The sequence below is a fragment of the Urocampus carinirostris genome, chromosome 8 (genome assembly GCF_059441175.1).
Source record: "Urocampus carinirostris isolate Australia breed hairy pipefish chromosome 8, RoL_Ucar_1.0, whole genome shotgun sequence".
Taxonomy (NCBI): domain Eukaryota; kingdom Metazoa; phylum Chordata; class Actinopteri; order Syngnathiformes; family Syngnathidae; genus Urocampus; species Urocampus carinirostris.
The window spans coordinates 19,835,623-19,951,964 of NC_142356.1; the positions used below are offsets into that span (position 1 = coordinate 19,835,623).

General features: G+C 40.7%; 7 protein-coding genes and 1 long non-coding RNA gene across 13 annotated transcripts; 3 read left to right on the forward strand and 5 right to left on the reverse strand.

Annotated features, from left to right (window-relative positions):
- The first annotated feature begins 22,882 nt into the window (after positions 1-22,882).
- Positions 22,883-25,521, forward strand: cdkn2a/b (cyclin-dependent kinase inhibitor 2A/B (p15, inhibits CDK4)). Its single transcript, XM_088343081.1, has 2 exons — positions 22,883-23,192; positions 23,288-25,521. The coding sequence occupies exons 1-2, from the start codon at positions 23,067-23,069 to the stop codon at positions 23,537-23,539; spliced, it is 378 nt and encodes a 125-aa protein (XP_088199207.1). The 5' UTR covers positions 22,883-23,066; the 3' UTR covers positions 23,540-25,521.
- A 701-nt stretch (positions 25,522-26,222) lies between these two features.
- mtap (methylthioadenosine phosphorylase) lies at positions 26,223-41,482 on the reverse strand. The gene is made up of 8 exons (XM_088341887.1): positions 41,319-41,482; positions 40,881-40,967; positions 40,721-40,779; positions 40,146-40,313; positions 35,780-35,882; positions 34,930-35,169; positions 31,178-31,300; positions 26,223-26,495 (listed from the first exon to the last, which is right to left on the reverse strand). Exons 1-8 carry the CDS (start codon positions 41,340-41,342, stop codon positions 26,457-26,459), a joined length of 843 nt encoding a protein of 280 aa, XP_088198013.1. The 5' UTR covers positions 41,343-41,482; the 3' UTR covers positions 26,223-26,456.
- Positions 41,483-43,271: 1,789 nt separating this feature from the next.
- On the reverse strand, positions 43,272-46,959 carry toporsa (topoisomerase I binding, arginine/serine-rich a). Its single transcript, XM_088341886.1, has 2 exons — positions 46,823-46,959; positions 43,272-45,902 (listed from the first exon to the last, which is right to left on the reverse strand). Exon 2 carries the CDS (start codon positions 45,897-45,899, stop codon positions 43,749-43,751), a length of 2,151 nt encoding a protein of 716 aa, XP_088198012.1. The 5' UTR covers positions 45,900-45,902; positions 46,823-46,959; the 3' UTR covers positions 43,272-43,748.
- A 323-nt stretch (positions 46,960-47,282) lies between these two features.
- ndufb6 (NADH:ubiquinone oxidoreductase subunit B) lies at positions 47,283-51,587 on the reverse strand. The gene is made up of 4 exons (XM_088341893.1): positions 51,308-51,587; positions 50,928-51,020; positions 48,486-48,530; positions 47,283-47,424 (listed from the first exon to the last, which is right to left on the reverse strand). The coding sequence occupies exons 1-4, from the start codon at positions 51,485-51,487 to the stop codon at positions 47,359-47,361; spliced, it is 384 nt and encodes a 127-aa protein (XP_088198019.1). The 5' UTR covers positions 51,488-51,587; the 3' UTR covers positions 47,283-47,358.
- Positions 51,588-53,420: 1,833 nt separating this feature from the next.
- On the forward strand, positions 53,421-56,634 carry LOC148361147 (uncharacterized). Of its 4 annotated transcripts, none has more exons than XM_088341890.1 (3): positions 53,421-53,562; positions 54,652-54,916; positions 55,930-56,634. In XM_088341890.1, exons 2-3 carry the CDS (start codon positions 54,653-54,655, stop codon positions 56,590-56,592), a joined length of 927 nt encoding a protein of 308 aa, XP_088198016.1. In that variant the 5' UTR covers positions 53,421-53,562; position 54,652; the 3' UTR covers positions 56,593-56,634. The 4 variants fall into 4 exon arrangements, with proteins under 4 accessions (XP_088198016.1, XP_088198018.1, XP_088198014.1 ...); XM_088341892.1 differs by lacking the exon at positions 53,421-53,562 and adding an exon at positions 53,584-53,728; XM_088341888.1 differs by lacking the exon at positions 53,421-53,562 and adding an exon at positions 53,839-54,142.
- Positions 56,635-62,304: 5,670 nt separating this feature from the next.
- Positions 62,305-69,093, reverse strand: LOC148361148 (proteinase-activated receptor 2-like). The gene is made up of 3 exons (XM_088341897.1): positions 68,497-69,093; positions 67,262-67,585; positions 62,305-63,272 (listed from the first exon to the last, which is right to left on the reverse strand). The coding sequence occupies exons 1-3, from the start codon at positions 68,599-68,601 to the stop codon at positions 62,745-62,747; spliced, it is 957 nt and encodes a 318-aa protein (XP_088198023.1). The 5' UTR covers positions 68,602-69,093; the 3' UTR covers positions 62,305-62,744.
- A 2,180-nt stretch (positions 69,094-71,273) lies between these two features.
- sun2 (Sad1 and UNC84 domain containing 2) lies at positions 71,274-92,629 on the reverse strand. Of its 3 annotated transcripts, none has more exons than XM_088341895.1 (17): positions 92,448-92,629; positions 87,027-87,135; positions 86,858-86,943; positions 85,899-86,297; positions 85,759-85,806; positions 77,096-77,152; positions 76,835-76,909; positions 76,612-76,733; positions 76,460-76,510; positions 76,321-76,356; positions 75,928-76,119; positions 75,726-75,854; positions 75,232-75,328; positions 74,183-74,298; positions 73,940-74,113; positions 73,394-73,483; positions 71,274-72,422 (listed from the first exon to the last, which is right to left on the reverse strand). In XM_088341895.1, the coding sequence occupies exons 2-17, from the start codon at positions 87,131-87,133 to the stop codon at positions 72,303-72,305; spliced, it is 1,899 nt and encodes a 632-aa protein (XP_088198021.1). In that variant the 5' UTR covers positions 87,134-87,135; positions 92,448-92,629; the 3' UTR covers positions 71,274-72,302. The 3 variants fall into 3 exon arrangements, with proteins under 3 accessions (XP_088198021.1, XP_088198020.1, XP_088198022.1); XM_088341894.1 differs by having other exon boundaries at positions 76,600-76,733; XM_088341896.1 differs by lacking the exon at positions 92,448-92,629 and having other exon boundaries at positions 76,600-76,733; positions 86,928-86,943.
- A 1,832-nt stretch (positions 92,630-94,461) lies between these two features.
- LOC148361150 (uncharacterized) lies at positions 94,462-106,556 on the forward strand. The gene is made up of 3 exons (XR_015851204.1): positions 94,462-94,575; positions 95,094-95,173; positions 102,998-106,556. It is a non-coding gene; the product is annotated as an uncharacterized LOC148361150 (long non-coding RNA).
- Positions 106,557-116,342: the final 9,786 nt, after the last annotated feature.

A 116,342-nucleotide genomic window follows, 5' to 3' on the forward strand; every position in this document is an offset into this window, starting at 1 on the left:
AGAACTGTATTTAATCACATTTTTCAAACTTTTTCTTCTTTTTCCCAGTTTTTTTTCTATTTTTTTTAATTCCTTCAAAAAAATCTCATTGTGTTCATTTTTTCCTAGCTGCTACTTTTTTCTTTTTGTTCTCTATTTACTTTTTTTCTTTGTTTCCTTCTCTTCTTTTTTTGGGGCTTTTTTTCCTGAATTTTTTCCTTCTTTTTTTTCTCTTCCTTTTGTTTCTTTTTTCTCAGCTTTTTTCTCATTTTCATTTTGGTATTTTTTTCTTTTTTGTTCTATTTCCTCCCCTTCCTTTAAGTCATTTTGTGCACAATTTTACATAATATTTGGTCATGTAGGGATTAAAGAAGCAAAAACAACCCGAAGAGCCGTTTGTGACCCAAAAGAGTCGATTCTCTTTAGTGAGCCGAGCCGAAGAAGCCGGTTCTCTACGGACTTTACTTTTTAACTTCGTTCGACATTGACTTTAAAATACCGCATTTAGAAAACAGCGTCAGGGGAACTCGTGTATTTTTACCTTCATGCACTGTAACTTTGACTTAAATCGCTTCTTAATTAGCAATTTCGAGCCCTGATTTTTGTGCCCTGGCTAGATTTTCTTGTGCGCTCCGAATGTGCAGTCTGTGAGCGATTGCGCACACGCGCAGCTTAGAGGGTGCATTGCTGAACACCCTGTGCACAATGCTATGTAGCGTTCGTCCTAAGCCTAAGCCCGGATCTTTGAACTTAACCGATTCACGGCCATACCACCCTGAGAATGCCCAATCTCAGGAAGCTAAGCAGGGTCGAGCCTGCTCTTTACTCTAATGGGAGACAACCTGGGAATACCGGTGGTGTAAATCGGTCATTCGGCGCACGCTCTGCTGCAACAGCACTGGTACAATTGGTGAAAACGACTTTCCCTAGGGGACCAACTAAATATATAAGGGGGTAAATGTTCACTAAACTAGTGTAAAGGACCACATTAGTTCTTGAATGTGTTTGTTTAGTTAAAGTAAAACTATTGAAATTTGTCTTGTTATTATGTCTTAAGATAATTCAAATTTTAAATTAAATATTGCTTGGGCAGCACAGTGGACACAGCATGTTCTCTCCGTGCTTGTGTGGGTTTCCTCTGGGCACTCCGATATCCTCCCATGTTACAAAAACATGCATCTCAGGTTAATTGGCCGGTCAATTGAAGAATTTATTTTCAGTGTAACGAGCCGCTAAAAGCTAGCTGTAGGTGTAACCGTGCGCCGAGTTTGATTTGGAGACGTAGACTGTGCATGCCCGCCCCGGTTGTTTGATTGACAGCATATACAAGCCTATCTGTCGCTTACGCAATCAGTCACGCCCACCCAAAACAAGCACACACAATCTACCCTGTGCATCACTTACTCTGCTCTCTCTGAACACAATAAACGATACGTTGATATCAAGGACAATATAGACAATTCAATTGAAAATCAGAGAAGGGGTGAACCAGCAATAACTGAAACGTGAAGTACCTTCTAATTAGCTGCATACATGCCAACCTTTTGACATTAAAAGCGGTACATTTGATTGCCCACTCTGTTTTAATACGCAAAACACAATCCGTCTCCAGGGTATTAAAAAAAACAAATATACAACATGTGCTTGTTTGAAACCGGAAGTCGCGAACTTTTACCAAAAGCGGTAGATTTTGCATAAAAAAAGTTAGCTCTTTTAACGGGTAAAGCGGTAGTTTTGGTGAGTATGAAGCTGCAGTCGTGTAGGAGGTGGGATACATTGAAAAATGTAAAGAATGTGTCTCCTACACCTGATTCAGATGGTTGATGTTTAATGTGATCAATATCTTTACTAGATTTTTTTTAATTGAATTGCTCACTTGTGATACTTTTGATTTTTGAGATCCTGTTCAAAAAAATTGAAAGTGAAGAACCCCTTCCAATCAATTCCTCAGGAGTCCTCCCGAGTTTGTATGTGTTTCTATGCCTCTATTACATGGGCCAGTGCCTGCAACGTTCGCCCTCCTGGAGGTTTGCCTGGCGTCTCATATCGCCTGCAGGGAGGCTGTTGATGTGGTTGCATGGGGGATGTGGGGGTCACCCAGCCCACCTTCACCACCACCTCCACCTGTCACCTTCAGCTCCTCGACAGATGACTTGCACACGCGTCCCCCACTCGTTATTGTTCTTTTCTAATAAGAGTGCTTCTAAATTTACATTCAAGTACACTGGCGAGGAGGAAGCTCCTGCCAGCACGCACGCAGGGGTGTTGCACATAGACCAGAGGCCTAAAACATAAGTTCAACTTTTGAAGTGTGGTTTTGGTCATTTTCGGGTCGTTTTTAGGTCGTTTCAGTCTATATTTAAAGCGTATTATGTTACTACTATGTTGTTACTATGTTATTACCAAAATCATAATGACCCAGCACCGGTTAGCTATTTTCAGAACAGGTCCACATGCACCTCAGCTGTCCCTGGGGACCACGCTGGAGACCCCTGTCATAACACAACAACACAATAAAACATGAAAGAATAAACTTTGGCAATGGAATTCAAATGACTCCTCGTGTTGTGCTTGCTTTGGCCACTGTGAGGCAGTATACTCCAACACACAGGTAGAAACAAACAAAGAAGAATAAAAATCTGATGACTTATTTTTCTTAACGTTTAAAAAAGCAAGACACACCTGTTCTTAATCTCTGCGCACCTGGTTGTGACTACCCCAACCGTTCATAAGGACTGGTTGGACAGCATACCATGTGGGGTCATCATCGCTATCTCCCTGTTTTCCAGTTTCATCCTGTTTAACACTATCTACGTGAGGTTTGTATTTTTGTCCCTCGTTCAAACTGTTTGACCAGTTGTTATTTTGTTAACTTGTGTTTTGTTTTTAAACGTCATCCTTTTTTGAATACCCCAACCTCTGTTCATGCTACCCTGCATTTGGGTCTTTCCAGTATCGTAACAGTTTTTTGTTAAATTTGGTTTATTTTTGGGTTGGGTTTTTGGGGGTAATTTTCTTGTATTTTTTCATTTATTATCATTTGCGTAGTATGTACTTTTTTGACTACTTTTAAATGCTTCTACATTTTTTTAGGACTTTTCTTTTTAGTACTTTTTCACACGTTTCACTGGCTTTTGTTGTTTTTCGGCCTATTTTGTTGGGTCGTTTCAATCGTTTTTGTGACTGTTTGAGGGCGTTTTTTAAATTTTAGTTTTAAAGTTCGTGTTTTGGTCTTTATGTGATTATTTTGTTGTCAGTTTTTTGATCCTTTGCTGGTTGTTTTTATAGTTTTCTGTCCATCTTCCAACTTTTGAGTAACTTTTTACTATTCAGCTCTTCTAAAAACTTTACAACACATTTTACATACTTTTCATTTTTTTTGCATATTTTTTTGTTTAGTTCCAATACTTTTCACATTTTTCACCAGATTTTGTCTTTTTTTTCGTTTTTGGTCAGTTTTTAATCCTTTTTCAGGCGTTTTGAGTTCATTTTTGAGTAAAATTAACTTCTTCACTTCTCTTTAGCACTTTTTTCATGCTTTGCAGTGCTTTTTCTTACAATTTAGTTAGGTTTCAGTACATTTTTTTGTAATTTTTAGTACTTTTTGGGACTTTTTCAGTTTTCCTTTTTTCGCTGTTAATTAGCTACGAGATTAAATTGACTATAAAATCCACAATTTCGATAAACAATTGACAAAACGGAATTGAAAAGAAGGGGTTGTAAGGAAAAGCTGGAGATTATCTTGATTCTGTCCCCTTATTTTTGAAGTTTTCCGTACGTTTTTTAACATATTTACATTTTAAGATTTTTTTTTGGGGGGGTACTTTTCGTTTCCCCGTCCTTTTGGGTTTTTTTAGTCATTGTTTGGATTTGATTTGGTCCCTTTTCTGGCAGCAAGAAGTAGGCAAAGAGAAGCCATGTTCTGAACTGAAAAATAGAAGTTAAAGAACTGTTGATGCAGGCAATTAAACTGAATGAGAATAATGATTTTCTTTTATATAGCAACTATGTGTGGCTTCTTCAGTCGTTTGTATATCCTGTATTATTATTACTATAATGTTATTTAATGATTTCCATATTTTTAATAGTTTTTTTTTTCATCTTGTTTTTTTATGTTTAAAAATCAAGATATTTGAGAACATTGGAATGTTTTATCAGAGCTTTTCTTGTGAAAAAGACACAGACTAGCCTCACCCGGACTCTGTTTCCAGTGGGACCCGGGTAAACTGAGTTTGAGACCCCTAACAGACCAAAATGTCTAAAAAAAAAGAAAAGAAAAAAAGATTGAGCACTTTTTCCTGATCTAGCGTGCATACAGTGCCCCCTACAGGCCAAAATGTTCTGCTCTATATGCGGCCATGACAATTTAACGGGTGCAAAGTCCAACAAAAGAGCCATAAAATCATCATTGAGGAGTTATATAAATGTCATAACTGCTTTATTGGTGCTCCTGAATATCGTTGTTTAATTCTGTTTATTTTACAGGAGTGGCTTGATTATAATGATCCGATAAGCACATTTAGTGAATAGAAATTCTATCTTCGAGGGCGTATTAAGTAAAAAGAATGTTTTTGTTTTTCTAAGGAGGAAAAAAACACTACGATTAAACCTGAAATTGATATTTGGCGTTTCTTTGGAACAGTGTGTATTATTTAACGTCACGTAGTGTTAAATAAAACTTCATTCATTAAAAAAACTTTTGAATGATAAACAAGAATACCTGTACTGTTATATAAACGTGCATTTGTAAGAAAAACGCTACGTAAAAAAAAAAAAAAATTACTTTACATAACACGAGGCTCACAAAGACGGAGCTGACATCATTGCTCAGAGTTTTATTGCTATAGATAATAATGATAAAAAACCTTGTGAACGACTAGGCAAAAATAAGGAAAATAGTGCAGGTTGGTCACTTTTACTCTGTCTTCATTCTCCCTTGTGTATTTTAGCACTCGTTATGAAATAATGGCATTTTTGGCAATAAACAAACAAAACATGTTTATTTCACATGACAGCGACAATGTGGTAATTTTCTTTGAAATAAAACTTAATATGCACTAATTGTTGAAAATGAAAAAATAAAATGATCATTATTAATATAAATGGAGTGTTTGTGTTTCAGTTTTTTGTCAATTCATGCAAATATGCCAATTATGTCATCTATGTAACAATGGTAGAGTTGGGATAAATCTGTTCACACTGTAAAAATAGCATTAATATATTACTTAATGTTTAGAAATGTTTTGTCGATTAATGTCCAAATAAATAATTCAATATAGAGTATAGATACACACAATATTTATACAGTAATACCTCGTTTTTCACAGGGGCGATGTTCGAAATAGAACTCGTGATAGAAAGAATCCATGAAACCAATACCTCATATAGGCAGGACCAGAACGGAGACAGGACCCACTTGCGTTACGTTTCTCTCAGTTTTCTTGGAAGAAAGGAAAGGGTTGCACCCACGATTCGGTGATCGCTGGACGCGGAAAGGAGGTTGCTCTGACGCCGGAAGTGGGACTTCCGTGGCGAGCGATGGCGGAGTCGGGAACGGAAAAAATGGGTCAGTAGCCGTGACAGAAGAGCAAAAAAACGTGGTCGGGATCGGAAACAAGACGGAAGCCAGGAGAGGAGAGTAAACGTGGTCAGGATAAAAAAATAATAAAACGGGTCGAAGCCGGGAAACAGCCGGGAGCAAAAACAGTGGGAGTCAGGGTCGCAAAAGCTTGCCTAGAGTACACTGAGGTTTGCAGACAGACTAACAACAGATGACAGATAGACGTGGGTTCAAACAGTGACAGGGAGCCAATCAGAGTCCGAGGCAGTTGGCACCAAATGAGCGGGCACATTTCAAGTATTCGTTAAACACATAGAACACTGCATAAACGTTTTTGTTTTAATTTGCTGTTGTTTTTTTACTAACATATAGAAAACATATAATCAGTTTAGGGTGTCACACAAGTCAGCTGGGATGGGCTCCAGCACCCCCGCAACCCTACTGAGGATAAGTGGCAAGAAAAGAGGATGGATGCTTACGTTTTTTTTAATTGCATCAATTTTTGGTTCTATTCATGCAATGATGTGTTATTGCTGCAAGAGTTTCATGTGATGACTTTATTTTCTCCTTTTGTCCTTTCATGTCCTCCCACGCAGTACCGAGAACGGACGTGACTAACTTTGGGCCGGAACCGTAGAGAGGAAGAGTCCATCGGATGTAATAATGAAGCCTCAGAAATGACATCCGCAAGCCCGCTGTTGGTCGAAAATAAGACGGAGAAAATTTTAAAGGTCAAGTAGAAATATGACGATTGATCATCTTTTTCTTTTACAGTTACGATCAATTCTATATTACTGGGGACAATGTATTAAGAAATGAAAAAGGATGTGCTAGTTGAACATATTTCAGTGCTATTTCCGTCTTATTTAACTGGAAAATTATAATATTCATTTCGTCAAAAAACATACTTGAAATGTTTATTTTACTAAATAAAGAAACCCAAATAAAAGGTAACATTTAAGTTATGAACCTGAGCAGGATCAGGACCCAAATGCGAGACGTTTCTCACAAAACCCTTTTATTTTACAGGCAATGGGGCAGTCATGCACATTAGGCAGCAGTCTGGCGAGGAATGACAGGGAGCTGGAGGCTGACGAGATCGATACCAATTGCCCGAGCAGATACCGGACGGATGGGGTCGATACCGGACAAGACGGGACAGACAGGATTGATATAAAAACAGGATATCGAAATTAGACAGGACAAACTAGACGGGAATGAAACTGGAACCCAATATTAAACAGGAAAAAATAAACTGGAACAATACCGCACAGGAAATACCAACAGGAAACAGGACCGAGTCAAAACCCACGTCTTGCGGGGCAAAGGTTTGTTGACAAACTGACAAACGGTGAGTAAGAGCACTGAGCTTAAATTGAAGGAAAGCCAATCTGTCAACAAGCCGCAGCTGGCGCCGCACGGGCGGGGCCAATTGGGAGCCATGGCAACCGTGACAGGTCTTGATGCTTCACAGATTTCCATTATGCATTGTGCTCTGCTTTCTGATTGGCACCCCATAAGAGAGTACAGTAGGTATCGGTAATTAATACTGTTCATAAATGTTTACAGGTACATGGTAAAGTACTTTGAAAAAAAAAATCGTTGTGGCGGCAATGTGTGTTAATGTATAATAGAATACTTAATTGTATGATTTTCTTTCTTTTTTACTTTTAAAGGTTTTTTCTTCAGGGATTTTGCCTTTCGTGGGTTCTTTTTGGAATGAACCCCCGTGATAAAAGAGGGTTAACAGTAATACTTTAAACCCCATTGTGTAATATTTAACCACTTGATGGCACTGTTATCGAATGCAACTATGTAAATGAAATGAAATTTATCGACCTATGATTTTAATAAAAAATACAGCTCACATATTTTTACTTAATATTTAAATAAATGTTTTGTTTTTTACTGAATTATAATTTTTTGGTACCACTAGGAAGCACTCAATATTACACTTTTTAAAATCTATTTTATGTACTAAAAACTACTTAAAGTGAATAAAATAATAAAAATACTTTTAAATATTTCAAAATTGGGTATTATTTTGTTATGAATAATAATAATTTTAATGTGTTTTTTATTAAAGTATAATTTGTCTTAATTGACTCAAAAAAGTAGTGAAAATACGAAATAAAATACTGAAAAAAGCTTTTCATATCTCCGAAAAACCATAGTAGTTTTCTGATATATTTACTTAAAAATTTGTTGATTTTGCAAGCATGTATAAATTAATGTTGCACCCAATCTGTCCTCGACCAGTTCAAACATTTCCCCGGTATCTGTTTTTTGTAATCCTTTTGAAAGCCACCTGTTTAAAGTGTGTGGGCGCATGTTGAGACTCCGCCGGTAATGGTGGCATGATGTCACCGCCGGTTAATCATCAACCAGCCTCAGTGAAGATAGTAAAGACATCTTTTATTGCAGTTTTGCCCTACAGAAAAAAAAAACATCCACTCCACTGTTTTATCTGCTTAATGGGACAGTATGTAATATTGAGTTCCTCCTAGTGGTTGAATAACAACATTTTTTCAGTAAAAACAGTTTTCGAGAATAAGTCACAGCATTTAGATGGACCAATATTATCGTTTCGGTCTTTTCAGGGTTAAGGCGCAAGAAGTTAAGTGTCATCCATTTTTTATCTCAGTGAGGCAGGCCTCCAAATTTCCAGTTTAGTGTGGCAGATTCCTCCATCAGAAGATATAGTTGAGTGTCATCTGTGAAGCAATGGAAACTGCCCCTCGCTTGCACCGGACGACACAGTGCCAACTAGACCACTAGGAGGAACTAGATATAACATACTGTCCCTTTAAATATGATTGATGCTAATGTGCGCCGAGCCGTGTTGGGACCATTGCGTTACGAAGGAATCTTACTCTGTGACTCTGCTACAGTGGAACCTCGGTTTTCGAACGCCTCTCAGTTCGAACAAATCGGTTCTCGACCAAAAATTTCGAGAAATTCTTGCTTCGCTTTTCGTTCAAAAAATCGGAGTTCGAACGCCGGTACGCTAGGGTGTGATGCTGAGCGGCGTACGGGTGTAGATCGTGTAGATTGATAACCAGCTCAGTAGCCAATCAGCTCAGTAGCCTAGATGGTAAGGCGCCCGCTTTGAGACTGGGAGGTCGGTGGTTCGCGCCCCGGCCGAGTCATTCCTAAGACTTAAAAAGTGGTCGGCGGCGCCCTCTGTTGGCTGCGGCTGCATCGGCTCGCTACAACGGGTCAGGTGCAATCGACATTTCGTTCTGTGTACATTGTTACACAGAATGACAATACAAGGAAATTATTATATTATTATTATTATTATTATAATTATTATTATTATAGATTGCCCCCACCCTTCGTGACCAACTGTTATCACGTGCCTACTTGCCTCTTTTTGCTTTCGCTTTTAATATCGGTGAACAAAGTGTTTTAGCCCCTTATTATGCCTCCGAAGAAGGTCGGTGCAAGCAGCAAAGTTGCTACAGGTGAAAAAAAGAAGAGTAATGCGTACAACTATGGCATTTAAGAAAGAAATAATAGCAAAATATGAAGAAGGTGTGCGAGTTTCCCTTCTTTCGAGGGAATAGAGCATGGCTTCTGCAGACCACCACAAAGGTAAGAAATCCTATTCATTATTCTTTTCTTTATCCTTTAACCGCTCACCACTTTTTGTGGAGACCCGGGTGCTAAATGACGTGTAAACGACCTGATTATTTTATTTTTACACATTCATGTTAGCGTAATCTTTCGCAGGAAGATTACGCTAACGCGAACGTACGATTAGCCTGGGTTAGCTTCATGTTTACGTTCATGGTAAACATTCAGGGTGTTGGAACGGATTAAATCGATTTTACGATACTTTTAATGGGAAAAACGATTTCGGTGATTGAACAAATCGGTTTTCGAACAGGGTTCTGGAACGGATTATGGTCGAGAACCGAGGTTCCACTGTACTTGATAAATGCAGATCATTGATTATGGTGTCCTATGTTGCATTGGCAGTTCTACACTAAATTATTCCCTGGGCGAGACCCCCTCCGAGCACAACACAAACTACAACCTGACCTTTCTGGCTTTCCTTGATACAAAATCATCCCCTAGTTTGTGATTAATGCTGATTACAGCAAGGCTGGTCACCTCATAAACAATTTTGTATCACATATTTGATCCATTTCACACAGTTCAGAAAAAATGTGCAGCAGTTGGCCTGTATTTTCAAAGTTATGAATAATATACGTAACTAATTTTTGAATGTAAAGTAAGACAGTGAATCCACATGCCCCACCGTTTTAAGTACATGGTTTTCGCCCCAAGATATTTTATATTGTTTCTGAAAAATTAGAATAAAATCATACCCCAATTTGGCAAAAGAGTCTTATCTGGGAATAATATGAAACATTTGAAATCATGATTAGAAAAAAAAATGTCTAATGGAGGCAAAACAACCTCATCTCACTAGCTGCACCGCTTATCCTCAGTAGGGTCGCGGGGGTGCTGGAGCCCATCCCAGCAATCATCGGGCAGTGGGCAGGGGACACCCTGAACTGGTTGCCAGCCAATCGCAGGGCACACAGGGACAGACAATTCACACGCTCATTCACACCTAGGGACAATTTGGGCCGGCCAATTAACCTGACATGCATGTTTTTGGAATGTGGGAGGAAACCGGAGTGCCCGGAGGAAACCCACGCAAGCACGGGGAGAACATACAAACTCTGCACAGTAAAGTCGGTAGCTGGATTTGAACCCACACAGGAAGTTCCCAAGACCTTAGAACTGTGCCGCACAAGTGCTAACCACTGCGTCGCCGTGCTGCCCCGGCAAAACAACCGAGTAAACAAAATAATTTGCTTATTTTATGCTCAAATCATTAAAAACCCAATTTGAATAGTTGGAAACTAAATGAATTAAAATAAAAGAATAAACATTTTCTGCTATGGTATTAGAAAAGATAGTTTTGCTTATTTTATGTATTAAAAAATATATATAGATAATAGCTGGGAGGAAATTCTTTTTTAAATAAATTAAAATTTAAACATTTTTTGCATGGTAAAATACTCCAAACATGTATTTATGTTCATACATAAAATCAGTTTTTTCCTTTCAAATAAATTATAATTATTCCTCATATTATTATTTTTTACTATTCATATACAAAGATCATGAACAAAACATTTGTGTCATGATTACTCATTGCACTCACCAGCTGCTGCTCATTGCCTGATTGATTCCCCTCCCATTTAAACTCCAGTCACTCATTGTCAGTCCGTCACGAACCTCTGCACTTGCAAGGCAAGCATTTTTACTGTGTCCCGCCCTGTCCGGTATCCTGCTTGTGTATCCAGTATCCGGTATCGATCTCGTCTGTGCCGTCCTGTCTGATATCTTGCTCATGCATCCTGCATTCTGCATCCTGTATCCGGTATCGATTCTGTCTGCCCCGTCCTCACCTGTATCTTGCTCATATATCCTGTATCCGGTATCAATCCCGTCTGTCTCGTCCTGTCCGGTATTCTGCTCGTGTATCCAGTATCTGGTATCGATCTCGTCTGTCCCGTATCCTTCATCGATCCCGCCTTTCCCGTCCTGTCCGCTGTCCTGCTCGTGTATCCAGTATCGGGTATCGATCTCGTCTGTGCCATCCTGTTTGGTATCTTGTTCGTGCATCCTGTATCTGGTATCAATCCCGTCTGTCCCGCCCTGTATCCTACTCGCGTATCCGGTATCGATCCGGTCGGTCCCGTCCTGTCCATTATCCCGTATCCGGTATTGATCCCGTCCGTCCCGTCTTGTCCGGTATCCGGTATCGATCCCGTCTGTCCCGTCCTCACCTGTATCTTGCTCGTATATCCTGTATCCGGTATCGATCCCGTCTGTCCCATCCTGTCCTCACCTGTATCCGGTATCGATCCCGTCTGTCCCATCCTGTCTGGTATCCTGCTCGTCTGTCCCTGGCTTCCTGTTTTCCTGCGCCTGACTTCTCTGCCCCGCTTCTTCTGCCCAGCCATCGCCGAATCGTTGACATTTGTGTTCCTGCACTTGACTGCCCCACTTTCGTAAATAAAGCTTGGTGTGAAAACATTACACATTTGAGTCTACCGCCTGTTCGGGTTCTGACTATTTGAATTTAGAGTTAATTTATATGATGAATCAATTTATTAGACAAAAATAAATATTTGCATCTAATTTCTTATGGAAAAATATTTAAAAAATACATTCCGAGAAGGTTTATGTATTTACTTGATTACTACTCAAAGGAATTAATAGTAGCACCAGAATCATGCGTTTGAAGAAAATGTAATATTCCAAGTCGAATTATATTAAACCTTTCGACCATAACTTCTACATCAGACTGTTTATTCACTTGGGACAAATATCGGAAAAATTGAATTACCAAAAATAACAGGTTGAAGGAAAAAAAAAGAAATGCGTTGGCATCAAACACCTACTAAACCAGCAATTGTGAAGGGGACTTCCAGAGTAGCAGGCTTCCACCCTCCGCCCACGCTCAACCACCATGGCTGCAGGCTGTAAAGCCTTAAGACAATTTTTGCATTCCTCACAGGTCGACTCACATGACCAATGACACAATAGAGACTCCCTCATACATGTGACACGCATATACGGAGAATAACACATAACAGTCAATTGCTGTTTGCACAAGGTTGCGCGTGAACATCTGGGTGTGACTTGTGGCCAATAGCAGCTAGGTGCCTGTTTTATCTTTAAAGGTATTCCCAAATTCTCAAGCATTCAAAATTTGAATAGTGCGTGTTTTATGCAATCAATCTATATCTATTTCAACGGTATATTCCAATTATTTTCTTATATAATGCATTTTAAAGACAGCATGTCTTGTCTTTGTCATCCTGAGCTGTGTTGTCATTGGAATAACACGAGCACATAAGCAAGCGAGTCGCCATATTATATTACGTGTTAATCAGTTGTAAGGTTATGGGTGCTGAAGGATTTTATACATTTGACTATAAAGGATTTTATACAATTGAATACGAGTTACATTTATTGAGTTTAATGCAAAATATTCACTGACTGGGCTTTAGTTCAATGACAGGTCACGCTGTTCCAAATGCAGAATATTTTGACTAGGGAATTTTGATAACAGGACTCTGACGGAGGACGGCAGGCGTTGTTTTGAGAAGCCCCAGGTTGGGCTTCCTTGGCACGCCCATGGGAGGAGCCGGCACACCATCTTGCAGGGAGACGTGGGCCAAGGAGAAAAAAAAGCAAGAGGACGTCAGAGAACGCTTCCCAGATGGTCACTAATTCGGCCGTTTTCGATGGAGTGCACTTCGTTAAATTGTTAATGAAATTAAATCTGCCCCCGTGTGGAAGTGTCGGCTTTCCTGTTCATCTTTTCCGTCAAGAAACGAGCGTGCATAAATTGTTGAGTTAATGTAGGTTGGTTTGGTTAATGGAGTCAGATAACTGATTCTAACAATTTGGTAAACGGTACATTTTGATATTTAATTCCCAACAATTCGTAAGCCAAGTCTAGCTAGTTTTTGAGAAGGATTCCTAGGAATTGTTCCGCAGATGGATACAGTAATGGTACGGCAAAGGGCGAGCAGCCCAAAAGAGGTTAGCTGGAAAAAAATACACACAGAGAGCCGTCAACAGGGGGGCTAACCGGGACCGATCAGCGAAAGGCGGCAGCATCCTAAACGGAAAAAAATCAAGTTTGGCAGAACAAACAAACACGCAGTGAGCAGGTAGGCTAACCAGGAACTAACAACAAAAAGCGTTCACAGCGACGGCGATAAACGCAAAGCTGGCCATGAATAAATCAAGGGGCATGGCAAAACTGCCGCTAACACCAGGCTAGCCAGCCACAAAACATACGGTGGACAGCCAATGAGCATCAACCGAGAGGTTAATAAACATGGAAGCCCTCGGCAGCGCCGAGGCTAACGAAGAGATAGCTGGACAAAATAATTCCAACAGCGACACATGCAGTGAAAAACACAAACGAAAAGCCACAATCCAAGCTACTTCCAAGTAGAAATGAGCAGTATTCAATCGCTGTTCAATACAAACGCTGTCTGTTGTCAGTTGTCAGAGGTTGCCTCACATGTTGTGTTAACGGGATTCACCATTTTAAAACAAATTTTTTTGTCATTTGTTTATTGACAGTGTTGAATTGTGTGAAATGTTACTTCAAATGTGAATGACTTTTCAGAGTCCGAATAGTTCATGTGAAATATAACATTAGACATTGTTTTCAATAAGAAAAAATGGACAAAGCAAGCGTAATCACTTTTCCAGTATTAACATAATTAAAGGGACATTTTTAACAGATTAAAACAGGCGATCAACGTACGATTTATCACGTAACTATGATATTCATGAGATTAATCGCGATTTAACATTTTAATCCATTGCAGCACTATTTTACATAAATGCAAACTAAACGCTTTCGCCAGCTGCAATGTTGAGTGTGTATAGCGTGATGAGTTGGTTCAGGTCTGAAACTGTATTCACTTGACTGTTAAAATAAACAAGTTAACACATTCAATGGCAAACACGACCTTTTCTTTCTCATTGTTTTTGAATAAATGCACATCCATCCATTATCTGCGCCGCTTATCCTCAGTAGGGTCGCGAGGCTGCTGGAGCCCATGCCAGCTATCTCCGGGCAGTGGGCAGGGGACACCCTGAACTAGTTGTCAGCCAGTCACAGGGCACACAGAGACAGACAATTCGCTTGCTCATTCACACCTAGGGACAATTTGAACCGGCCAATTAACCTGACATGCATTTTTTTGGAATGTGGGAGGAAACCCGAGTGCCCGGAGGAAACCCATGCAAGCACGGGAAGAACATGCAAACCCCACACAGGAGATTCGATCTCATGACCTCAGAACTGTGCCGCACACGCGCTAACCACTGTGCCGCCATGCTGCTCATGAATGCACATATACAGTCATATTGGTTATTGCACTACTTTTATATTCTATGTTACTTTTTAAATTATATGTCACTTTAAATTAAAATTTAAATTCAAATGGCTATTTTTGATGCATTAGAAGAAATCACCCTTAGCATAGAAAACAAGAGATACGCAAATGGGATATTTATTGACTTAAAAAAAGCAATTGATACCATTAATCATAATATACTATCAAAAAAGCTGGAAAGATATGGCATCAGGGGCGTGGCTTTGCAATGGATTTAAAGTTATTTGACGGGGAGGAAGCAATATGTGAAAATGGGAGCGTTGTCATCTGAATACTTGGACATCTGTTGTGGAGTACAACAGGGTTCTATCCTGGGTCCAAGGTTATTTAATTTATATATTAACGATATTTTTAATGTTTCAAAACTATTGAAAATAGTAATATTTGCAGACGACACTAACATTTTCTATTCAAATGATAACTGTATTGATTTAGTAACTTGTATTAATCGTGAAATAATTAACCTAAAAGTATGGATGGATATAGATAAATTATCTTTAAATTTAAATAAAACCAAAGTAATATTCTTTGGTAATCGCAAGGCAAATCAAGATTTAGAAGTAAAAATGGACGGTGCTGCAATAGACGTTTTTAGGGGTCATAATAGACAACAAATTAAGCTGGAAAACACACATCAAGCACATACAATTTAAAGTATCTAAAAATATTTCAATAATTAATAAAGCCAAATTCATTTTAAACTATAATGAATTGTATTTATCATATTGTTCTCTAGTTCTGCCATACTTGACATATTGTGCAGAAGTCTGGGGCGATAATTACAAAAGTTCACTACTGCCCCTTTTTATCCTCAGAAAACGTGCAATTAGAACCATACACAGGGTAGGATATCGAGATCATACTAATATTTTATTCCTGCAGTCCAAATTATTCAAATTGGATGAATTAGTAAGATTTTTCACTGCACAATTTCTATTTAAAGTCAACAAAAACATAGTGCCAGAAAACATCCATAAATTATTCATTCGGAAAGAGGGAAATTAAATTCATAATCCCAAACGTGAAAACAACCAGGAAAAGTATGTGTGTGTCTGTGTGTGGAGTCAAAAAATTTACAAGACGAGATCAAACAATGTCCAACTATTCACTTGTTCAAATTTGAATACAAAAAAAAAATATTACTGGCGCAATACAAAAATGAAGAAAATGGGGCATGAGTGATACTAGAGATTGGAAATACTTGATTTACAACTACAAGTAACCTTGTTGTTATTGTTACTATTATTATATCATAACTGTTATTATTGCTATTGTTGTTATTATCATTGGTGTCACAATGATATTTAGTGACCCGTAGCATTATAACGTTAATAGATGGCTACTACGATGATTAGTGTATAAAATATGTGATGAAGAAAATGGGGCATGAGTGATACTTGAGATTGGAAATACTGCATTGACAACTATAGTTTACCTTGTTGTTATTGTTACTATTATTATGATACGAGAGATTGGGAATAGTGCATCTAGAACTATGGTTAACTTTGTTGTTATTGTTGCTATTGTTATATCATAACTGTTATTGTTAATATTATTACTATTGCTGTTATTATTATTGGTGTATTTAATAGGGAAGATGAAGGGGTAGGGAATATAAGCATCTGCTTCTTACTATCCCTTTTCGAACATCCATCCATCCATCCATTGTCTTCCGCTTATCCGAGGTCGGGTCGCGGAGGCAGCAGCGTTAAAAGGGAAGCCCAGACGTCCCTATCCCCAGCCACTTCCTCCAGCTCATCCGACGGGACCCCGAGGCGTTCCCAAGCCAGCCGAGAGACATAGTCTCTCCAACGTGTCCTGGGCCGCCCCCGGGGCCTCCTGCCGGTGGGACATGCCCGGAACACCTCCCGAGGGAGGCGTCCAGGAGGCATCCTTATTAGATGCCCGAGCCACCTCAACTGGCTCCTCTCAACGCGGAGGAGCAGTGGCTCTACTCCGAGTCCCTCCCGGATGACTGAGCTTCTCACCCTATCTCTAAGGGAGAACCCAGCCACCCTGCGGAGGAAACTCATTTCGGCCGCTTGTATCCGGGATCGAGTTCTTTCGGTCATGACCCAAAGTTCATGACCATAGGTGAGGGTAGGAACGTAGATGGACTGGTAGATCGAGAGCTTTGCCTTTCGGCTCAGCTCCCTCTTCACCACGACAGACCGGTACAGGGTCCGAATGACGGCAGACGCTGCACCGACCCGTCTGTCGATCTCCCGTTCCATCCTACCCTCACTCGTGAACAAGACCCCAAGATACTTGAACTCCTCCACTTGGGGCAAGACCTCCTCCCCGACACGGAGGGAGCATACCACCCTTTTCCGACTGAGAACCATGGCCTCGGACTTGGAGGTGCTGATCCCCATCCCGGCCGCTTCACACTCGGTTGCGAATCGCTCCAGCGAGAGCTGAAGATCACGGGCTGAGGAAGCCAACAGCACCACGTCATCTGCAAAAAGCAGTGACGCAATGCTGAGGCCCCCAAACCGGACTCCATCCCCGCCAAGGCTGCGCCTAGAAATTCTGTCCATAAAAGTTATGAACAGAATCGGTGACAAAGGGCAGCCCTGGCGGAGCCCAACCCTCACCGGGAACGAATCCGACTTATTGCCGGCAATGCGGACCAGACTCTGGCACCGGGCATACAGGGACCTTTTCGAACATATTATGTAACATTATTTTGTTGTCCAGTTGTTTTTGTTCTGTTTTTATTTCAATGTTCGAATTAAAGTTTTCATTCATTCATTCAAATTCTATGGGTCTATGTGCACTATATGGGGCAGCTTTGAATTTGATTGAGACTTTGTGTAATGACAATAGAGGGGTTCTATCTATTCTATTCTATTCTAAAACAAGCAAGACAGACTTTGAGTCTAAATTTCTCGAGTCCCCCTGCATTTGGAACATTTTGTAACATATTTGCATAATTGTGGCAAAGAACACTACACGTTCTGTGCCTAATTGAAAGAAATACCTTAAAGCCCAGAATTGCATCAGTGTTTTCCCATGCCCACGTGTGAATTGTTCAACTTTTGGGCCTCCGCTTGTAAAGGCTATTGTCTTCCACATAGACTCCATTGTGCTTACAGAGCTCCGGCAGGCAGGATTTTGCAAACATTTCATCAAGTCGACGATTGCTTTTGCCGTCGTTTGTCCTCTGATTGAAATCAAAACTTTAAACTAATCAGTTTATTGTCATTTAGCATGATGGCCCCTAAGATGCCGAAGTCCACGTTAAATCCAGGGTTGATTCCCCCGCCCGCTCAACGCTGTCCTTTGGCGCACAATCCCATTCGGAGTACACCGATGACCTATTAAATCACACGTGTGTGCGCATTCCTGCTAGATTACCTAGCAAATGAGGTTAATTCGCTCGTTGAGTTTTCGACGGATTCGGAGCGATGCCTGATGGTCCCTTTTGCAAAGTAGGGAAAAAATTCTCCACTTTCCGCAAAATAAAAGAAACAAAATAAGTTTCTGTGGTTCTGCCGGCTTTGCGAAACTATTTGGCCTCCTTGAACTTTGTAACCTTTGCCACATTTCAGACTTCAAACATAAAGATATAAAACTGCAATTTCTTGTGAAGCATCAACAATAAGTGGGACACAATCATGAAGTGGAACACACTTTATTGGATATTTAAAAAATTGTTAACAAATAAAAAACGAAAAAAGTGGGTGTGCAAAATTATTCAGACTTTTTACTTTCAGTGCAGCAAACCCTGTCCAGAAGTTCAGTGAGGATCTCTGAATGATTCAATGTTGATCTAAATGACTAACGATAATAAACGGAATCCTATTTTAAACTTAAAACATTTGATTTATCTTCATGTGATTCTTTGACTTATTTTAAAACTACTAATGAATGAATGGTAGCAATTTCACTGATCTATAGTTAAAGGGACACTGAGTAATATTGGGTAGTGCAACTTAAAACGAAGGCTACAAACCACAAGGAAAAATACAAATTACGGAGACTCAAAGTGAACAAACCGCACGATTTTTAACAAGTCTTTCTTAAGGTTTAAGGTTTCGGAGGGTACCCGTAGCAGCATGATAATGGACCATCGGGTCAGCTACTTTTGGGTGAGCCTCATCTTTTGTAAAAGGAAAAAGACATTCTCAATTTATGAGTTTTTAAGCAAATTTATGTATTTTTGTTTATTCTTTAAATCAATTTAAATGAAGATTTTTTTTTCAACATTAATTCATTTGATAAAAATCATAACTAATAATAAAAAGTGAAGCATTACAAAACCCAGAACAATAGGTATATTTAACATATACAAGCATGCAAACACATTTCTGTGATTCGATGCATGTCTATTATCACAGATTTCAAACATTTAAGTAGATTTTTTTTTACATTTTATTCTGTAACTTGATTTAAAAACAGTACTGTTTTCTTTTCTTTCTGTAGATGTTTTTCCTTTGACAACTTCAGCATGACTTTATGCTTTGCTTCGATGGAGGGAAATACGGTACAGTAAAGCTTAAAACCACATATTCAGAGACAGGATACACACTAATAGGCTAAAATCATGATTTTGACTGCAATTACTTGCAATATCATTGCAGCCGAGTCATCCTGGAAACCTCATGTGCGGACCCTTCTCAAGGTTTCTTCATTTTCTCATGCTGAGGTTTTTGAGTGTTTCCTTGCCCTCATGTAGGATTCAGATCAGGGGATGGTGTACAGCCCTTTGAGACTTCTTGTGATTAAGGGCTATACAAATAAACGGGGCTTGACTTAAACTGGAGGGTTTATTTTATATACATTTTGTCAACAAAACTACAAATTAAAGCAGGGGTGGGCAAACTAAGGCCCACAAGCCACCCACAGCCTGTCAAACAAAAAAGGATAAAGGTATTTCCGATGAATTGAATCATTCAAAAGAGAATGAAAATAATAAAGAACACTTGATTTAAGAATATTAAATCAGATAATTAGTTAGATTATAATTTCTCATCACACCATCTGTTTTAACATAATCGCACATAATATTAGACTAAAACAATTAAGATATATGGATAGTTGTATGTATTTTTTCATTCACTTTCTCTCCAAACAAGCATGCAACGAACAGGATTTTTTATTAAAATTATTTTAAATTCTAAATCATTAATTTATACCTGTCAATCTGTACGGTTTTGCTGTACAAAGTACGTTTATTATGCATTTTAAGACGCGTACGACGTACGAGAAAATCTGTACGGAAAAACGCAAATTTGTCAATTATGGGTACCATCTGGTATACAGCGACTATCACGAAACGGCAAATCAATCAAGTGAAACGAGTTCGCCGCGGAAGCCTCTATCTCAGTTTCGTTTTTTTCATTGCAAACGAAGCGAGCGGTTTGATGAGGTGAAAGAAAGTCCATCTCTTTTTTTAGAACCGGCTTTTTCGGCTCAACTCCTTAAAGAGAGCCGGCTCTCAAACGGCTCACTTGCTTTGATGTATTATATTACGAATTATTATGTTGTATAAATAAGAAAAAAGGAAGTATAAAAGGAGGAAATGAAAAAAGACAGGTTTGTGGTTATCCCTTTAATCAGTATACAGGTATTGCCAACAATAATTTAATGCAGAAAATGAATTCATAATTTGAATAAGAAAATTCTACTTAATTATATTTGCATGTATTTTTCCTTCTACAGTGAACGTCCAAGGTACTTAATTTTTGAACTTTTTTTTATAATAAAACTTCATTAATGTCGAGCAACTCGTGATCTCACAACAAAATGTTAATTGACAATATATAGGATATAACGAAACACATGTACAATACAACATGGTAAACTACATAAACACGTTTGAAAAAAATATATGGTGTAAGATTATTTTGTATTTAGTAAGGAGAAATACGACAGTTTGTAAGGGCATGGAGCCCTGGAGGTTGACAGGTATGTTAATTTTCTATTTGTATTTAATGTATAGTGGTCAGTTCTCGCCGCGGGTGAATCCTCCAATTTAGTTGATCAAGTTTACAGTCTCATCTTCTGCATAAAAGTCGTGACCTTATTAAACCCGCTTATCACACTACATGAACTTTATGACAAAAATGTCGTAAGTGCTGCTCTTATTTGAAATCGGAACCAAAAGCAAGAAAAAAAAAAAAAGAACTTTACCGCTCTTATGTTTACAACCTTCGCTATCACGCGGTTTACAATACGGAAGGAAAACATAAACAAGCGCATGCGCAATACAGTGGCCACAACTGTGTGACGTCACTCCCACTTGTTCAGCGTGTGATGAGAACTTCCAATTTTTTTAAGAGAAGCGCTTTTTCGGCTCAGCTCACTAAGAGGAGCCGGTTCTTTTGGCTCCCAAACGGTTCTTCAGATTTGTTGTTTTTAATGATATGTTAACAATATTAATAAAGCATAACGCACCAAATTAATAATTTTTGAGTGTGTACTATGCTACTTTATAATAGCCTCAATTGTTTCGATATACAGTGAACTTTTGCCTCGTTAAACCTTGTTGAAAAAACGCAAACAGAGATGACACCACCCATATTGACCAGTCACGAGCGCCTTTGAGTGGAATGGAGAGAACAATTGAGAGAAAAAAATGAGAGAAAGTGAGTGAAAGTAAGAGAACGAGAAGGGGCTAGAGAAAGGGAAAGAGAAAACAAGAGAGAAAGTCAGAGAGAGGAAAAGAGAAAGAAAGAGGGGATAAAGGGAGAAAAGATAGAGAAAACCGAAAGATAGAGAAAGATAAGGGAAAGGGAAAGATAATTAGAACGGTAAGGAAAGAGAGAAAGAGGGAGTAAGTGGCAGAGATAAAGAGAGAGCCGGGGAGAAAATGAAAGGAGAGAGAAAAAGACAGAAAGAGAGAGAAAGAATGAATGAGAATGATAGAAACGAGGAAAGAAAGAGTAAGAGAAAAAAGAGAAAAAGAAAAGTGAAGAAGAGATACAGATAATGAGAGCAAGAGAGGGATGAATAAAACAGAGAACAAAAGAATGATAAGAGAAGAGAAACAGAAAGAGAAAAAGAAAAAAAGAAAGAGGGAGTAACCAAGAGAAAGCAAGAGAAAGTGAAGAGTATAGAGATACAGACAGAAAGAAAAACATAGAAAGTGAAATATAGAATGAGAGAAAAAGAGGGAATAACAGAAAGTGAGAGTGAGAGAAAGTGAGAAAAGGAGTGAATGAGAGAACAAGAAAATGAGAGAGCACAAGAGAGGGAAAGGAAAAGAGAGAGAAGAGGAACATTCAAAGAAGGACAATCAGAGAGAAAGAGAGAGGGAGGGTGTTAGGAATCAAAATGTACCGTTTACCAAATCGTTCAAATTGGTTATCTGACTCTGTTAACCAAACACAACCTGCATTCTCCTAACAATGCGCGCTCATTTCTTGATGGGAAAATATGGACAAGAGACCGGCGTTTCCACACGGGGGCAGATTTAATTTCTTAAATAATTTAGCTAAGTGAACTCCATCGAAATAGCCGAATTAGTGTCGCTCGAGTCTCCGACAAGCCTTCTCTCTCGATCTTCTTTTTTCCCTTCACCCGGCCCACGTTTTTTTCCCCCCAAAGCTGGTGTGCCGGCTCCTCCCATGGGTGTGCCAGGAAAGCCCCCTCGCCTCGATGTCTGAAATGGTCAAAACATCCCCGAGCGTTTCTACGTCACCAGGGCTGTCTGCGTTGAGAAGTGCTGATTTTCTTATCAGCCCTTTGTCCCAGTTCCCCGCTGTTCCTGTAAACATCATTCTTCACTAGGTTGCATTGACCTCGCCCTTCAGCTCATCCAGTGAATATCTTTTGCATTTAAATGTAATTTGTATTTGATCGTACAAAATCCTTTATAGTCAAATGTATAAAATCCTTCAGAAAGCAGGAGAAAGTGAAGAGTATAGAGATACAGAGAGAGAAAAAGAAAAAATAGAAAGTGAAATATAGAATGAGAGAAAAAGAGGGAATAGCATAAATTGAGAGTGAGCGAAAGCGAGAAAAGGAGGAGCGAATAAGAGAACAAGAAAATGAGAGAGCGCAAGAGAGGGAAAGGAAAGGAGAGAGAGGGGAACATTCAAAGAAAGACAATCAGGGAGAAAGATAAAGGGAGGGAGAAAAAGATGGGATAAAGAGATAGAGAGTAAAATGCAAAATAGAGAGGAGAGAGCGAGAGAGAAAAAGAGAAATTAAGAAAAACAAAAATATAGAGAGAAGGGGGGAGTAACAGAGAGAGAGAAAGAGGCAGAGTTAAAAGAGAGAAAAGGAGAGATAAAGACGAAAAAAAGAATAAGAATAATGGAAAAATATGAACGTTTCAAAGGGAGCCCACTCGTTATTGAGGTAGAGCCGGCTTAAAAAGCCATTTCTTTCGCCAACGACCCATCACTACTCAACGCAAGGGGGAACAAGCCCGGACACATTACTGTACTCATGTCGTCTCACACGCACGACCGTGTAACTCTCAATCCCGCAAGATTGACAACATAAACAAGAACTAGAACAAAAAAATTGTGGACACAAAAAAGAAGATTATAAAACGACTTGAAAATTTAAGAAAAAAAATTATTCCGCTGTCAATCTGGGGAGCCGGCTTTGGAAGGATGAGGACTTTGGAGGATGAGTTGACCTCCGCGGCCGCTTTGGGGAACAGCGCCGAAGTCGAGCGGCTCCTGCGGGCAGGGGCGTCGGTCAACGCGGCCAACCGGCTCGGTCACACCGCGCTGCAGGTCGGGACGCGCGCCCGTTAATGGAATTACGTTTAAGCTTCAAAAATGGACATTTATTGATTTCTATTTTCATTTCTTTCCAAAATGTCCAAAAGGTGATGATGATGGGAAGCACTCCGGTGGCCCTGCTCCTTCTGGAGAGGGGCGCCGACCCCAACGTGGCGGACCGACGCACCGGGAGCACCCCGCTGCACGACGCGGTCCGGGCCGGCTTCGGTGATACCGCCCGGCTCCTGGTTCGCTTCGGGGCCGACCCAAGGACCAAGGATCACGCGGACTGTCGACCCTTGGATGTGGCCCGAAAACTCGGCCATTCTGACGTCGTGGCTTACCTGGAATCGCTTTAATTTTTTTGTATTATTATTTATTCGAGTTTACAACTTTTTGGAACGAAATCCAGATTTTGGTAGGAACAAAGCTTGGTGCTACTTTGAACCAGCTATTTTAACTTATTGACATATTTGGATTTTACTTGAATTAGTGTAAGCCACATTTTCTCACGTCACTAAAATGATGCACTTTAACAAACCCTCTCATCAATAATCAGAACCGCTTGTAACGCCTTATTTATAATAAAAAACATGGCGACAATGCAGGGAATAAATGGCATTTTTTGCACAAATTAGACCCCTTTATGACCTTTTGATTTCCTTTTGAACCGTTTTATCTTTTACTATTCAGGCTAGCATGTATGCATGTGCATACCTGTCAACCTCCACGGCTCCATGCTCTTACAAACCGTATTTTCCCTTACAAAATACAATTCAAACGTGTTTATTTATGCAGTTTAACATGTTTATATTGTACATGTGTTTTGTTATAACATATATATAGTTAATTAACATTTTGTTGTGAGATCCTGAGTGGCTCAACATGAATGAGGATTATTATAAAAAAAAGTTCAAAAATTAAGTAGCTTGGACGTTCACTGTAGAAGGAAAAAATACATGCAAATATAATTGAGTGGATTGATACATTTTCTTATTCAAATTATGAATTCATTTTCTGCATTCAATTATTGTTGGTAATATACTGATTAAAGGGATCACCACAAACCTGTCTTTTTTCATTTTCTCATTTTATATTTCCTTTTTTTCCTTAACTTCTTTAAACGACAATAATAATTTGTAAAAAAAAATGCATCAAAGCAAACGAGCCGTCTCTCTTTAATGAGTTGGGCCGAAAAAGCCGGTTTTATAAAAAGAGACGGACTTCCATTCACTACATAACTGCCACATGAAATCCGAGGCGGCAGATGCATGCGCACAGTAGCATCAAACCGCTCGCTTCGATTGCAACGAAAAAAAACGATACCGAGATAGAGGCTACCGCGGAGAACTCGTTTGACTTGATTGATTTGCCGTTTCGTGATAGTCGGTGTGTACCGGATGGTACCCATAATTGACAAATTTGCATTTTCCGTACAGATTTTCTCGTACATGTCTTAAAATGCATAATAAACGTACTTTGTACGGCAAAACCGTACAGGTTGACAGGTATGTTTATGACCTTTTGATTTCCTTTTGAACCGTTTCATCTTTTACTATTCAGGCTAGCGTGTATGCATGTGTGTGCAATGAGTCAGCACTCGTGTAAGAAATACGTTTTTAAAACCTGTTGTGCGCTCCCGTTTGAGCGGATGCAGTTAAAAATGAAATTGAATCATGGTGCAATTCATATAATTATACAGAAAAAAGTATACACACTTTGACCTTAAATTGCCAGTACTTTCCTTTCCTATTTCAGGTTTGATTTTGCTGTAAGAAATGTGGATACTAAACTTACACAAAAATATTGCTCTGAAAACGTTCTTGAAATGTGAAAATAAAGCTGAAGTGCAGAGAGTTCCACTCACAGATGCCCCAACATTTCTTAATAATGTTTTCAGGTTTTGGGGGGAACATTATACACCCTACGTACCGCGTAACCAATTATTTTAAAACAGAAAAAAAAAATAAGACTGTTGGCTATTTAAAGTCAAAGTGTGTATACAGATCTTGTGACAAATGAATGTTTTTTAAATGTGAGTGTGTTCTTTACTCTAGCCACCTTACATTAGGGGGATATTTTTTCTATTCTATCCATCTACCCTGATAATTTCCCTCGAGAGCGGTGACCGACAGCAAGACAAACACATATAAAAACAAAGAAAATTAAAAAAAGGGGAAAAAGTAGCAAAAAACACACAAAATTTTGTGGACCAGGGCCAACCCAAATGCCCAAACACCCAAACAAGTTAAGCACCTCGGCACCCAAGTCAGTCATACTTTCGTCCCTCCAGATGAAACGGGACACAAGAAAGCGGCCATGTCATACGGGTCAGCAGCAGGGCCCGACAGCTTTCACTGGTTTACCCCTGCCGCATCATACGGGTGTCCCGCCCATCCCTTAGAACGCGTGTATATATATATATATTATATAAATATATATTTTTTTCAATTAGAAAATACACACTGCAACATAATTGCAGCATACTGTAATGAAACAGAAAAAGAAAAACATGAACATCTTGTTCCAAAGCATGTTTTTTCGAATTTGGGAGGAAACTCGAGTGCCTGGAGGAAACCCACGCAGGTACAGGGAGAAGATGCTAACTCTGCACAGGAAGGCTGGTAGCTGGATTTGAACCCATGACCTCAGAACTGTGCCGCGGACGCGCTAACCGCTCAGCTGCTGTGCCGCAGCTATTATTGTCAGTATTGAAAAAATATTTTGGTTATTCATGTGCGGTCCCTCCAAGGTTTCTTCATTTTCCTCATGAAGTTTTTGAGTTTTTCCTTGCCCTCATGTAGGTTTTAGATCAGGGGATGGTGTAATAATAGTCTGTGGTTTGCAATAATCTGTGGTCTGTGCAGCCCTTTGAGACTCTTTGTGATTAGGGCTATACAAATAAACATGACTTGACTTGACACCTTGAAGATTCACGTTAAATGTATTCATTATTTCGGAAGGATTCACTTTGAAGAAAAGTGGTGCATTCGGGGACATTTGCATATATTTTCAAGAATAAAGCTTGCCAAGGACAAACGACCTCATCAAGTGACTTTAATATATACATTTTGCAATCCTCATACAGTTGTTTTTATAAGTTGAGTCAATAAGACGAAAACTAAATATGTCCTCTATAAGAATACAAAATAATGAACTGTTTACAAAGCATAGAATTATACGTGGTGAACATGTCCCCTTGGATAGCTGTTCAAATCAAATGGCATGCTCGTTGGTGACGAAGCGGAAAAGAGCGTCCGTTCCTTTGTTTGCGGTTCAGTGTTTGGGCAACATGACTGCCGACTGGGCCATCGCCTGCAGGAGAGCAAACAAATTATTATTGTGTGTGAGTTGACACCAAGGCGGATCCGTATTTACAATATTGTTCCAATAAAGGAAGTCACTGCTAGTAAAACGAATTGGAACTGTATGATGCAGACAACTTCGTGAGCCGTAATGAAAGTGAAATGTTATTGGATTCAATAGATTTGAATTCATTTTTCATAATTATAATATGTGAAATGAAATGAAATGATCTGCATTTATATAGCGCTTTTCAAGTCAATGACTTCCCAAAGCGCTTTACAGTGTGCTTCACATTTCCCAATAGCGGCCTTGCAGCCATGTAAGACGCTAACCTGCTTATTGGGGGTATGAGGGGTTCAGTGTCTTACCCAAGGACACTTCGACATGTACCACGGACAAGCCGGGATTCGAACTGGGACGAGCGCTCTACCTCCTGAGCTACTGCCGCCCCGTGTAATACCTGCGTCTGAAACTCGTGACCAAAAGTTAGCGGACACCAAGACAGACAAGTTGCCTGCCCAGCCATAAAGTTGCCTGCCCCTTTTTTCACAAATTGAAACACAAAAAGACGACGCATCACAAAAAAATCAATTGTTGCAAAGTATTAAGGATTGATAATCAGAATATATAACAGAACAACACTTAAAAAATAAGTTTTTTATAAATCTACTTATAACATCCATTGCATGTATATGACATCGCTATTTTCCATCTGCCATCAGTATGTACCTATATTTACTCATCTTCATTCATGCAATGTTTGCGTTGCATCGTCTGCTATGAGCCATGTGAACTCCTCTTTCCACGATGCTTTTAATGTACGTTTACGTTTTGGAGCATCATCAATTTTGTTAGCTTCTTCTGAATCTTTCCTCTGGGGCTGAGGTTTTGGCTTGATTCCTAACCACTTATCCATTTTTCTTGTGTTCTCTGTGCGTCTACTTAGGAAAATGATATGCGCAACCTTATAACGCTCGGGAAAGTCCGGAAGCAAGAAGTTATTCGATGCAGGCTTCTGATTGGCTGCCGAGAATGCAAATTACCAAACAAACTGAAATACTGAAATTTCCAAACCGAACGAAGATTTCAAAACCTGAATAAAGAAAACGTTGGATTTGAAAAACATTTTTCTTTTTTTTTCCCCCCTTGAAAAAGATGTCGGCCACCCGGGCGGAGACGTTTTGTAACTTGTACGCCCGGCGTAAAAGATGCCAACCTGGGCATCCGGGAAGACGTTATTTCAAACACTGGTAATAGATATAGATGTAATATATGGCCTTCGTAGCCTTTGTTTTACCAAACTGCATCAAGTTCTTTGTATTTTGCACTGTGTGTTCAGTATGGTAGGCTGGAGCACCATTTTCTGTGGTGTGTCTTGGGCAAGTACAGCCCTGGTGGTTTTCACCTGATCTCAAACAGGCATACATTTTAGGCTAATGCGCTAACCACTGCGCTTACAGAAATATATGTATACAAAATAATCAGACATAAGAGCAAAAATAATGATGTCCAAGTAAAAAATCAAATCAAACAGGTACCAATACTCAACTCTTTAATAGTCATGGATACAAGATACTGTATTTATTTTTAAAGGGACACTGTGTAGCATTTAGCACCTCCTAACAATCAAATAAACGTGCATTTGAAACACATAAATCGAGTCATTTACAATTTTACAGTTTTAATTTTCCATTTATATGTTAGTTATGTTGTTGAAAATAAAAAAAAAGTGGTAAAAAACCTTCATAAGAACAACAAAATTGTTTTGAATAACAAGCACAAATACAGTATGATATAAAAGTGGATCTTTTAAAAATACTCGTAGGTTGAAAAATCTGCATTTATTTTACATAACATGAGGCTCACCTGATGGGAGCTGACAAAATTGTCTGTCATCTTGCTGCTAAGGGTACTCAAACACCTCATAAATAATTCAGTGCAAAAAGAGAAGTAAAACTGTGAATTTTGGTTACCATCTCCATAGTTTGTATTGTTCCTCGTGCATTTCAGCACTTGTCCAGTGAGCTTCACAATACAGCTATATCTAGTGGTCAAATAATACACACTGTCCCTTTAATGGAATAGGATTCAACATTTGATGATGCATACGATTAGTGCTTTTATTATATCGTCCATTTTGTCACTTTTGTTCGACACACTTAGAACAATTTCTAGGTTCCCGTCTGGCATTGTTCACGACTTTCAAACGACCTTCAATGAAAAAGAAAAGTGTGAATAGCAGGGTAAATACTTGACTGCTGAGTTATTTGATTACTCCACGCAGCCCTTACTGATGACACACGATGCCCTTACTGATAACACTCGACGCCACGGGTCGGGAACCTATGGCTCGCGTGCCGTATGTGGCTCCTCTCAGGAGCACGTATGGCTCGGAGACCAAATTGATTCTGTGTGTATTTACTCTAAATCGTTTCAAATTTGAGTGAAGCCGCAAAGCCAAACCGACGCTGAAGTAGTTTTTTGTATTTTTTTTTAGTAATTTTGTAACATTACTGTATTCGTAGTTTTTATTGGGTAATATTTTTGTAGTAGTATTCTTGTAATTAAGTAAAGCAGCAGGCAATGGATTTGACACCTAGGCCTTCAGTAGTACCATGTCTGAAACAATCCAACACTCAAGACCTATTTTATGGTTATTCAAATCTGCGATAGATATAAAATAGCATGACTAATAACCTCATCAAATTCCAATATTATTCAGGAATATTGCCACTTTCATTCGCCCAAAACCCAATATATTTGCGCACACAATCCATCCTTTCTTTTCTAAAAACAATAAAAATTACTCAAACAGATTATCCGTGCGTTTCAGCTCCATCAAAAAGTTCACTGCTATCCGTGTGTGAATGTGTGTGAATGGGTAAGTGTGAAGCAAAGTGTAAAGCTCTTTGGGAGGTCTTCAGTGACTTGAAAAGCTCTGTATAAATGCAGACCATTTACTTCTCCAGTATATATATAGTGCACATTTTAACAATAGTGTACAGTCAAGGTGTCACATCAAAAAACCTCGGTTTGGCTCTACATCGCCAAGGAATCCTTTATATCAGGGGTGTCAAACTCATTTTTACTCGGGGGCCACACGAAAGAACAAACATTCTGTCGGGGGCCGGACTAGTAGATTAAAGAAAAAGAGAGATAAAGAAATAAGAGAAAGAGGGAGGGAAAAGAAGAGAGAGAGCGGGACAAAGAAAGAGAGAGAGGGAGAGAGCGTGAGAAACAAAATAGATAAAAAGAGTAGTCGTTAGAGAGGGGGGAAGAAAGGAAGAGGAAGAAAGAAATCCAAAGAGAAATAGAAAGACAGAAGGAGAGAAAAGAAAGCGCGAAGGGCAGGGTAGGTAACCCTAACCCTTAAAAAAACACAGGGAGAGAAAGAGACAAAGAGCAACAAAGGAAGAGCAAAAGAGAGGCACAGAGAGTGAAAGAGACAGAGACAGAGTGGGAGAAAAGCTGTGGAAGAGACAGAGAGAGAGAAATAAATAAAAGTACAGTGTCTTTGTGAGAGGCACCTGGCTTTGGCAACATCAAGTTGACATATTTTACCCTGCAGCTTGTTTTTCTCTTGTGCTACCCTGAGTGTTGTCTCGCAGGCCGGATTCAATCCCTTAGCGGGCCTGTTATGGCCCGCGGGCCTACTGTTTGACACCTGTGCTTTATATGGAAGCTCATGAAATAAACAGTGTTCACTGTTGGGACAACTTATGATGCAAATCCACATTATAGACTAAATAGGCCGAAACACCAGAAGAGCACCGAGAGCAATTTGATTAGATGATCGGTAGGGATGGGTGGATCTATGCAAAGAGCTCAAAACCATCCCTTCCGGCTTCTTGCCCTGCGCTGGCTGTGCCCAAAAGTGAATACGCCGGAATCCTTGTTTGCAGAATTTGGTGACATTTTTACAAAACAACTGCTTGCACCTTGTTTTGAAACCATCATTTATGAAAAAACATGAAGGTCAAAATGAACCTCAATGCTACCTCATATCTTTTAGATTTAATTTCCCCCTATGTTCCTGTCCGGAGCCTTCGCTCTGGTAATACTGGTCTACTAGTGTGCCCAAGAGCCAAGAAGAGATCGGCATGTTCGAGAGCGTTCTCCATTCGGGCCCTGATGCTGTGGAGAGAACTGTTTGAATCTAGGCTTAAAACATTCTTACACTCTATCACTAATGAATGACCAATATTTCATGTTGACAATGTCTGTGTATTGTTTGTTAATGCAACTTCTTATGGTTTCTATTTTCCTCATGCTGAGGTTTTCCTTGCCCTCATGTAGGTTTTAGATCAGGAGATGGTGTAATAGTCTGGAGTTTGCAACAATCTGGTCTGTGCAGCCCTTTGAGACTCCTTGTGATTAAGGGCCATACACATAAACATGATTTGACTCAACGATCTAAAGTTATTGGGGGAGGGAGACAAGTTTAAAGTGGTGTAATTGTTGACATTTGGGCATTATTCTTTTTTCATACATGAAATCATCAAATGTCAGGCAGTGAAATTAAATGTGCTGAAGACTGAGCTTTAGTCTGGAGAGCGTGTTTAGCAGTTATGTTGAATTCTGTCTCAAAATATATGGCACGTCTCATTCCCAAAATAAAATCAAAATATTTTGCTTTTATGGCTCTTTGAGTCAAAAAGGTTCCCTGGTCCCCCTGGTCCGTATAGCCTTACCTTTAAGGATGACACGGTCTGGCTCCAATCCACCTGGCTTATCTGTGGGATGGCTGTCAGTAGGATACTGCTGGCCTTGTTGGCGTTCTCCTTCATCGTCTTCATCACGTTGTCTACGCAAACCTGCCGAGTGGCAACAAACAACAAAGTTGAGAAGTCAGAATACAGCATTACCAAAATTCTCTTCATAAATAACAGAAGAGCGACTCAACTTCCACAAACTATATACCCTATTACTCACATAAGTCTAGATCATAAAACTTCTTTAAAATAGCAAAATACCAATAGACAAGAAAGTAAACATCGACTCGCGGAAGAACATTTTTTGGCTTCTGCAATCTTGAGAGCTTGCAAACAAACTAACACATAGCGAGACAATCCATATCCATTTTGTTTCCGGGATTGAAACCATTCGAAGCTCTTCAGTCCTAGCGACTGTTCATGTTTGGATCCGCTGTTTGCACATTTGACAACAATTTCCGAGGATGTAATCTTTTTCGATCTTCTGACATTGTTTTTCTCTACACCAAGGCTCTCACACTCAATTTACTTGGGGGCCACAGGAGATTGGGTCAAGCCGAGATGGATTTTGGTTTTCCACAAGAAAAAAAAAAGGAAAAAAATCATTCAACTGGTCTTGAATATCTGTTCAGAATTAATGTGAAAATAAATCAATCAATCAGTGATAAATTAACAAGCCGCACTTACATTAAAGTGACAGCATATAATTTGACCTCTAGATGTCACTCCATTGTGTAGTGCAACCAAAAAAGGAGTACTCAAAGGGATTAAATCACAAGATTTTTCTTCATTTTTTTGCATCATACAAACTTTTTGGTTGTACCCGCAGCAGCAAGATGGCAGAGAATGTATGTACATAGTCATTACCTTTTTTTATATACATATTTGATTAGAATTTTTATTCTATCTTAGTTTTAAACATTGTACACTGGATTGCAAAGAAAATTACATTGGAATTTTAAATGTAAACGACAATAAAGACAATCTTGAATCTCGAATTTTATGTGAAATAATTGCTAATTTTTCAAACCAGTTTTTTTCAAAGAAGTATGTTTGTATCAAAGTTTGTGGGGGTCTTATCCCGCTTATTTTTTAAAGAAATGTTTTTTTTTTTTTAATTTAACAATTTTCTTTCTACTGATGGTAAGCGCTAAATAATGGACACCGTACCTTTAAACTTTCATATAAAGTCCAGTTTGCTTGGTTTCCTGCTGGTTTGTTGTTCCATGTCCCCTTCCTACGCACTGCTTACGGTTTGCTACTGGTGACCCACAACTATCCATCCATTATCTGCACCACTTATCCTCAGTTGGGTCCGGGGGCGCTGGAGCACGTCACAGCCATCTTCGGGCAGTGAGCAGGGGACATAGAGACAAAAACTCACTCGCTAAATCACACCTAGGGACAATTTGGACCGTTCAATTAACCTGACACGCATGTTTTTGGAATGTGGGAGGAAACCGGAGTCCCCGGAGGAAATCCACGTAGGCATGGGGAGAACATGCAAAGTCCACACAGGAAGGTTTGATCCCATGACCTCAGAACTGTGCCGCACACGCGCTAAATAATAGTAAAACAACAACAGGTAAATAAATAAATAAATGGAACTTATTTTTCTTTCTATGCAGCCCGGTGCCAAAGTACCCACGACCCAGTACTGGTCCGCAGCCTGATGGTAGCCGACCACTATTGGTAATCCCTTTCATGAATTTGTTACCTCCCGTATCGAATATTGTAATGCAATACTCTGGGTCGCTCGAAGACTGGCATCGAGAGCCTGCTGCTGACACAAAATGTTGCAGATTAGGATGTGATTTTAAGGTTCTGTTGGTATTGTACAGAAAATATGCATGTATTTGCCCCCTTATATATTTCAGATTGAATTTCCTCCTATGTTCCTGCTCGGAGCCTTTGCTCAGAAAATACTGGTCCCAAGAGCCAAGAAGAGATCCGCAGGTTCGAGAGCGTTCTCCATTCAGACCCCGGTGGTGCTGTGGAATGCTCTGCCCTCTGAGATTCCTGCAACCTCAGTGAAACTGTTTAAATCCAGGCTCAAAACTCACTTTTATTGTATAGTTTATGAATGACCTATGTTTCATGTTGACAATGTCTGTTTATTGTTTGTGGATACCCATTGCAATCTGGTGATCTTGGAGGGGGGATTTTGCTGACGTTTTGAGATATTCCTTGCCCTCATGTAGGTTTTATGGGATGGTGTAATAGTCTGTGATTCCCTTTTGGTATACAAATAAAGATGACTTGACTTGGTCCATGCCAAAACTATGTCCTTGGTCACGATTGCCACAGAGGCCTCTCGGTCTGTGCAAATGCAGCAGCTGTGTTGCACGTGGGCGTCCGATCCGGCAAAACCTTGCTTCCTAGTTTCTGCCGCTGACCTTTTTCTCGTCCGGTTACAGAGCTTTGCCACATCCGGCCACTCACTCCGGATTCACAGGATCTCCTGCGACGCCCCCGGCCCCCCGGTAGTCCCATACTACCGCCCCTCCTCCGGCTGATGGGCAGCCAGCGTCCGGCGCAAGCGCTGCCGTAGGAGGTTGACTCACAATGACTCATGAGCTTCGCTGCCTCTATCACGGCAAACATTCTCAATACGCTTACTTTTCTATCGGTGGAATGTTTTTTATTTCGTGGAAAACTCGATGAAGCCCTACTTTACCTTGACCCCAAGTAAATTGAGTTCGAGACGCCTGGTTCAGCTCACCAAACGTATAGTGTCAAATCATTTGTAAGGTGAATCTTTATTATTTTATGACATATTGATACTATGAGCATTGCAACCGTTGTAATGGTGATTTTTAATATTAGACAGACAATATTTTTCGAAAAAAATGTAACTGAGTAGTCCTGGTGTACTGTCATTTATCATTGTTGCAGAAACACTTATTTTCTAAGGCAAAAATAAAGAAAGAATGGAACGTTTTTTTTTTCATTTTTAAAGAAATGCAACTAGCATTATGACTTGTTAAATAAAGGTTACTTAATTAGAGGATTATGATCCTTTTCCAATACATTTTTAGTCAAATCTGTGTTATTCAATCGATACTTTTAGTCTTCATGGACTTTTCTTTGCCACATTATATTTTTAACATAATATTAATCAAAAAAATAAATAATAATAATAATTATTATTATGTTTATAATCATTATAATGATTATTATTATTGGAATAATAATAATTTTCATTATTATAAAATAGGTAAGGCGCTTTTGTCTGTACGAGGGGGGATTTAAATGAAATGGTCCATAAAAACATATAGATTGTATTTTTTAAAAGAAACATTGTCTCATTTAGCAAATCCTTGTAGTTAAAAAAAACCTTTGTGCTTAAAAAAAATATACATATTGATTTCGAAAATAGGCAAAAATACATGAAAGAAATGTAAAATAAATTTCAATTTCTTGACCTAAAATGAGGCAGCCACTATCTTACTGCTTAAAACCTTATGAAAGGCTGGGCAGTGAAAAATTATGGGATTTAGTCACTTTAAGTCCCCATAGTTTGTATTCCTCCTTGTGCTTTGTAACACCTGTTTACGGTTGCACAATGCAGCAACACCTGGTGGTCAAGTATTACACAGTGTCCCTTTAAAGACTTCTTCCTTCTCATATTGCGATGATCATAAAAAAACTGAACGAAGCATCAGTTTACGAAAATGTGAAAAAAAAGTATGATGACTCAAGTTAAAGAAAAAAAAAAAGCATTCGCTCACCGCCTCCTCGTGCTCCTTCCAGCAGTCATAGTCCGTCGCCATAGCGATGCTAGCGTAGCACAAGCCCGCCTCCTTGGCGAGGACCACTTCGGGAACAGTGGTCATGTTGATGACGTCGGCTCCCCAGCGGCGGAACATCATGCTCTCTGCCCTGGACGAGAAGCGGGGCCCCTCGATGCTCAACATGGTGCCCTTGACGTGGCATTTGATGCCCAGAACTCGAGCGACTTCCACCAGAAGCTGCAGGGGAAAACCAGTGCAGTTGGAGGTGAAAATAATATCAGGTCTAAAAAAAAAAAAAAAAAAAAAAAAAAAAAAAAAAAAAAAAAAAAACAGCCCAAGCCTAACCAATTAACTTGATTTGCAGTTAATTGGTTAGGCAAACCGGAAATTTCACATTTTAGATTTGATGACTCGGGAGGAAGAGAGATGATTTACTTAAACAAATTAAAGCCTGTCTTTTGTAATGTAGATAAACAAGATTGAGTAAACATTTACATCTTTTGTTAAATAACCAACAATTTTCTATCATTGATGATTTTTTTAAGAAGTGACGGAAAATTTCTGAGGCCGTCCATTTTGAAGGGATAAAAACTGGGCTACAAATAACAGTAGCACTACGTCAAAACAATCTAGCGTGGCACTCTAAAAGAGAATCAGGCATAGAGACAAAGAAGAACAATGATGGGTGGATAACTTAAAAAAAAGTTAACAAGAGAGAAGCCAGGACCAACTCAAAAGTAATGATTGACATTTTAGGCTCGACCCGAGCTGAAATTCGGAGGTCGGGCTAAGGCTTAAGATCTTACCTCTAATTGGAGGTTACTCGGTTGTGGATGGTTGTACTTACCTCTCGGGTCCTATTGCAGAAGGGCTCAGCCATGGGAATGTGACACACGCCCGGGGGACTTGTTGGCTGGCCATCAAAAAACGTTTGCGCCCTCTTGGTGGTACTAAATGCACATACAGTTTTTAGTTTAAGTTGTGAAGCAGCAGAAGGACAAGGATAGATGGTTTTCCACACACCCTACATCATTGAATGTGTGGGTACTTCATAGGCATGCCTTCTTTTTAGGCTTACACTGAGGAACACAGTGGGCTAGTCAACAGTCGACTAATTTGGGGGAATTTGAAGAAGTGCGCAATGTAAAGTCAAGTCAAGTCATTTATTTGTATAGCCCTACATGACAAAAAGTCTCAACGGGCTGCACGATAAGTACCGTGTATGGCAGGGGTGGCGAACAAGTTTGACACAAAGCCGAAATTTTTAACTGTGAGAGTCAAAGAGCCAAACCACGCACTGACCTGCCATGACAGACAGACACACACAATTAAAAACATATTATTTCCCATGACACACTCCTCTCCTTACAATACAACAAATATTGTTCCTGTGTTGATTTCAAGGAAAGTCTCATCTCATCTCATCAGCCGTACCGCTTATCCTCATTAGGGTCGCGGGGGGGCTGGAGCCCATCCCAGCCATCTCCGGGCAGTGGGCAGGGGACACCCTGAACTGGTTGCCAGCCAATCGCAGGGCACACAGGGACAGACAACCCGTTCGCTCATTCACACCTAGGGACAATTTGGACCGGCCAATTCACCTGAAATGCATGTTTTTGGAACGTGGGAGGAAACCGGAGTGCCCGGAGGAAACCCACGCAAGCACAACATGAACTGTGCCGCACAAGCGCTAACCACTGCGCCGCCGTGCTGCCCTCAAGGAAAGTGTCCACCCAAAATACACACAAAAAACTAAACATGAAACAAGGCAAAGAGCCACAGTATATAGAAAATATGATGAGGCAAAGAGACGCATTCTTATTGGCCAAGAGCCGCATGCGGCTCTAGAGCCACGTGTTAGCCACCCCTGGTGGAAAGTCTTATATTATTTAAATGTGAAACTAAGAAATACAACAGAGTAGTACCTCTACGTAAACGGGGGTAAGAACCCCAGCGAAAAAGGGAAATCCAAGGAGTAGAAACCTTATATATATATATATATATATATATATATATATATATATATATATATATATATATATATATATATATATCACAATTTATTTATTACTCAGGAACAAACCCAATTTACAGGCCTATGTAATTAACAAATAAAACGTTTTTTTGTTTTCTTACAAATAACTTCTGTACTGTTATTCATTATTATCATTATTGCACAACTTAATGAATTACGGACCGGATCCACTTTACACAATACATTGCTGCCATTCATTTTTTGTATGACCCATCATTTTCATCATTGTTACAAAATCTTTGCACTTATACACATTTCATAGTGCCTTGTTTAGATGAGCCGTATGTGGCGATGGCGCTTCATAGGACCGTGTGTACAAACTAATGCCAGCTGCAGTTATATTAGCTGTCAATACACCTAATAAGCATTTAACACTTTAAAGGGATAGTGTGTATTGTTTAGTGCCTCCATGCGGTAAAAAATACCCCGAGATCATTCAATAATGAACTAATAATAAATAATCAAATAGAATTAACAAGGGTGAGACACTTGGGGTTCTCAATAAAACAACCATTAAAATAGTGTAATATTAATCACATACATTCCGTCCACAATGTCAGTTGACCTTGTGAACAAGGACAACAATAATCAAAGAATTTCAAGCATCCATGTGAACCGCATTCACGCCACAACGAGCGACAAATGCGGAAGTGACACCGTTGAATAAAACAAAAACTCACTGAAACAAAAAACACGTAATACGTTTGTTGATTGATTTTTCTTTTAAATTTGGAGGCAAGGGAAAAAACGATAAAACAACATTGAATGCTTCCTCTAATCCAGCATGTCAAATGCTAATGTTAGTTGATACAGACAGCATACTAGTATAACATCTTCTGCCATTACAAATTGAAATTCTGAAAATTCTCAACTTTGTGAGTCATACGAGAAACGTGAGAGGAGGAAGGAAAGTTCAGAAAAGTTCAAGAGAAATCCCTTCGTAGTAAAGTTCCGGCTGTTTTTTCTCTTGCCCGGTGTGGAATTTCACATTGTTTACATTTTTTTCAATGCTCACTGTTGACACACCAAAAAGCATCAGGCCGAAGTGACACCAATTTCTGTGACGAAATATGAGTGAGCTTTAAAAAATGTGGAAACAAAAATCCTGTTAACGAGATGTGTGAGAAGGCATCAAGTTTCCATTATTTCCGACTTCTGCATTATTTCCCAATACTTTTGTGCTCTCTTAAATATAACAACCTTAAATTCCGGAATACGGAGAGCCCCTGATCAAAAGCAACAGCCCAAATATAGGAAAGGAACTAAATTTTGTTTTAGTAGGATTTAAAACTATAGCTTTGAACAGCCATACAAATGAATGCATTCACGTCCATTTCTTACATTGTAAGGCCAGTGCACACCTTCCGCCAACCGTTTGGGGGAACTTGGTTGAGGCCTTTGGCTGCAGAACGCCATCTGCGCCATGGCCCCGTACACTTGATGCATGACTGCGTCCTTTTCAGTTCTGCTCAGTTATTTACGCCACGTGTTTTCGGATCATGTGACCCTTCAAGATGGCGTTTTCGAAGATGAGCATATCTGCCAGATTACGACACAGAGTTTCTGTTGTTGTCATTGTCAGTTGCCGCAGTAATGGACCGAATTGAATTTGTTTGTCATCGTTCTTCGAGAATTAAAGGAAGCTTCAGCGACCTAAAATTGAGGCCGGTGATGCGAAAAAAGTGTAGCACTTTTTATTAATAACTTCCACTGCTGTTCAGTTCGTAATAGAAGTATCATCGGGCCTAAAGAAAAATCCAGTCAGACTCCACCCAGGCCCGCGGGTATCAAACATCGACTCATGCCGACCATAATAACTTGGTGAGACAGAAACTGAAGCAAATATGCATTTTGATATTGTGTTTGTGAGGACTTGGGAGGGGTGATTTTGGATGTACATACACTCCCCTACTTACGATCATTCGACTTAGGTAAAATGGTGGATAAGAATGTTTTTTTCGGGATGTCGGAAAATATCCGTACATCGCTTTAAGTTAGATTATGTATTGCTTGCATCTTTTTCCAAGTACTGGACATTACTGAAGTGCTTCTTTCCGCCGCTACCGGCATGTGGTGGCAGTGTGAGAGGTCACCCAGCATCCACCCTGAAGAAGAAATCCGGCTTCTACTTCCAAATTCGTGTGTAAACATATAGTACTACGTGTACTGTATCTCTAGCGTGCTAAGAACTTTGACGTTTTCATTGTTCATCTTGATCCATTCATTATGGTTAGTGTAAAGTGGCGAGCAGTTTCTTTTAAAATGAAAGAGGAATAAGAAAGCTTGATGCGGTTGAGAAAATGGTCTGAATGCTTTTTTTCGGCAACTTTTTATCACGGAAGAGGACCTCTTGAAGCACATCATCCAAAAATAAGTTAAACGCAACTTTAGATAGATAGATACTTTATTCACCTATTAATCTTTATAGAGAATAATATTTCATGAAATGTTTATTTTTGAGTACAAAACAATATTAGTTACTTATACAAGCCTTAAACATACATATATAAACCTTAAACATACAAAATATAGCACTGAATGAACTTACGAACAAATTCAACTTACCAATCTTGTTCGTAAGTAGGGCAGCGTCTTTATACATTGAAGACCTGATTTGCGGGTGATAAGTTTAAATATTCCGAGTACAATGCAAAAAGTCAAGAAAGTGCTTATTTTTCCTTTATATAGATTGAAATGACCTGAAGTGGATGTGGATTATAGAATTATAGAACATCTGTAACCATAAAGTTAGTCACAAACTATGATTCGGATTTGTTTAAATATTCCGAGTACATTGTAAAATGTAAATAAAGTGCTGTTAAACCTCCCGTTTTGCTACTGTTGTGTATAATATGAACAATATTAGCAAAATTGTTGACTATTTTCTACCCCAAAAAGAGTGTTATGAATGTAAAAGACGCTACTGCGGTGTTTTGTATTTAGAGCGCATGCGTTGTGAAAAAGAGCAGCTTGCTGTTTTTCTAGGAGCCGCCGTAAAAAAAAAAGGATTACGTCGCACTGAAATAAAAGCCAAAGTCTTTAAGGTGGAGCAATAAAGTAGCGGCCTGTAGTCTGGAATTTACGCGGGACGTGTGTGTCTTCTTTAAGAGTAGACTGTTTTGAAAAACACAAAAGATGGAAGCATAACTTTGAGCAGAATTTGAGATTGACATTTTACCGGTCGATGAATTGATCAATGATGACGATGTCCCCGGGCTGGATTTCTTCCCTCAGCGATCCGCAAGCGGTGGTGACCAGCAGATGTGTGCAGCCTTCTTCCTTCAGTGCCCAGATGTTCGCTTGGTAGTTAACATTCGAAGGCATGATGCTGTGTTGCCTTCCATGCCTGACCATGAAGGAATTCATAAAGGTCATTAAAAGACAATTAGGCCCAAAGAAACTATGAAGAAAATAATTATTTGTTTTACTAAATGGAAAATAATTAAAAGTTTGAGGTAAATAATTATTATAATTATTTATAAGAGGTAAATAATATGATATAAATAAAATAGATTAAAAAGTTAACTTGATTTAATTAATTAATCGAATTTCTATATTATGTTTAGATCCAAACTTATGCTATCAGTATGCACCATTTGTAAACCTGTAAATTCTCTTGACAACCACTTGATGGTGCAATTGTAAAAACTTGAAATTTTATAGCGCTTAACCAGCTCGACATTTAATTCCTCAGAGTAATTAAACATTTGAACAAAATCAAACTCTGTTACTATTTAAATAGATGGTTCCTACCTTGCTAGGAGCACACATTCTACATTTTTGATTTTCCCCAAAATCAACGCATCGGATGGCTGTCGACCCCCAAAAAAACAGAAATAGTACAGAAATCAGAAATTTAAAAACAAAACAGAAAAGGACATGGGGTAACTTAAGAATACATTCAAAAACAAACCTTTCCGTAGGGAGTATCAACATAACGTTCGGTTCTTCCCTCCAGTATATCGGGATCGTCCAAACCCGAGCCGCCAATTATTCCAATCTACAAGATTAAAACAAAAAAAGAGAAAGAAATGTATTGTTTGTGGGTGTGATATTTCCTTTTAATTTGAAAAGTTGATGTGACGTAATCCTGGAGGCGTCCTCGTGGAAGTAAGTGCTATGCTAACAATGACGCTTAATATGTCCCCTGAAATATAAATCAAATTATTATTTTCGAATAAAAATAAAAGTCTCACAACACATGAGCTTGTACCGCATACTAGTCTCATAATGATCTTCATGCATAGCCATGCTGCTTCTGTTCTACTAGCGTGATGCACCGCGATTAAATATGAATAAGGATAATTCAAAAACAAAAATGAATATCTATAAATGTGTTGGTTTTTTTTACCTTAACGTGTGTCAAAGTAGACATGGCGTGCACGACTCAAAAGTTTTAGAGAGAAGTGGGGGAATATGCGAGCTGGGCAAGTTGCAGCAAAAGCAGTACATTGGGTGACAAGGAAGAGCATTGCAACCAAGAAGAATCTTCCTGAATACTAGCGCCCTTCAAAGTAAAAGGAAAGAACCCTAGAATTAAACATGAAGGCACATAAACGAGGCAGCACGGCGGCGCTGTGTGCGGCAGAGTTCTGAGGTGAAATCAAACCTTCCTGTGTGGAGTTTGCATCTTCTCCCCGTGCTTGCGTGGGTTTCCTCCCACATTCCAAAAACAGGCGTGTGAGGTTAATTGGCCGGTCCAAATTGTCCCTAGGTGTGAATGAGAGAGTGAGTTGTCTGTCTCTGTGTGCCCTGCAACTGGCTGGCAACCAGTTCAGGGTGTCCCCTGCCAAATGCCCAAAGATAGCTGGGATCCCTACTGAGGATAAGCGGTGCAGCTAATGGATGGTTGGATGGAGTACAGTATAGTTACAGTTGATATTTTAGAAATGCATATCGACCTGAGTCTGCTAATTAGCAACAAAGGGTTGCCCTGAGCTTAAAATGTTGGAGACCCTTGTTTTAAACAATGCTGGACCAAGACTGAATTGGGTAGATGTATTCTTGGTGATTAGGAATAGGCAACACTGCCCCATTAGTGTTTCCAATTTTATTTTAAGAGTAAACAAGTGCTAGTGAATTCTAATTGCCGTTTATGTGTCTTCCATCCATTATCCGCACTGCTTATCCTCAGTAGGGTTGCGGGGGTGTTGGAGCCCATCCCAGCTCTTTGGGCAGTGGGCAGGGGACACCTTGAACTGGTTGCCAGCCAGTCGCACACAGGGACAGACAATTAGCTCGCTCATTCACACCTAGGGACAATTTGGACCGACCAATTGACGTGACATCCATGTTTTTGGAATGTGGGAGGAAACCAGAGTGCCCCGAGGAAACCCACGCAAGCACGGGGAGAACATGCAAACTCCACACATGAGGGCTCGATCTCATGACCTCAGAACTGTACTATACTGGTTAATTAATGGAAGTAGGGTTAAACTCAGTCAACTATCAAGAAAAAACATGTTTTTTACTAGAAAATCACAATGACCCAGCAATGGTGAGCTCTTATCAGAAGAGGTCCGTGGGCACCTTAGCTGTTCTTAAAGGGCACCACATTGGAGATCCCTTGAATAAAAAAATTAAAAATGATTGTCATTAAAAGCTTCTTTGCATTTTACCTGTCGAACTACCATATTAACACGTTTGAGCATGTTTATACTTAATTAATTTGTTTACATTTACTATATTCAATCAAGACAGCATCGCATTAAAAAAAATATATATAAGGACCCGGATAAATAAATGTTGAAAAAGACGAAAAAAAAACTTAAAATTTACCGTATTTTCCACGATAAGCTGATTACCGCTTCATGACTTTGCCCTCCCCAGCTACTTTAAACCACCTAAAGGGACAATGTGTAAAAATGGACAAGTCGATGTCGCTGAACTGTGTATTGGAACCAAAAACAAGTGCTGAAAAGCATAAGTGAGAATACAAATTAAAGTCTCAACGTGACAACCATTCAAACTGCATTGTGACTTTTGTAAGTTTGAGTCTTTTGGTACCCGCAAAGGCAAGATGGCAGACAAAATAATGTTGACGGCCTCTAGGTAAATCTTATCCTATGTAGAATATATACCCATCTCTCCACCTATGACCATTTTTCAATTGCTTATATAATAGTTCATGTATTTCTTTTCTTATTATTCAATTCAACGTTGTTTTCCAAATAGTACTTTGACGTTACACGAAAGCACTGAATATTACACACTGTGCCTTTAAGCGATAACAATTTACAATGTGTCAAACAATTTATGAGTATATCAACTTCTCCCAAAGATAACAACAAAAGAAAGCAAAAAGTGTCAAAAATAAATTTAATACAAATTTACTTGTAGAGCAGAGAGGTCATGAGCACATGATGTAATATTCTAAAAACAAATCAATCCCTGAGCACACCTTAAAAATCCCCCATTTAAAAATTACATTTAAACAATATTTTCCTGTCCCCTAAGCGGCAGTCGTTCATAGTTGCACATAAATACAGGAACTGTTTGATTCATGACAGTGCATGTATGGCACAGACCATCATAAACTGAAGACCACATTTGGCATGATGCAAAAAAATTTAAAAACCTTTTGGAATAAAACAAAAAAAAAAACCTGCTGTCTTTGTATTTGTCATCAACAGCTCTCAGCTACCGTGAAAAGAAAAGTCAATTTAAAGACAGATGTACTGCATTTGTTTCAATATCAAGTAAGTGATCCAAAAAGGATAATTTTGTTTCTGGACAGCCAATGAGAGAATATTACTAAATGAGGGTTTTTATTCTGTGGGCATCAGCTCAAGCCAGAAAAAGAGTCATTTGGCTCAGCTCTGGTCTCGTTGATGGGGGACGGGTCTTTATTAGAGGTTCCAGCCTGGGTATCATTGGAACGATCGCTATCGCTCTCGATTGTAATCGGCGAACGTCTTTCTGTGCTCCTCTGTCGCCGACTCTTCTTCTTGTGTTTCTTCTTCTTCTTCTTATGACGTTTGCTGCGGACGCTGGGACTTCTGTCCTCTTTCCGGTCTGAGTGTTTGCCATCTTTAGGGGATGAGGGCTCTTCAAGGTGTCGGGTTTTATATTTCCTCTTGCCGCCTGGCTTTTCGTGGTGAGACTGTCGTGTTGACGGTGAGGTAGAGCGAGATCTGGATCTAGAGCGAGTCCCAGTTCTGGATCTAGAGCGAGTCCCGGTTCTGGATCTTTCCCTCTCTCGCCTGCTCGCTTCCGTGCTGTGACTCCCGGAGTGGCCGCGTCGTTCAGAATGCCTTCGTCTAGCTTGATGGTTGTGGTCGCTTTCTTTCCTTTTATATTTGCTGTCACCGTGTTTGTAGTAGTAATAGTCTTTTTCTCGAACGTGCCAATGAACTGGGCTACGGCTGTGGTATCGGCGCTCTGTACTGGACTTTCTCCTCTTGTGCTTTCGTTTTTTTGAGATGTGTTTCCGACTGGAGCGCTCGCAACTGTCTTTGGATCTTCTATCGTGCTCATTTGAGGCTTTGTATACAGTTGACTTGAGAGTACTGACTCTTTCACTGGTGTCAAGAATCCGGTTGTGGATGGGCTGGGGCCTTGGCGATGCCGCCGGACTGTCGCTGTCAAAGCGAATGTGCTGCGGCAGTGGCGGCACATCTTTCGCGTCATCGCTTGAGTTCTCGTCGGAGGAGAGCTGAACTAATTCTGGCGTCCTTTCTGAATTTGGCTTTATAAAACCCACAATAACACAGTCGTCGCTCTCCGAGGATGAACACTGATTAGCTTGAACGTGTGTTGCGTTTACTTGCGGCGATGAAGTCTGAATTTCCAGCGCTTCTTCTTCCAGGCTGCTATCAGAGTCAGAATCATGGACAGACTCAGCCCCTGTGCAACTTTGCTCCGCTGTGGTGGAATAAGACGGCCCCGGCGTCTCATCGTCCCACAGGGAGCGGCTTAGGTTGGTCGTAGCATATCCCGGGGTCCTGGGGGGCTCCAAGCCGATATCCTCGTCCTCAGAAATGGCAATTACGGATGAGTTAGAGCTGAAATCCGAATTGGAGGAGTGTGCCGAGCCATCGTACGTGGCGTGTTGGTCGTAAGCTTCCATGTTGAACGGGGACTTAGCAAAACTGATGAACTCGTGCAGGAAATGATCAGTGCGGCCCTGGAGGAACGGCCACAGCTCTTCCTGGATGGCTTGGTCCTCCATGTCCACACGGGTGATGCGGGACATGATGATGTGCTGGACTATATTAACCAGGGAGCCGTGCGCTCCGTATAACACTACAAGTTCTCGTTTCAGCCAAGGGATGAGTCTGTGCAAGCAGGCGGGGTTTTTGCGATAGAACTCTGCCGAGGTGTCCCGGGAACGACCACCGTCACGCACAGTGCGAACCCTCAACCCCTGCCGGTAAAGTTCTCGTCGGAAGTTGACCATCTCCAGCTCTCTGACATTCTGCGACTGACGGCCTTCACTCGCTGCTCTTCTCTTGGCCGCCATCCTCATCATCATACGCCGGATGTAACGGGTCTGCTGCTCCTGGGGAGGATTGTCTGTCGGCTCGAACAGGACGCCATTGTCCGGAGGTGGAGAAGTCCTTCCCCAACGCTGCCGTTGCACTCCGGTGAGAGTGGTTCGGTACCTAAACCGCACCCCACCAAACATCCCAAAAGAGCCATTACTCACTGGCTTCAGGTCATACTGTTTGAAATCCTGCTCCGATTTGATACTGTGATAAATAGAATTAAAGGGCTGCTTGCATAAGGGGCATTCGGCCTTGTTCTTGGACCACTCGAGGATGCAGCGGAAACAGAACTTGTGCAGGCAGATGTCCAAGTGGGATATGTTGTTAAAGACATCCAAGCAGATGGGACACTTAGAGTCCGGGGACACTTCGGCAGACTTGGATTCCGGGGTTTTACCCCGATTCCTCTTCTGGTTCTGCTGCAGGGCAAGCTTGATTGCAGACATGGTCTAAAACAAAACCAAATATTCAAATGTGTATTGTCAAAATATTTCAGATTAATCGCAAGAATGCCTTTGGTTTCAGCTCATTCCATCTTTCTTGCCCAACTGCAATTTTGTTTCAACAAGAAAATGTGGACCACCAATAATCATATGCCATACAAGATCAAATGTGCTCATGTATGTCAATTATATTCCACTTCAATTTGCAATATTTTACCAGAAGACAAAAATAAAGTGATTTTAAAATGTAAGAACAGTCACATTCGGATTTCATTTGCAAAAAAAAAGCCAATTGTCGTGTCTTAAGTATCTCAAGTTAAACAAATCATTGGAAGGTAAGGTTTTATGAACGTGCTACCAATTCAGGAAAAAAAACTGATTGCATAAGGTTTGAATACATACATTCGTTTGGCAACCTTAGGTCAAAAAAATAAACGAGAATTGTGCTGACTCAACAGTGACATACTGTATACGGTTATGTAGCATATTGTAATGCATTTCATAAATATAAGTGCCATTGCGCTTAATCAGACGACTCCCGGGTATCTCATTCTTGTGTAGTATTTCAGTAACACAACCATAACTTGATGATTGCTTGGCGGATATTTGGGTCAATTTTGCATGTCAGAGACATCTTGATCGCAACTATTTTGATGTTTCGGCAATAAACAGTGAAATTACGTGGCTAACGCTGGGCGGGTTTCCTTTTAGTCCTGCTTATACACTCACTTCACAAATTAATAGTTGACAACTCAAAAGAACACGTTAAAGGTAGTCTTACGACATCGAAGCCATGAAGGACAAGTTTGATCATACTTCATTACAAAAATGGGACTTGTTTGGCTAGCTAGCTAGGTTAAGGCTAAAGTCAAGGAGCTAAGCTAACTGCCTTCGAGTAGTTGTTGTAGATAAAATAATAAATTTACCTCCAATTTTTCATCCCACGTTAGTTCGGTGACGTATTTTTATTTTTCGCCAAGAATCACATTTCTTTTGGCATTCGACAAATTCCAACTCTTCCCGAGACGCGGAGCGTGCCCGAATGACGTCACTCTTGTAACTGTACATTGGGTTTTCATAACCTGTTGTGAATTTCCGACCTTCACAATAAGAGACAGATACTTCCGGTATAATCAAACCAGAACATTTGCTTGAGAGTACATATTATAATAAGACTCAAGAAAAAAAAGCATTGAAACCCTCACGAGGGCAAAGAGCATGAAAAATTATTGGATAGAGCTTAAAAGCAATTAAGAGAAAATATGATGCCGTTATGGGCACCATCAGGTGGTACTTGCCCAAAACATACCACAGGAAATGGTGCCACTACGACCCGTGTGGTTAAGGGATCCAACCAACCAAGCAATATTAAACAAGTAACACACCTTATGTGATTGACAATATTTTCTTTTATTGGGATATTCACAGTTTTTACAAACAGACACTTTAAAAGTAAAATAGGTCAATGATGACTGTGGCTTTCCGGGAGTTCTGGCACAACTTCGCCCGTCTCCATAATGGTGTCACCCTAAAAACAAAACAAGACAAGACAAATTATTATGAATGATAAATGAAAACTTTATTTCGAACATTAAAAAATAAAAACAGGACAAAAAAATGACTCAACAACAAAAATAATGTTAACATAACATGTTTGAAAAGGGATGGTAAGAAACAGACGCTTATTTTCCGTACCCCTTCATCTTCCCTATTACATTTTACAGATAGCTTCTCTTTTGTGTCTAAATATAACAAAATCTCACGGATATACATATTACATAGGTCTGATAGTATTTTTTACACTTATCATCGTAGTACAAAACTATTAACGTTATAATGCTACTAGTCACTAAATATCATTGTTAATAATAATAACAGTTAAGATATAATAATAGTAACAATAACAACAAGGTTAACTATAGTTGTAAATGCAGTATTTCCAATGTCTAGTATCACTCATACCCCATTTTCTTCATCCCTGTATTCTGCCAGTAATGTTTTTTTTTTATTATTTAAATTTGAACACGTGAATAGCTGGACATTGTTTGATTACGTCTTTTAAATTGTTCCAAAGTTGACTCCACAGAAAAAAACACACATACTGTTCCTGGTGGTTCTTACCATTGGGATTTTAAATTTACTACAGCCCCTTAAGTTATAACTTCCCTCTTTCCGAGTGAATGATTGTTGGGTGTTTTCTGGCACTTTGTTTTTGTTGACCTTAAATAGCAATTGTACAGTGAAAAATCTTACTAAATCATCCAATTTTAATAATTTGGACGGCAGGAACAAAATATTAGTATGATCCCGATATCCTATTCCTTGTACGGTTCTAATTGCACGTTTTTCGAGGATAAAAAGGGGCTGTAGTGATTTTTTGTAATTATTGCCCAAGACTTCTGCTCAATATGTTATTATATAGGATATATAACAGCATAACAAATGCAAAATTAATACAGCAGAATAAGAAATGCATTCCTTTTTCTCCTCAACACTGTAAAACAGGTCAAAAGCCACAACATACCAGAGTATTTTCTTTATATTTTTAAGATGGATATGAAGAGTAAAAATGAACTGGTTAACACTTACTGGAAAAAGCCTATGTTTCGATTCCACAATCCCATAAGGTCTTGTCTGTAAAGCAAAATAAGAATTTAATGAGAGGTGATTTATTACAAATGGTGCTTTAACATCCCCATGAACACACACACACTCATTGCTCAAATAATTTCCCATCACTGATATGAATGGAAAAGTTATCAAATACATATGCCGACAAAATTCAGCTTTCTTTGTAAACAATGCAGTCATGATCATAATTTAATGTGCAAATAATCAAAAAGTCTGTGCATCAGCAGTTCATGCTTCATAACTTTGTGCTGCTCCTTCTGATGCATACCACTTGGCCAGCAGGGGTCAGTATAAAACTGGCATAATACACAGAGAGCAAAGATGTGTATTACTATTTAACAATACTCATAGTCAGAAATAATTTGTTGTATAGCATTAAGAATATATCCCATGAAGGTTACATTGTTTTAGCTAGATTTTTTTTTTTCGTAATTGATTAATCAGTTGAACAATCCACTAGAAAATATATAAATCCTCAGAATTTTTACTTTTCGGGATTCAATGTTCACTGCTTTTGAAATAATGTCATTAAAAAAGACCATTTATCTTTTATACTTCTTAGAAACAGAACATGTCACTAATTCGGTAACAAATTGTTCTAGACAACTAAAATTGGTCAGCCCGCCTGAGCGCTAATCCCGGTCACAATACAGTTCTGATGTCAGAGGGGTTAAATCCAGCTATCAGCCTTTCTGTGCTGAGTTTGCATGTTCTCCACGTGCCTGTATGGGTTTCCACAGGGCACTCAGGTTTCCTCCCACATTCCAAAAATATTCGTTGCAGATTAATTGGTGACTCCCAAATTGTTCCTAGGTATAAATGAGCGTGTGAATGGTTGTCTGTCTCTTTGTGCACTGCGACTGGCTGGCAACCAGTTCAGGGAGTCCCCTGGCCACTGCCCGAAGTTAGCTGGGATGAGTTTCAGCACCCCCGCCACTCTACTGAGGATAAGCGGCGCAGATAATGGATGGATGGTCCTGCCGTATATGTGGGTGGCTCTTTAAAGAATTACAATTTTCTTTTTCGTCATTGATGATAACTTATTGAACATTTCTTACAAGACTGGATGTGGCACTTAAGTAAAAACATGTAGTAAAAATTTAAAAGGAATAAATGAGAAAAAAGAATATTAGGATATGCAATATTTACAAGTTAGTGCTTGTAAACTAGTCTAAGTAATAAGTGCATCTGAATAAAAGAGTTTTGAATGTTTTTTTGAATTCTCACCAAATCTGCGTTTTTGTTGTATTACTGTTAATATTCCGGTACCTCATTCAATTGTTAAGTCTGCGACTGTCTTTTTCGTTTGGCACTTTATGGGCTTCAGTGCTTGCCGTAGCTTCAGCTAATTTGCATCGCGCTGAAGGTAAGACGTGCCCAATATGAGTTGGATGAAGAATGCATATTTTGCTAGATATAGGAGCTGCTTTCACAAATTATTTTTGTATATAAAGATATATAAGTTGTGCTAAATGATGTATATTAAAAAGCACTAAAGAAGTAAAGTAATACAGCTTGAAACGATGATGCAACATGTTTTGATGCAAACACGCCACGAGGTGCGGCTTGTTGAGTGATGACCCGTTTTTTTGTATCTTTAATGTTTTAGATTATTGCAGTCGTGAACAGATGCCCTGACTTTTGTATTGTTTTGTTTACTGAATGCAGGTACGTGGGAAAGTTATGTTCATTGTTATTATTAAAGTTTCACTATTAATGTGCTCGCATGTCGTCTGCTGGCCGTAGCTTCAGCTAATTTGCATCGCCCTGAAGATTATTGAAGTCGTGAACAGATGCCCTGACTTTTGTATTGTTTTGTTTACAGAATGCAGGCAATAAACCGAGTGACTGTGAAACCTTGTGTCGCGTATGATTGGGGGTCGTTACACTAGCACATTGTTAAGTACTTTTGGAGGTCTGCAGTAACTTGAAAAGCGTTAAATAATGCTCACCATTTAGCATTTACAATTTATGGTTAAGGGCAGCACGGCAGTGCAGTGGTTAGCTCGTTTGTGGCACAGTTCTGAGGTCATGAGATGGAACCTCCTGTGTGGAGTCTGCATGTTCTCCCCATGCTCGTGTGGGTTTCCTCCCACAATCCAAAAACATGCATGTTAGGTTAATTGGCCAGTCCAAATTGTCCCTAGGTGTGAATGAGCGAGTAAGTTGTCTGTCTCTGTGTGCCCTGCAACTGGCTGCCAATCGGTTCAGAGTGTCCTCTGCCCACTGCCCCTAAGATAGCTGAGATGGGCTCCTGCACCCCCGTGACCCTACTGAAAATAAGCGGTGCAAATAATTAAATTATAGTTAAACCCACTATTACAAAAAATGGAGGGAAGGTGAACTTTTCCATGTGCTTTAGGTGTGATGACATGGTTTTATAATGCAGCTTTAACTTACAGCAATATGGTATTTCACGCAGTAGTGGGCAATCCAAGCAGGAATCAACAGCCGAGTAAGTGTAAAAACACTCCCTTTGTAGACTTTGTAAGTCTGTAAAAGAAAACACATTCATTAAAAATGAATTAAAAGGGTTAAGAACAATAGTAAAATGCTATTCATAATAATATAATATAATAATTAATGGAATAATAATTATAATCATTTGCAAGTTCATCTCAATGATGCCAAATGTAAGACTGTCCGACTTCTTAATTGTTCCAATGCATTCATATTTGTAAGCAAAATGCAGAAAAATATAAACTAATACTAACTGACTAATAGTTATGAATACACAATAATTGTGATTACCACTTCTAGTTAGCATAAGTACCACTCACGTAGAGCCTCCACAGGCTTTTAGGCTCCAGAAAACGTTCCCAGAATTTGGCGACAGCACCGAGGGGTTTTGCCTGCAAGACGGGTTCTCTCGGGCTTAGTTCCTGGTCCTTCAGCCACTGCCTTCGGAGCTTCGTGAGCTGCTCCAAACGGAGTTTTTCGTCCGGAGTGTAGCCAGACATGATCGTTTATTCGATTATTGTTCAACAACCTCAGAATAGGACCAATGACACCATGGAGGACGTCACCTCGGAACCGGATGTGTGTGTGTGTGTTGAGCTCGCTATTATGCCAGTTTAGTAGCGACACCTGCTGCACGGGAGGATTTTACTTTGAGTATGTTTAATATTTGTAATCGCTTTTTGTTTGGCATTTCATCGTTACAATCAAAATCAGAATGGAACAATCAAATAACCGTATAAAGTTGGTTAAAAGTTAGTTTCCAAGTGAACAAAAAGTGCTGCAAAAATGCATGGAAAAAGGTTATCCGAAAAATAACAACAAGGACATAAGGGGGAGTCCTGTAGGTCGGATATTACAGTTGTATATTATACCACTTGTACACTATGAACATTTTTCTATATTTAACGATTAAACCTATAACACAAATTCGTTGAAGACATTTTGAAAAGTGTATTTACATTTTTAATATTTCTTTTTGTGAATGAAAAATATTGCTATAAATATAATGAAATTTATGACTCTTTCATTGTCCTTGTTCTGTGTGATAAGTCCAAATGTAATACGATATCTGGATAAGGTGGTATGAGTAACGGAGATCGCAGGTGTCATCCAGAGGTGAATATCTTGCCAGAATTTTTGTAATTGGGCACGAGAAAAACATGTGGTCAGTGGTTTCCATATCAATGTTGGTAAATGAGCGTTATGTTCAATTATAAACAGGATTTTAAATTTAAATTTTTGATGTTGTTCTTACATTTTAAAGGGAGGTCCCATAACTTTTATGGAATTTTGTATTTTTTTATATATTTTTTATCTATCTATCTATCTATCTATCTACCTCCCTTGGTCATATCCCTCAAGAGGGGTGACCGACAGCAAGACAAACACATACAATAACAAAGAAAATAATAAGGGAAAAAAACAGCTAAAACACACAAACATTTCTAGGCCAACCCAAATGCCAAGTTAGGCACCTCGGCAATTAAGTTGGTCATGCTTTTGTCCCTCCAGATGAAACGGGACACAAGAAAGCGGCCATGTCACTTGGGTCAGGGTGACACAACACACTCTTTCGTTCAACAGCTTTCACTGGTTTACCCCTGCCGCATCATACAGGTGCCCTGCCCATCCCTTAGAATGTGTCCAAACACCCCAATATCCTTTTACAACACCTCTCCACTCATTCCTATTACCAACAAGAGCTCGAGCTTCCAGTAGATTTAGACCTCTTTCCTGCAGTGCATTCATAACACCATCCATCCACGTCAATTGCGGCCTTCCCCTTGGTCCTTTTCATTTACTTCTGCTCTGTAGATCCTATTCAACATTCGCTCCTCATCCATCCTCTCCATGTGTCCAAACCAACCGAGTACTCTCTTATCCACACGCTTGCTCACACTCCATTCTGTCTCTCATAATTTTCATTTCTCAATACCATATAAATGGAATTAACAAATAAACAAATGAATGAACGAATAAACGAAGCAAATCAATAAACGAATGAATGAACAAGTGATTGAACAAATGATATAACGATTTACCTAACTGATTAATTAGTACTGCTAATAATAAAACCAACTCTTTACTTACCTTGTCTGTTTCGTCGCCATTTTGGCTCATTTCACAAATACTGTACAGGTGAATTTTAAATACAACGATGACACTAATCAACAGTCAAACGACTTATCATTATGCACCAAAGTTAAAAAAAAAATCTGTAAAAAAAATATGTTGCCAAATTCAGCGTTTTATTTTCTTGAAAGTGATTTGGAAACATTTGAAAGACGATCGTTTTTATAGGAGCAATCCTTTGCAATGCCATAGTTTGGCAATTATACTTTCTCAGTTTGAAATTAAAATGGTAATTTAATACCCGAAATAAATACCCGAAACAAACTACTGTATTAACGTGTAAATTGCGTCGTTTGGTATCCGCAACACACGAACTCAAAACGTCACAGATATTAAAGAGTTTTGAACTGACGCATTCATAGTGCTAGTACACGGTGAACTACGACGCCAACGCACCATTCCGAAAAATATATTGGTCTTTACTTCGTGATTTCAAATTCAGGTATGGATTTTAATGTAACAATCCGATTACATTTTGCATGTCATTTAAATTTTATTAAAACAAAGTGTGTGGTGGATTCGAGGACACTGGAATACGTACATAACCAATGGACATGACGTTTTACAGTCTATGCATAATGTGTGTATTTTGAACGTTTATATTAGAGGTAAAATGTTTTATTTTGATTATTTCTGTTATCAAATCTCATTTTTATAAGGATTTTCTTGGTTATTTGTGTTCCCCGTCTTACCAAATAAATATTTCCCAGGGCACAAGAACGTCCCATACTTTGACGTTACATTGTAGTACATCCAACCGGCCTCCGAGAGGCGACACGCGTGATGATAATATAGGTTAAACGAGTATAGGGCGGTATCTTTGGGCATGTTTTAAACTCTGTGGATGAAATATGTCAGTTTCGGTTCTCAATTTGAACTAATATGTGACGAAAGTGGCGCGTGATTGTTGCACTTAGTGCTTATTTCACGCAACACTTGATCCTGATGTAAAGGAAGCAAAGGGGGTCGGTTTGAGTCTCAACTTTGTCCTACATGCTGTTTGTCAGGAATTCCTACACAAGGTAGGCATTGTTAGTTAACGTTTTATGTTTCCTTTAGGTTTATAAACTATCAAGGTTTGCATGATGTGTTTTTAGAAGTTGTTCGACACGGGACGTGGATGATCACATGTGCGAGTCCCTTATGACGTCATCGTCATGCGCTTATGTTTTGAATCTTTCATCACTATATTCCCAAAAGAGCTTTCCACAATACTTTTGCAATGTTAACAGTTGAAATACTGATTAAATTCATTTAGAAATGGGTTTCAAACGGTGGAGTATACACCAAAGTAACACGATCTTATTACATATTTGAAACGATAACGTCAATTGCGTGACGTCACCAACAGGGCAGACATAAACTGTTTTTTAAAAGGGTTTAAAAATATATAGCTGGGAATTATTAATAATACGTTTTCTCTTTAACAACTTTAATTCGTTTAAAACCATTACCATGATGTCTGATCGCAAACTTTGTGGGTCCTTAAAACAGCTCAAACTCCAGTTCCTTTGTTTTTCTCTTTCCACAGAATGTCAGCCAGTCCCCACCGCCATGTTGTGTGGGAGTCTGATCGCCTGGTGGCCTCCCTACACCCTCGACCTTGGACGCCAGGTTCAGTGATCCTTGAGCGCCGCATCCCTGGGACCATGGCGGGCAGCATCTTTCACCTGGAGGAGGCCGAGTATTTATCCTGGATGCTGGGGGCTAGGGCTGTGGCCCGGCTATTGTGTGAGAAGCTCCAGGTCCAAAGATGTGCCCTGGTGACCAGACCCCATGTAGACAGACCTGCTCAGGTGTGCTCCCGCTTTAAATGTTTAATGATAGGATAATTTTGGTTTTTCCAATAACCAGGAGGAGATCATTGGATAATTTTGGGGTCTTCCAGCAAGCTGGAGAGGCTCAATGCTAGATGACCGTCAATAGTTGATATTGTGTGAAATTTTAGGGGATTATACACCTTTTTATACAAGCATCTCAAAACAAGAAAATTCCTGTATAAGAGTTTTATTTATAAAGTCTAGCAGACTATACATAGAAAAATCCAGTTCACGAGCGATCCCAGAGGCTACCACTAGAGACCGCTCAAGACAGCCTTACCGCCAGCATTAGCTCGTCCAGTTTGCGCTTGCAAACTACTACAGGCAAAAAATGAAAAAAAGTGCTGTAATTTGTTTTGGTGTGTAGGTTCATTTAAAGTTACAGTAACTTTAATTTTAAGAGTACAGTAAGTGCTTATGTATCATCAACAGTCTCTCGATCTTATACCTGTCAACCTCCGCCAATTTTTCTCGTTATTATTGATTGCATGATTGCGATACTAAATCTTACAAACCCAACGCGGCACCTATTTACTCACGGCGAGAAAGACTGTTGAATAACACGACATTATTAGCAATCCACAAAGGCATTGTCGTCTGCTACCAGTGACCATCTGGATTAGAACCGAAATATGCAAAACGAGATCGTCTTATTTCTTTTCTCGTATAAAATTGTTACACGGTGTACACAATTTGAAACGATAAAAGCATATAAAATGCGGGGAACACGTACAAGTAGAAAAATATGCAAACTGTTATTTCCTTGCAAATGATTGATTGTGTTTTTAGTGATCAGGAAGATGTGTTTTAGAGCTATTTTGTGGTTTTTGTGATGCTTTTGGGAGGTTGGGAAAATTAGCTTGTTACGCGAGCAATTCGAGCTATGAGCGCGATTCTGTAGCGAATCAAGCTCATATGTAGAAATACCACTGCATGTGTTTATTTTGTCCTTGGCAGAGGTAATACTGTGAAAAAATGTGATCTTGTAGATACGTATCCTCCCACTCCACGGGCTGGACGCAGAGTGGCGTCCCCACATATCAGGAGAGGAAGAGCACCACACCTTTGATCCGGGCTACTGCACCTCCAAGACGGCGCCTCGGTGGAGCGACGCCCGCCTGAACGAAATCCTGGCTCGGATCCGGGCCAAGCTCCCCGATCCGCACGCCAAACCCGACTTGAGGTTCCTGGGCGATGACCCGTCACACAGCGGGCTATTCTCACGCATCGTCCGGGGCGAAGAGCCACACTGGCGGGTGTGGGAGGACGAGGGCCACGTGTCTTTCCTCACCCCGTTCCCCAACTCGCCCGGTTTTACCGTGCTGGTGCCCCGCCGTCCTCTGTCCTCAGACGTGTTCAGGCTGGGGGAGAGCGACTACGAGGGCTTGGTGCTGGCCGCCCGCAAAGTGTCTCATCTCCTGGAGAAGAGTTTGGGCGCTTGGGGCGTAGGGCTCATCTTCGAGGGCTTCGAGATCGACTACGCTCATGCAAAGTTGATCCCGCTGCTGCAACTGCCGTCTGCCGGGGAAGGAAGTTATAGCGCTCAGCCGGAACGCCAGGAGTACTATCCTGGTTACGTCACTTCGGAGGACGGACCGGGAGCATCCTTGGAGAGTTTGGAGGAGATGTATGCCAAAATGACCATCAAGTAGAATTGTTTGCAATGAAGTATTCATTAAAAGACGTTTTCACAACTTTGTTGGTGTTCTCATTTCATTCAGTCTAACTTCGAATTGTAGCCAAAGTATAGACACAAATGTCAATCCTGTTTTTTTAGTAGCCCACATTGTTGCCTGCATCAAATTAATCGTTCTAGTGACCACACTTAAATTCAATTCACTTGTAGTCTTCCAATGCAAATAAATACACAGATGGTCAAGAAACACGTAGCTGGAAAACATCTGCTCATGATAGCGGGCTTATTTACAAAAATAGAAAATCTGGGCATAATTGACACCATCTGAAATAGGTAAGAAAGGTAAATCCAACGATGTTAAAAGGTGAAAATGCCAATGCGTTGTTGCCAAACCACAAGTATGCGGTATTGAACGGTATGAGACCTGTCTGTAAAGCAGTGTTTTTCAACCAGTTGGCCGGGAGACCTTGTGTGCGCAGGAAATTGGCCCAATTTTCTTTTTCCAAAAATGCATGTCACTGTTCAGTATACAGCAGGGGCAGGAACCTATGGCTCGCGAGCTCTTTTCATGAGTACATCTGGCTCAGAAATAAAATAGAACTTGAAAAAATTCAACAAGTGTGTTGTTACATCTATTTCTATCTACCTTGGTCATATCCCTCAAGAGGGGTGAGCGACAGCAAGACACAAACATACAATAACAAAGAAAATATAAGGGAAATAAATAGCAAAAAAAACACAAACAGTAATTTGTGACATCTTTACAAAATAACTTTGTCCACAACTTGTTTCGAAACCATTATTTAGGTCAAAGATGAGCCTCAACACTTAATTGACAAATGCGAGATGAGAAAATTTTTAAGTGATATATTTAGGCTCAGGCTGTCATGATGACTAATTACATTCACCTGTGCCCGTTCGTTTGGCGCCAGCTACTGCTGGCTACATGATTGGTTCCCCGTCCTACTTAAGCTCCGTCCTTTCACTCGCCTGTTGTCAGTCCGTCAGTGAACCTCGGTTTTCACAAGGCAAGCATTTTTGACTCCGGTCGGTCACGTTTTTTACCCGTCCGTTCCTGATTCCCCCGTTTGTCTCCGGCTAACGACCCGTTTTTTGACTCCGACCACGTTCTGATCTCCCGTCCCGGCTAACGACCTGTTTTTCTGTCTACTACGCTATGATCTCCCGCTCCGGAAGATCCACTTCCACATTTGGAACAGGTTCCATTTCTGTGAGCAGCTGGCTTCCCGCGTCCAGCAAGCACCAGATCGCGGGCGCTGCCTTTCATTCATAGTTCAATAAACTTGTGATTAACGTTACCCATCTGGGTCCTGCTTCTGTTATTGTCGTGACACGGTCATTATTATTATTTTATAGATGTTATCAAATCATTGAACTTCACACAAAGAAATATTTTAGATTTATTGGTAGACTTGACTTCTTTGGGTCAAAAAGGTTCCTGACCTCTCATGTACAGTATTTGCTTCTTGCAGTGATCTGCAGGGTAACATTCATCCAAATCTGTAGCAAGGAGAGTGACTCGAGCTGGGAGAGCGCCTGACCCCATGCAAGTGTTCTTACTCGCATCAATAAATTCAAAAGTTAAGTTTCTCACCATCTGAAGGGAACAGTTGCGCTCGGTGGGAGAAGATGAGCTGGCATTGTAGTATGAAGCCTCGACACTGGTAGAGGTCTCAATCAAGGTCTACACACATAGGAGGGGGCAGGGGATGAGCTCCCAAGGTGGGGGTTGGCTGAGACTGTACCAGCGTCTCTAGTGTGCGGACCGAAGTAGCCAGACTTTGATGAATAACTTGAATGAAATGCTCCTGTCTCGCAATGGCAGTTTCCTGGCTGTGTGTCTGCTGGGTCCATAATTGGCAAATTGTTCCGGTTTTGCAGGTGACACCGAAACGCAAGACACACAACCAGAGTTTAAACCAGGGGTGTCCAAACTACGGCAGTTTTTATTGGCCCGCAGCAAATTCTGAAAATATAATTGAATATGGCCCGCACATGGCGCTTGAGCTCAACTCTGTTGCACTTCTCAGTTTTAACACTAGATGGAGCCAGTAACAGAAAAGGTGCTTCTCCACCCATGCATTTGGGATCCCTGAACTGGAAAACATTGGAATTGTGTTATCTTTGCTTATTTAATGAACCTTCTCGTCATGCATTTGAACTGTCATTGAAATTCAAAGTGTATTACTGTGTAACTTATTCTGACACAAAATAGATTGATTTTTAATACTAAACCCTATCAGTGCAGATAAACGTAAATTTTGCTACGAAAAATAGGTTAACGCTGAAATTACAGTAGATTAAACCAAAAAATAAATAAAACATCCATCCATCCATTATCTGCACTGCTTATCTTCAGTAAGGTCGCGAGGGTGCTGGATCCCATCCCATCTTCGGACAGTGGGCAGGGGGACACCCCGAACTGGTTGCCAGCCAGTCGCAGGGCACACAGGGACAGACAACTCACTCGCTCATCCACACCTAGGGACAATTTGGACCGCCCAATCAACCTGACATGCATGTTTTTGGAATGCAGGAGGAAACCCACGCAACCCACGGGGAGAACATGCAAACTCCGCACAAGAAGGTTCGATCTCATGACCTCAGAACTGTGCCGCACACGTGCTAACCACTGCCCCGCCATGCTGCTCGAAATTAATCATACTTAACAAAATAAACATTACCACTCCCCAAACCTAGAACAAGTCCAGTAGCTTTTCTTTCCCCTATCTATCAGCATAGGAGCTACACTCAGGTATTGCTGAGGTTTGTATTCGAGACTGTATCGCTATATACAAAAAATGTAATCAACATTTTTTTCTCCTCCTGGCCCTTTCAAAAATGTTTAAGCCAATGCGGCTCGCGACTCAAAAAAGTTTGCCCACCCCTGATTTAAAGAGTTTATTGGGGGCAACAGGAGTTAGCCAAAAGCGCTCCGCAAAAGGGACGAAAGGAAGAAAAATGTCAACTAAAAACACAGTCCAAATAAAACTCACGGCTGGAAAGCTACAGGAAGTCTTTAGTTGATTCTGGGCAGGCGACGGACGGCAGTAACGGGCATGATGTCCACCTTAAAAGTACAATTCAGCAGCTGGGGCTATCAGTTGAGTCCTTAAATACCTTTGTGGTACTGAGGGCCAGACTTGGGTTATAAAAGTGATTATCCAGTAACCTCTGGGGGAATGTTGCGCACTGGGTCCTCACTGTCACGAGGATTACCAGAACAGAGCAGGGGACCCCAGAGCGTTCGTTACAAGTCTTTTATTTGTGGAAGCGTAAGGGTTAGCGGGAAACACGGTGACCGTCGAACGTCAGCAGCAACGTCGTGGCGTAGCGTGGGACGGAAGCAGGTCGAGTTTACCAGGAATGAAGAGAAGATCGTAGCGTCGGACGGAAGCAGGTAGGCAGGCAGACAGAATCAGGTAAACAAGGCACAGGTAATCGGGAGAGTCTTACGGGGTACAGAAGGAATCCTCCGACACAGAGTTCTCAGCGTAACGCGTTTAAATAGGGAGCATTGACCAATCAGGAAGCACATTCCAGTGCACCCCATGATTACCCCAGGTGGCTCCACTTGGGTAATCATGACAGAACCCCCCCCCTCAAGGAACGGCTCCAGAAGTTCCCCAGGAAAAAAATTAATAAATAAAAATAAACCCACAGCACGTCACAGAGTAACACAGGCAGATTCAGAAGAGTCGGACTCAGGGGGGGATCAGATTCAGAAGAGTCGGACTCAGGGGGGGATCAGATTCAGAAGAGTCGGACTCAGGGGGGGATCAGATTCAGAAGAGTCGGACTCCGGGGAGCGGAAAGGGAACAGACAAGACAGGAGAGGAAAGACGGGACAAAATCAGTATAGGCAGACTCAGGGCAGGCATGGGAGTCGAGCGGGCAGGCATGGGAGTCGAGCGGGCAGGCATGGGAGTCGAGCGGGCAGGCATGGGAGTCGAGCGGGCAGGCATGGGAGTCGAGCGGGCAGGCATGGGAGTCGAGCGGGCAGGCATGGGAGTCGAGCAGGCAGGCATGGGAGTCGAGCAGGCAGGCATGGGAGTCGAACAGGCAGGCTTGGGAGTCGAACAGGCAGGCTTGGGAGTCGAACAGGCAGGCTTGGGAGTCGAACAGGCAGGCTTGGGAGTCGAACAGGCAGGCTTGGGAGTCGAACAGGCAGGCATGGGAGTCGAACAGGCAGGCATGGGAGTCGAACAGGCAGGCATGGGAGTCGAACAGGCAGGCATGGGAGTCGAACAGGCAGGCATGAGAGTCATTGCGCAGTCATTCGGCCGGAGGTGCCTTGGCCAATTTCGCCACGTCGGAAAGGACTTGCCGAACGGCACATTCTGAACAGGAATTGCGCTGCTGATTCAGGCTTTCATGGTGGTCTGGGGGCAAATGTACGAACGCGGGGTCCATTCTTGGTCGGAGGATTCTGTCACGAGGATTACCAGAACAGAGCAGGGGACCCCAGAGCGTTCGTTACAAGTCTTTTATTTGTGGAAGCGTAAGGGTTAGCGGGAAACACGGTGACCGTCGAACGTCAGCAGCAACGTCGTGGCGTAGCGTGGGACGGAAGCAGGTCGAGTTTACCAGGAATGAAGAGAAGATCGTAGCGTCGGACGGAAGCAGGTAGGCAGGCAGACAGAATCAGGTAAACAAGGCACAGGTAATCGGGAGAGTCTTACGGGGTACAGAAGGAATCCTCCGACACAGAGTTCTCAGCGTAACGCGTTTAAATAGGGAGCATTGACCAATCAGGAAGCACATTCCAGTGCACCCCATGATTACCCCAGGTGGCTCCACTTGGGTAATCATGACACTCACACTAAAGTTCATTATTACTTCAAACATTGTTGCGGTTGCGTCAGATTAGGGTTTTTATATTTGTTCACGGAATTTACGTTGAATCTCAGTCTTTTATTTGTTATCATACACCAGAACTGAATTTAGCTCTCGTTAGCTCACTAAAGCACAGTTAGCAAAAACAAACTTTAGCATACCAAATTTAACCCGACAGCTACCATTCATTGGTCAATCACTTGACATTTGAAAAATATTTTCCCCGATAACATTTCCACAAAGCAATAATTTGCGATTACCTTTAAAAATCTTTCATTTACGCTCCTCAGTGGCTTACTACCATTAACAACTAAGCAAGGTCAGGCCTAGTTAGTTTGGGAGACTAATTAAATACCAGGGAATGTAAGCTTTATATATTTTTAAGAGTTTTATCTTTTTACTGTTTGAAGCGTTCCGTAATTAATTATAATTTCCTCAAAGTGCAGTTTCTCCATGTTGATAGCAGCGCCCTTCGCTTCCTTACCTTGGTAAATTTCTATTTAGTTTATGCTTAAGTGTGTGACTGACAGGCACACTTTTAGCACCTCTCCCTACCTGGCCTGTGGCTGTATCCTTCTTGCTAGGCAGAAGAGAGGGCCAAATCTATGCTCCACCCCATTTCTGCTAACCAAAGACAAGGGGCAAACAGAAAATGTAGCGCGATGTGGGCATTTTTTCCGACTAAAGAAAAGGACAATGGAAGATTTCAATCGCGTGGTAAAGTTGTCTGCTACTGTGGCAATACCACAAAATTATATAAACATATGAAAAAAATCTCACGCTGCAGAGAGAAATAGGCTGCAACAAAAAGTGTAAACATGTTACTGAACAAAATGTCACAGACCAGAAACGGACACAGGACCCAATAGCGCTCGTTTTCTCAGTTTTTATTGAATAAGAGGGAGAATAAGGCTTGCTTCCACGGTCCGATGGCTGACGGACAAAAGGAGTGAGCGGTGCAGAAGTGGCACTTCCGTGTCTGGCGAGGAGGATCGGAGACAGGCGGGAATATCAAGTCGTTGGCCGGGACTGGAGATCAAAGGCGTTGTCGAATTCGTAAGCGAGGTTGGTAGCAAGAGGTAGGCAGGTAAACGGGGCCAAACGGGTCAGGTAACAGGCAGGCAGAACGGGGCGTAGTCAGGTCCGGAAACAGGTTGGCAACAAAGATCAGGCAGAAAAAAGCAGTGTGAAAACGGAGTCGGACGAAAAGGCTTACTGAGCTGAAGGCAACAGTTCGCAGAACGATTTAACGGCTTCCAAGACTACATTTGTGATTTAAATATTTCAATTTTTCTAAACTGTTAAGCCACATCAGACATCAACACGATGGGGCATCCTAGAAGTGCAGCACCCGCAACCCCGGCCCCCCACGCACTCCATTTTAGTTACGTAAAGGAGTGGCTCCACGCTACAACTCAGGTCCATAATGGAAAACACACTGATTCGAATCTGGCAGCGGAACTCCACTACGGAGTAGTACGGCGCGAAGGGCATGAGAACGGGCGGCAGGTAGTTCACTACAATGATGGCCAGCACGATGAGCACCATCCTGAGAGCCCTCTTCTTGACCGGGTGCATGATCTCCTTACCGGCCACGGAACGGCGCAGCACCCAAATGACGGAGATGTTGCACAGCACCATGACTGCAAAAGCGAAGAGCACCACGCTGCTAAACACAGGGTTGACGCTCATTGAGCCCAGGATACATTTTGCCAGGGCGTAGGCCATGATCACCGCCCACATGGCGACTGAGATCCCGATCCGGATTTTGCTGTCCCGGTTGTTGGCGAAACGCAGGGGGTGGACAACCGCCATGTGGCGGTCCACGCACACGCAGACCTGAAAGACAAGAATTGTCAAGTCGGTGATCTGAAATTGAATCAGGTGAGTAGCAGCAACAATCGATTACGTTAAAGCAGTGTTTCTCAATTGGTGGGTCGGGACCCAAAGTAGGTCGCTAGTGGAGCGCACCTTTACGGCGATGGGCCCACTGGTCAACCACGTCTTGCCGCAGACAGGCAAAAAGAGGCTGAAACTCGAACGCTGTCCCCTTTTAAAGGGCCAGTGATGTGTGGTTAAAAGCACGCGCAAGGGGTGTGCTCGGGTGTGAACTGGTTTCTTGTTTAGCAGGGGAAGTTAGCAACCTATCTTAAGATTGTTTTTTAAACCAGAAGGGACGGACAGTTAAATTGGAGTAAGCGTGTACGTATGGATGGCCTAAACACCACACATTTTGTAATCATGAAGCATCATTTCATCGTAATATACATGTATAGCTAAGAATGTTTCAATTATAATCACAAACTTTGTTATCAGACTTTGTTGTAATCCGCTGCTGGTTTCTGTGATGAGACTTGTTCATTACCAGCAACTGTCCTTGAGAGGGCGAATGTACATGTACTGTAAATGTTCAGCTTGTTGTTTTTGAAGCTTGGGTTGTCAATCCAAGAAATAAATTTAAGTCCATTCTGTCCCCTGTTTGTGAACCAAAAAGCACAACCAAAAGGGTGAAAGGAAAACATAAAACGAGGAAAACTTGGTCCTGAAGAAACAACGGCATACCTATTCCGATAATCCTATAGGGAACGAAAAGAAGGAGAGTCTTTGAAAAAAAAAATGGGGAAAGGTCTTGGGAGTAAGGTTGTCTTTTTGGGTATACTGCAAAAACATAAAAAGGGCGCGAAAGAAAAAATGATTAGCCATGTGATGGGCTTATTTGCCCTACAGCAAATGTTAATAAAATATTTAAACTCCCCAACAGCAGATGGCGATAATTCGCCGCAAATGCGAGTTGACACCAAAATGCAGCAATTGAGCATTAAAGAGAATATTGTTCCTTTAATGTGAATATATTCTTATAGCGATGGTTTAAGCTGCACAATGGTTTCATTTAGTAAACTGAAGAACTAGAAACGTTTCCTGATTCGGGTCGCGACTTGTAATTAGAACCAGTGATTTAAAGCACGTGTGTCAAACTCATGTCACGTGGGAACAATGTGGCCCACCACATCATTTTATGTGGCCCACGGGGGATTCGATTGTCTCAGACTAAATGCTTCAAGATTGCTTTGTCCAAAAACGAAATTTCACACAATGCCTACAAAACTCCACAACCCGCAAACTGACGGCTAAAGGAGTGGAATTGAAATCTAGCTAAAAAAAAAAAAAGATTGTGATTATATTTAGTAAATAACACTGTATAAGTTTAGCTGAATTGTATTCAAAGCAACTGTAATATTTGAAAAAGTAATTAATCTATAGTTTTTTTTTTAAATTTAGTAGTAGGTACATTTATAGAATACAAGCCCTTTCAGGACAGCCGTTTTGGTAAAGTGGCCCTGGGAGAAAATTAATCTGACATCCCTGCTTTAATTATTTGACCTCTAGATGTCACTGTATTGTGAAGTGCAACCGAAAAGTGTGCTACAAAGCACAAGGAAGAACACAAAGTACATGACTCAAAGTGACCACACCATTTTTTTCTTTTATTTTTTTTGCTCAGCCTTTTGAAAAAATCTAATCTCGTTGCATACAATGCTCCACCAGGTTTGTCATCGATCAATGATAATAAAGACTATTTTCTATTCTATTCCATTCTATTGTTTTTTTTGAGATGCCTGCGGACAACAGGGTGCCCCCCAAGGACAGTTGAGGTGCCTGCGGACCTGTTCTAAAAATAGCTCGCCAGTGCTGGGTCATTGTGATTTTCTTGTCAAATTATTTTTCATTGGTTGACTGAGTCTGTTATATTCCATTTTAAATAATTAACCTGGTAATAACACAGTAATTCATAGTAATAACATTATAGGTTGTTATTTTAAAGATTCTAATAAATTGCATTTCATGGGCTTCATGAACAGAAAAAATGTCTTCTAGTATGATAATTATTTTCAAGCACTTAATTAGATAGATAGATAGATACTTTATTCATCCCCTAAGGGAAATTCACATTTCCAGCAGCATCCCTGAGCTGAGAACAGTACAATAATAAAGCCAAAATAATACAATATACAGATACCCAGTGTGACGTGCAAATGCCCACTGTAGCGTGTTATATAGAGTAACTAAATAGTGCTACACAGAATACATATTGCAGTAAGATTCGGTAATATCCAATGTAGGTGGTGTGGTTTAATGTGGGCCTTTACTCTGCCGGGTGGAGTTAAAGAGCCTCATGGCATGAGGAAGAAAAGATCTCTTCAGTCTGTCCGTGGTACAAGACAGTGACAGCAGTCTGTCGCTGAAACTGCTCTTCTGTCTGGAGATAATGCTGTGTAGTGGATGCGATGGATTGTCCATGATTGACCTCAGCTTTTTCAGTGCTCGTCTCTCAGCTACTGTTGTTAGGCTGTCCAGCTCCTTGCCCACAACAGAGCTCGCTTTCCTAGCCAGTTTATTGAGACGAGAGGCATCCTTCTTCTTGACGCTGCCTCCCCAACACGCTGCCGCATAGAAGAGGGCGCTTGCCACTACTGTCTCATAGAATATTTTCAGGAGCTTTTTGCAGATGTTGAAGGAGGCCAGCCTTCTGAGGAAGTAGAGTCGGCTTTGCCCTTTCCTACATAGAGCTTCTGTGTTGGCAGTCCAGTCCAGTCTGTTGTCCAGCTGCACACCCAGGTATTTGTAGGTCTGGACAAATTCTACACATTCTCCCTTGATGGTTACAGGAACGGAGAGAGAACGGTCCCCTGCGGAGATCCTGTGCTGCTAACCACAGTGTCCAATTAAAAGAGTAGAATGAGAATTCACTTAGTAAACAAATTAATTTATTCATTATTTTATTGATTTATTTTACAGGAAATACAAAAACAAAATTCTAATATATGGGTTTTAAAAAGCGAATCAGCAAAAATGTACAGTTTTTTTTCAGCTAGCTATCTGGCTACATTTTTGGCTCGCTAGCTATCTTTTTACCTATTTAGCTATTTAGCAACCTATCTTGCTAGCCTTTTGCATTTTCTTGAATGCTTTCAAGTTAACATGTTACCTTTTTTGCTACTTATCGAGCTAAATTTTGGCCTCCTTTATAGCTATTTAGCTTTGTTTTAAGATTTTCATCTGGCTATTTAGAGGGCCTTTTACTCTTTTAGCTAGCTAAACTTTGGCCTCCTCTAAGTCAGGTCAAGTCAAGTCAAGTCCTGTTTATTTGTATAGCCCTTAATCACAAGGAGTCTCAAAGGTCTGCACAGACCACAGACTATTGCAAACTACAGTGGTAGCTAGCTTTGTTTTTAGCTTTGTATCTGGCAATTTAGATAGCACAAGATACAGGATAACGGACAGACGGGATCGATAACGAGCAGGATACCGGACAGGATACAGGCTACCGAACAGACGGGAGCCAGAGTCAAAATGCTTGCCTTGCAAGTGCGTAGGTTCGTTGACGGACCGACGAGGAGTGAATGAGAGTACTGAGCTTAAATAGGAGGGGAACCAAACAGGAAACGAGCAGCAGCTGAAGCCAAACGAGCGGCCACAGGTGAGGTCAATGGACAAATCATGAGACTGTTAATATTGAGTAACCTCTGGTTCCCTACCTGATGATATTTGGAAAGAAACCAAGGGCGTAGGTTTGGTCTTGGCATTGATGGAAAAATAGCATTTTTTTTCAAATGATCATATAATATTGGTGGAGAAAAGACAATGTTTTCTCTACATTGGTGGGTGCACATTCTCTCCGTCTTTGCCAAAACTATGCTCTTGAAAAAAACATTATTTGGGGTACCTTCTTTCCTTATGATTTTGAGAATTTCCAATCCAAAAAGGTATTCAAGCAATAATTCATTTTGAACGTTTTTCACTAGTTACGCCTCTAGTTGCTCGCTCACCAAGAACAGGACCCCCGCATCCTTCACGCCGTAGGAGAACCTTTGCAGGTACCAGATGCGGGCGTCGTCCAGTAGGAGAGAGTTGAGCAGTTCGGTGGGCATCATGAGGCAGAAGTAAGCATCCAAAACAGCCAAGTTGAGGATGAAAACATCCGAAGTACACGCGTCGCTTTTTTTGGCGGCGATCTGCCAGATGACCAGGCCGTTGCAAGGGGCTCCCACCACAAGGTTAAAAACTTTCACACCATAATAGAAGACGAAGCCGTACGGCGCCACAGCGCACATTTGGTGTTGGTACCAGAGTGGGGGGCCGCTTGAGTTCATCTAGGAGGAGATAGATGGGATGAAATTCTTTTCAGTTCTTATAAATTGAATTTTTTGTGCTTGTTTTTTTTTTTTTAATAATTCAAAATATATTTTTCCCCTCAGTCCAATTTTTCCGGTCTCCAAAAATCGTGACTGATTACTAAAGAGCACTGGCCCGTGGGCACCAGGAAGCCCCCTAAGAACACTTGAGTTGCCCAGAACAGGTTCGGAAAATAGCTTACCAGTAAAGGTTCATTGCAATTTTCCTAGTAAATTTTATTTCTAACTGGCATGCTGTTTTAATGGTTGACTTGACTTTTAATTGATACAATCTGGTAATAACGTATTAACAACATAGTAATAACATACATCGTTATTTTGGAAATGTACATCAAAATGGTAGTCCTTTGCACTAATAAGCAACTCAAAGTAGCTCTCATCTTCAGAAAGGTTTGTGACCCCTGCTACAGAGTATATATCAGTTAAATTTGTTTTTAATTGGACTGGCCCTTCACAATGTCACAATGGTATTATGCAAAAAAATACATAATCATAATGGTTTCTATACAATAATATTGGTGGAAATACGGAAAAAACAAGAGTAATATATACATCAAAAATCTCCAAATTTCCTATATCCATTATGAAATGCTGTATTTGGTTTAAACCTTCTGTAATTTAAATTAAAAGTGCTTAAATGGTCAGCAAAAGGTTTGAATTCGAAAGGAAAACCCATTGCAATATATTTGGAAAAAAAATAGAAAAAGTCACATTTATTCTCAGAATGAATACGAGAAAAAAAAAGAATTATTGTAAAACACGATTGTAAAATTAAATTGAGAAAACCATTTTTCTAGGAAAAAAATGGTAAAATTCCTCCCACCCCAAAAATGGTTTGCTATACAATTCACAGAAAAAATAGAGCTTACCTTTTGCTGTCTCAACTGAGATGCTCTCACAGAAACTAGAATTTTCCTGAGCGGATCACCAAAAAAGAAAAATCCACACCGGATGAGTTTGAGCTGGTCAGCCATTGGTTGGTCCAGTACGTGAAAAGGGGCGTTGTCAAGCCCCCAGATGTTGTCTATGAATTGTCTATAGCAACTGAGGCTAATCCTGGTCTGAGTGCCTCTGGCTGTTTGGGCCAAACAAGTGACGCAAGTTGAGAAATATAATGCAACGTCTTACCAGCCACCAACAAACCTTTAAAAAGCCTCCAGGGAATTTCAAACAACAGGTAAATCATTAGTACTAAAAGTGGCAAATCAGTAGATCGCATTGGAGTGAAAAGTTTTCTATTGAATAGCGAGTTGTTCTTGTGTTAAAATTATGCTTTTCAGGAAGAATTCCTAATGTGATATGAGTGCATACCTGTCAACCTCAGCCAATTGGTCCCTTTATTATTGTTTTAAATTCTTCCTTATTAAGAAAGAATAATCCCTACAAACACAACGTGGCACCTATTTACTCACAGATAGACATACAGTGGAACCTCGGTTCTCGACCATAATCCGTTCCAGAACCCTGTTCGAAAACCGATTTGGTCGATCACCGAAAATCGTTTTTCCCATTAAAAGTAATGTAAAATCGTTTTAATCCGTTCCAACCTCCTGAATGTTTAACATGAACGTAAACATGAAGCTAACCCAGGCTAATCGTACGTTCGCGTTATCGTAATCTTCCGTACGAAAGATTACGCTAACATGAACGTGTAAAAATAAAAAAATCAGGTCGTTTACACGTCATTTAGCACCTGGGTCTCCACAACAAGTGGCTAGTGCTTCATTGGAGAGGGAGCTCCGTTCAAACACCCTGAATGTTTTACGTAAACAAAGCTAACCCAGGCTAACCTCAGCATCGCACCCTAGCGTACTAGCGTTCGAACTCCGATTTTTTGACCGAACAGCGAAGCAAGAATTTCTCGAAATTTTTGGTCGAACACCGATTTGTCCGAACTGAGAGGCGTTGGAAAACCGAGGTTCTACTGTACTGTAAAATAAAAAAGGTAATTTGTGTAAAGAACTATTATATCCGCATCCTCCTCAGTTCTTTCCCCACTGATCCCAAGACGATTAGGATTAGACCCGAAATGGCCAGGACGAGAAAAGTCTAACAAAACAAAAAAACGTTCAAGAAAAAAAGATCACTGTTAAAAAAAATGGTTACACAGCCTATACAATTTAAAATGATCAAATACTTATATGGTCCGAGGGGAAACATAGAATGGGAGAGGTATGCAAGTGTAGAATTAATCGTGTGTGGGGGAAATAAAAATAGTGGAGTCTAAGTCCTTTGCTGTTAAGTGGCTATCTGCTTCAGTCAGAGTCTCTATTGGCTAAAAACTGTTTTAATTTAATTAAGAAGTCTCATCTCATCTCATTAGCTGCACCGCTTATCCTCAGTAGGGTCGCGGAGGTGCTGGAGCCCATCCCAGCTATCTTTGGGCAGTGGGAAGGGGACACCCTGAACTGGTTGCCAGCCAGTGGCAGGAAAAACAGAGATAGACAATTTGCTCGCTCATTCACACCTAGGGACAATTTGGAGCGGCCAATTAACCTGACATGCATGTTTTTGGAATGTGGGAGAAAACCAGAGTGCCTGAAGGAAACCCACACAAGCACGGGAAGAACATGCAAACTCCACACAGGAGGTTCGATCTCATGACTTCAGAACTGTGCCGCACACGCGCTAACCACAGTGCCCCCGTGCTGCCTTACATAAATATGTCAAGTTTATCCATGGTTTTGGTAACAAAATGCAGCAAATTAATACTACTTTTGGGTTTCCCTTGCATTTCCTGGTTCTAGGGTTTAAGACCCATGTTATGGAGAGTATTGCCGATATCAGTATCAGTAGCTAGTTACAGGCCCATTTTTGAGTCTTGTATCAGGGGAATAACAATTCTAAATGCAGTAAACACCCAAAAATACAGTGTCCTTAAAAAGTAGATTATTTTCTATTAAGTATGTGTTACAATGCCCAGCTGAGTTCAAAGAACCTTTATAATTTTCTTTCACCACGACTATCTGCTTTTATCTTACGTTTATCAGAACTGTTCAAGCCGCACAACACATTAGGTAAAAGGAAAGGGGGAGGACTTTAAGCCAGGAAATGTAACAACGAGTAAAAACGTTTCAAATTCCGGACAGCACCTTTAAAGATTTTTTAAATTTAACAACGAGTAGTGGCCGGTATGGCAATTGAGTGGTTGACGCATCAGCCCCACAGTTCAGAGGCCCTGTGTTCAAATCCAGCTACCGGCTTCTCTGTGCGGAGTTTGCATGTTTTCACTGTGTCTGATTATCCCTAGGCATGAATGAGCATGTGAATTGTCTCTGCGTGTCCTTCGATTGGCAGGCAATTAGTTCAGGGTGTCCCCTGCCCAATGCCCAACTTGCTGTGTTGGGTTCAAGCACCCCGCGAACCTACTGAGGATAAGGATGGATGAATACTGATTCCGTGGCAAAGTCATTTGTGTGTAGTAAGTCTCTACACAGAACCATCTAGCTTGCTAGCCATGTGAGGATGGCTCGCTTAATTGAAAGTTTTTAAATGGTATAATGCGTGTGTTGAAACCTGTAAAGTGGATTCCACAATTAACATTAACAGCTAACCACCACAGGCATATTAAAACTTAAAAAAACAAAACTCTTAGCTAACAGTCTTGCACATTAGCATGTTGTTTGCATCATAACGACAAAACAGATTAAGCTGTTGAACATTTTTATTTAATCCAAATAATCCAAGTGTAGACTGAGTATTTCTTTATTAAGTGGACTAAGTACTGCCGTCAAAGCATTCTCATAAATAACAAAATATTGAGAAACAAGCACAATCCACGTTCACAAAAGTTAAATAAAATATTTCATACCATTATGAGTTTCACCCTTTAAAATTGTACTGTCATGTAAATGTATGTCACATGATAATAAGACATGCTGTTTATGATCCAAAGTAGAATTGCCCAGTTCTACATGTTTTTCAAGAAGTGAAGACATTCAATACAATTAACTGTAAAATAATTAATTCCAAGCAGAATTAACCCGTAGTACAATTCATGACAAAACTGGTGGACTTCCCACTTAAAATCATATTATTTAATTTAAAGAAACATAAAATAAACATTGTTTTTTCAATACTCCATCATGAACATTTCATATCTACTTGTAACAGTGCAAATAAAATATATACTCTCGTTTTTAAAGCTTTGTTCTTCCCTGACATTGTCTTAATAGAATATTCAAGTGCAGGGTTGGCCAACCCAGTCCTTGAGAGTCGCATGTCGTTCATGTTTTTGGAGTTTCTCTGCTCCAATAACAGGTAATTCCAATCCTAATGGATCTATATCAGAGCTTGCTAACAAGCAGACAATTTGCATCACCTGAGTTGGAGAAGAGAAACGTCCAAAAAATGCAGGACAGGCGGCTTTCCAGGATCGAGTTGGTCACCCCTATTCAAGTGCTTTATACAAGTTCAAAGGACAGTCACCAAGCATCAACATGATGCTATCATTGAAAAAAAGATTCAAGTATTTAAGTACCAAAGACAAAATCATGTTTTTGAGAGAGTGCATATGATTCTGACCAAATATACACATGATTTAACAATATTCCAAGTGACTAAACTGAGCTTGATTTGGAATTGCTTTGAAGAAAGGGTATTGAGATATATCCATAAGACAGCATTTATATTTAAACAAAAGTCAGTGTGGCATTTTGTGGTGAAACTCACCACTTCATATGGGGTTGGTCGCTAAGGTTCCGTGCACTCTGAAGCGGTAGAGGCACGTGTACTCTATTTGCCCCCAGTTGCTGAGAACGCGAAGCTCCACTAGGCGGTAGACCACGTCACTGAGCTGCATCAGGCAAAAGCATAGATGAAATGTTACCAGAAAGGAAGCGCTGCCAGATTTGGCCAGAAATCAACTGTTTCTCAAGTTAAGAAAAATAGTAAAGTCTATTAGAGTTCAGCGGCTCGGATTTCAGCCTCAAGCAATCCATGGTGAATAATTGTCAGTATTAAAAAAAGGAAACATAATACTCGTATGGAGTACTTAATGTTTTCTTGTATTACTAATGTATTCAGAGGGTTTTGAAAATCTAACCCTAACCCTAACAAATCTAACGAATACAAGTCAGGAAGTTATTCCTAGGTTAGAAGTTTCTTTCCGGTTCATTTGCAGAAATTTCAATTTCTACACTGAAAACAAGATTCTTGTCCACCAAAATCTAGCATGGTTTTCTATTGCACAGTAAGCTAAAATTGTGTTTTATTCTAGAAACAATTCTTCACCATAAAAGACCCTTGTAGTTTTGTAAGCCTAAAACGAGCTTAGTCTTTGCTAAAAGTAGCATTGTCTGAATGGTAAGCTAATATATTCTAAGCCAAAAACTAGCTTTGGCGTCTTCTGCACGGTAAGCAACTGTAGTACTCTACTTTGGAAGACTGCATCTTCTTCACGGAAATCTATCTACTTCTACGCCAAAAACTAGCACTGTCTTCTTTTGCACAGTAAATCATTTGCATGGTTACAAAAGCCATGTATTTCTGGCAGCCCGAAATGTTAAAATACTTAATTGGACCGCGTTTTTCCTCCTACAAAAACCATTTAATTTTCCATTATCAAACATTTGTGAAAAGGCGTTAGGGGGAAGCTAGGGAGCTCCAAAAAGCCGCCTTTTACTGACCCCCAACCTGGTGAGACTTATTCTCAAAAGTGACTTACAAACCCCAAAATAAGGTATGTTTAAGTGATGGGTTGTGTAAAGGCACATTGTTTTGTTTGCGCATGAAGTTATAAGTTGGATGTGAGATGTTGAAACTCACAGGCAGCTCAAAGGTCTGTGTGGGTTCGCCATCCGCATCGTATTTGAACGTCCCCAGCAGCGTTCCTTCCTCCTCCTCGCTCTTCAAACCCTGAGGGTAAAAGAAAAATAAATTAGGAATCTGGAACAGTAAAACTATGCGATTTTGGTTTTGCAGGCATGAGAATCTCTCACCTTTAGGAGAAACTCATAATTTTAAAGTAAAAAAGAGTGACCTTCGTGCATTGTATGGATCGGTGGAGAAAATGTTTTGTGGTGGGTATGCGTGTTTTGTGATATTTCTCAGAGTTAATTGGGCGTTTGAGGAGGTGCAGTGGAATTAAAATCAGTCTAGTTAACGTGGGCAGGACTACTGTATTTCAGTGTAACGCGCATTCTTAATCAAAAATCAATGGTGTGCTTTATAACCAAATAATTAAGTTATTTCCTCCGCACCCTTATCACCCTTTTAAGCTTTGACCAATTTTCATGCCTGTTTTTTTTGTTTAAAAAAATTCCAGAAAAAAAGACAAAATAATTTTTGGGGAGCCAAATCTGGAAAACTTACATAAACCTCAAAGTCCTTGGGTGCCGCATCGATTCGACCAGTGGGGGCATTGTGTCGGGGCAGGTGATCCAGCGTGACGTGGCTTATGGTAATTGGGTGGGACAGCGAAATGACCAGAGTCCCGCGGGCACCATGAAAGGCCCAACATTTTCCTGGAAGTAGCTCTGACATGCCCTGAATGGGGGTTAGGAAAAAAGACTGGGTATAGACGGAAACCCTCACCCAACAAAACCAAATGCATACCCGAATGACGGTGCGGGGGCTCTCAGTTGGGTACCAAAAGGGGAATCCAAACAAGCTGAGACATGCTGAGCGGACGTGATACGTTTCAGAACAACGTGTGCTGACCACGCTGGCACCTGAACGGTACATGCATAAACCACAGTTAAGGTTATATAGCGTAAATTGTGATGCATCAGAAAAATACATGTAAACAGGCATCCCAAATGGCAACGCATCCATAAAAACCAGAAGGTCGCAGACAAGCTTATTACTCAAAAACATTTATCAACTATTTTGTTGACAAAAGAACAAGATTGTTAAAGGATTAGCATCAACTGATACACACAACTACAGTATCGGTACTGGATAGAAATAAGTTCTCATCTAAGTAGCTGCACCGCTTATCCTAAGTAGGGTCGCGGGGGTGCTGGAGCCCATCCCACCAATCATCGGGCAGTGGGCAGGGGACACCCTGAACTGGTTGCCAGCCAATCGCAGTAGAAAATAAGTTGTGTTTGGCTATTCGTAGTTCTGGATGCGAAAGTTGAGACAGAAGAATGGCCAAAATATTTGATGTCCCGAGACAATTGTATTACCACTAACGATAGAAAACGATGTAAATATTTTGAACTGCTTACTTAAATAATTTGAGATTGTTAAATTCAAGTCAAAAATGAAAGCTTTGATTTCAGCTGTCAATCGAAGGTTTCTGTATGCCAGGTATATCAAACTCAGTCTTTTAGATTTGTTTTTCAGCATTTATTCACAAACTATAGGGAAAAATATTTCATGTTTGGCATTAAATGTGTTAACTGGTTTATTTTAACAGTTGAGTAAATACAGTTTTAAACTTTAACCACCTCACCAAGCTATACAATTCAAACACTGCCCTCTAGCGACCAGAGAGAGCATTTGGTTTGCATTTATTAAAAAAAATCCACAACATTTGGTAGAAATGACCTAGACTTATTTTTGACATACTCAGAAATTTAGGGCTGTCTAAATTAAATCATCTAACAGGACGGATGTATGACGTGCTTGCTTTATGCCATTGTAGTACAGAATCTTACCTTGAGATTCCAGCGCAAAGTCAGCCATTTTGTTAGCGAATGGTTGACCGCATCCAGAGACTTCTTTGTTGTTTTGTACATTGACGGCTTCATACTCCTGTGTGATATGCATATGAGACATCATGCTGATGACTACTTTCAGTTTAACAAGTAGGTTTAATAAAGGCAAATAAATGTGATAATCATTTCTTGATGATGGTCTTAGTTAGCTACAGCAGCTTACTTCGTCTTTACTGTACATCGAAAGCATCTTAAAGCCACAATTAGCAAAACAGTTAATTGTTGCTGTTAACCGAGTCACTGCTGTCTTTCTTAAATGGCAGTCATATCAATAGGCATCAATGGCATGGGATGGCTCAAAATTCCAATGTGATGATGTGATATTTTTGGACAAGACAGTGAAGGTCGTTAGCTCACAATCCGAGCAAAAGTCGAAAGTTTAGCAGAGGTTGAAGAAAAAATATACTCCTAGCCTGTTTGACTGGAACTCCTACCTGCATATGGGCACTAAACAAATTCTCCATGGCCTGCTGTAACTCTGGCGTCAGTTCCTTTTGGGCGGAAATGTCAGGACAAGGCAGAGGAGGTGGCTTAGATTGAAGAGACAGCAATTCCCCAGACAACTGCAGTCAGGGAGTTGGCTTATATTAAACACAGCATTGAAAATAAATCCACTACCCCTTCAACAAAGCCTACCTCTGCAACTTGGGTTTCTAAAGCTTTAATTCTGACAACATGACCTGAGAGGGATTCAAAGTCTCGTTTGTGGTCATCTATCTTCTGGCTCAACACTGTGACCTCACGGTCCAGATTGACTGCGCTGTTGGACTCCACCGTCTTTACGTGATCTCTTATACTCTGCATCTCCATTTCGAATTGGTCCCTCATCTAAAACACAAAATAAAATTGCTGAGTACTCTAGCAACACTCACTTTACATTAAATGTAAGTCTTGATTGAAATGCATAAAAACTACTAAGTTTAAAAAAACACACCCCTACAAAATTCAACAATTTGGTAGAAAATCGTTATTTTTATTCTTCATTAGGAAATGCAACAAAGCCTATATTTGTTTCCAACGTTAGTTTACCTTGTAGAGGAGCTCCTTATTGTGCTGCATATTATTCTGCAAAAGAAAAAAAACACAAAGTATTAATACCCGTTTTTCACTAAATCCTAAATGAGTACATTGATTTTCTTTCAAAGGGACAATGCAATCTGCTTCTTACCAGAAGATCCAAAGCCTTTGATTCTACATCAGCAGGCTGTGAGACAGTGTCCTGCGGAGTGGAATAAAATACCCCATGCATCAGAAATAGAACTAATCAGTACTGCTGATTTGTTACATTATGGACTGAATAAGGTATACCGGTAGCTCTACCGTTGGTTTGTTTGGAGGAACTACAATATTTGGTAGGATGTTTATTTGTGTAAGTTGGGTGGTCTTCATGGAGTCCACAAGCGTGGAGAAAGATGACAACAAGAAGGGAAGAAAACAATAACCTGGGGATAAGGAGGAGAAGTCATAGCTGAATAAATATAAAAACATTCTGAACAATTGTCTATTCATAAAGTGTATTGAAACGAGACATTGTGCAACTTACTGGCAGCCACAACAAGGAGGAGAAGCAGAACAATGAAAGTCTTCTTTTTCCGGGCCTCGATAAAGGATCTACAAGCTTTAAGATGATCCAAGTTTCAGAACAAAACCCCATTGATTTTTTTTTTTAGTCTTTGTATTGCACTGTAAAAATATGACTTTTAATGAGTGCGTCTTAAAAAGGCAGGGGCTTTCCTGTCGATTTGTTTAAGTTATTAATTATGGGGATCAGTTGTAGCGTCCATGAAAGTGCTTGTCTGCTTACCGTTTGCTTGATAAAATGATTGAAAGTGCGTCAGTGGCTGTGTCCAAACTCGACTACCTGTGAACAGATTTGGATTATTTTTTCTCAGATGCATTACAGGTGTTGTAGAGTGCTCTGCCCCCTGAGATTCGATCTGCAGCCACAGTGGAAATGTTTAAATCTGAGCTTAAAACACACTTCTATTCCGTAGCATGTGAATGAACTATATTTCATGTTGACAATATCTGTGTATTATTTGTTATTGCAACATCCATTGCAGCCTGGTCATCCTGCAAGGGGGTTTACCTCAAATATTTTGGTTATTCATGTGAGGTCCCTTCTCAAGGTTTCTTCATTTTCCTCATGTTGAGGTTTTTGAGTTTTCCCTTGCCCTCATGTAGGTTTTAGATCACAGGATGGTGTAATAATAGTCTGTGGTTTGGACTAATCTGTGGTCTGTGCAGCCCATTTGAGACTCTTTGTGATTAAGGGCTATACAAATAAACATGACTTTACTATCCTAATAAATTGGCTGTACTTTACAAATACAGTGGGACATCGGTTATTGCAGTTAAAAAAAAAATCACACACACATATATATATATATATATATATATATATATATATATATGTAACGGGTGTAATAATAACTTTTATTTTATTGAAATTCCTGCTAAAATATGTGTATAGTTTTTGGTAAATGTACTGCAATGCTGAGTCCAACAGTGCCATCTGCTGGTATGGGGTGGGGTTTGGTTTTGGCTTCTAACATGTGACCAGGAGGCGGGGTTTGTTGTCAGTTTTACCAGAGTACTACAAAGAGATCAAAGAGATCAAACCCAGCAGAAAAAGCTTATGTTGTGACTCATCCATTTGCAGAAACTGTAATAATAAAAACCTCATCATCCAGTCCAGCGTGAATGTGGATCTTTGGTGGGACACGTACACCGCGGTTACATTGGTGCCGTGACCCGTGACTTCATTCAAACTCTCCGAACCGAGGACTGTCCTACCTGCCACATCGTTTCATGAAGTCATCAGCTCACAGTATTTAAAATTGCTATACAGTGACGTGTTACTCAGGCTACTGATTTATTTTGTGATTTTGACTCATTTACATATTCGAAACATGTTTAATCAGAGCACGAGTGACATTTCTGAGGGTGTAGCTGATCAGATGAAAAATATTATTCAGGAGATAGGACATAAATTGGCTGATAGCATATTCTCAAATATTCAGTCACATAATATAGTAGCTCCTAACGCTGCTGCCACACAAGATGTAGCAAACAGATTGAGTCAGGTGGTTACGCAGAGAAAGGTTAAGGAACCGCCGTCATTTATTGGGGATGGCTCAGACTCAATAACAATACATGAGTGGGAAGATCTAATGAGGACATTTATTAAAAGGAGTAATGTGAGACTTGAAGAGCAAGCAGAGGAAATCCTTATACATTTGAGAGGAAAAGCTAAAGATGTAGTTAGGTTTGGCGTTAGAAACAGTAATATAGACGTCTATACCCGCCCTGACATGATTTATAGTCTTCTCAGGAAATACTTTAGCTGTACCAAGTACTCTGCTGTCCCTTTAGCTGACTTTTATTCAACTTTGCCCAAAGACCAGGAAGACCCCTATGACTACTGGCTGAGACTAAACAGAGCAGCTGACCTTGCCTCTGAGTGCTTGAGTGAGCAGGGCAAAACATTTGACAACCCTGAAATAGAGGTTACTCGCATGTTTATTAGGAACTGCCCATGCAAGGAACTGGCACTCACTTACAGATCAAAAACCATCGAAAAGTGGTCAGCATGTGAGGTACTAGAGGTGCTGAATGAATACCACGCTGAGAAGAGCTACAAAGCAAATTCCCTACAACAACCTGCGAATAGAGCGGAAATTGCAGTACACAAAGCTGAGGTGAACCATGGTCCAACCCTCGTGCACGAGCCACCTCAGACTTCGAGCCCACAGTATGTCTCTCTAACGGACGTTATTAGTATGTTGGAGAAAGTTCTGATACGTGTTACCTCGAACCAGTTTCAAGAGAGAGGGGGAGCTCCAACCAGGCGACCTGGAGCCAGAATCAATGGTTTCACTGCCAAGCCATGTATCATTTGCAAAGAGGTCGAACACAGTGCTCTCTCTCATTGCCGAGACAAAAACCTTTGCTTTCACTGCCATGCCCCAGGGCATTCTCGACGTGATTGTCCAGTGACGAAAGTTGTCCCGCTGCCTCAGGGAAACTAACTGATCTGCGCTTAGGGGAGAACAGTGCAGATCAACTGAGTATACCTCCCACCACTAATGTGAAGCCTGACATGCAAGATAATAAATCAATTTATGAGATGTATAGCAACAAGATACCTCCATCGAAGAAGCTGATCTTTCAGGGGTTTCAGAGAATAGCGGAGACTGACGAACTGTTTTACACACCTGTACTTGTGCAAGAAGGCCCCACTTTCAGAGCGCTGTTGGACAGTGGGTCGATGGCTTGTACAGTAAGTGAGGACACGGCTAAGTCCCTCCTGCAGCAATTCCCTGATATGATGAGTTAGACGGCCGATGATTATGTCATTGTAGGCTGCGGTGGACACCAAGTTTCTCCCAGAGATATGTACGACATTCACGTCACAGTTTACGGGTGCCAAATGATAATACCAGTAATGGTGGTGCCAGGCCAGACAGAACAGATGATCCTTGGCAGCAATGCCATCAAATATATTTTGACTCAATTGAAAAGTACTGATGGCTATTGGAGATTAGTTTCCACTCCTGACAACGGTCTGTCCGATAACCACAGTCAATTCCTGTCAATGCTTTCCAACACAGAGAGATGGAGAGGTGATTGCATTCCAGACAAGGTAGGGACAGTAAAAATCAAGAGTTGCGTGACGCTGAATCCACGGACCGAGTACGTTATTTGGGGCAAGTTACCTGAGTTGGCCGGGACGTCTGCGGGAAGTACAGTGGTCGTTGAGCCAACCCAATCAAAGGCTGGGCCCAGACAAGTCCTTGTCGGACGAGTTGTTACTCCACTCTGGGGAGATGGATGGGTGCCTGTTAAAGTCTTTAATCCCACGGACAGAGTTGTGGTGCTGAGGAGAAACAGGAAAATTGCAGATGTGTCTCCTTGTATCGCAGCGGAAGACCTGCCCAATGCAGAGGAGGTCAAGTGCAACGTGCAGAGTGTACAGAGCAAAGAGGTCCGACCCAGGTCATAAGAGGACATGATGCGTACATTGGAAGCTCTGGGACTGCAAGACATTGACCTGAAGTCATGTGAGGTTTCGCTGCAGTGTAAAGACAAGCTCCTTCATATCATCGAACAATTCGAGTCAATCTTTTCTCGCCATAAGATGGACTGTGGAGAGGCCAAAGAGTTTGTACATCGTATCCACCTTGTTGATGATAAGCCGTTCCGTCTACCCTACAGACGTATACCACCAAGTCAGTATGAAAAACTGAGGACAACTCTGAACGAGATGGAAGAGAAAGGAATTATTCAGAAGTCGACTAGCGACTATGCATCTGCGCTTGTTCTCATATGGAAGCGGAATGGAGAACTAAGGGTATGTACTGATTTCAGAAGGCTTAATGCAAGAACCATAAAGGATGCCTACCCACTACCGCATCAAGCTGATGCTTTGGCCGCACTTGGGGGAAATGCCTTTTTCTCCACAATGGATCTGACGTCAGGCTACTACAATGTCCCCTTGCACCCTGACGACAAAAAGTACACGGCATTCTCCTCACCATTCGGGCTTCACGAGTACAACCGGCTCCCTCAGGGACTTTGCAACAGCCCAGCAACATTTATGAGGATGATGATGTCGATATTTGGTGATCAGAATTTCATGAGCCTATTATGTTACCTCGACGATCTGATGGTGTTTGCCCCCACAGAGGAAGTTGCACTCCAACGCCTGCAGATGGTGTTTACTCGCCTCAAGGAACATAACCTCAAGCTCGCACCCAAAAAGTGTTTTTTCCTCAGACGGACTGTGAAATTTCTTGGGCATGTCATCAGTGAGGATGGAATTCGGACTGACCCCGAGAAGGTGAGAGCGATAAATGACGTACAAGTCGCTGATCTAATGGAGTCGGATGGCAAGACGCCATGCCCTAGTAAAATCAGATCTTTTCTAGGCATGGTGATGTATTTCCAAAGCTTCATTGAAGCATGTTCTGCGAAGGCAAAACCTCTGTTCAGGCTCACATCTGAATCTGGTGACAAGCATAAGCGCAAGAGAGCCCGCAAGAAAGGTCAAGTGAAGCTGACGCCTGCAGATTGGTCCGATGCATGCCAGAACGCCTTTGAAACACTGAAGCACGACCTTGTGACAGGTGTCACTCTGGCCCACCCAGATTTTGATGCGCCGTTTATTTTGGCTGTCGACGCATCCTTTGATGGGATTGGAGCAGTCCTGTCACAGCTGCCACCTGGTGGAAAAGTAGCCAGACCAGTCGCCTTTGCAAGTAAGACGCTCTCTCGCTCCCAGCTCAACTACCCTGCACACAGGCTCGAATTTCTTGCCTTGAAATGGGCGGTATGTGATAAATTCAGCCATTGGTTGAAAGGAAGACACTTTACCACGTGGACCGACAATAACCCACTGACATACATTTTGACCAAACCAAGACTTGATGCGTGTGAACAGCGGTGGGTAGCGAAGCTTGCTGCATACAATTTTGACCTGAAGTACATTCCCGGCCCAAAGAACATCGTAGCCGACGCTCTGAGCCGTGAGCCATTTGTACGGTCATGTGTGGGTCATCGCCTTGTTACCGAGCCCTATACTTCGCTCTTGGACCAAGTCAACGGGGTGAACAACAGTACTGTGCAAGAGGTGTTCAGAGTATCCAACAATTGTCACGCTGTTGTAGACGAGAGTGCTGGGACATCAGACGAGTCAGTAAAAAGGGCAATTCCATCAGGCTCCAATGGTTCTGTGACATCAGAAGAAGTTGCTGCTGTCTTCAGTGCTCAGTCCACTGGTGGCGTGGGTCAAGTGATGGGAACAGATGCCAACCTCAATCTTCTGCAAAAGGGAGATCAGTCAACGGCACTCCCACAGAGTCAGCTTGTTGGTTTACAAGAACAGGACAACACAATAAGCAGAACCATGTACTTTGTGCATAGACACAAGAGACCTACCAGGCGTGAGAGAGCTGTCGAGTCGCCTAGTGTGATGAAACTACTGAAACATTGGAGCAGACTCACCATACAGAATGGCATGCTCTACAAAATAAGGAAAGATCCTCACATGGCCAAGAAAATCTTCCAGTTTGTGGTGCCTGATTCATTGAAAGAAAGTCGTTCAAGGTTTACATGACTCAGCAGGTCACCAAGGCCAGAACCGTACTTTGTCTCTGGTGAGGCAACGATTTTTCTGGAACGGCATGGAACGTGATGTTGTGAATTATGTCAAATCCTGTCAGCGTTGTGTAGTAGGGAAAACACCGGAACCACACAACCGTGCACCACTCAAGAACATAGTCACCTCTGAGCCTATGGAGTTGGTCTGTATAGACTTTTGGACTGCTGAGCAAGAGAACAAGTCTGTAGATGTCCTGGTCGTAACTGATCATTTCTCCAAGATGGCGCACGCCTTCCCTTGCAGGAATCAAACCGCCAAACAAGTTGCTCGCCGTCTGTGGCAGGATTTCTTCCTTGTCTATGGTTTCCCACGGCGTATCCACTCTGATCAGGGAGCTAATTTTGAGAGCAAACTGATCAAAGAGCTTCTAGAGATGGCAGGGGTGCAGAAATCCCATACGACTCCGTACCACCCCATGGGAAATGGTATCGCAGAACGATTCAACCGAACATTGGGAGATATGATCAGAACCCTTCCCCCTCAGCCCAAAGCAAAGTGGCCACAAATGCTGCAGCAGCTCACATTCTGCTATAACTGCACAGAGCATGAGACAACAGGGTTTGCACCGTTTTACCTAGTGTTTGGTAGGATCCCTCGTCTCCCTGTCGATGTCATGTTTCAACATGCTAATACCAATGATGCTGTTGTCAGCTACTCTGACTTTGTACGCCATCTGAAGAAAGATCTACATGAAGCTGCTCAGATTGTACAGAGGAATACTCTCAGAGAACAGACTCGTCATGCCAAGCTGTACAACCGTAGGGCCAAAGGATCACCCCTCGTCGTGGGAGACTGGGTGTTGATCGCCAACAGAGGTGTCCCGGGGAAACGCAAAGTTGCAGACAAGTGGGAGTCGACCCCGTATGAAGTCATATCACTCAAGCCTGATCTCAATGTCTATAGAGTCAAGGATTGTCTGACGGGCAAAGAAAAGGTAGTTCACAGGAATTTGCTGCTCTCTGTTAGCTTCTTGCCCTTAGAGGATGATCTGGCCAGCGAATCTGAACACTCAGAGTCTGACGCTGCTATGCATGGAAGTGATGTATGCCCTGATTTACCTGACGCGGTTGAAGACACTGATGTCCGTACAGTAAACTGGGTGATACAGGCAGGTGAAGAGCAAGTTCATCCAGAGGTAGAGGATAACTCACTAGACAGCAGATCTGATGCCCAGTCCGACTCTCGCAGTGTTGATACATCCAGTCGAGGAAGTCAGCACATCCCCGAACAAGATGTTGACCATACTTCAAGTGACAATACGGAAAGCCCATCACAGTGCTCTGAAAACATGATCCCTTTGGGTATGGGTCTCCCAGACGAGACCCCATTGAACCCTGACCATCCGGACGCAGACTACCCTGATACTGACTGTTTAGACTTGACTGTCCCAGACCTTCAAGCTCAGGTTAATTGTGCTCAACCTGACCGTTATGGTCTTAGGGTCCGCCAGTCCATCAGGCCTCCTAGTCGTCTAATTTGTCAGATGAATGACCAGTTGGTAGGTGACAATCCTCTGTCTGCAATATCTGCTAGTTCCTAATTTAAGTTCAGTAGAGATACACTTTCAGTTTAAGTAACAAAGCTTGAGTAAGAAACAAGAATTGTGCCTATGTGAGCACTTACAACTACAGGAACAATGTTTGATATTTCAGAGATGTAACAGGCATCTTTGAGTCTGTGCTTAGATAGGAGTTTGATCGCCTCCTTTCTTTTCACACTCCTTTTTTGGGAGAGTTTTAGAACTGACATGCACTTCAGTTTGTTCCTTGTAATACTGTACCAGTTTTCGTGTCTTTTTCATCAGTATTTGCCGTTTTGGCTGTGATTTTTTTTTTCTGTTTAGTGTAGCACTCCCATATTTAGCAGAATTTCAGGGGGGTGTATGTAACGGGTGTAATAATAACTTTTATTTTATTGAAATTCCTGCTAAAATATGTGTATAGTTTTTGGTAAATGTACTGCAATGCTGAGTCCAACAGTGCCATCTGCTGGTATGGGGTGGGGTTTGGTTTTGGCTTCTAACATGTGACCAGGAGGCGGGGTTTGTTGTCAGTTTTACCAGAGTACTACAAAGAGATCAAAGAGATCAAACCCAGCAGAAAAAGCTAATGTTGTGACTCATCCATTTGCAGAAACTGTAATAATAAAAACCTCATCATCCAGTCCAGCGTGAATGTGGATCTTTGGTGGGACACGTACACCGCGGTTACATATATATATACAGGGATCAGAATGGAGATTTTCATTTTCAGCTGAAATAGCCAGGGTCCAGGAATAAAGCAGGGCGGAGCACCAAACCCCCCACTAACGCCCCAACCCCCCCCCCCCCCACCCCCAAGCTCCTGGGTTTTAGGCAATTTACTTGTCCAAAACCATGCTTATATTTATCATTTAAGTAACATTTTTAGAAGATTAAAATAATTTGCCCACATAACTGATTTTTTTGTAAATACTGCAAGATAAGTTCAAATGCAGTTCAGTTCCTGCAGCTTGAGACAATGCGGCCAATTTTTCTAACGGCCGCCAGGGTGCGCCAGAGCAATAAAGGAAAGAGTGAGAGTCAGATTTTGAATTTGTTTGCTACGCAAGAGAAAAAGTGAAAAAGTCGGAATGCCTTTGGGGTTCAAAAACAGCGGAAATCCGCGGATCCGCGGAAAATTCTGATCCCTGTATATATATATATATAATTTTTTAGACCCGGTTATTGGGGACCAAAACCACCCGCAAAAAGTGAAAATCTGCGAAGGATTAAAGGGCACTTTTTTGAGAGTACAGAAGCCGACACTCTAGGACCACCTATTGTCTATCTGTGCACACCTGTTGGACATAGAATTGGCAATTATCATCGCTCGTGATCTGCACACAAATGCTCAGTGATTGAAATACATTTTGGTGTATGTTTTGTAAGAATTTTAATTGATAGATCCTAAAGAGTAATCTTGATCTGGGCAACTCGAGTAAGGCAGGCATACTGGGTGTAGGTTTACCTCATTATTATTGTGACCTACATTCGGACTACGGCGTTCAGTGGTTAGGGTTCAAATAATGCAATCTCTGGGACTCGTTTCAGCCGGCCTTCTGTCGAAAACGTCCTACCTTGTGGAGATGTCCTACCATAGGCAGCAAATTTTGTTTTCTTTCTTATTAAGTAAAACTACCAACACTGAAATTATTGCAACAAGTCTGTGTAATTGTTAATCACGGTTAGTCCATGCATAACGTTCCAAATCGCCTCCCTGCCACTGAATTAAGTTCTGTTCAGAATTGTGCACAGAATAGTGTTAAAAAACAAGCATACTTCATACCAGAAGGTGTCAGATGTCTTATCTTTCCTGGCAATGTTGTGAGTGATTCTAAAAAACAAAACAAAAAAACAACAACATACGTGTACTTTTCTGCTTGGTAAAATCCACAGCAAACACACAAAACCAACCAATTCACCCACCTTTCACACCACTCAAGGCACTATTGATTCGCTGTCTGTACCCCATGCAGGGAGCTGCTGAAGCTTCACCGCTGCATCTTTCTGTGCTGGTGCTTATGCCAACAGTGTCGTTTGTGGTGGTTGTGGGTGTCACAGGTTTGAGGCTGAAGCCTTCCGAGGAGGAGTAGCCCGAGCTGTCCAGGCAGCTCTTATCCTGCTCCCGATTTTCCGCTCGGCGGTAGACGACAGCCTGACCAGGAGAGCGGATCCTCTCCGGGGGAGGCGGCGGGGTACGGCTCGCAGGCTGTTGCATGGTTGAGGCACCCGGGATCAGGGCCGACCGGGTGTTGGCCCTGGGGGTGGTGTAAGACGCGGCGCCCATGGTCAGATCTGTCTGGGTGCTTAGGGAAGGTCTGCGGACTTTGAGGAAGACATTCTAAAGGTCATTATGGGACTGTTTTGACAGTTTTTTTTTACAATGTGGGTGCAACCCCTTATCACAAACGTAAACGATTGGGCCATATTGTTATAAACCACTTAAAAAACGGACCAAAAATGTGTCCTTTTCCAAACAGCAAAACCAGTGTTTTTATCACAACAACAAAATCGGGAATATTTTGGAGAAAATACCAAATTTGCCATTTTGTTTGAAACAACACCCTAAACATCTTTCTGTCTTAAGAATAAGTATAAAAATATAAACAATACCGCTAACTGAAAAAACAAAAGTTTTTGTTTGAAGAAACCTTCTAAAATCATGTCAATTATTTATAACTAGCCAAAAAATACTTAGGTTGCAAGGTGGTGCACGGAACAACCTACCAGTAGTTACTTGAATCACATTGATTCAACCAATGATTCAGTCCATGTTTTACTCTTTGTGTTATATTTTTGATTCAAGTGTTAAGATAAGGATAAACTTAACATGTGCATGTTAAATTAGGTAGGTTTTAGTCTAAATATTCCCTTTATACACTGACGTTGGGTAGGAGATGACTGGACCGTGCTTGAACTGGTTGACGCGCGAGTCGAAGCTTTGCGGGTTCTCACCTTCGTCTTGAAAACCCTGAGGTGGAAAATTAGACAAGTTTGGTTGATTAAAAAGATTTGACTTAATGTTACGCAAGATTGCGTGCTGGAGTTACGTACTTGACAGGGTTCTCTCGGTACGAAATGTTGGTCACGCTACTCGAGTCGGATTCGTCATCTGAGTTGTAGTAGCCTGTGGACGCCAGGCGGTGGCTTCTTCGAGACATGCCTGGTAGAAAAACAAGGCTGTTTAAAATGATGTGCTTGAAAACACATCTGAAGTAGACACTTTAAACATTGGGTCTTGTGCCCCCAACCAGAAATACAACATTTTATGCCCATATTTTAAATATCTGTCATAGTCTCCATGTGTATTTTCTATATCACTCATTAATTTGAAGTGTTTAAATGACTTTAGAGCCCGTTTATACACCTTAACTGTGTACGCATTGACATTTTATGCTTCCAATTCACATTTAATGGGTTAGTAATGTGTTAAAACTGATTTTAGAGATATGCTTGGATGTCTACCATTCCAAGACTGGTCTTCTTACAGCTCATTTTCATTCTAATTCAAAGACAGATTAAATTGAGAACATAATTTGAAGAAAAATTCATTTTAAATTCTAGCATTTATTGATCTCAATAAAGCACCCAACGTATTGTATTAAGTCAAACATAATACATAGAGACATTCAGTGTGGCTGGTCAGTAACAGGAGCCATTTGTCACAATAACCCAACAACCAGTAATCTCCCGCAAGAAAAACACATCCAAAGGGAACAAAGAGGAAAGCAAATATAGGCAGAATAGTGCTCCACTGTTGGCAAAAAGACAGGTAAAGTAACACACTTAGAAAAAAATAAGTTTATAAATAAGACACTCAAGTTAAGGAGAGACGACATCACTTGATTTTAAACTTTTCAAGAGAGCAGAAGATAGAGAGAGAACAGTCATCTGATGAAAAAATCCTCTGTTCTAAAGGTCCTCCCGAAAAAACCCTTTTAATTAAATCTCCTATGTTACAAAAAACTGATCATCCCTAAAGTTAAATGACTGGCTAACATATAATCATATAAATTGTGCATAAAAATCAAAATAACGAACAACAGTGCTTAATAACTGCCAACATGCCGAACTGTGAACAATAATGATACACAAAATAACCCTGGCATTCTGAGCAAACTTCTTTGCAGGTGTCAGATAGTAAAAACAGAATCAATTATATACTTATCAAGTGCATACAAAAAAAATGATACCAAACACCAATATTTACAGACCTCACAAGATGAGGGAATGAAAAAGTGTATAATAAAGCTTTAAAATTATCATTTAAAGAAGGAATACAATTGAAGAATTATCCAACAACGAAGAAAAACAATTCTGTATTCAAGGATGAGTAAGCACTTAATATAGTAGGCCTCATATTCAAGTGTGAGGGCAAGTGTCTTAAGTCAAAAAATGAGCATCAACCGATGTAATGAAAGGAAGTTGCGGTGGCACGCAGCAAGAGTCAGGAAGTCCGTTTAAAAGAGCAACTCAACATCAGTCAAGATCTTTTCGTTACATTGAAATTTGCTGAAGATTACATGACAAAGCATGGAATAACAGGCCCACCCAAAATGTTAGTCACCTAAGAGACAGAAAAGAATCAATCTGAAAATTCCCACATTGCTTCTGTAGTCTAATTGCCTCAATTGCTTCAAGCTCTACACTATAACTAAAAATCTGTAAACAGGAACACTTGAGAAATAAGAACCCCGAGGCAACATTGTAGGAGAGAAGTTGGATATAATTCCACCAAATCCTCTTTAGCACTTGAAATGGCATCGTATGTGGAGCATAGTTTATCACTTATTTTTTATATAGATGTATACCTTCAAAATCCTCATAACAAATTTAAGAGACACACATTCTATTGAGAACATTGGATATCTGCACGACATCATCCCAAATTGTCTCTTGAAATGTGAAAATATCCTGTTTAACTATCATAGAGTGGATGTTTATAAAATCACATTTTAAAATGACCTCATTGTGGCCTGCACACAGATAGAGCCACAAGAATTGGAGTAAAGTCTCGTCTTTTTGGTTGTGGAACAGATCTTACAATGGATTTTAAATAACTGGAAAATGTGCTTTGACTGCAGAATAAGTCTACACTTATATCTGCTCGTCACTAAAGGGCTGCAGCAATGGAAACATATGAATGAGCTTGTCGTGCCTTGACCAAACCACAGTGGGTTGGCAAACATTTTCTAACAATTCTGTTGTTAACTTTAGCAAACATGCTGAAAGAACGAGTCAGATGGAGCGAGTGAATCATCACAGCTTAAAAGAGAAGAGTTACACGGTTAAATGTGGAATAAAATAGATTATGAACTAAAATGACATGCGGCAAGAAGTCAACTAATTTTGAAATAAACTTAACATAAAAATAAAAAAAACACGGAACTTCCTCTACAGCACGGTGGAACAGTGGTTAGCCCGTGTGTGGCACAGTTCTGAGGTCATGGGATTGAACCTCCTTTGTGGAGTTTCAATGTTCTCCCTGTGCTTGCTTGGGTTTCCTCCCGAGACTCCGGTTTCCTCCAACATTCCAAAAACATGCACGTCAGATAAATTGTCCGGTCCAAATTGTCCCTGGGTGTGAATGAGTGAGTGAGTGTGTTGTCTGTCTCTGTGTGCCCCGTGACGGGCTGGCAACCGGTTCAGGTTGTCCTCTGCCCACTGCCCGGATATAGCTGGGAAGGGCTCCAGCACCCCGCGACCCTACTGAGGATAAGCGGTGCTGATGACGGATGGATGGATGAACTTGATCTTTCCCTCTCAACATATGACTTCAAATCTAAGACTCAAATATACCAACATAAACATCCCAAGTTTAGTTTACTCTGATTCAAAGGTTTAGCACATGTTTTTAAGCAACTTTTAAACCTCAACTGAATAATTGCAATTTTTTTTCTCGGCACTAAAATTATTGTTCAATTGGTTTCTGTAATGGGCAGCACGGCGGCACAGTGGTTAGAGCGTGTGCGGCACAGTTCTGAGGTCATAAGATCGAACCTCCTGTGTGGAGTTTGAATGTTCTACCCGTGCTTGCGTGGGTTTCCGCCGGGCACTCCGCTTTTCTCCCACATTCCAAAAACATGGATGTCACGTCTATTGGTCGGTCCAAATTGTCCCTAGGTGTGAATGAGCGAGCGAATTGTCTGTCCTGTGTGCCCTGCGACTGGCTGGCAACCAGTTCAAGGTGTCCCCTGCCCACTGCCTGAAGATAGCTGGGATGGGCTCCAGCACCCCCGTGACCCTACTGAGGATAAGCGGTGCAGATAATGGATGGATGGATGGTTTCTGTAATATGTTTCCCAATTTACAGTATGTTTTCCCTTGATAACATGACCTCAGTTTTGTAATAATCCAAAATTATACTTATACTGTGAAAAAAGTATGACTTCACAGTTATGACCTGAAAATGTATCACTTTTAATGACAAAAATGTAAAACACAGTGTTTTTGAAAACACACATTTTTGTCATAAAAATACACAGTCCTCCATTATTCAAACGTTTCACTGAAAAGGTTATTGGGATATCGAGGAAACAAACGCCAGCGATCCGGTGCTCGCTGGACAGGGGGAGCAAGCAGCTCACGAGATCGGCGTGTGATCGGCATGCGGAGCGTGGTAAAATGGGCAAAACGGGTCGATAGCCAAAGACAACCGGGAAATCAGGAACAGACGAGTAGGATATTGATGAAGACAGGACCGACGGAAGCTAGAGTCAAAGTGCTTGCCTTGCGTATGCAGAGGTTTGCTGACGGACTGACAAGGAGTGGCTGGAGGACTGGGTATAAATAGGAGGGGAATCAATCAGGCAACTAGCAGCAGCTGGCGCCTAACGAGCGGGCACAGGTGAGTGCAATGAGTAATCATGACATAAACGTCTCCATCCAAAGTCGCTATGTGTATTGTGGGCAGACTTAAGTCTGCTCTGAAATGCCCAACTGAAAGCACATTACCGTTTTGATAGTTCCACCATTGTGGTCATGCCACCAAAGTATATTAAAAAGACAATTGATAAACACATCTTTTTAGTTCAAAACAAATATAAATCTAATTAATGTGTTCACATTTTTAAATCTTTCCAAAATTCGATTTGAGACATTTTAATTCTAATTAAGACCTTATTTTTGGAATAATAAATTCACAGCCTTTTAAGACTTTTCAAAGATCTGCCGGAACTCTGAAAATGTACCATAATCACACATTTACACTTTTATTTATTAACTTAACGTGAAGACACACAAAAACCTACATGAATGCTCAGGCTTTCACATATCTTTGAGTAATTTTATGAATTTATTCTCATTCACCCCTTGAAAACAGACTTTTTCTTTAAAAAAAATGCATCACTACATTATTCTAACCAAAAGGAATCATAATAATATCTACACACGTTTTATTTCTATTTATTTAACGAATGTGAAAACATACATCAAATTGCTAAGGCTTTCAGCTTTGTTTGTCTAGCTTTATGACTATCTCATTTTTTTTCCCAGGAAAACAGGCAATATTGGCCTTATAAAGAAATACAGTACAACATAATTCTAACCAAAATGAACCGTGATCACACATCTAAACATATCTTATTATTTGTATGTGTTAAAATAATGTGAAAACACACTTAAAATATTGCATGAAGCTATGGCTTTCACATTTTTTTTTTAAATTGTATGACTTTATTCCAGGGCAGCACGGCGGCGCAGTGGTTAGCGCCTTGCTGTTTGGAGATTGCATGTTCTCCCCATGATTGTGTGCGTTTTCTCCAGGCACTCCGGTTTCCTCCCACATTCCAAAAACATGCACGTCAGAATAATTGTCCGGTCTAAATTGTCCCTCGGTGTTTAAGAGTAAGTGAATTTTCTGTCTCTGTGTGCGCCCTGTGACTGGCTGGCAACCAGTTCAGGGTGTCCCCTGCCCACTGTCTGAAGATAGCTGGGATGGGCTCCAGCACCCCGCGACCCTACTGAGGATAAGCGGTGCAGATAATGAATGGATTGACTTTATTCTAATTACCCCAACACTTCACTACATTTACTTTTCATTCGCGACCTTGTTTTTGTTGTGATAATGACTTTATTTGTTTGTTTGTTTTTTTTGGTTTATTCATAATACATTTATACAGTTTTTTCTAGTAGTTTGTCGAGTAAATAAACGAGACAATGTAGTAAAATCCTCTCGTCTCCAAAGATAACTGAGGATGAACACGTAATTCGTTGACAAAACGTATTTTTATTATAAATCTCATGCCAATAAAATGACGTATACGTCTTAAAAATAGCGTAAAAAGCCAACATTTTAACGTGACGCCACTTGTTGATAACGACTCAACGACTACTTGAGATAAACATAGCAACAAGTAAGCTAAACTGAGAAAAAAATAAACAAAAAAAAGCACTACATATGGAGTAATACAACAAAAGAAGCGTTTTGTATATTTTGAAGAAGAATTAATGAGAGGCAAGCGTGTCTTCACTTACTGTAATAGGCGAGTGTGTTCTTGTCAAAGTTGCGAATACGATTACAAATTTTGACAGCGCTGGAGTTAGGATATGTCACAGATATTTAGAAATGTGTTTCCGGTTAAAGGCTCCAAAATAAAGGCGTTTGGATTTAATGCAGCTCTTTTCTGTTGATTGGGTATTCTAAAGATAACCTCTTCACAAATTAATTTCCTAGTGAGTGATGTTTGTAAAACGTCAGTATTTGATACAATCTGACAAAGCGAATCGACGTGAATGTCATCTTAAGCACGAAACGTAATTTCCTGTGAAAGACAGTCACAATTGAAACTTGACGTATTCGGTCTGCCATAATCACAAGAGTGGTTTGCGCCATGTCGATTAGTAGACACACGAGGACGCTGTTGGATCGTCATTCTCGTACAGTTTTAAAGCGGTAGAAAAAGAGATACCTCATTATCTCATTAGCTGCACCGCTTATCCTCAGTAGGGTCGCGAGGGTGCTGGAGCCCATCCCAGCAATCATCGGGCAGTGGGCAGGGGACACCCTGAACTGGTTGCCAGCCAATCGCAGGGCACACGGGGACAGACAACTCACTCGCTCATTCACACCTAGGGACAATTTGGACCGGCCAATTCACCTGAAATGCATGTTTTTGGAATGTGGGAGGAAACCGGTGTGCCCGGAGGAAACCCACGCAAGCAGGGGGAGAACATACAAACTCCGCACAGGAAGTCTGGAGCTGAATTTGAACCCACGCAGAAGGTTCCCATGACTTGAACTGTGCCGCACATGCGCTACATGTTTAATACTCATAAATTTGAGGGGATGTCGTGTACAATTTGGCGTGTCCTAGTGGTCCAACACAAACTCTCATCCAAAATAACTTTAATTAAATACTCGTAGGTCGAGAAATCTATACTTCACATAACATGAGGCTCACCTAAAGGGAGCCTCATGAGTGTCCATCATTTTGCTGCTAAGGGTACCCCCCAAAAAACAAAAACATTGTGAATGGCGGACAAAAAATGAGGAGAACTGGTGTGGCTTCGTCACTACGAGTCAGTAGTTTGTATTCTTTGTTGTGTTTTGTTGCACTCTCTTTCGGTTGCACAAAACACTACAGCAACTTATGAGCAACTGGTCAAGAATTACACCGTGGCCCCTAAAAAAATCCTAAATATTGTAGTCTTAATTGAGCTACATTGCTTTAAAATCTGATTCATACACACACGTATAACATGGAAAAAAATATTCCTCCTTTTTCTTGAAGTATAAATGAAAGGAACCTTTTCATTGTTATAAAGATACCAAATACTATTACAACCAGGGTTGGGTAGGGTTACTTTAACTTGATTACTTTCAATTACTTTTGGATTACTTCAATACCAAATATGCTAATAAAAGACAAAAGTTACTAAATATGAATAAAACTACTAAATTTTGTGCAGGCTTGGGGAGTAACGGAATACATGGAACGGCAAAAATGATGTTGGCAAGCTGTTTGGATTTATTTTCATCTTGTTTCTGCCGCATTTTATGTTAGTTTTGCCGGATATAAAAGAGATCAAGGCCAGAAGAAAAGCTTACCACGTGTTGTGAGTCATAATTTTATTCATATTTAGTTTATTTTGTCTTTTGTTAGCATAATTGGTATTGGAGTAATCCAAAAGTAATTGAAAGTAATCAAGTTAAAGTAACCCTACCCAACCCTGATTACAACCAATACCTAAAGTACACTCAAAAACTATAACTGTATATATAAATAGTCCAGTGGCATTTCTATTAAAACACTTAATAAAATAAAAATTAATAGATATTGTTTATTCATCACATTTGTGATTGATTATCTTGATATAGTCACTAGAGGGCGACCAATGCTTGCTGGTACTGATATCCAAAAACAGGCTTCACCATCCTCGTCCTCGAGGTCCTGAGTTCTGCAGGTATAAATTGTTTCACTCCGGATTCGTAAAACCAATCTTCAAGGCAGTAAACAATGCAGAAGCCTAATAACAATGTTTATCCTCGGATTCAGGAATGCTTAAACACCTGCATAGGTCAGGCGCTAAGGACAAAAAGCAACTCTGGAAAACTGTCTCGGAGACTCTTCACTGCAGACGGTTCTTGGCCTGAGTTTGGGAGGTGACAAAGTTGGCACCAGTCCATTCCAAGATGTTGTCAGCCTAGTTCTTTTTCTGTCCTTCTCTTTCTTCCCGCTTGCACTGTGCCCTTGGGAATGATCTTAGCCAGGCCTGATGATCTTGTAAGATGTGACCTGTATACGATCCCCTGTGACTTCTATAATATCCCGCCTGTGCAGAAAAGGACACATGACGTCATACGCAATTTGCGGAAGGAATCATGGATGCTAACGCCGTGGTGTATCTAGCAATTTGAAAGTTATTGTTATCGTCTTGGTCTTGTTATCGTCTACGGTGGCCAAGAAACTTCCAGCAAATTTTAATGAAAAGAATGGATGCTTGGGCTAACGTGTCTGCCGGGACTGTTGTTTGAGCTTTGGCAAAAACCAGCATATTTTCCGAGAAGGGCACGGAAAATGACCAGGAAAGTGACTCTGAAAGTGAAGAAAGTGAACATTTTAATGGAAATTTAGGTCTCTGTGAGGGTGAAATACAACTCTCTCTAGCTGTTTCCCGCAGGTTGTAGCTCCAGGTCATCCGTTTCATTGGTTATGGATCTAGCATTGGTGGAACACTGGGCTCGGAGAGTTGTTACGTAGGTAAGCCATAGTCTTAGGCTGGAACAGCAGCCTCGCTATTTGCTATCTCTACTACCACAGCCTCAGTTGCTCCCCGGACCGCATAACAATCCATGGAGCACTCGCTTGTCATTACCATTCCTATGCGCTCCTCTGACTTTCCTCACAGTCAGATTTAAGTAATGATTTTTTGTCAACGCAAAATTACGTTTCCGCTGTAGCCGTGCTCTGCAGTTTGTTCTTTGGGTACAGACACATTGACTCATGCGCCCGCCCCGCTGTTTGACTGATGGCATACACCAGCCTATCACAATCACGCACACAGTCACAACCTACCGGCATACAAAGCCCTCCCCAACCTATTCTCGTGATAGCATTTGCTTTCTGCTATGTGCTCGGAACACATTGCATGATATTTTTACAATAAAGACATTTCAATTAAAGATCTGTAAGGCAGTGAACCAGTGATACCCAAAGTAGCAGGGGTTCTGTGCATGTACTAGTGATATTGGTATGTGATATTGGTATGTGGTATAAGTATTCATGACTACACCAGAGTTGAGCATCAGTATCAGAATGGAAAATGTGTTATCGAGCTTCACTACTCATAACGATCGTATATATTTCCTATCTGAAATGAAAACAACAGTACAAACTGTGCAAAAAATATTTTGAACCTATATTCCAAATCTGTATCATTTATTATTTTTACATTTTTAAATTCCAAATCTAGGTAACCCAAAAATAAATCGAAACATCACTTATGAAAAACAGCCAGGGAAATGATGACAGCTAGGAAATCCCCTTTACCAAAATGGGGGGGAGCTCCCAAAAGTGGCTGGTATGTCCGAATTGTCGCATATTTGATAAATAATGGCAAAAGGTCGGGAGACTATTGGCAATGCTAGCAGGCCCCCCTGACCTCTGAGTCAAAGTCTGCCATGCGTTTATGCGCCGTGTGTGTGTTTACACCCGTTGGCGCTATTGTCTCGAATCTTGTTATCGTTAGGCAGCAGTTTCCTCTGGTCAGCCAGAGCCAGAAGGAGACGCAGCGGCAGGACTCGGCTCCGTCATCGGCTTCTCAACAATGAGAAGGCCTGACAGGCTCATCACTCCCGGTGGAGGCGTGGGGGCTTTACTCAGTCTTTATTGTGAGTCTTTTCCTTCTCTCGTCTTGCTCTCATGTCGACGACGCCCCGAGAGCACGCGACCTCTCCCACTTTGCTTATCTGCCATGCCTTTGGTCCAGACACTACACGCACATTCATAGCCGCGCCCATTTCTGATCTAAAGTCGGTGAGCTGCAATGTGAACGAAATAGTGCGCATGTATGGAGATTAGAAATCGCAGGAGTGTCAAATGAGATCAAGTTTACACAACAGGCAACCAATAAAAATCAAAGAGAAATTAAATGTCTGCCTGAATTTGATAAATGTGTATCTAGCTCATCTCACTTGTTTGGGTGTTTGGGTATTTGGGTTGGCCATGGTCAAATTTTTTGTGTTTTTTGCTACTTTTTTCTTTTTTCTTTTCTTTGTTTTTGTGTTTGTCAGTCATCCCTCTCGAGGGATATGACCAGGTAGGATAGAGATAGATAGGGGCGGCAGTAGCGCAGGAGTTAGAGCGCTCGTCTTGGGATCAAGGGATCCCAGTTCGAATCCCGGCTTGTCCGTGTTACATGTCGAAATGTCCTTGGGTAAGACACTGAACCCCTAATACCCCCAATAAGCAGGTTAGCGCCTTAGATGGCTGCAAGGCCGCTATTGGGAAATGTGAAGCACATTGTAAAGCGCTTTGGGAAGTCATTGACTTGAAAAGCGCTATATAAATGCAGATCATTTCATTTCATTTCATAGATAGATGGGATAGATGGGATAGATAGATAGATAGATAGATAGAATGCGGCTCATTGGCACTCCCTAGTGTCTCCCTAGCGCTTTTTCAAAAATGTTAGATAATGGAAAATGTTACGATTTTTGAGGTTAGACATGACACAAACATTCCTAACGTTTTGGAATTATACAAGGTCTTCTCTGCTGACCTAAAAATATCTGAATCATGTCATGTTAATTGTATTTTAACCATAAATACTTATTAAGTACTTCCAAACTGTCCTTCAGCTTCCTTTCATTGCTTTTCCTTGCTTCATTGCTTTCTTATTCCTATTTAAGCCATATCTTGTTGTCAGAATTAGTAATATGCCTGGGTCAACTAGGGGGCGGTAATGCAGTAAAGTTATTGCGCCGACCGCAGTTAAACCTAAAGACGAGCTGCACAAGCAAATATTTTTGTTTATTTAATAGCTTTTTGTCAACCCACAATGGCTGAAGGAGGTGAATAAATTGATTTGGGTGCAGATTTACTGTTAAAGCCATTTCTAGACGGAATTTTCTACAAAAGCTCAACATCATTTAAAAGTTCTAGAAGGACTAAACATGTTTTCTACCCACTCTCACTTTCGTACTATTTTCTGTTACTTTCTTTTATGTGATTTTTTTTGTTCCTATTTTGTATAACTCGAAATAAATATTTGAACTGAACTGAACTAAAATGATCAAACCTTCCTGTGTGGAGTTTGAATGTTCTTCCCGTGCTTACGTGGGTTTCCCCCGGCCACTCTGGTTTCCTCCCACATTACAAAAATATGCAATTCAGGGTGATTGGCTGGTTCAAATTGCCCCTAGGTGTGAAGAGTGAGTGGATAGTTGTATATCTCTGTGTGCCCTGTGACTTGCTGGCAACCAGTTGAGGGTGTCCCCTGCCCACTGCCCGTAGATAGCTGAGATGGGCTCCAGCACCTCCGCGACCCTACTGAGGATAAGCGGTGCAGATAATGGATGGATGAACTAAAATGGTCGGAAAAGTCTGAAGCCCGGCAAACTCACTTAATTTGCAGGACAGAACATAAAGCAAAAATAATGTTTCTTGTTAATAATATGGCTCGAACATTTTGGGCTGCCAACATATATTCACAGGCACCGTCCCTCAAACCCTCAAAAACCCACTTACCAGTCTATACAGTTTCGTTCACACTCTATTGTTAGCTGACAAACTCATGGAGGCATTATAAATGCACACAAACATACTGATGCATAACGTTTAATTTTCATGCAAAAGTACACACTCTTATTCTGTACACACAGAAAGAGGCATACTTTGAACTTTCACATATTCTTATTGTCAAATTCTTTATGCATCCACTCTTTTACAGCACCTATTAGCCCTCAATGCTTCTCGTTTATATATAGGAACAATACTGTAATGCAAAATATACAAGACATACACGTTCTTTCACGGGCACACTTACACCCCTGCAGTTAAATGCTCACATTCGGTCTTTCACACTCTCACACATAAATTCAACTCTCAATCACACACAAACACAACTCATATTCTTTCCTTCCCACTCTCACACACAGAGAAAATTACACAATACTCAATCATATAGGCAATCTCACATACAAAAACATGATAAACACATGAAAAAGCTTAACTTCACGTGATTTTTTTCTATTTTTCTAAATTTTTGATTTCACTCTAAATGTGATGTGAATTCATTCTAATATCCATATCTCAGATAAAATCGTAACATTTGAGTTTTTCGTTTGGTAAGAAAGGCTGATTAGTAAACTACCGAAAAGTAACTAAACAAATGTGTTTGTTATTTACGCCTCATTGCGACATGCAAGTCAAGCTTCAGTGATCTAACGTGCTTATTTTGTTCTACTTGTTCTTTTAGGTCGTGTTAACTGAATATTTTATGGCGTAAGTCCGATGAGAAGCTTAAATTTTGATGATGAGACCTGTGATGTTGTACATGCATGACCACTCGTCATTTTTATATATTACAGTAAGAATAAGTACAAATGTGCCGCAGATATTCGTACTCCTGCATTTTAGGGATTCCCCATAACAAGGGATACTCCTAGTGATTGTTGATAGGGTTGCTAAGGTAACAGATGCCCCCACCTCCTTTTACAGACACACACAGTACAGTGGCTTTGAGACACAAAAAAGCCTGAGGGGGGGCTTTTCCAGCCTTGAGTCTTTCTTCTGATAAAGATGACTAAGTGTGACCTCTATTAAGTAGTGGAATGTGCATAAACAGGATCTCAACATGATGGCTGCCAAAAGTTGAAAAATAAATATTGGGGGAAAGGGCAATTGTAAGGAAAATTTGGCATGTGCTATTATTTACGGAATAAGTTAATGTTAGGGAAAAAAACACTTCTGAGATGTAGACTCTTAATTGTTAGTGCTTTTTTTTTTCTTTAAAAAACGTTTTTTGTTTACATTTATTTTTAGTTTTAGTTTGAATGATGAACACAAATGCACCAAAGCATTATTTTGTATTAACAGATCTTATAAAACAATACTATTATTCATGGACATTTTTGGGGATATAGGTCATTCATATTTCCATTTTTAAATTCAAAGTTAATGTCAGGACCAAAACGGACACAGCACCCAATTGCGTAACGTTTACCACAAGGTTTATTGATAGAAATAGGAAGGGCTGCGCCCACGATCCGGTGTTCGCTGGACGCGGGAAGCAAGTCGCTCTCGCACTCGGATTGTGATCCGAACACGGAAGTGGATCTTCTGGAGCAAGCGATGGCGGTGTCAGGGACGGAAAAACTGGTTGGTAGCCGGGACAGGGAGAGCAAAGCGTGGTCAGGGTCGGAAACGAGTCGTTAGCCAGGACGGGAGAGCAGACATGGTCGGGCTTAAAAACGGATCGTAATTTGGGACGGAAGAGCAGACGTGATCGAGATCAAAACTGGTCGTAGCCGGAGACAAACGAGAGCAAAAACGGGGCAGGCGGAGGTCAGGGTCGAAAAGGCTTGCCTTGTATAAACAGAGGTTCGCAGACGGACTGACAGCAGGGGATTGACATGACTGGGTTTAAATAGGGACAGGGAGCCAATCAGAACCCGAAGCGGTTGGCGCCAGATGAGCGGGCACAGGTGATTCACATTGATAATCATGACAGTTAAATAATAATATGAATTAAAACAATAACAAAAACATTTATCATTTGGATACATTTCATAAAATGTTCTTTACAAAGTTTAGGATATGACTATGAGTAAACATTTGGATTGTTGTGAAATCTTAAAAGGATATTGTGTAATATCTTACCCCTAGATGTCACTGTATGGTGTAGTGCAACCAAAAACGAATGCTGAAAAGCACATGGAGGAATACAAACCACGCAGACTCAAAGTTACCAAACCACGCAATTTTTCCTCTCGAATTTTTGCCCAGCCTTTTACAAGGTTTTTGGGAGTATCCGTAGCAGCGAGATGGCAAACAATAGTGTCAGCTAGTTCCAGGTAAATAAAATATACAAATTTCTTTACCTACAAGTAGTTTAAAAATGAATGTTTAAATGATAGGTGGTGTATTTTTGCTTATAATGGAAATCTGTATTTTCTTTTACTCCTGGGAGGCGCTAATGATGCACAATACCCTTTAACTAAAGGATCACTTTTTAGTTTAATCCCGAAAGCCAATTATATTCCATTTGGTTCTCAAATAATTGATTAGACTCTTGGAAGTGTTATCCACTATAATAATCACATTTTAATACATTTTTATACTGGTACTGTATATGAGAGCTGTCTTTATTGAAGAAGAGCAGTTCCTTTATTCTTGATCAATTGCATTTTTTCAATCAATGTATTCAAAATTGATAAATCATACCAATATGTTGTTTTGTGAAACAACTGACTGACGTTGACAATCTGGGTCACGAGCAGACTTCAACTGACTGGCAGCAACAGCCTGACCCGCGTCTTAATCTGTTGAGCCCCTCGTGGTCAATCCTAAACTCTTTGCTGACCCATGTGACAGCATCAACTGCGGCAGCAGATTTAATCCCGTCTCCATCCCGCGAGACTCTGAGCTCACTGCGATGATGTCATAGCAGTGAGTCACTCAAGTCGCTTGAGGCAAGGGAAGCTGCGTTACCGTAAGAGATGTGCACAGGGTCACAATCGGCACAAAGGCCTCGTCTTGGTGTTATTGCGATGACCGCGCAAAAGCAGTGTTGCAAACAAACGGCACTCATTGGCCAATAACAGATATAAAATGCTTCTGGTGACATGCTCTTATGTTGGGTTATGTGCTGTCACTTGTTTTTTTCAAGGTGACATTGGATATCCATCAACACTATTGTGTTGTATTTGTGGCCCAGGATGCCTCTTTAGCTGCTAACCTCTAATCAGTAACTGACGGTATTATTTTTTTCATATCCCCGCTTGGAACCATGAAAATCGTCGAACACGGACAAACTACTGAATCAAAACTCAGTCACTCAGTCACTCAGTCACTCAGTCACTCAGTCACTCAGTCACTCAGTCACTCAGTCACTCAGTCACTCAGTCACTCACTCACTCACTCACTCACTCACACACATTCACTGACTCACTCACGCAATAGCAACTAACTAATGAACAAAATCCCAAAGACACTGACCGACCAAGCAACCTTTTAACAAAATAGATAGAAAATACATTTATAATCAACCAATTATCGGAGTAGACAACTGACAAAATAGGTAGGAACTACATTAGTAACTAACTCGTAACTATTTAATAACCATACAATCTGAGTATGCAAGCAAGCTAACTAAACCTCACTCACTCACTCACTCACTCACTCACTCACTCACTCACTCACTCACTCACTCACTCACTCACTCACTCACTCACTCACTCACTCACTCACTCACTCACTCACTCACTCACTCACTCACTCACTCACTCATATTATACAATCAACCAAATAAAACCTGAGAAACTTATAAAGTAATTAACTATTCCACAAGAAAAAAATAGCAACTAACAAATGAACAAAAACCCAAAGAACCTAACAGACTGACTGAGCGACCAACTGACTGACTAATTTAAAAATGAAAGAATAAACAAACAATCGACAAATTCGCAGACTAGACAACTAACACAGTAGGTATCTCTCAAACTGGCCAACATCAAATAATAACTAACTAATCAACTAATAACTAGTTATCTGACTAACAAAATGAGCATGCACGCTAACAAATAAGCCAACTAACTAACCAAGTAACCAACTAACCAACTGACTAACTAAACTTCACTCACTCACTCACTCACTCACTCACTCACTCACTCACTCACTCACTCACTCACTCACTCACTCACTCACTCACTCACTCACTCACTCACTCACTCACTGTGCAAAAATCGCCAACATCACATGTAATAAACTCAAAAAGAGGTAATAGATAATAATTGAATTGCCCAAACCAGTAAATTTCTAGCTCACTGACTAATTCATTAGGGCTAATCATGAACACGCTGTTTCATCTGTGTGACTAAGTCTGATTGAGAGTCAATCCAGACAGTGTAAACAAAGCAGTTTCTGAGTAGAAATCTAGAGCATGTTCCAAAAAAAATATCCCTCTCGCACATTGTCAATAATTAACTAAAACTTCCCCGCAGTCTGGCCAAGGGGGAATTCTTTGTCAGTGACATCACAAGCGCATGAAACCCTCGCAGTTTCAGACAGTCGCTTCAAAAGAGTCCTTACAAGGAGAACGACGTTTTCCTGCGCTTCGGTTTCCTGACATTGTGTGCTGATGAGTCGGCCGGTAGGTAGGTCCCGTCACTTCGTCGGGTCCGTGTGATGGTTCCGAAAATAACAACACAAAAGCACCATAACAACTCCATGGGTAAAATATTAGAGACTACTTTAAAGTGTATGTACACAGGTGCCGAAACCACCCAGGCTTAACCTAGCTTCTCCCCTGTCATCACTTATCTTAACATACATGATTGCAAATGAGTTGTACTTATTTTCTAGTAAATCTCAACCAAAATAACAGTCTGGAGAGGCATGGGTGCTGCCAGGCTGTACGTACTTGGCCAAGAGACACCATATGATGGACAACAACAGCTCACTCTTCATACAAGATTCAGTCAACGCCCGGGTTGAATAGGACGACAGGTAGGAAGACACCCAAGCTGTTTGTAGGAACCCTTTTACCACTGCAACTAACAAATAGCAAAGAACTAACAAAGAAAAACCAGAAGACACTTACTAACTGACTTATTGCCACATGGAACGTCTGTACCTAGCACCAACAAGGAGAGTTGAAGCAACTCATCTACGAGGCGGAATTATACTCTTGGGATCTCTTGGATCTATGTGAGACCACATGGAAAAACATCATCAGCATCAGAGACAACATAATACCTTACGAAGAACCGTTGTCAAATGTGAGCAGAAAAAAACTGCAATAGTTTGGTCACATCAAAATATCATCAGGACTGGCCAAAATCCTTCTCCAAGGCACAATTCAAGGGGGCAAAAGGGGAGGAAGACCGAAAAAAAAACGGGCTAATGACGTAAAGAAATGGATTGATACCAACTTTTCCACAGCCCAGACGCAGGCAAAGAAAGCTGTCCAGAGTAGTTGTGCATTGGCAGCCCAGGTAGTTAAGTGATCGCTGAACCGCGATTCCTTTACTAGTACGGGAATTCACCAACATCTTGTTGCTTTTTAGTTTTTCACTAGTGAATGATAACTGACTTATGACCTGCTCAACTTACGACAAGTCAAGTCATCTTTATTTGTATAGCCCTAAATCACAAAGAGTCTCAAAGGGCTGCTGAGACCACAGATTATTGCAAACTACAAATTATTATTACACCATCCCCTGATGTAAAACCTACATAAGGGCAAGGAAAAACTCAAAAACCTCAACATGATTAAATTGAAGAAACCTTTAAGAGGGACGGCACATGAGGTCATCCCCATCCAGTATGACCAGGCTGCAATGGATGTTGTAATAATAAATAATACACAGATAATATCAACATAAAATATAGGTTATTCATATGCTATAGAATAGAAGTGTGTTTTAAGCCTGGATTTAAACATTTCCACTGAGGTTGCAGATCGAATCTCAGGGGGAAGAGCATTCCACAGCACCGGGGCCCGAATGGAGAACGCATTCAAACCTGCGGATCTCTTCTTGGCTCTTGGGATCACTAGAAGAACCGCATTTTCCGAGCAAAAGCTCCGGACTGGAACATAGGGGGAAATTAAATCTAAAAGATATGAAGGAGCAAGATTTTGTATAATACCACAGAACCTTAAAATCACATCTTAAGCTAACAGGGAGCCAATGCAGGTTAGCTAAAATCGGGGTAATGTGATCAAACTTTCTTGTCCTAGGCAAAAGCCTCGCTGCAGCATTTTGTACCAGCTGAAACCTTTTGATTTTGGACTTTGGGAGACCGGAGAGTAGTGCATTACAGTAATCGAGACGGGAGGTAACAAATGCATGAATTCCAATCCCCGCATCGGACTGAGACCTCCAACCGTATTTACGACCAGGACCAGCAGATGCTATTTTTTTCCAGCCAATGCTATTTTTTTTATAAGATGCTCATCTGTCTCAAGTATATTGTCATTTTTTTTTCAAAACTAAATGCCTGCCACTGCAGCGTGTAGCACCCTGGCAACGCAATCGACAATTTTGGCAGCCGGCCAGCACAGGAATTTAACAGTACACTCAGTCCTACATACTGTCTCAGCAGCAGATGGCAAGTTGTAAGTTGAATGCTACCTGTACTGCATTCTCTTTTCCCCCCTCCAGTTTACTGTTTGTTGTTATGAGTCACAGGCAACTAATCAGACAACTTTCATTTGGCGAGTTAGGCAGCTGTCTTTGGAGTAAAGGACACGCCCACGTCGATAGCGTAAACAAAATGAGTTGTTGGCACCAGTGGTGGAAGATTAACCTGAGACTGAGTCGTTCATTACTGTATGACTTGTTCTTTTGACTACTCTCAACCTGCACAAAACCAAGGTTCATTTATGTTATTCTGACTCCAGCAGATCCCTTTTATTGTTTATTTGTATTATTGTAGCTATTTGGTCCAGAACTGCTTATTTTGTTCGGATTAAGTCAAAGCCCAAAGAACGTGTTAATGTGTGGAGCATTTTCTGCCTTGTGTCTTGCCGGGCGACTAAATGTAAATGTTCTGCATTTATATAGCGCTTTTCAAGTCACTGAAGACGTCCCAAAGCGCTTTACAATGTGCTTCACACTTTTCCCTTACACACACTACCTAACCAATTGCAGCGTCAGCCATGCAAGGCAACTACCTGCTATCGGGGGCATTAGGGATCCAGTTTCCTGCCCAAGGACACTTCGACATATAACACGAAGGAGCCGGAAATCAAACCTGCGACCTGTTGATCCCAAAACGAGCATTCTACCTCCTGAGCCAATGCCGGCCAATGGTATTACTGCAGGTCTGTGTCCTTGGTCCCAAGCAAAACCTGTTTATACTAGACCTTATATTGAAAGAGTTTTATGTGAAATAAGGAGCTGTTATTTGATTACTTTGTTGCTCAATTGTGTTAAAGAGACACGTAAAATACATGATTAGCATTGTGCTGGTAATTGGTGCAACAGCTGGACGGTTTTCGCTTTTTTGTTTTACATCCTATTTGTCTAATTGCAAAAAGTTGTGAACGGAATTTTATCACATTTTTACTGTTTGTTGTAACATTTTTAGAACTTGAATAATTATGTTAAGAACAGGAATCATAAGCATGTGCTATCATTGAAAGAGTTTAGCTAAATTGAGTGAGCAAGGATGAATATCAGTGATCTCCATTTAGGGGGGCAGGTAAGGCTGTGCTTCATCTGTCATCATGGGAATATCCATCCATCCATTATCTGCACCACTTATCCTCAGTAGGGTCACGGGCATGCTGGAGCCTATCCCGGCTATCTTCAGGAAGTGGACACCGGTTGCCAGCCAGTTGCAGGGCACTCAGAGACAGACACCTTACTCGCTCATTCTCCCCTAGGGACAATTTGGACCGGCCAATTAACCTGAACCACATGTTTTTGGAATGTGGGAGGAAACATGAGTGCCCAGAAGAAACCCACGCAAGCACGGGGAGAACATGCAAACTCCACACAGGAAGGTTCGATCTCATGACCTCAGAACACGCGCTAACCACTGCGCCGCTATGCTGCCCTCATGGGAATATGAAATATGAAAATACTTTAAATGGTAATATTTCGTCTGTGTGAAAAGGACATATTGTATAAATTAGTTTTCTAATATTGGTAAAAAGACTATGTTGATTTGGCGCCAGCCGCTGCGGGCTACCTGATTGGTTCCCTGTCCCTTTTTAAGCCCAATCCTTTCACTCTCCGGTTGTCAGTCCGTCAGCGAACCTCTGTTGTTACAAGGCAAGCATTTTGACCCTGACTCCCCCCTGGCCACTTTTTGCACCCGCCCGTGCCTGATCACCCCGTTTATCTGATAGACAAACTTGATAGACTTCATTTATTAATTAAAGTAAGACAATAAAACATTTTTTTTTCTCTGATGCCACAGTTTCTATATTGCTTTCTTGCTCTGCCAATCAAATGCTAAATAAGGGTTCATGTTTTTTTTAACTGACTGTGCCTTACCAGACAAGAATCTCATCGCACATCACTGCTGAATATACCTTTGGTTGAATAGTAATGGAAGCTAATTTTATTCTAAATAATGAAAATTTTTTTGTGACACCCCTGCCAAAGAGTAATTGGGAGGTTTTAAAGGAAGCAAGTAGTTTGTTGCCTATTCCGTTGATCCATATGTGTTTCCTTTTACATTGTTCCTCCCTCTTCATCCAGAATCTCCAGCTGCCTTTGATATGATTTTCACTTGTTGCACTGTTTGGGTGCTCTTGAAGTGAGGCGAACAACACCCTTTTATCCAGACATGACACACACACTTGCACACGCACTCTTGCACAATAACACATGACAAAACAATCTTCACAAGTGAATTAGACAGTTGAGTGACGTGTTTGGAAACATCCGCCTCTCACTTCAAATCCAAAATAGTCAGCTTAAAGCGGTGTTGGTAGCTTCCAGTGGAAATGATTGAGGGTCTCATACATTGCAGAGGAAATTGACATAATTACTGATGGTCATTATAATACATAATCATCAAACATAAATGTAAATTATAATCAGGGTTGGGTAGGGTTACTTTAACTGGATTATTATCAATTACTTTTGGATTACTCCAATACCAAATATGCTAATAAAAGACAAAGGAAACTAAATATGAATACAATCATGACTCACAACACGTGGTAAGCTTTCTTTCCTAGCTTTGATCTCTTTGATCTCCGGCAAAACTAACATGAAATGCGACAGAAACAAAATGAAAATAAATCCAAACAGCTTGCCAACATTATTTTTGCCGTTCCATGTATTCCGTTACTCCCCAAGCCTGCACAAAATTTTGTAATTTTATTCGTACCCTGATTATAATCAACCTCAACTTGCATACAGCACAGATTAAATGACTTCCCTATCCCGCGTACAAACATGCAATAAATAAGACAAAATGTCATGGTTTGGTGCCTTCAGTCTCTCTCCTTCTCCAAAAGATGCCAGCATTATCCCAATTTCCAGTCCTTCTCACAATTCTTCTGTCAAGGTGCTCTCAATCAGACAATTAGCCACCTCTACTATAAATACTCCGGGCTTCCACCTCCCGTTGCTGATTCATTTTAAATCCAGCTCAAAACATCCATTTACCAAAACGAGACTTTCTTCTTCAGTCCCCTTCTCGTTTGAAGGTCCACCACTCCAAGACCTGCCAATCCAACCTTCTTCTTACTGGTCTTCCAAAGTCTCCTTTTCAAGATTCGCTCCACCCCAAGATCCCCTCTCATGTTTCCCATTCAAGGCTCCCTTTCAAATTTTCTATTCTCAGCAGTCCCGGTTCCACTCTACCTTATCATTACTGAAGTCTTTTTGTTATTTGGATAAGTGCCCCTTATTAGGGTTTGATCAACCCCTCATTTTACATCTCATTGTGCCTTGCATATAAAGGTTAGAATAAATATATTTGCAAAGTAAGCTGGAATTTAAATATAGCAGTTTGGCTTCGATTTGGCAGAAGGCAGAGTGGTGGGAGTTGTTAGGTCAGGGAGAGATTTTAGAGTCCTGAAAACCTGATTGAAGATGTCCTTCAGCCTGCTGGTTCTGGCTCTTAGACTGTGCAGTCTCTTGCCTGAAAGCAGCAGGTTGAAGAGGTTGTGAGATGGGTGTGTGGGGTCACCTGCAATCGTGGTGGCTTTGTGTGTGAGGCTGGAGTTGGAGGTGTCCCTTAGGGACGTGCGGTCCACACACGTCCCTCATGGACAACCAACTCCCATGCCTTTTTCTGCTGTTCTTGTAATGCGCTGCATAGTTTTTGGGTAGGACACGGTGGAGACACAATACCACACGGTGATGCAGCTGGTCAGAATGCTCTCAATGGTGCCTCGGTTGAATGAGAACATGATGGGTTCAGGGAATTCAGGTCTCCTCAGTGTAAATAGTTAGGGCATTTAGTTTCTTCTTAATTGGTATGAAGATATGTAACTTCCAAGAAGTGTCAGATTATGATCTTTATTTGGTGCTGCATAAAAATAAGAACACGTTGAGATGGACCAAGTAGAGGTCGACGAATAGACAAGTAAAGGTTTACCAAACGAGTCGATAATTGGACAAGAAAAAAGAAACAAAAACAGACTGGGTGAAGGAGATTATCCTGATAGGGATTGCGTAATCTCAGTGTGAGTGAGTGAGGGTTATGGTGAACTGACGGCACAATTAGTCACCCACTCTGAGCTAAAAGCCAACATGTCACGTCAGATGTGTCGGACACATGCACATCAAAATATTTGTGGCTCAACACAGTCATGGATACATGTCTGGGATTTTTTGAAATTTATAGTACTGTAGGGATGCACGAGTACAGATTAGGGATACGACCCTTGTGCCCTAGCTGATACTGGTTATAGTGACCATTTAAACATGAAACTTGAATGAAAGGAATGGTGAGTTCCAATTAGAAAAGGAATGCTAAAGAAAACAAGTTTAAAGTAAAAAAAAAAATATATCACTGATATACTTTGCATAGTGCAGGAATTAAAAGGTGTCCCAAAAAATCGATACACACTTTGACGTTCAATAGCCAATAAATCTTTATTTCTATTTCAGATTTGATATTGGTGTATGAATGGCAGGAACTCAGCTTAGTATGTTTTCGTACAAAAACATTTGTTCTGAAATCATGGAAATGTGAAAATAGAGCTGAAGTACAGATGCTCAGCATATCTTTGCGCTATAGCTTTATTTTCTCATTTCTATATTGATTTATTGATTTATTTGTTTTTCGGGGCATAAGCATAAACCCATCCATCCATTATCTGCACCGCTTATCCTCAGTAGGGTCGCGGGGGTGCTGTAGCCCATCCCAGCCATGTCCAGGTAGTGGGCAGGGGACACCCTGAACTGGTTGACAGTTAGTTACAGGGCATAATGGATGGATAAGCATAAACCCATTACAGTATCTGCCATTCTTAGACCCCAAAAAGTCAATGTGTGTATATATTTTTGGAGGGCACCCTATAACAAGGGTCTCCAATCGTTTTTAAGCTAGGAGCTTCTATTGTTATTAATTAGCTCAATGAGCATTCAGTTTGATTTGTATTTCTAAACCTATAATGTTATTGCTATGTTGTTACTATATTATTTCCAGGTTAATTATTTGAAGTATGATTAAATAAAAAATCATTTTACTAGAAAATCATGATGACCCAGCGCTGGTGAGCTATTTTCAGAACAGGTCCGCGGACATTAAAACTGTTTTTAGGGGGCACCCTAAGTGCCCGTGGGCACCACCTTTGAGACCCCTGCCCAATGTTCCATCTTATTTTCCACGGGTCTGAGCGTTCACACAGAGTCAGTGAGCAACGCTTGAAACCACAGTGAGCAATAGCAATCCCAAGTGTGTGTGGCCACTAAGTCATTATCAAACATGTCCAAAACTTGACATCAAGTTACATTTTGCTGGGTTTTCGGCAATGCAAATTTTTTTTTTGCATTATTAATGTATTATTGCAAAGGTTGTATGGCCTACAAACGTCATTTATTTTTAAAAAAAAATCTTCATTTCTTTTTTTTCCTGACATCTTTTGTCACATGATACCAACATTTTTGGGGGCTTATTTAGTCGGTTGCACGATACACAACTTTATTCAATCAGATTTTTTAGTGGAAGTACAATGTTGGCAACAAGATCGACTTGGTATAATTGGAAATTATTTGAATGCAACACAAACTTTTTCTTCTTTTTCCCTGTTTTTTTTTCTATTTCCTTTTTTTCCTTTGTTTCTTTTTTTTCTTTTTTCTTTTTTTTCCTGAATTTTCCTTCTTTTTTCTGTTCCTTTTGTTTCTATTTTTTTTTAGCTTTTCACAACTTTTTCATTGTTGTATTTTTTTTCTTTTTTGTTCTATGTCCCCCCCTTCCTTTAACTAATTTGTGCACAATTTTACATGATATTTGGTCGTGTAGGGATTAAATAAGCAAAGACAACCTGAGGAGGTCGCTGGTTCGCGCCTCGTCCGAGTCATACCTAAGACTTATAACATTGGTAAAATGGCGGCGCCCTCTGTTGGCTGCGGCTGCATCGGCTCGCTACAACGGGTCAGGTGTATCGACATTTCGTTCTGTGTACATTGTTACAAAGAATGACAATACAAAGGAAATTATTATTATTATTATTATTATAAGAGCCGTTTGAACCCGAAAGAGCCGGTTCTTTTTAGTGAGCCGAGCCGAAGAAGCCGGTTCTCAAAAAACTCTACTGACTTTACTCAACTTTGTTCTCCTCAACCTGTGTATTTTTACCTTCATGCACTGTGACTTTGACTCAATTTCCTTTTTAATTAGCAGTTTCGAGCCCTGATTTTTGTGAGCTTGGCTAAATTTTCTCGTGCTCGGAAAAGCTCTGGGTAGTGCACAATGGCGCACACATGCAGCTTAGAGGGAACATTGCGCTGAGAATGTGCAGGCAGTGCGCGATTGCGCACGCGCGCAGCTTAGAAGGAACATTTCCCCTGCCTTATAATATGTACTAATAGTATCGATTTTTGGTATCTGCATGGATCTACACTCACAATTTGAGTTTTGGTATAATATCAGCCTGAATACATTTGGTAATATATTCACTTTGTAGGACACATTGTCGTCAATGACTAGTTATTTCTTTACCCTTAAGAAATAATGACCCTGCCACAGTTTAACTTTAGTCGAAGGCACTGCTACCCAAACAACAGGCAAAAGCACCTGTAGCTGAAGGAAAACAGTGGTAGGTCTTTAGTTTTCGGGAGCAGTTTTAAAGCCCTTAAGAGTTGGCCCATTGGAAATAGACAATGTGACATTACACTATATTTTAACTGAGTAACAATAGATTGTAAGAAAACAACAACATGTTAAAATGCTAACTCGAAGTGCTTCTCACACGTTTATGGGCTGTTTTTATCTGTTAAGGTCAAACCTGATTTTTTATTTTTAATGGAATCACAGTGGAAGGGACACTTAAGACGTTGCCTGAAGGGGTATAAAAAAGATTTAATGGCATCACTTAGCTACACTGTATGCCCAGCTGTACTCTTAAAAATCAGGATTACTATAATTATAGGATTTAGGAGATTTAAACACACCTGGGTTGTAGGATATTAAAGGTTTGTCTGCACTTTAAAAGCATCAACAAGAGATTTTGAAGCTTCCCATTGACGCCTTACTTCAGAGGAACAGGAGATTTTCAGCTTTTTTTCTGCTGTATGCTTGTTATTGTTTGTAGACTCATCCGGACAGAGTTCCAGAAAACCATTTCTCCCGGTGTGATTTTGCCAGGAAGTGGTCTCACATAAACAGGAAATTTTGAGGACAGGGATGTGACAGCTACCAGAGGGATGAAAGTCCATTAGACGTACGAAAGGATGAGATGGTCAGGTGTGTGTGTCTTTCCCTCCCTGACATATTTAAATATCTTTTAATAGACTTTTCCTAAACCTCAACTGAGCATATATGCACAAAAAAACTGGAAAGACAAACCCTGAATGGTCGGATCCGGAAAGTATTCCCTCTCAGGGAGCTTTATTTGCATTGGCTTGACGTGTATGTGTCCATGGCAAGTGTACATGTGTATTCATCATTTGTACTAGTGTCAACTGGGGGGCTTCTTTAATGCCTGTTTGCTATATGTGTTTAATGAAGGAAAACAAGCTTGTCTGGAAAAATCCAGTGGAGAACCTCACACCACAGTCACATTATGTCAAACTCTTCCCTGTTGTCTGTAAGGCTGTCTTAAGAACCTTTTATTGCTACTTATAGATTTTCATTATTGACTTGTTGGTCAAGAAAATATTAGTGTTAAACAAGGGTGTGTAGCTCAGTGATGGAACACTTGACTGCAGATCAAGAGGTCCTCAGTTAAATTCTGGGTACCACCTACCAAACTTGTTCTTTCCACAAGGGTACTAGAAACCAGAAACGGCACAAATACCCTTTTTAGTTGCTTATTATAATTCACCATTAATCCACATTCAAACAAAGTTACACCCTGTTACCCACTGTCCCTAAATACTGTAACCAATTCATAAGGAAGTGATTTGGTGACACATTTTCTGGAAGAATCCAGCTTTTGAGTACAGGATGTAGCTCAGCGGTAGAGCATTTCACTGCATATTCAAAAGTCCAGGGTTCAACTCTAGTTGCCCCCTTCCTCAGTTCTTGTGATTTATGATATTTAGGTAGTTATCAACTTTCACACTGATACTTTAAATGGAAAATGTGCTTTGCTTGAGGGATTGTAGCTCACCAATGACTGCTTATCAAGTCTTCCTCAGTTCTTGGCACCCATTTTTCATTTTCTTTGGTTGTGCAGTTTGCAAGAATGTCTACTTGTACGTTAGATGGAACAATTTGTCAAATGATGGGGTCTCCATCAGTAGTAGAGCATTTGACTGCAGATCAAATTTACGCTGCTCTTGGGTCGGTTAGTTGACAGTGAGTGAATGTGGTACCATGAGATTTTGGTCATTGACTTGTCTGATGTGACGTCGGTCACTTCGTACAGTCGGAGATTTGTGTACGCAGTGGATACCGGTATTTGATGTGACAGCCGTTGCTCGGCATAGGGCGATAGGCATAAACAGCAGATCTGACTTCCATGACTCCCATGATAAGCAAAAGAAGGTAAAAAGCCAAAAAGGGAGAAAGAGACAAAGAAAACAAAGAAAGAGAAAAAGAGAGATACAGAAAGTGAGAGAGAGACAGAGAGTGAGAGAAAAAGGGAGGAAAAGGGAGAGACAGAGAGAGAGAGAGAGAAGAGAGAGAGAGAGAGAGAGAGAGAGAGAGAGAGAGAGAGAGAGAGAGAGAGAGAGAGAGAGAGAGAGAGAGAGAGAGAGAGAGAGAAATACAAGTACAGCATCTTTGTGAGAAGCACCTGGCTTTGACAACATCAAGTGGACATATTCCAACCGGCAGCTTGTTTTTCTCTTGCGCTTCTCTGAGCACTGTCTCACGGGCCGGATTCAATCCCTTTGCGAGCCTGATCCAGCCCGCGGGCCGCATGTTTTACACCCCTGTGCTATGCCATGGAACTAGGCATGGTAATTGCCAGCTTTGGACTGGATTTTCTATCACTTCTTTTAAATACAAATATGTGTTAAAAGTAAGTAGCTCAGTGCTAGAGCAAATGGCTGGAGTTTAAGAGGTCCCCAGTTCAACTTCGGGAGCCCTTTTAAAATGATATTTACGATCTGCAATCACAAAACGCCTCTGCTGGTACTGTAGATGGAATGCTTGTTGTGCATGAGAGGGTGTTTCTCAGGGGTAGTGTTAGACTGCAGATCAAGCATTCTCTAGTTCAATTCTGGGTAGTCCTGTAGTGTTTTCTTTGCAATATTTGACAGCCATAAATATTCTCAACTCATACTTGTGAAAAAACTGTAATGTAAGGGGCTGCTTCTCAATGGTAAAGGATTTGACTTCACATAAAGAGAACCTCCGATGAATTCTGGGTATTCCTAGGATTTTCTTCGCATTGTAGTGCAGCGCAAAAGGTAGCTTGCTTGAGGAGGTGGCAAAAGCATTTGACTGTCGATCAAGAAGTCCCGGCTCAACTTTTGTTACTACCTTAAACTTTTCTTTGTGATCAATGCGTTTTTATACCTGCCGTTTAGATTAAAAAAGGGCTTTTTATATACTCTAATGGTGTAGCTAAGTGGTGGAACATTTTACTGCAGATCAAGAGGTCCCGAGTTCAACTCTGGGTATCCCCTTTTGTTTTAATTTATGAACAATGTTTTTTGCAGTCGGACTTTTTTTTAGAATTACTTAAGATAGAAAAGGAACTTTGTATTTGTTGCTCAGAGTGAATAGCATTCTGCTGCAGATTGAGAGTTCCCCTGTCAGGACCAGAACGGAGACAGGACCCACTTGCGTTACGTTTCTCTCAGTTTTATTGGAAGAAAGGAAAGGGTTGCACCCACAATCCGGTGATTGCTCTGAACGGGGAAGTGGGGCTTCCGTGGCGAGCGATGCGGTGTCGGGAACGGAAAAAAACGGATCAGGAGAGCAAAAAACGTGGTAGGGATCAGAAACGAGTCAAAAGCCAGAAGAGGAGAGCAGACGTGGTCAGGGTGAAAAACGGGTCGAAGCTGGGGAAAAGACGGGAGCAGAAACAGGTGTGAGTCATGGTTAAAAAAAAGCTTGCCTAGAGTAAACTGAGGTTCGCAGACGGACTGACAACAGGTGACGGATAGACGTGGGTTTAAATAGTGACAGGGAGCCAATCCGAAGCAGTTGGCGCCAAAGGAGCGAGCACAAGTGCATCACATCGGTAATCATGACATCCCCATTTCAAATCCGTATGCACCATCATGAGTGTGCTTGTTATCCAAGTGTTTTAATGAAGCTGGCAACCTGCCATGGCAAGATCAGACTACAGTATTAAGTCCAAGATGCAAATTAAGCTAATTTCTGGGACTTTTAGCTCACCGGGACATATTTACATCACAGATCCAGAGGACTGTCGCCCAAAGCATTTATGGTAATACCCAGTATCTCCACAACCAGAAAACAATGACTTAACTTTCACAATCAGGTCACACTTACACTGACGACCATTTTCCACACCTACTCCACATTTTCTACCTCATTGTGCCAACTGTATATTTAGCTACAGCGTTCCACTTCCTCTGCTGTTGATGCTGGGAAAACCCACAACAATACGTTATGATTCAGACCTTCCTCTATTTCCCTCTCCCCACCGAGGCGTCTTTTCTTCCCACCCGTCTTTGATTTACCCAATAATCATTCATTCACTTGGATGTTGTTTTTGAGTCATCCTAAATATTGTGTATTGATTATACCTGTTATGTCTGAATGAATGTAAAACGACTGCTCTCCCAAAAACAAAAAAACATGAATAAAATGATACTACAACTTCAACGGTGCATAAACTGTTTTTAGTTTTGTGTTTGTTACCTGTGTGTTAATTTTTTTGTTTTTATTGACATCGCTGTTTTATATTCTGTATACGGCAACCATGGAGGTCCCGAAAGACGCTTCAAAATACAATAAAATATTATTACTATTGTTGTCATTGTTGTTGTTATTGTTATTAAATATTTAACTTGAAAAATAACAAAAACCAAACCATACTATATTTACGTAAGTTAAAAAAACTGTAAAAAACAAACATTAATTAAATAAATAATATATATTTGTAAGGAAAAAATAAAATTTTGAAAAGTTTCTAAGAAATTAAGCAGCATTAAATAAATATAAAGGAACATTTTCTATATTGTTTTTAATTGTATTTATTTCCCCTTTTGTTTTTTCAAACGATTTGCACAAATGTTTTAGTCTCGTAAAACCAGAAAACTGTATTCCTTCCTTTCTTCCATCCTTCCGTCCTGCCTTTGTTCCTTCGTTCCTTCATTCCTTCATTAATTAATTTATTTGTTTGTTTATTAATTTTGTGTTTAAATTATATTTGCAGTATTTATATCTTGGTATTTTTGTTTATTTATTTGTTTGTTATCACTATGAATTTATGCATGAATATATTTATTTAATTTAGTTTTCCCTCCATGATGGCTGTGTGGTGAAATTAAGCAATTTCAAATTGTGCCATTATATGTGAGTTGTTATCAATTGATGACAAAATTGTGGTGTAATCCCTATGGCAAAATGTATTCCTGTTAAGACTATATTGCTGCAATAACTTTAAAATTCAACATAACTTACATACAAATAACAGTCTCTC

Bases quoted from the DNA above. Each gene is read 5' to 3' on its own strand.
- toporsa (XM_088341886.1), bottom strand. From the start codon at position 45,899: ATGTCTGCAATCAAGCTTGCCCTGCAGCAGAACCAGAAGAGGAATCGG.
- mtap (XM_088341887.1), bottom strand. From the start codon at position 41,342: ATGTCTACTTTGACACACGTTAAG. The intron at 35,883-40,145 runs GTAAAATGTCAA...ATGTGCATTTAG, and splicing joins ATTGATCAATTCATCGACCG to TACCACCAAGAGGGCGCAAA. The intron at 26,496-31,177 runs GTAAGGCTATAC...GCTCTCCTGCAG, and splicing joins AGACCGTGTCATCCTTAAAG to GCGATGGCCCAGTCGGCAGT.
- ndufb6 (XM_088341893.1), bottom strand. From the start codon at position 51,487: ATGTCTGGCTACACTCCGGACGAAAAACTCCGTTTGGAGCAGCTCACG. The intron at 48,531-50,927 runs GTAAGTTAAAGC...TTTGCTTTACAG, and splicing joins GCGTGAAATACCATATTGCT to ACAAGACCTTATGGGATTGT. The intron at 47,425-48,485 runs GTAAGTGTTAAC...TTTTGTTTTTAG, and splicing joins CGAAACATAGGCTTTTTCCA to GGTGACACCATTATGGAGAC.
- LOC148361147 (XM_088341888.1), top strand. From the start codon at position 54,114: ATGCTGTTTGTCAGGAATTCCTACACAAG. The intron at 54,143-54,651 runs GTAGGCATTGTT...CTCTTTCCACAG, and splicing joins GTCAGGAATTCCTACACAAG to AATGTCAGCCAGTCCCCACC. The intron at 54,917-55,929 runs GTGTGCTCCCGC...GTGATCTTGTAG, and splicing joins ATGTAGACAGACCTGCTCAG to ATACGTATCCTCCCACTCCA.
- LOC148361148 (XM_088341897.1), bottom strand. From the start codon at position 68,601: ATGGCTGACCAGCTCAAACTCATCCGGTGTGGATTTTTCTTTTTTGGT. The intron at 67,586-68,496 runs GTAAGCTCTATT...ATCTCCTCCTAG, and splicing joins CTCAGTTGAGACAGCAAAAG to ATGAACTCAAGCGGCCCCCC. The intron at 63,273-67,261 runs GTGAGCGAGCAA...CTTGTCTTTCAG, and splicing joins ATGCGGGGGTCCTGTTCTTG to GTCTGCGTGTGCGTGGACCG.
- cdkn2a/b (XM_088343081.1), top strand. From the start codon at position 23,067: ATGAGGACTTTGGAGGATGAGTTGACCTCCGCGGCCGCTTTGGGGAAC. The intron at 23,193-23,287 runs GTCGGGACGCGC...AATGTCCAAAAG, and splicing joins TCGGTCACACCGCGCTGCAG to GTGATGATGATGGGAAGCAC.
- sun2 (XM_088341894.1), bottom strand. From the start codon at position 87,133: ATGTCTCGAAGAAGCCACCGCCTGGCGTCCACAGGCTACTACAACTCA. The intron at 76,910-77,095 runs GTAAGCAGACAA...ATCATCTTAAAG, and splicing joins ATCATTTTATCAAGCAAACG to CTTGTAGATCCTTTATCGAG. The intron at 75,855-75,927 runs GTAGGCTTTGTT...CCCTGACTGCAG, and splicing joins TAGAAACCCAAGTTGCAGAG to TTGTCTGGGGAATTGCTGTC.